Source organism: Pelodiscus sinensis, chromosome 18 (assembly GCF_052426305.1).
Source record: "Pelodiscus sinensis isolate ZL-2025 chromosome 18, ASM5242630v1, whole genome shotgun sequence".
Classification (NCBI taxonomy): Eukaryota; Metazoa; Chordata; order Testudines; family Trionychidae; genus Pelodiscus; species Pelodiscus sinensis.
In genome coordinates this window covers 3,433,942-3,571,668 of record NC_143069.1, presented here as the reverse complement: position 1 = coordinate 3,571,668, position 137,727 = coordinate 3,433,942, and the positions used below count along the sequence as shown (strand labels likewise).

The following is a 137,727-nucleotide window of genomic DNA, read 5'->3' as shown; positions in this document are numbered from 1 at the left end:
GACGCTGCCGACGGCCCCTCACCGCCAGTCCCCAGCTGCATTTCTAAGGGACTCCCCTGACTTAATCCCCTGACTCCAGCAGCTGGGGCTTCATGAGGAGGCCGAGAGCTGCCGCGATGGGCATCACTCCCCAACCAGGCAGTTTGCTGCATTATGGGGCAGATTTTCCCACTGGCTGACTGGGCAAGTCACAGGAGACTGATGCCAAGGGCCGGGGGGCAGCCCACACCAGAGCCACAGTGTCTGAGGCAGACCTGGGTGTCAGGGTGGTATTAACGGTGCACAAATCCATGTGTGATCAGCACAGAGGCCCATCTACCCTGGTATCTGGGCTCCGATGGTGTCTGGTACTATTGGCTTCAGAGACATTTTCAGTGACACCCCCTAAGGGCTAGTCCTGGAATAACCTGGCCCTGGGGGCTGTTCCGTTCTCAGCCTAGATGCCAGACCTGCATCCTCCCATGTGTTTCCCCCCTCTCCCCCCCCCCCCGCCCTTTGCCCCCAGACTTCTAGGCTGCGGACTCCACACACCACGGCAGGGATGCTGGAGGCCTGGGAGAACTGGGCAGCTGGCTGGGCTCCAGGATCAGCACTAGGCCTCCCCCAAGTGCCTGCCACCCCCTGCATCCCATGCGCTACCCTTGCCCCAAGCACCAAACCACGGCCAGGCTGGTGTGTGGGTCCCTGTCGGGCGCCAGCATCACCCAAGGAAAGTGACAACTCCTTGCCCCATCCCAGAGCCCCTCCCCCCCCGGCATCCCCCGTGCTCCAGCCCAAAACCCACCCCCAAACACTCTGCCAGAGCCTTAGGTAGGCATGTGTGTGTGGGGGGGTGAGATTTGGACCCATTCTGGGCACCGCCATAAATAATCCAGACTTGCCGGCCATGGGGCTGGACTGCAGCGGGGCCCAAACCAGGTCTCCCCCCAGGACGGCACCCAGCAAATCGTTGGCCTCACTGGGCTTCCGGGTGTCTGCTGCAGCTCCCTGGCTTTCACCGGGCACTGCTGCTGGGCTGGTGCGTCCCTGCTGCACCCGGCACTACCAGCGCAGACAGACCGGCCTTTGCAGCTGGTTCAGCGCGGGGCAGCCTAGGGTCTCTCCCCAGGCCGGGGGCGGATCCGTCTCTGTAGGACCCATCAGGCTCTGTAATAATCCTTTCCTCGTGGCCGGGTTCAACTTCGTATCACGCCCTGTTCCGCAGAAAGGTTGGAGCTTTGCACTAGGACGTAGACACTTCGGAGTACGTCTTGGTAGAACACTTCCAAAAAATGAGTAAGGTCAAGAGACGGTCCCTGCGGGGTGAACGGGCTGGGAATGGATAAGGCGGACGACCCCTCCCAGAACTTGCGATGGTTGGGGAGGGGCTGGAAGCCAGATCCAAGAACAACGGGAGCCGGGAAGGGGGCCATTGACAGACGACTGGACCTATGGCCTCCTTGGGGGTCAGCTCTGCTTTTGAGGGCCCCTTCTTTGGCGGGGAATGGAGCAGTGTTGAGACCCCCCCCCCAGAAGAAGGCGCCACAGACACTAACGGCAGATGCAGCGGACGACTCGCACCGATTCTGCATGTGCATAGGAGGAGAGATCCACAGGGGAGGGGAGACGCTGTCAATCCAAGGCGTCTTGCAGGGGGACCCCGGGTTTCCTCTTGTCCGCATGGGAGCATCCATGCAGATCGGCACAAGCCCGGCTCCACCCCTCCTCCCCCACCTAACTCGCCTGGCCAGTGCAGTAAGGGGGAACAACTGTGTGTGAGTGTATGTGTGTGTGAGTGTGAATGTGTGTGAGTGTATGTGTCTGTGTGTGTGAGTGTGTGTGTGTGAGTATGTGTGTGTATGTGTATGTGAGTGTGAATGTGTGTGAGTGTATGTGTGTGTATGTGTATGTGAGTGTGTGTGTACGTGAGTGTGTATGTGTATGTGAGAGTGTGAATGTGTGTGTGTGTGAATGTGTGTGAGTGTATGTGTCTGTGTGTGTGTACGTGTATGTGAGTATGTGTGTACGTGAGTGTGAATGTGTGAGTGTGAATGTGTGTGTGTATGTGTCTGTGTGTGTGAGTGTGTGTGTGTGTGAGTGTGTATGTGTGTGTGTGAGTGTGAGTGTGTGTGTGTATGTGAGTGTGTATGTGTGTGAGTGTGAATGTGTGTGTATGTGTGTGTGTGTGAGTGTGTGTGTATGTGTGTGTGTGTATGAGTGTATGTGTGTGTGTGTGTGTGAGTGTGTGTATGTGTGTGTGTGTGTGTGAATGTGTGTGTGTATGTGTGTGTGTGTGTGAGTGTATGTGTCTGTGTGTGTGTACGTGTATGTGTGTATGTGTGTGAGTGTATGTGTGTGTACGTGAGTGTGTATGTGTGAGAGTGTGTGTGTGTACATGAGTGTGAATGTGTGTGAGTGTCTGTGTGTGTGTACGTGTATGTGAGTGTGTGTACGTGAGTGTGTATGTGTATGTGTGTGTGTGAGTGTGTGTGTGTGTGTGTACGTGAGTGTGAATGTGTGTGTGTGTGAGTGTGTGTGTGTGTACATGTGTGTGTGTGTGTGTGTGTACGTGAGTGTGTATGTGTGTGTGTGTGTGGGTACTATATTATGCATACGGTAAGTGTTGGCTGCTAGATGTGTTACCCATAAATGTGGCGTTTTGCCTCATCCCCCCGAGAAGACGCCGGGCGGGACTTTGTGCGGCCCAGGCGCTCCAGTCCCGCCGGGCTGCAGCGTGTCGGGCGCGAGTACCCGCCCTGGGCAGGTGCAGGCCCCAGTGGGGCGCGGCTCGGTGTGGTCGCCACGCGGGGGGAGCAGGAAGAGGCATTTCAAAGACTCACGGGGTGTGGCAGGAGCGGGCAGCGCCGGGCATTGCGGGACAGCTGCTCAGACTGGGGGGGTTAAAGGGGGCAACTCTCCCAGGCCCAGCAATGCGGTGCCCAGCGCTCCTGGCCTCCGCTATCGTAGCAACATCTGAAGACGCTGGCCCTTTAAATGGCCGCTGGAGCCCTGTGTGGGTGGCACTGCAGGCTGGCAGGGCGAGGCTAGCCCCAGCCCCGCCCCTTCTGCCTGGGGCCCCGCCCCTTCCAGGGGCATGGAGCTGAGCCTCCGGACTTGGTATCACTCTGTCAGCAGGACCCCAGGCTGCGGCTTTACCACCTTTGCTCCAGGGATTGTCCAGGGCACTTTTCTGGCTCAGCTGGTCGGATGGTCCCACCTGGCCCAGGAATGACTAAGGCCCGGGGGCCCCCGGCTTGCCTGGATCCGGCCCCTGAGGCTCAGGCCTCCTCCCAGCATTGGGGAGCCTCCGCTGGTGCCCCAGCCCCCCCGCCTCTCCACCGCAGGGCTGGAGCGCACACACTCTACTAGCCTGCCCCCCCCCAGGCTCTGATGCGGGAGGGGAGGGGAATGGGGGGAGTCTCTTTCTCCTCAGTTGGGGGTCACGACTGAGGTTTTTTTTTTTTGGCTTCTGACTTGTGTGCGGCTCCCGCCTGATTTTTCTGTGGGTCAGTGGCCCCCAACCCAAAACCGGTTCCCAGCCCTGCCTTAGACACGGGCTGACACCGGCGCAGACGAACACGCTTCCTGCGGGGACGCAGTGGCGCTGTGGTGATGCAGAAGAGGCGCGTCTGCGCCCGGCTGCCCGTTAACTTCTCCAGCGAGCAGCTCCCATGGCAGTGATGTGGGGGGATCGAATAGCATCCCCCCCTTTTGTACGTCGCCTTCTTCCCTCCCCTCTTGGTCTCCCGGTTGGCTGAAGATTTACAGATTCCACAGCCAACAGGATTTGTAGATTCCACGGCCACTGCGCTGTCCCCCGGGGACCGAGCCCCAAACTCATCCCAGTCGTTAGCGAGCTGGCCCGTTGTGCTTTCAAGCACCCAGGGGTTTGGTGCTAGAGCCGAGTACACGGCCTGTGACAAAGGGGTTTGGGTGCGTACAGGAACGCTCCTGCCGTGTGGCACAGGGGGTCTTTACAAAAGCCTGGTGTTCGTTGCGTCCGCCTTTTGGGGTGCACTGTTCGCATCAAAAAGCACAAATCAGGACAAACTTTGTTATTCGGCCCTGGGGAGGCCACACCTGGAGGACTGCGGCCAATCCTGAGCCCCCTAGGACAGGAAGGATGTGGACGTGTTGGAGAGGAACCAGCATGTTGTATGGGCCGGGGGGGGGGGGAAGGGCAGCTCCACCAGTGTCAGGGCCCCACTGGCCCCCCCTGCGTCCTGCCCCAGAGTGACTCTGGCTGCCTCCCCTGACCTGCCCCCTGGGTTGTGGGCAGCTGCCCCGGGCCACCTGCACTCCCCCATCAGCTGCAGAAGGAGGGGACAAGGCGTGTGGCACCCACCCCCCCATGGCAGGGGACTCTAAGTAGATTCCTGGGGCTTAGGTGAGTTCCGGGGTAGGAGAGTCCTCTTCTCTGGCCCCAGCCATGGGGCAACCTGCTGGCTGCACCCCAAATTTGAGCTTCTCATCCCTGGCTCAGCCCTCTTGCCCCCAACCCTCTGCCCAAGCCCTGAGCCCCTTCTCACCGCCCCATTCCCACCCCAGAGCCAGTGCCCCCCACTGTTACCAGACAGGCAGGGGGGCACAATGTGACCCATTCTGAGCACCACAAAAATGTACACAAAGCTGCTGCCCCCTGCCCCCTCCAGGGCAGGACCTGGCATCAGTGCAGAGAATCCAGCCGGGACCTCCATCCACACCACGAGCTGCCGAAGGGAAAGTCGGGGTGTAAGGAATGGGGGGTGTCCGTGGAGAAATGGGCTGTGTGGGTACCTTTGGGCCCCATCTCACATAGGCCAGAGCTGAACACAGGGGTGCAGAGATGGGTAACAGCACTGGGCAGAGCCTGGAAAACCTCTCGGATGCAGGTGGGAAAGATTGGGGGCTGCTCTCCCAGAAAGGGGAAGAGTCCGAGGGGATATGACAACTATCTATGAAGTAACAGCCAGTCTGGAGAGGAGACCTCAGAAGCTTCTGTCCCGTGTCCCAACAAGAAGGGGACGGTCCAGGGAATGACAAGGTGGGAGATTCCAGTCGGATAAAAGGAAATACTGTGTCATGCAACCGGGGATTCACCTGCGGAACTCACTGCCACATGAAATCGCCAAGGCAGAGAACGCAGGAAGATTCCAATAGAGACAGGCTGGTTACAAGACTAGCTGGAGTTATTACAGCTAATAGGACACATTTACAATGGATATAAACACCCAGCTCCAAGGCTAACGCCAGTCCCCGTTACAGACGGAGGGCAGTTTATTCCCAGCTGCCCAGCACTGTGGGGGTCTCACCCCTTCCTTGGAAGCAGCAGGTGCTGCCTCTGTTAGAGGCCGGATACCAGGCTAGATGGGCACAGCTCTGATCCAGCCCACTTAATTCCTAATGCCTATGGTGTTTGTAAGATGGGGCTGCAGGAGGGGTGTGTTTATTTAACCAGAGGGCGGAGTGGGGGGGGGGGGCAGCCTGGCTTTGCCACTGCCCTGCTGGTTGGCCTTGGGTAAGTCCCAAGCTCTGTGGGGCACCTGCCCCTGTCCTGAAGTCCCCACAGAGGTGGAAGTGAGCAGAATCTCTCCCCCCCCCCCCCAGCCATATTTCCCAGGCTGGTTCATCGGCCTTCACAGATTCATTAACCTGGCACAGCCCAGAGCGGGCACAGAAGCCCACCAATGCCAGCCTGATCTCTGCCACCAGTAGGGGGGTTGCTGGGCAGTGGTCGCTCCAAGCTGAGCATTAGGGTTAGGAGAGAGTCAAATGCAGCTGCTTAGCAGAGTGCCCTCAGCCAGCAGTCCGTGTTTCTGTGGGTGGTGCACATCCACACATGCATTGGCGCACAGAACAAAATTGATTCCGCACATGGGTGGAAAAATTAGACGGCACATGGGCTGGGCCTAGGAGGGTGGATGGGTTTGGTCCATGGTTCTCCAGGGGCTGTGCCTCAGGGCCCAGCTCTGCACCCGGGTGCTGGGGGAGCTAGGGGGGGTTCATGGGATGCTAGGCTCCGGGTCCGGCCGCGATGGAAACTCCACTCCGGGATTCACGGAGACCCCCCCTCACAGCCGCCCTGAGGCCCGGACAGACGCGGGGCGAGGAGTAAAACCAGAACTGGATCGCGGCCCGGCTGCGCTTGGGGGGGGGGAGGGGAGGGGGGATTTGAACTGGGAGACACCCCCCCCAGCTCGGGCGATGCTCCCCAATTCCGGCCTGCAGCCCCCCCCATGCCACTCCACACCTGTGCTGCAGTGCCCCCCCCCAACCGGCGCAGAGCAGCACAGCTGCGCCTGCGCCCCCCGCGTCCTCCTCTGACCCCTCCCCCCGCGCATCTCCCCAACCCCACGCCCAGGTGTCTCCCCGCAGCGCGCCCCACGCACACCTCCCCGCAAGCCGGGACTCCGAGGGCGGGGGGGCAGGTCTGGGGCTGGCCTGGCCCGGGGTGCAGGGTGAGCGCACACACGCTCCTGCGCCCGCAAGCACACGCACACGCTCGCGCACTGGGGCCGCCGCTATTTTTAGCCGCTCGCGGCTATAAATAGCGCCCGGCTCCGCAGCGCTGGAGCCCGAAATAGCGCGGGAGGGGTCGCTCGCTTCCGGCTGCTGTCCTTGGCTGGGACTCGCCCGGTACTCGCTGGCCGCGCAAGGCCGGGAGGGGGGCAAAGCTGCGGCCGGAGAGGGGAACCTGGGGGGGTCCTAACCACAAAGGGGCTTGTTTCACCGCTGAGTTGCAGCCACCTCTGGGGTGGGGGCTGTTTATACTGGGGTCCTTTGTGCTGAGCTGCAGCCACCTCTGGGGTGAGATGCAGGATCTATTGCTACATGGCCTCTCCCCCGTTGCTGATACTGGTCTGCCTTGGGAGTGGAGCCCAGGGGCTGTTTATACAGGGATTCCACCTCCCATGCAGCGATGTGGCACTCTGGGGTGGGGCATGGGGGCTGTTTATACAGGGAACCCTCGTGCTGCACTCAAATGCAGCCAGCTCTGGGGTGGGACATGGGGGCTGTTTATACAGGGAGCCCTCGCGCTGCACTCAAATGCAGCCAGCTCTGGGGTGGGACATAGCGGCTGTCTCTAGGGGATGCTTTGTGCGGAGATGCAGCCTCCTCTGGGCTGGGGCACAACAGCTGTTTACACAGGATCCTTTGTGCCAAGAGGCAGCCACTTCTGGGATGGGCGCAGGGGCTGTAAATAGTGAGCCCTCACGTGACACCGCGCTGCAGCCACTTCTGGGGTGCGGCACAGGCCTTTTATATAGGGGGCTGGTAAAAGGGGTACAAACTATATAGGATTAACAGAACAGGTTGTGCTGAGGGTAGGGGGCGGGGAGCAGCACTGTATGAGAGAAAGGGTCAAAATCATAAATGAAACAAACTTCTCTAGAATCTCTCCTGCTAGAAATTCCAGGCTTGAAGCCTAGGAGCAGAGCAGCCCAGATATGTTACCGACCACCTAACCACAAGGGCGACCACACCTATGAAACCATCAGGGAGACTGTAGAGCTGGGGTAGGAAACCTTTTTTGGGTCGGGGGCTGCTCACCCATAGAAAAGTCAGTCTGGAGCCACACAGAAGCAAGCAGCAAAAACAAACAAAATAGGGGGAACCCATTCGCCTTGCACACCAGACCCTAGGGGCCCCCAGGTTTGCAGATTTTGTGCAGCCCGCTATGCTCTGGGTTGGGGCCACAGACGAGGCATTCAGTGTGTGGGATGGGGCTGCTGGGAAGTGGGTTTGGAGGAGGTCTGGGGGGGGGAGGGTGCAGGAGCAGTGTGGGGTCGGGGGGGGCCCACAATTGGCAATAGCTCCCCAATTCTGAAGGGAGCCCCAAGCCTCAGGGGCTAGATCCTGGGGGCTGCATCCAGTTCCCGGGCCGTAGGTTCCCCACCGCTGCTACAAAGGAGGGTTTCAAGTATCTGGCTGGCACATGGTCCCCTTGGGATGGGAGGCTGAGATAAGAGATCTGAACACCAGCAATGACTGCTTCTTGGAGCAGCCAGACCAGCTGAAACCCGCAAAGGGAGAGGCAATTCTTGATTTAGTCCTAAGTGGCACACAGGATGAGGCCCAGAAGGAAAATAGAACTGAACCACTTGTTAACAGCGACCATAATGTAATTAAATTTACCATCCTTCTAGGGGGACAAATGCCAAAGAAACTCAGTCGGAGCAGCATTTAACTTTAAAGAAGAAGTAGCATTTAACTACGCAAAGAAAAAAAATGAGGAAGCTAGTTACATGCAAATTAAAAGGAACAGACATAAGAATGCAAATTGCTGAGACCCTGCATGGGAGCTATTTAAAAACATCACAATAGGGGCTCACACTAAAGCTAAGCCCCAGATGAAAAGAGAAAACAATAAGAGGACCGAAAAAATGCCACCGTGGTTAAGCAGCAGAATAAAAGAGGCAGCTAGAAGCAAAAAGGCATCCTTTAAAAACTGGAAGTCAAATCTTAGCGGAGAAAAGAGAAAGGTGCATAAACTCTGAGTCTAGTGGGCAGGCAAAAAAAATGGATTTGAAGAGCCACTAGCAACAGACACAAAAGCAACCAGCAAGAAAAAAATGTAAGTGCATCAGAACAGGAAGTTGCTAACCAGTTAGGGGCCCGGAGAGGTCTGAGATGCTACAGCAGTGATCAAAGACAACCAGGCTGTTGCAAAGAAAACATCTGAATTCTTTGCATTGATCGTCACTGCAGAGGACAGAGAGACCCACACCTGAGCCATTCTTTTTAGGTGACAAATTCTGGAACTAGAAGGGACTTTGAGAGGTAATCGAATCCAGCCCCCTGCCCTCAGGGCAGGACCAAACACCATCTGATCATTCCTGAGAGGTGCCTGTCCAACCTGCTCTGAAATATCTCTAGGGATGGAGATTCCACCCCCCCCCCCCCCCCAGGCAATTTATTCCAGCATTTCACCACCCTGACAGGCAAGAAGTTTTTTCTAATGTCCAACCTAAACCTCCCTCGCTGCAATTTCAGCCCATTTGAAGCACTGCCCCAGATTGTGGTGTCATTAGAGGAGGTTTTGGAACAAACTGATAAAACAGTAACAAGTCGCCAGGACCAGATGGTATCACTCAAATGGGAAATTGCAGAGCTACCAACTGTGGTATGTAACCTATTGCTTAAATCAGTCTCTCTTACTGCTTAAGAAAGAGACTGGAGACATACCAGACAGAATTCTGCAGATATAAAATTGGCATCTGCACCGGCATCTGCAAAAATCATCTGCAGACACCCACAGATGCAGATACTCACGGACAATGTTCCTTCTTATTTTTTTTTTCCATCGGTGTGCAGAATACATTTTGTGCTGTGCACTGAGGCATGTGCACCACCAGTAGCAACACAGTGCCGCCGGCTAATCAGCTGGCCCGCATTAGAATCTCCCGGGCAGCTGCCCAATGCTCAGTTTGCAGGGAACAGTGCCTGCGGATACAAAGCAGGATCTACAGGGCTCTACGGATTGTTCCACAAAACCATCAACTCAATGTGCAGCCGCAGCCAAAAGAAAGAGGGGAAAAAAAAGCAAAATGTTAAGAACCATTAGGCAAGGCAGGGCAGTCCCTAGGAAATGGCCATGAAGTGGGGACTTATGCAGGCTGCAGGAATCGGGTCTCACCTCCACCCCCACTCACCGGCAGCAGCTCTGCTTCTCTCCGCTGGTCAGTGCCAAAGGGCAGCAGCATCCCTTCTCCCTGAGCCAGGGAAAACCAGTGAGCTGGGACCAGGTGGCTTCCGACCGCTGTGGGTGAGTACAGGGCAGGCCCAACCCCTGGAATACTACGCACCGTTCTGGCTGTGAGGAGGAAATCGTCAGCGGCCTGAACCACTTCAGTACGTGAATCAGGGTCACGCCTCCGAACCCACGTCTGAACCGGCGCCGGTAACGTCTCCAGGACCACCGAATCAATCCTCTCCGGGTTTTAAGGACCACAGCTAGCCAACGGGCGGCCCAGGCTTTAAGGCATTGGGCTATCACCTGGGGTCAGGCCCCCATGGGAAAAGTTCTGAGGGAACCTGTGTCGATAGGTCTCTGGGGACATTCCCAGGTGGTCAAGTATGGCAGCTTTCACCGTCTGCCACCCCAGCATCGCCCAGGGCCGCCTCAGACAGCAACAGTACCGAGCGGACAGCCAACTGCTGGGCTGTGTCTACACTGGCATGATTTTCCAGAAATGCTTTTAACGGAAAAGTTTTCCATTAAAAGCATTTTCGGAAAAGCGCATCTAGATTGGCACAAACGCTTTTCCGGAAAAGCACTTTTTGCAGAAAAGCGTCCGTGCCAATCTAGACGCGCTTTTCCGCAAAAAAACCCCGATTGTCATTTTCGCGATCGGGGTTTTTTTGCGGAAAACAGTCCTGTGCTGTCTACACTGGCCCTTTTGCGCAAAAGTCTTTCGGAAAAAGACTTTTGCCCGAACGGGAGCAGCATAGTATTCCCGCAAAAGCGCTGATGATTTTACAGGAGCTCGTCAGTGCTTTTCCGGAAATTCAAGCGGCCAGTGTAGACAGCTGGCAAGTTTTTCCGGAAAAGCGGCTGATTTTCCGGAAAAACTTGCCAGTCTAGACACAGCCCTGCAGTTTAGTCAGTGCTCTCTAGGTCTCTCAAACTCCTCCATAACCCCCTTTCCCAGGGGTTGGGCTGAGCATCCCCACGTTACCAATGGGGGTGGTGCACCCCCCCAAGCCAAGTGCATGTGCCTTCACTCTCTGCTACAGCAGCCCAGTCTGTACCTCTTGAGCTCCACAAAGAAACTGCCTCCCTCCTGCCCAGCAGCTTCCTTTTAACTGGCTTGCTGGGCCTTGATTGGCTGCTTCCTCTGCCGCCACTCTTGCTTGCTGGGATGACCTCTCTATGGCTTGCCAGGACGGGATGTGGCAAGGCCCTGAGTCTCCAGCAGGGGGGGCTGGGATCTGGTGCATGCCATCACCCTGTGGCCCAGTGCAAACACAGCTGTCTTTTCCTGGGACTGCATTCACCAGGCGATCCTCCAGCTCAGGAGGGAGGAGAGGTGAGATGGTTGCTGTCCAGGAAGCCGGGAACTCGAGGCGGATGCACCTGCCAGAGGGGGCATAGAGACTTGTGCAAGTGGATCCCACATTCCCGCCCGCCCCAGCTGAGTCTGCACTCGCATCAGCAGCTGCTCTCCAAGACGGGGGGGGGGCCCGCGGGGGAGATTCCCCCGAGGCGCTGCCCTGAGCAGAAGCCCCCCAGGCCAAGTGCTTGGCTTGACAATGCCAGCGTCATCACCCCCTGCTGCGAGGCTTGGACACAGCCCCATGCTGGGGGTCCCAGGCAGCACCCCCATAGGCAGGGAGGAGGGGCAGACAGCAGTGTCCTCTGCTCCATGGAGGGGAGGGGACAGTGGGGTGGGATTCAGCCAAGCCAAGGCCTTGGGGAATAGCCAACTCCTACCCCCACACTCCGTTGTCTGTTTTTGGAGGGCACAGACTGGCTGAGGCTTGGCTTTGACCCAGGCCAAATCCCCCCCAAAAGTGTAAAATGGCCAACTCAGCACTGCCCGGAGCACTTACTCATGACTCCTGCAGTGTTTGGGGTGGAGACGTGCGGGGCTCCTGCCCCCCATACCATGAGGCATGTCTGAGATTGGGGACCCCAGCTGTCCCCCACCCCAAATCCATGCAGAGGCAACTGCAGAATTGTGCATCAAGCCAGATGCACTGGCTCAGACTGACCCCGTGTTAATCCGGAGTCACCCCTGACCACACTGGGGGCAGGGCTAGGTCCATATCGCAGCCCCCCCGGGGTCAATCCAGTCACCCTGACTGCAACGGGGGCAGGGCAGGATTCTGGGGGGCAGGGGTAACCAAGAGCAGAGTTGCACCTTCATATATATTACAAATCAAATGCCAGTAAGAAGATCCCAACTGTGTACCACGCTGCCTGGAGTGGGCCACGGCCGTGAGTACCCGCTGCAGGCAGACCCCAAACGGGCAGCAGACTTTCTAATTACATTTCACCAACCCAGTAACCCACGCAAGCTCCTGGATCACGGTACCAGCCTTCTCATGGGGTCACAGGCCGTCCCCCGGGGCAATCCGCCCTCCCTTGCCAGCTACCAAAGATCACGAAAAAGACTTGGCTGGTCACAAAGCTCACTGGTTCCTGCCAGGCACCCTCCCCAGCTCCATTTGTACCTTAAATCCCTCACCAATAGCCTGGTGACCAATCCTGGAAGAAACCAATCAAAGAGGCAGGAAAGAGAGAGGACCATGTTCCAGGTTACAGCCGGCGAGGTGTGCACACAGGTGAGTTACAGTTGATGGGCTGTCAGCTCTGAGCGTCTTTTAGGGCTCGCCCGGGTTGCCCCTGGGAATTTCTGCTCCTGTGTCGCATCTCCATCCAGTGAGAATCCAAGGGGGGAGAGAAACGACGGTCTTGGCAGCTGTTTGCTTTTCCTTCTCCCAGAATTCAAGCGGATGGGACCGAGATCTAAGGGCCCGTGGGGCCCCTGCTCCAACGTTTGGGCTTTTCAGAGCCGGCCTGTCCCTGGGCCGGCTGGGGGCATCTCCCCCAGCAGCAGGGAGCCAGGGCAGGGGTGGCTAGAGTCCTGGCACGGAGAGCAGCAAGAGACCCAGTCCCAGCCAGCCCCACTTTGCTCTAGTGGCTCCTGGGTTGCTTGGGGGAAGGAGGCAGAAGCTGGAGGAAGGCGAGGTGAGGGCTTGGGGGAAGGGTTGGAGGTGGGGCAGAGAAGGGGCAGAGCAGGGGTGGGAAGTGCTGGCGTGGAGTGGGGAGGGCTGGGTTGCTCTCTGCTCCTGGTGCCAGGCCCATGGGTGACTCACGGTAGCTCCCTGGAGATGCACCGCACCCCTATGCCCCAGCCAAAATTGTAATTGCTAAATGGGGTGCCCCCACATGCCCCCCCATGAGTGGTGGCCCTCCCTGCCCAGGCCCCCTTGTCCCCCCAAAGCACAAGGCCCATGGAGTTTACCCTGTTCGGTCCATTGTACGCATGGGCCGGTTCTGGGCAGCACCAGAAATGCTACGAACCTGCCGTCCACGTTTCGTGGGGGTGAAGGGGCAATTCCCAGTCTTCTCACTGCGATGACGCCCAATGGCCCAGGTAGCTGCAGTCGCCCTACTCGATGGGCAGGAGACGATCCCGGTTGTGAGCAAACCTTCCCGTCATCAAGCGAACCCCGACATCTTATTGCCTTAGTCCATGCGATAAAGCCCCGAGACGGGGCGTAAGGCGACAGCAACTTCCCAGCGCTTCGTCACGTCTACCCGCGCCGGGGTAGGTCCAATCCCGTCCTTCCCGCTGCCGGCGTGGAGAAGTGAAACCGCTTCCCAGGCCAGAGGAGAGGGCAAAATTCCCAAATCCAAGGGGCCTGTGAGCCGGCCAGCCGCAGCCTGGTCCGCTCTCCCTGGCCAGGCTCCCCGGCACGGTTCAGGCTTCGTGGACGGGACAGCAGAGCGGCACCGTGCTATGGAGTGACCCCCACTCTGGCTCTAACTCCCCATGTCAACACTCGATCCCCGAGTAAGAGATTTTGTTCCTCCTCCACGCCCCCGTCTCTTTGGTTTCAGCCCAAGCAGCACAATCAGGAGCCACATTCAAACACCCCATGGATTGGGGGGGCAGGATCTCCAGCTCTGGATAACTGGGGGGCTCAGCTCAACGCCCAGCTCTCGTTCTGGCTGGGACGCTGTGCCTGACGGGGGCTCAGCTCTGGCAGACAGGCCCTTGCTACCCCTGTGCCCGGCAGGGCTGGCCCGAGCCATATTGGCACCCCGGCCCCAGGCGCGTGGCACCACCCCCGGGGCGCACGGCCCCGCCTCCGGGCGCACAACGCATGCACGGGCCCGCCCCCAGGGTGCACGGGCGGGCGCATGGCGCATGCGCTGCCCAGTCGGCCCGGCCCCCGCCGATGGCGCACAGCCTGGGACCGCCCGGGGTGGGCTGCGCCTGGCCGTGCAGGGCCCTGCAGCCGCGGGGGGAAGGGTGCTGCTGGCCGGTGCTGCAGGGGTTAACACGGACCCCGCTCCGAGCAGCCGCTGCAGCCCGCTGGGAGCCGGGCGCCCCCCATAGGTTGGCACCCTGGGCAGCTGCCCGGCTAGCCCACCCCTTAGTCTGGCCCTGGTGCCCAGGCAGGGTTTTGACACAGCCGGCAGCCCATGTAACTCCCTCAGTGGCCTGCCGGGGCCTCCTATCCAGGCAGCAAACAAATACACAGGCTGGTGCAGTGCTCAACGGAGGGCGGCACACGTGACCCGGGCCGGGCAGCCTGCCCCGAGGAATGCGACCCTGCAGCCAAGAAATCCCCAGGAATTCCCTGTCGGCACCAAGGGAAGGGCTGTGCCCCTGGGGGCCACGCGGGGACAGTGGCATCTGGCCCCAGGGGGAGGGGCACACCCAGGGATTGTAGCCCAGCTCCCCAAACCTGCCGCCCTGCCAGCGCCCTGCCCCCAGGGTCTCCCCGGCCGACGGGCTGGGCAGGGCATGAGACAGCTGAGAAGGGGGCAACGGAGCCGCGTGTGGCCCATGTTTTAATTTGCTCAGGGCCTGGCTCCCACCTGCCCCTCCATGACAGTGGCCACTAGCGTCCAGGCCCCCCAACTGCAGCCTGCCGAGCCCAGCTCGCCTCCCTGGCCCCTCTGCCCCCCAACTGCAGCCTGCAGAGCCCAGCTCGCCTCCCTGGCCCCTCTGCCCCCCAACTGCAGCCTGCAGAGCCCAGTTCACCTCCCTGGCCCCTCTGCCCCCCAACTGCAGCCTGCCGAGCCCAGTTCACCCCCCTGGCCCCTCTGCCCCCCAACTCCGGCCTGCAGAGCCCAGTTCACCTCCCTGGCCCCTCTGCCCCCCAACTGCAGCCTGCCGAGCCCAGTTCACCCCCCTGGCCCCTCTGCCCCCCAACTCCGGCCTGCAGAGCCCAGTTCGCCTCCCTGGCCCCTCTGCCCCCCAACTGCAGCCTGCAGAGCCCAGTTCACCTCCCTGGCCCCTCTGCCCCCCAACTCCAGCCTGCAGAGCCCAGTTCGCCTCCCTGGCCCCTCTGCCCCCCAACTCCAGCCTGCAGAGCCCAGTTCACCTCCCTGGCCCCTCTGCCCCCCAACTGCAGCCTGCAGAGCCCAGTTCACCTCCCTGGCCCCTCTGCCCCCCAACTCCAGCCTGCAGAGCCCAGTTCACCTCCCTGGCCCCTCTGCCCCCCAACTGCAGCCTGCAGAGCCCAGTTCACCTCCCTGGCCCCTCTGCCCCCCAACTGCAGCCTGCCGAGCCCAGCTCGCCTCCCTGGCCCCTCTGCCCCCCAACTGCAGCCTGCAGAGCCCAGTTCACCTCCCTGGCCCCTCTGCCCCCCAACTGCAGCCTGCAGAGCCCAGTTCGCCTCCCTGGCCCCTCTGCCCCCCAACTCCAGCCTGCAGAGCCCAGTTCACCTCCCTGGCCCCTCTGCCCCCCAACTGCAGCCTGCAGAGCCCAGTTCACCTCCCTGGCCCCTCTGCCCCCCAACTCCAGCCTGCAGAGCCCAGTTCACCTCCCTGGCCCCTCTGCCCCCCAACTGCAGCCTGCAGAGCCCAGTTCACCTCCCTGGCCCCTCTGCCCCCCAACTCCAGCCTGCCGAGCCCAGTTCACCTCCCTGGCCCCTCTGCCCCCCAACTGCAGCCTGCAGAGCCCAGTTCGCCTCCCTGGCCCCTCTGCCCCCCAACTGCAGCCTGCTGAGCCCAGTTCGCCTCCCTGGCCCCTCTGCCCCCCAACTGCAGCCTGCCGAGCCCAGTTCACCTCCCTGGCCCCTCTGCCCCCCAACTCCGGCCTGCAGAGCCCAGTTCACCTCCCTGGCCCCTCTGCCCCCCAACTCCAGCCTGCAGAGCCCAGTTCACCTCCCTGGCCCCTATTTATAAGATCTAAATATTTGTCTCCTAGCAACAAGCCTGTTCCGGCTGTTGTGTGCAGACCAAGCGCCAGGCCCCTGGAGCCAGGCCAGAGCCCACAGCCGAGAGCGGGGAGAGGCTGGGTTGGGCCTGACAAAGGGGCCCGGCAGGGAGCACACACACCTCCCCCCCACACCACACACACACACCTCCCCCCCACACCACACACACACACCTCCCCCCCACACCACACACACACACCTCCCCCCCCCACACACACACACACACCTGCTCCCTGCACACACACCTCCCCCCCACACCACACACACACACCTCCCCCCCACACCACACACACACACCTCCCCCCCACACCACACACACACACCTCCCCCCCCCACACACACACACACACCTGCTCCCTGCACACACACCTCCCCCCACACCACACACACACACACCTGCTCCCTGCACACACACCTCCCCCCCACACCACACACACACCTGCTCCCTGCACACACACCTCCCCCCCACACCACACACACACACACCTGCTCCCTGCACACACACCTCCCCCCCACACCACACACACACAGGCTCCCTGCACACACACCTCCCCCCCACACCACACACACACACCGGCTCCCTGCACACACACCTCCCCCCCACACCACACACACACCTGCTCCCTGCACACACACCTCCCCCCCACACCACACACACACAGGCTCCCTGCACACACACCTCCCCCCCCACCACACACACACACCTGCTCCCTGCACACACACCTCCCCCCACACCACACACACACCTGCTCCCTGCACACACACCTCCCCCCCACACCACACACACACACCGGCTCCCTGCACACACACCTCCCCCCCACACCACACACACACCTGCTCCCTGCACACACACCTCCCCCCACACCACACACACACACACCTGCTCCCTGCACACACACCTCCCCCCCACAACACACACACACACACCTGCTCCCTGCACACACACCTCCCCCCCACACCACACACACACACCTGCTCCCTGCACACACACCTCCCCCCCACACCACACACACACCTGCTCCCTGCACACACACCTCCCCCCCACACCACACACACACCTGCTCCCTGCACACACACCTCCCCCCCACACCACACACACACCTGCTCCCTGCACACACACCTCCCCCCCACACCACACACACACACCTGCTCCCTGCACACACACCTCCCCCCCACACCACACACACACACACCTGCTCCCTGCACACACACCTCCCCCCCACACCACACACACACACCTGCTCCCTGCACACACACCTCCCCCCCACACCACACACACACCTGCTCCCTGCACACACACCTCCCCCCCACACCACACACACACACCTGCTCCCTGCACACACACCTCCCCCCCACACCACACACACACCTGCTCCCTGCACACACACCTCCCCCCCACACCACACACACACACAGGCTCCCTGCACACACACCTCCCCCCACACCACACACACACACCTGCTCCCTGCACACACACCTCCCCCCACACCACACACACACACACCGGCTCCCTGCACACACACCTCCCCCCCACACCACACACACACCTGCTCCCTGCACACACACCTCCCCCCCACACCACACACACACACAGGCTCCCTGCACACACACCTCCCCCCACACACACACACACCTGCTCCCTGCACACACACCTCCCCCCCCCACACACACACCTGCTCCCTGCACACACACCTCCCCCCCACACCACACACACACACCTGCTCCCTGCACACACACCTCCCCCCCACACCACACACACACACCGGCTCCCTGCACACACACCTCCCCCCCACACCACACACACACACCGGCTCCCTGCACACACACCTCCCCCCCACACCACACACACACACCTGCTCCCTGCACACACACCTCCCCCCCACACCACACACACACACCTGCTCCCTGCACACACACCTCCCCCCCCCACACACACACCTGCTCCCTGCACACACACCTCCCCCCCACACCACACACACACACCTGCTCCCTGCACACACACCTCCCCCCCACACCACACACACACACCTGCTCCCTGCACACACACCTCCCCCCCACACCACACACACACACCTGCTCCCTGCACACACACCTCCCCCCCACACACACACCTGCTCCCTGCACACACACCTCCCCCCCACACCACACACACACACCTGCTCCCTGCACACACACCTCCCCCCCCCACACACACACCTGCTCCCTGCACACACACCTCCCCCCCACACCACACACACACACCGGCTCCCTGCACACACACCTCCCCCCCACACCACACACACACACCTCCCCCCCACACCACACACACACACCTCCCCCCCACACCACACACACACACCTGCTCCCTGCACACACACCTCCCCCCCACACCACACACACACACCTGCTCCCTGCACACACACCTCCCCCCCACACCACACACACACACCTGCTCCCTGCACACACACCTCCCCCCCACACCACACACACACACCTGCTCCCTGCACACACACCTCCCCCCCACACACACACACACACACCGGCTCCCTGCACACACACCTCCCCCCCACACCACACACACACACCGGCTCCCTGCACACACACCTCCCCCCCACACCACACACACACACCTGCTCCCTGCACACACACCTCCCCCCCACACCACACACACACACCTGCTCCCTGCACACACACCTCCCCCCCACACCACACACACACACACCTGCTCCCTGCATACACACCTCCCCCCCACACCACACACACACACCTGCTCCCTGCACACACACCTCCCCCCCACACCACACACACACACCGGCTCCCTGCACACACACCTCCCCCCCACACCACACACACACACCTGCTCCCTGCACACACACCTCCCCCCCACACCACACACACACACCTGCTCCCTGCACACACACCTCCCCCCCACACCACACACACACACCTGCTCCCTGCACACACACCTCCCCCCCACACCACACACACACACCGGCTCCCTGCACACACACCTCCCCCCACACCACACACACACACCGGCTCCCTGCACACACACCTCCCCCCCACACCACACACACACACCGGCTCCCTGCACACACACCTCCCCCCCACACCACACACACACACCGGCTCCCTGCACACACACCTCCCCCCCACACCCACACACACACACCGGCTCCCTGCACACACACCTCCCCCCCACACCACACACACACACCGGCTCCCTGCACACACACCTCCCCCCCACACCACACACACACACCTGCTCCCTGCACACACACCTCCCCCCCACACCACACACACACACCTGCTCCCTGCACACACACCTCCCCCCCACACCACACACACACACACCTGCTCCCTGCATACACACCTCCCCCCCACACCACACACACACACCTGCTCCCTGCACACACACCTCCCCCCCACACCACACACACACACCGGCTCCCTGCACACACACCTCCCCCCCACACCACACACACACACCTGCTCCCTGCACACACACCTCCCCCCCACACCACACACACACACCTGCTCCCTGCACACACACCTCCCCCCCACACCACACACACACACCTGCTCCCTGCACACACACCTCCCCCCACACCACACACACACACCGGCTCCCTGCACACACACCTCCCCCCCACACCACACACACACACCTGCTCCCTGCACACACACCTCCCCCCCACACCACACACACACACCTGCTCCCTGCACACACACCTCCCCCCCACACCACACACACACACCTGCTCCCTGCACACACACCTCCCCCCCACACCACACACACACACCGGCTCCCTGCACACACACCTCCCCCCCACACCACACACACACACCTGCTCCCTGCACACACACCTCCCCCCCACACCACACACACACACCTGCTCCCTGCACACACACCTCCCCCCACACCACACACACACACCTGCTCCCTGCACACACACCTCCCCCCCACACCACACACACACACCTGCTCCCTGCACACACACCTCCCCCCACCACACACACACACCTGCTCCCTGCACACACACCTCCCCCCCACACCACACACACACACCTGCTCCCTGCACACACACCTCCCCCCCACACCACACACACACACCTGCTCCCTGCACACACACCTCCCCCCACACACACACACACACCTGCTCCCTGCACACACACCTCCCCCCCACACCACACACACACCTCCCCCCCACACCACACACACACCTGCTCCCTGCACACACACCTCCCCCCCACACCACACACACACACACCTGCTCCCTGCATACACACCTCCCCCCCACACCACACACACACACCTGCTCCCTGCACACACACCTCCCCCCCACACACACACACACACACCGGCTCCCTGCACACACACCTCCCCCCCACACCACACACACACACCTGCTCCCTGCACACACACCTCCCCCCCACACCACACACACACACCTGCTCCCTGCACACACACCTCCCCCCCACACCACACACACACACCTGCTCCCTGCACACACACCTCCCCCCACACCACACACACACACCGGCTCCCTGCACACACACCTCCCCCCCACACCACACACACACACCGGCTCCCTGCACACACACCTCCCCCCCACACCACACACACACCGGCTCCCTGCACACACACCTCCCCCCCACACCACACACACACACCTGCTCCCTGCACACACACCTCCCCCCCACACCACACACACACACCTGCTCCCTGCACACACACCTCCCCCCCACCCACACACACACACCGGCTCCCTGCACACACACCTCCCCCCCACACCACACACACACACCGGCTCCCTGCACACACACCTCCCCCCCACACCACACACACACACCTGCTCCCTGCACACACACCTCCCCCCCACACCACACACACACACCTGCTCCCTGCACACACACCTCCCCCCCACACCACACACACACACCTGCTCCCTGCACACACACCTCCCCCCCACACCACACACACACACACCTGCTCCCTGCATACACACCTCCCCCCCACACACACACACACACCTGCTCCCTGCACACACACCTCCCCCCCACACCACACACACACACCGGCTCCCTGCACACACACCTCCCCCCCACACCACACACACACACCTGCTCCCTGCACACACACCTCCCCCCCACACCACACACACACACCTGCTCCCTGCACACACACCTCCCCCCCACACCACACACACACACCTGCTCCCTGCACACACACCTCCCCCCCACACCACACACACACACCGGCTCCCTGCACACACACCTCCCCCCCACACCACACACACACACCTGCTCCCTGCACACACACCTCCCCCCCACACCACACACACACACCTGCTCCCTGCACACACACCTCCCCCCCACACCACACACACACACCTGCTCCCTGCACACACACCTCCCCCCCACACCACACACACACACCGGCTCCCTGCACACACACCTCCCCCCCACACCACACACACACACCTGCTCCCTGCACACACACCTCCCCCCCACACCACACACACACACCTGCTCCCTGCACACACACCTCCCCCCCACACCACACACACACACCTGCTCCCTGCACACACACCTCCCCCCCACACCACACACACACACCTGCTCCCTGCACACACACCTCCCCCCACCACACACACACACCTGCTCCCTGCACACACACCTCCCCCCCACACCACACACACACACCTGCTCCCTGCACACACACCTCCCCCCACACCACACACACACACCTGCTCCCTGCACACACACCTCCCCCCCACCCACACACACACCTCCCCCCCACACCACACACACACCTGCTCCCTGCACACACACCTCCCCCCCACACCACACACACACACACCTGCTCCCTGCATACACACCTCCCCCCCACACCACACACACACACCTGCTCCCTGCACACACACCTCCCCCCCACACCACACACACACACCGGCTCCCTGCACACACACCTCCCCCCCACACCACACACACACACCTGCTCCCTGCACACACACCTCCCCCCCACACCACACACACACACCTGCTCCCTGCACACACACCTCCCCCCCACACCACACACACACACCTGCTCCCTGCACACACACCTCCCCCCCACACCACACACACACACCGGCTCCCTGCACACACACCTCCCCCCCACACCACACACACACACCTGCTCCCTGCACACACACCTCCCCCCCACACCACACACACACACCTGCTCCCTGCACACACACCTCCCCCCCACACCACACACACACACCTGCTCCCTGCACACACACCTCCCCCCCACACCACACACACACACCGGCTCCCTGCACACACACCTCCCCCCCACACCACACACACACACCTGCTCCCTGCACACACACCTCCCCCCCACACCACACACACACACCTGCTCCCTGCACACACACCTCCCCCCCACACCACACACACACACCTGCTCCCTGCACACACACCTCCCCCCCACACCACACACACACACCTGCTCCCTGCACACACACCTCCCCCCCACACCACACACACACACCTGCTCCCTGCACACACACCTCCCCCCCACACCACACACACACACCTGCTCCCTGCACACACACCTCCCCCCACCACACACACACACCTGCTCCCTGCACACACACCTCCCCCCCACACCACACACACACACCTGCTCCCTGCACACACACCTCCCCCCCACACCACACACACACCTCCCCCCCACACCACACACACACCTGCTCCCTGCACACACACCTCCCCCCCACACCACACACACACACCTGCTCCCTGCACACACACCTCCCCCCCACACCACACACACACACCGGCTCCCTGCACACACACCTCCCCCCCACACCACACACACACACCGGCTCCCTGCACACACACCTCCCCCCCACACCACACACACACCTGCTCCCTGCACACACACCTCCCCCCACACACACACACACACACACCGGCTCCCTGCACACACACCTCCCCCCCACACCACACACACACACCTGCTCCCTGCACACACACCTCCCCCCCACACCACACACACACACCTGCTCCCTGCACACACACCTCCCCCCCACACCACACACACACACACCTGCTCCCTGCACACACACCTCCCCCCCACACCACACACACACACACCTGCTCCCTGCACACACACCTCCCCCCCACACCACACACACACACACCTGCTCCCTGCACACACACCTCCCCCCCACACCACACACACACACCTGCTCCCTGCACACACACCTCCCCCCCACACCACACACACACACACCGGCTCCCTGCACACACACCTCCCCCCCACACCACACACACACACCTGCTCCCTGCACACACACCTCCCCCCCACACCACACACACACACCGGCTCCCTGCACACACACCTCCCCCCCACACCACACACACACCTGCTCCCTGCACACACACCTCCCCCCACACCACACACACACACCTGCTCCCTGCACACACACCTCCCCCCCACACCACACACACACCTGCTCCCTGCACACACACCTCCCCCCCACACCACACACACACCTGCTCCCTGCACACACACATCTCCCCACACCTGTTCCCTGCACACACCTCCCCCCATAACACACACACACCTCCCCCACACACACACCTGCTCCCTGCATACACACCTTCCCCACACACACACACCTGCTCCCTGCACACACCTCCCCCACACACACACACACACACACCTGCTCCCTGCATACAGACCTCCCCCACACACACACCTGCTCCCTGTACACACCTCCCCCCCACACACCACACACACACCTGCTCCCTGCATACCACCTCCCCCCACACACCTGCTCTCTGTACACACCTCCCGCCACACACACCACACACACACCTGCTCCCTGCATACACACCTCCCCCCACACCTGCTCCCTGCATACACACCTCCCCCCCACAACACACACACCTGCTCCTTGCACACACACCTCCCCCCACACCACACACACACCTGCTCCCTGCACACACACCTGCTCCCTGCACACACACCTACCCCCCACCTGGCCCCTCTACACTCCTGACCAAACTGCTCCCGTCCTGCACCTCCCCACACAACTCCTACCTTCCCTGCACTATGCTCAGAACCATATAAATGATGCACATCCAGTGCAGCACACATCCCGTCCAAACCTGCACCACATACATATCCAATCACCACCCCGCACAGCTACAGCACTCAACCATACCCCGTGCTTCCCACACCGACCATACCCTGGTATGTACTCTGCACCACGCACAACCCTCCACCCCACACAACCCTCCACAACTCATAACCACACCTTCACCTTCCCACACAGACTAGGCACAACACAAACCCACGCCATATACACACAACCACACCCTCAAGTTTCCACTACACACACCCTGCACACCATCCACAAACCTGCCCCACACAACCATACACACCCTACACCACACCGATACACACGCAACGCCATGCCCATGCATAAGCCTACATTACATAAACACACCCCTAAGCCACACAGTCCAAACCTCCATCACAGCACTATACCACACCACACACCCATAAACCTGCACAACCTAGATGTACAATTGGAGAACACCCACAAGCCTACACCACACAACTCTTCCCCCCCCCCCCTGCAAACCTGCATCATCACCCTGTCCCACACCACACGCCCCACAGGACACTGCAGTTCCATGTGCAACGTCCCAACAAGGCAGAGACAATCGCACACACAGCCACACAAGGGTGATACAGCCTCTTGATTGGGCCCTCAGGACCAGGCCCCACCTCCCTCACCATTACGGGCACTGTTACAGCTAGACATAAAGGAGGAACTCTACCAAGGGAGGACCTAGAGTGTGGGCTGAGGGGCCCTGAGGGAGGAGCCCAGGGAGCAGCCAGGCTGGGGCGTGTTGGGGTGAGGGTTCAGCTTCGGAGACAGGAATCACGGGCACCCTGCTTCTGCAGTCGGATCTGTTCGGGGGAGCGCATGAGGTGGGTCAGAATACAGGGCTCCCCACCGTCCTCGCTTAGATCCTCCTTTTTGTGCGCCCAATTTGTAGAACAGAATCTGCGTTCCACAGCTCGTCCTCTCTCCCGCCACGCCAGGCCCTTAGCCGTGGGCAAGCCGAATGACAAACCAGGAACAATTCAGTGACAGGTTCCGGAGGTGTCAGTGACGAAATCGCCCTGGATGGAGACACAAAGAATTTTTATTTCAGCTCCGCTGACTATGCTCTCGGGGCCTTTGACACTGGATACAACAGCAACAAGCCCAATTCGCCACGTCCTCATATAACCATGGCCCCCCTCTCTCCCTGGGGCAAAGCGGGTGCAAATCCATTCCGGTAGGGGAGCTGCGGACACCCGCTTTCTCTAGAGCAGTTGAGCAGGGACCACGAGGAATCCAACTGACCTCAGAAGCCGACGCACCCCCAGTGAGAAAAATCTCCAGCATAACTCCACCCAGCTCTTGTCTCACAGGTTTCATCCATAGATCTCAAAGCACTTGACAAAGGAGAGTGGGATCAGTATACCCATTTCACAGGTGGGGAAACTGAGGCACAGACTGCTGTTGAGACTGGCCCCAGCTCACCCAGTCAGAGCGAATCCAGAGCCCCACTTGCAGGCCATGCAGCACCTTGCAGAGTAACGTTGTAAAATCCTGTGCAATTGGCTAACTGGTTACATTTCATATTTAACCAGTTAACTGATTAAAGAGGGAGCTGGTGGGGCCTGCAGTGCACCCAGGCCGGGCCTGCCACCAACAGGGGCTGCTCTGGCCAGGTTGGAGACCTCCTATCCGCGGTGGGCCCCTATCCTGCAGCAGGTGGGGAGCTGCTGCAGCTCCCACCCCAGTTCAGCACAGGAAGTCCCCGTTAGCAGTGAGACCCTCTCTTGTGCCGAGCACTGTACAGACACTAACTCTCGGAGCGCTCACCCAGAATGGCTCAGGGCCCGCTCCCAGGCCAGGTGGACTCAGCAGGAAGGGCGGGTCCCAACCACGTCAGCCACAGGTCCTCCCATGTCTGCCTAGAGTTCTGCTCACTCAGCCCCACGCCAGCCAGACGCCCAGTGGCCTGCAGCTACGCCTCACGCCAGGCCACCTGCCCTGCCCTCCATCAAGCCCTGCCACCTGCACGACCCCTATCACCAGAATTTCCCCACCTATGGTACCTGCTCCCCCCCACCATCTGCCCATCTGTGATCCCTGCTCTCCCGACCTGTGACCCCACCATCTCCCCACCCGTGACCCCAGATAACCCCCCATCACCCCCATCATCTCCCCACCCGTGACCCCAGATAACCCCCCGTGACCCCACCATCTCCCCACCCATGACCCCAGATAACCCCCCGTGACCCCACCATCTCCCCACCCGTGACCCCAGATAACCCCCCATGATCCCCATCATCTCCCCACCCGTGACCCCAGATAACCCCCCATCACCCCCATCATCTCCCCCTGTGACCCCAGATAACCCCCCATGATCCCCATCATCTCCCCACCCGTGACCCCAGATAACCCCCCATCACCCCCATCATCTCCCCCTGTGACCCCAGATAACCCCCCATGATCCCCATCATCTCCCCCCGTGACCCCAGATATCTGCCCCCCCCCCCGGGCTCCTCGCGCCTCCCCTCGCAGCCCCGGGGAGCTCCCGGCAGCCTGCGCGGGGAAGCCCCGCCCTTTGGCTCTTCTGTTGCCAGGGCAGGATGGTTGCCGGGCAACGTAAACAAACGAACGCCGGACGTGGTGACGTGTGCGGGGATGGAACGCCGTTTCCACGGCGACAGGCGGGTTGTTTGTTCTGGACCGGCCGGCGGCTGCACGCGGGGCTGGAAGCGGCACCGGGGGGAGGGGAGCGGGACAGAGCGCACAGCCCCCCCCCCCCGCGTGTCTGTCCGTCCCAGCGCCCCCCCCGCGCGTGTCTGTCTGTCCGTCCCAGCGCCCCCCCGCGTGTCTGTCCGTCCCAGCGCCCCCCCCCGCGTGTCTGTCTGTCCGTCCCAGGGCCCCCCCGCGTGTCTGTCCGTCCCAGGGCCCCCCCGCGTGTCTGTCCGTCCCAGCGCCCCCCCCGCGTGTCTGTCCGTCCCAGAGCCCCCCCCCGCGCGTCTGTCTGTCCGTCCCAGCGCCCCCCCCGCGTGTCTGTCTGTCTGTCCCAGCGCCCCCCCCGCGTGTCTGTCCGTCCCAGCGCCCCCCCCCGCGCGTCTGTCTGTCCGTCGCAGCGCCCCCCCCCCCCCGCGTGTCTGTCCGTCCCAGCGCCCCCCCCCCCCCGCGTGTCCGTCCGTCCCAGCGTTCCCCGCCCCCCGCGGGGCTCCGTGTGTCCGCCCCGGTGCTCCCCTGCTGGGTCCCGACTCCGTTTGTCGGTCCGGGCGCCCCCTGTTCTCCGCGGGTGCGTTTGTCCCGGTTCCACCCGCGAGCCAGTCCGTCCCGGTGGCCCAGCCCCGTCTGCCCCACATTCACCCCCTGGCCCTGCGCCCCAGTGCGGATCCACCCCCCCCCCCGAACCCAGCCCAGCCCAGCCCAGCCCTACCTCGCAGGCACCGGCCCGGCCCGGCTCCGCAGCGCGCCCCGGCAGCCTCGCTCGCCGCCTGCGAAGCTGAGCTGCGCCCCGTGACAGCGCGATGCCACGTGCCCGGCAGCTGAGCGGGGGAGCCCCAGCAGCCAGGCCTGCGGAGCGCTCCGCTCGGGGGTGGGAGCGCGGCCGGAGCCCGCTGGCGGAGAACTGGCTAGTGCAGGCTGCCTTGCAGGGAGAGCGCGTCCTGCTGCGTCAGCGCCGGGCCACACACAGGGGAAACCGAGGCAGGGGCAAAGACTCGCCTGCGGCCACCCAGGCAATCAGGCCTAGAGCCTAGACGCCTGGGGCTTTTAGTCCTTCTCTAACCACTACGCCTCACTCCCCGCCCCAGAATCCTCATTCCAGTCCCTCTGCTCTAACCACTAAGCCCTACTCCTGCCCCCAAGGCTGTTCACCTTCTCGAGCTTCCGTCCCAGAGCCAGAACCCAGGAGTCCTAACTCCCAGCCCGCCCTACTCTAACCGTTAGACACCACTTCCCTCCCCGAGCCAGAATCCAATAGCCCCGGCTCCCAGCCCTAACCACTAGGCGCCACTCCCCTCTCAGCCCCATGGTCCGAGTCCAGGCGTCCCGGTTCCCAAACCCCCCGCTCTAACCATTAAGCCCCACTTCCCTCCCAGAGCCAAGGACTTAGCTCACGAGTCCTGGCTCCTAGCCCCTCCTGCTCTAACCACTAGTCTCTGTCTAGATGCAGCGGGCGCCTAGCCAGCCTCCCCGGCGTGAGTCAGCAGAGCGGCGCGGCCGCGAACAGCCCTGGCCAGTGACATCAGCTGCATCCCTGGCCCGGCCAGCCCTGCTGCTGAATCACAGCCTGAGTCAAAGCTCGGCTCGGCCGGGGCTCCCCCTCGCCAGCCAGCCCCCACCCCCAGGGCTGCCCCAGCGCCGGGTCACCCCGCCGCACCGTGAGTCAGCGCCAGGAAGGGGGACCCAAACACAACAGAGCCCGCCCCGCCCAGGCGGGGCAGCCAGGCCAGGGACAGACACGTGTTCCGGGCTAGACACAATACAGCCCCTGGGAGAGGGGCCCTTCTAGCCAGGGATAGCAGCAGCTTCTAGCTCAGTCCCTGGGGGGGAGGGGGGGTTCCAGTGGGTGGAGGAAAAGGGGGTGGGCACCAGGACTCCTGGTCCACCTGTGAGACCCCTCCCCATGCTGACTCCTCAAACCTCTCCCCCAGCAGGTTTGCCCCTCACCGTGGGCTCAGGGCTGCTTGGGCACCTGGCTCAGCCTGGGTGGAGCTGGGCTGGCAGAGCGGGTCTGTGGGCATCTCCCCCCCCCCCACGGATGGTGAGGGGGACCCATAATAAGGCTAATGGGACGCTGTCGCTCTAGGGGGCAGAGCGGCGGTTTGCACAGGGGTGGGGCTAGGGGGCGGGATCTGGGAACCCCTGGCTCCCAGCCCCTGCAGACACAGCCGTGGTTTGGCCTTTCCTGTTCTAACCTCGCAGCGCTTGCTGGCGGGGACGGAACCGCCCTGAGTCACTCCCGGGTTCCCCTGGGTACCCGCAGGGCTGGCTGCCCATGGCCCGGGTCACTGAGCTGGACCTCAGCTCCCTGGGGACAACCTCACCCAGCCCTGGGCTGTGTCACTCAACCCTGGTGCTTTCCCCTAGCCACTGTGTTTATGTGCATCACCCATGAGCTCAGCCCTGTGTTCCTCGTTAAGGCCCTTTGGGGCCCCAGGCATTGGCCTGTCTCGTTGACAAACACTGAAGTTTGTCCCATTTGGCTGCTCCTGCCCCTAAGGTGGGGAGTCAGGGGATTCCCCCCCCCCCCAACACACACACAGCTGCCTGGGTCCCATAATGGCTGGCAGAGTGTCTGGTATGATGGCCCCGGATGTCCCGGTCCCAGCCTGCACAGTGTAGGACACGCCGAGTGCTCGGCAGCTGGCATGGCCCGCCCTGTCCTTGCCGCTCCGCCGAGATGGCTACAGAAGGGCCCAGTTGGTGCCAGCTGTGTGCAAGGTGCATCCCTGTCCCACCTGGAATGGGGCCGAGACCCCCGGAGCGCCTGCACTCAGAAACCCATCAGAGAGCCCCATTATGGAAACAGCTTAGGAGATGGAGCCAGCTGTGGGCAGCAGGGTGGATAATGCACTGTTCTGTGGCTGAGCGGGGTGGGGGCAGGAGATGGGCTGGGGGCAGCAGTAAGAGATGGGGAGGGGTTGAATGTGCTTTTGGGGGAACTGTGTGTGATGAGGGGGGGCGGATCTGTCCTTATTTCTGTGCATCGTTGTTTGCTTTAAATACTAGATTTACCCACCGTGGCTCGGGTCCCTACCTCAATTTTTGTGTTTCTTCCTTGCTCCGGGGTGGGGCTGGCGAGGAGGGGTTCAGGCTGCAGGCACCCCGAGAGAGGGGACAACCCCAGCCCTCTCTCACCCCGGCAGCTTGGGGCCTGGTGAGAAGCGCCTCTCCATGCCCGCTGCAGCTCCAGCGGGTACAGCCGAGGGAGGGGTGCATGTCCCCCGGCTGGGGCAGGTCCAGGTTCATCTGCCCCCTCAGCCAGAATGAGGAATATGGCAAACTGGGCACTTTCCCCTCACTCCCTGGCTAAGGGGAACAGCCAGCCGTGTCCCTGTACAAATTTTGGGGAGGGGGGAGCTTCAGTTCCCTTCGCCCTCCACAAAGGACGCTGCAACTAGCCCCTTTCAGCTGCCTGGAGATCCTGTCTCTTTTCCATAGTTTATAGAAGCAATCCCATTACGGGCACATCCTGTTTTCCTGGCACCACCAACCTCTGGCTTTGCTTCCAGCTAGAAGAGGAAGCTGTGTACCCCATTTGGCAGAACTAGCTCTTACGGCCGAGGAGGAGTTCAGGCAGACAGACAGACAGACAAATATCTAGTGGCTAAACCCGACAGCAAGTCCCAGGCGGCAGACCTGTGCCTCACCGCCTGTGCCATCTGATCCGTCAGCACCTCTGTCTGTCTGTCCCTCCACACAGCCCCTCTCTGCTTGCTGCTCCTTTCTACCTTGTCCAGACACCCTGTGGAGCCTACAGCGGGCCCCCGCATTGGTGGGCTGGGACCACGCCCGGGCCATCCCGCCGTACACAGCACGCAGCCTGGTGCCTTGGCCCCACACGTAAGCCCCGGCTGGAGACAGGGCTCTGCAGGGGTCCCAGATAAGGGGGCTGTACAAGCTGGACCTGCCCGGGATGGGCCCATGAGGCAGCAGGCCTGGGCAGCCAGTCCTGAGGGTTGGCTGCTGAGAATAACTTGCCACAAGAGGGGCCTGTCTGCCTTCGCTGGGCAGTGGGGCAAGCCGGCGGGGGCCTGGGCCAGGCTCCACCTCAGGATTATTCACATCTCACCCGCCGGTCCCTCGCTGCAACCGCAGCCTGGCACGTCTGCGGCTGCCCCCGTCCGCCCCGTGCGCAGCGATGAGCCATGCTCTGGAGAATGTAAACAGCAGCCCGGCTCGCTACGTCTCTCCACACACCGCCCAGCTGCTGGGACAGGCTCCCCTCTGACTCCTTGGGAGTGCCCTTGCGGGGGCATCAAACCCAACTCCTGCCACCCCCGCAGGGGAGACGCCGCACCCGCACAGCAGGGGGCCTGCTGCTTAGCTCTGCCCTGGCTACCCCCATCTCGCCCCCAGGCTCAAACAGCCTAGCCCCGAAGCTCCTAGCCCTCCAGCTTGCCCCATCTCTGCCCTGGATTTTCATCCCTGCCCGAGGAGCTGAGCCATCGGTCACCAAAATCCCGCACCCTGACTCCAAGGCCCAGGCGCTGGGCCAAGCCCGGGTGCCGAGCCCCATATGAAGAAGCTTCGTTTCCCCATCCAATTTGCTTTCAGGCCCACACGTTCCCCCCTCCCAGCAGCAGGGCTCCCCAGCAGACGTGTGGGGCCAGATCCTCTAAGGCTTGTGGGTGCCCGACTCTGCAGCACGTGGGCTGTTGTCTTTGCCCAGCCCGGGCCTGCGGTGGGGCTACTGTTCTTCAGAGGGCACCCAGATTGGGGCCCCCGCCTGCACCATGGAGCCCCACCCACCCAGGGGAGGCCGGGCCCTGCTCTATATGGGGCTGGTCTGAGGGACTCCCCCGGACCTCCATGTCCAATGCAGGCAGCCCTGCCCCAACCTCACCCTGTGTGCAGGATCCCATATTGCAGGGTGCCCCTCCTCGCCCATTTCTGCAGCTGCCACCCAGGGAACAGCTCGGGCAGGGAACGGGGCCCCTGGCAAGGCCTGTGGGCAGCCTGGTCCAAAGGCCGAGAGCAGCAGGGCTTGTTAGCCTCACACCTTGGGGTGCTGCTCCCAGGACGTGTCTGTTGCAGGTTCACAGGGCCAGTGCCATGCTCCAGCCTCAGTGCGCCAGACCCCCTAGGGTCCTGCTCTTCAGGGTAAGCCCTGCTTCCCTGCCCCCTTGGGCCTGCAGCTCCCTGCCCCACATCGCCAGCAAGTCCCACTGAGACAGACCCCCACGGGCACTCGGCAGGGATGAGTCCACCTGGTCCACCGTGTGCAGCCACGATCACATAAGAACGGCCACATTGGGTCAGTACAAAGGCCCACCTAGCCCGGTGTCCTGTTGGCCGACAGTGGCCAGGGGCCCCAGAGGGAGTGAACAGAACAGGTGATCCCTCCCGTCACCCATTCCCAGCCTCTGACAAACAGAGGCCAGGGATACCGTTCCTAGCACTCTGGCTAATAGCCCTTGATGGACCTAACCTCCATGAATTGATCTAGTTCTTTTTTTGAACCCTGTTCAAGTCCTGGTCTTCACAACCTCCTCTGGCGAGGAGTTCCACAGGTTGACAGCATGCTGGGTGAAGAAAAACTTCCTTTGGTTTGTTTTAAACCTGCTGCCTATTCACTTAATTGAGAGCCCCCCTAGCTCTTGTGTTATGGGAACAACTTAATAACCTTTCCTTATTCACGCCGGTCATGATTTTATAGCTCACCAGCATGTCCCCCCTTATCTCCTCTTTGCTAAGCTGAAAAGTCCAAGTCTCCATATGGCAGCCGTTCCAAATCCCTCTTCATTTTTGTCACCCTTTTCTGAACTTTTTCCAAGACTGTGGTCAAAACAGTCAGGTGTATCCGTTAACCGGAACACAGTGGAGGAAATCCTCAGGGAAGCCCTGAGAACTGGGCCATTTTGGTCAGCCCAGAGCCGGGCCGAGCTCTTGTTCTCCAGCTGGGGAATGCTGTTGCCACGAATACCTCTGGGTCTTTGGCTACTCCCAGCACTGGATTTGCTGTTGTCTTTAAAAAGGGTCCCAGAAACAGCTGGGTAACACCCGCAGCTGCCCTGCCCTGGGGCGCAAACACTGCCTTTCCACTCACTGGGTACCAATGCAGCATAAAGGGGAAACTGAGGCACAGGCCAGCCTCATCAAAATGTGACAAGATATTCCCACGGTGTCGTGGGCTGCAGCCCTCCATTGCTGGAGCTTCTTGCGGGGAATGCCGTACAGAGGGTGCGGACCAGAGAGGACTCGGTTACCTCGTTGGGTAGAGGCATCCCGTACCCCTCAGGGGCAGAATGAGGACAGTTGCCTTCAGCAATTAAAATCTAGGGGAGCCCTTGACCCTTCTAGGGGTGCACATGACCCCTTATGTAACTGGGCTTCTCTCTGTGTCCCTCGCCCCACCCGATCATAGAGCCCCCCCCTTGTGAGTTTCAAGGCCTCTCCTGTGACTGGTTTCCATCATTCTTATCAGGAAGCCCTAAAATTCCAAGGAAGGGGAGTCCCCCGGACCTAGATCCCCCCTAAGGAGTGAAAGGCAGGGCAGGGGGCTGGCAAGGCCACGCACGAGGCGCGGGGGACGAGAGCAACCGTGCCAGCTGCAATAGGGATCGTGGGTCCGAGTGATGAAACATGAACCAGATGTTGAGCAACTGTTAAAAACAAGCGTGTCTGATCCAGCGGGCGATTAGCCGCCCCGGATGAGTGGGCGGAGGAGCTTCTTTTAAACCCCAAATGCTTGTTTGCCTCTGCCTGCCATCCTCTGCTGCAGGCCACCAGCTCGGTGACCTTTGTCCTGCTTCCTCCCAAGGCAAAAAGGACATAAAATAACCCTGCTCCAACCACAGGCAGAGGGGTTGTTACTCAGCCTTCGAGCAGCGAGTGTGCAAGTGTTCCTCGGGATTTCCCAAGCTTCGCAAGGGCAGGACGGGCGGGCCCCATTGCGCCAGGCGCTGCACACGCAGAATGAGAAACAGGCCCTGTCCCCAAGAGCCAGCCGGACAAAAGGGGTGGGAGGGGAGGGACGGACACACCATCCCCCAGGGGCCGAGCCAGGCCTGGAACCCAGGACTCCCGAGTCCCCGGTGTCCGTGACGATGCTGCGACGTCTTCGGCCTCCTTCCTCAGCCTGTGCCCCCAGCCCTTCTGTTCTCAGGACGCTCTGAGACTCAGAGCGGCACATCATGTCCCTGGGGCAGAGGCCTGCAACAGGGGAGAGGGGTAGGGGGGGATAATGGAAGAGCCGTGTCTTCCCCCTGAGATTCGGGTCGGTGGTCCAGGCTGCCCCGAGCAGACAGGTAAAGTCAGCATGGAAAAGGGTATTGACGAATCCGGGAACCGAGACCTTGGCTCAGACACCACCACCACAACCCCCCCCCCCCACAGCCAGCCAGGGGAGATACCCGCCCCACCTGCTGGGGCTTCAAGCCCATAGCCCTGGCGAGCCGCAAGGACCTGGTGACCTAGAAACCTGAAATATTTCCTAGCTGGAAAGAGGACGGGGGAGGAGGGAAATCCCAGCCATAAGCAGGATCCTATTACAGACAGGCCAGGAAGCAGGGGGAGGAATCCAAGCGGCCTGTGGAGCAGTCCGCAGACAGGGAGACGGAATTCAGCTGACATAGTCTAGATCGGTGTTTCCCATCCAGCAGTACGGGTCCCCGTCGGGGTACTGGAGAGACGTCTGGGGGGTAGCGCAACACGACTGACATTTGGAGAAAACGGAATTTTTGTTTGACGTTTGACGGCGCTTTATTCTTTTGATACTTTTTACACCCAAAAATGTCATCGCCTGCCCAGCTGCGATTAAGTTGTTTAAACAAAAGTGTTGCACCGGTCGAAAAAAAAAAATGGTGTGTCTGAAAACTGAAGCTACTGGGGGTACTTATATATATTTTTAAAGGGGTACTTTATAAAAAAAAAAGGTGGAGAAACACTCGTCTAGATGCTCAGTCTGCCAGCTGTCCCCGAAGGGGTCACCCTCTGGGGGAGGGGTATTAAACATCTGCCAGCTACCTTGCCCCCGCTGGCCATAGAATGGCAGGCAGCTGCTGGGGAGAAGCTGAAGTGAGGAGTTAATTGGTCTAAATGAAGCACCTGGCCGGCTCCATGCCTCCTCCCAAAACCAAACAGCAGCAGCTTTCAAAAGGAGGGGCTTTGCCCCTGCCTGCAGACTGGCTGGCCTCTCCCTGCCAGGCCCTGTGCACTCCAGCTTGGAGGGTCAAAGTTGTTCCGGGACTTGCAACCTCACAACTCCCCAGGGAGGTAGGTGTTGTCAGCAGCCCTGTCTCCAGCTGCAGATGGTGAAACCCAGTGACTTGCTCACCTCACCCTTCCTATTTGGGGAAAGGGCTTGGACAGAGCCTGGGCTACTTGTTGCTCTTCCCTTGCTTTAACCACTGGGCTATGCAGCCCTCCACAGAGGAGCCCAGGAATGCTGAGCCCTCCATCTCAGACTCCTAACCTGTTGCTACTTTTTCCCTATGAGTGCGTCCAGACTGGCAAGATTTTGCGCAAAAGTAGCTGTCTACACTGGCCGCTTGAATTTGCGCAAGAGCACGGACATTCTAATGTAAGAATTCAGACAAATACTTTGATGCTCCTGCTCAGGGATAAGCCCTCTTGCGCAAGAGGGCCAGTGTAGACAGGCACCTTAATTTTTTGCCCAAGAAAGCCCGATGGCTAAAATGGCCATCGGTGCTTTCTTGTGCAAAAGTGCGTCTATACTGGGCATAGATGCTTTTGCGCAAAAGCATCTGTGCCAATTGCGACGCTCTTTTGCGGAAATACTTTTAATGGAAAAACTTTTCCGTTAAAAGTATTTCCGCAAAATCATGCTGGTCTAGACGCAGCCTATATGTATGGGTGGTGTAGCCTGCTACATGAGAAACAAGCAAGGTGCAGGAAGGAGGCATGCGGGGACACCCCACTTAGCAATTAAAATACTGGCAGACGGGGGGGGGGTGCTGTCTGATGCCACCAGGCAGCCCCCGTGCCCCAGGCTAAAGGTTTAAAAAATACCAGGCAGATTCCCACAGGAGGGGAGGGGTAAGGGCTGCCCAGCCCATGCCAGCCGCTGAGCCTACGGGACAGGGGCTGGCATGCTCAACGAAGCCCCTTCTCTCTGAAGCACTTGGCACTGGCCTAGCTGGACCCTTGCTCTGACCCGAGCTTGTCCCTGGCCTCCGGGCAGGCTGCTGGGGGTGCTGTAACTTTGTGTGACACCTGCCCCCCCGGCCGGAGACCTGGACTCTGCGGGAGGGGGCCTGGGTTCGAGCTGGGGGGTGGGGGATGCTACATGGCCGCACAGAGGGGGTTAGAAGGGCATTCAAAGCGCTTGGAGATCCTATCAGGGAGGCTGCAGGAGATGGGTGGGGAGGGGGCTTCCCCCGGGACCCCCGAGTCCATCCTCTGGGTAGACCCCCCCCATTCCCGGGGTTGCCCCCTAGAGGGGACCCCCCGGTGCGACGCGCGGCCGCTGGCACGGGCCCTTTCTAGAAGGATAGTAAAAGTTTCTATTAATACCCGGCCGCTCTCGCCAGCAGCAGCGGCAGCCCTGGCCAGGGCGCTGAGAAAGGGATTCCCTCTGACGTCCTCTGCTAGGATACCAAACAAACACAGCAAAGACAAGCCCATATATGGCTAAGTGCGTCACAGGAACTCCAGCTGGGCGGGGCGAGGGATCCCCTCCCCTTTGGCCCCCGAGATCGCCCCTTTTCCCGGGGGCAAGTGGGGGCCCCGGCTCAGGGGACCCTCCGGCTGCCCAGGGCAAGGGCCAGGCTGAGTTTGGGGCCCCGGCGAGGCCCCTGCGCCTAGTTTTGGGGGCGTGGGGAGGACTCTTCCTGGGTACGTCACGAGGAGGCCGGCCCCCTCTTGTATAAATACGGAGCGGCTGGGAGCGTGGTTCATTCATAAGTTGCGAGGGGAGCTGGAGCTCAGCGCGTCTCTGCCAGGCGGGAAGCGGCGCTATCTGCACGGGACGGGACTTTAGTGACACCAGCCCCCCCCGATCGGCGGGGCTCGGGCCTGCCAGGGCGCCGCGGATTGGGCGACTTTGGAGGGGCCGCGGGATTATTTCGGGGTTGAAGCTGCTCCACTAGCTGCGAAGGGCCTTGGGGGACCCCTCTTGCGCCGGGGGTGCACTTTGGAGGGGAGAAGCCGCGTGGAGTAGGAGGCTCGGAAGTCGGGGATCCCCCACGCGCGCAGCTCGCCCGGCCGGAGCCGCGGCGCCCGCGTCCCCGCGCGCCCTGGGGCCCATGCCGCTTGGCCGGTGAAGGAGGACGAGGGGGAACCGCCGGGCCCCGCTGCCCTGCCGGCGCGGAGCGGCTCGCCCCCCGCGGCCTTGCCGGACCCGGCCGCCCGCCAACGGGACTTTGCAGCCACTTCGTTCCGAGTCTCGCCGGCTCCCCCTGCGCCGGGGTCGCAGCCTTGGCTTCCAGGCGCCCCCAGCGTGGCCACAGGCTTCCCCCTGTGCCCAGGGAGATGTATCAGGGCTTCCCCGGAGACTACGACTCCGCCTCCCGGTGCAGCTCGTCCCCTTCGGCGGAGTCCCAGTACCTGTCATCGGTGGATTCTTTCGGGAGCCCCACGGTCGCCGGCGCCTCGCAGGTAAGGGTGCGGGTGTCTGCAGGGACTCCGGGGGGGGGGGGCACAGGGATACGGGGGGGCTGGCACCGGGGAGGTCCGGGGGAGCGATGGGACCCAAGGCTATAGGGGGCCATGGCACTTGGGCCCAGGGATCGATTATAGTTGGGGGGAGCCATGGCACCTGGGGAGTCGAGGGGGTGGTGCCGGAGGACGCAGGTGACCTGGGATGCGGGGGTACATGGATGCAAGTGACCTGGTACCCGGTGGACACAGGGATGCGAGAGCTGGTGGGGCACAAATACAGGGAATAAGGTACCCAGCAATGTGCGGGGGGGGGGGGGACACATGGTACTTTGGGGGGACGGGGATGGGGCACAGGGAGCAAGGCACCGAGGACAGGGCGCTCAGGGATGCGGGGGGCGATGGGGCCCCGGAGAGGGTGATGGTACCGGAAGTGGGCGACGGGGCACAGGGATAGGGGTTAGGTAGAGTCACCATAGACGAACTTTCAGAAAAGCGGACACCCTGTATCTGTGTCAGCTCACGAGTCGGCAGGTTCGGACACAGACCCCCCCCCCTCCCTCTCGGGTGTTGTCTTTTTCGAAAGTTCACATATGATAACGCTAGGTTAGGGGGCATGGGACTCGGGGGGGGGGGGGTAGGCATGTCAGGGGATGGGGCAAGAGACATGGGACGGGGGGCTAGGAATGGGAGGGGATAGGGCCCAGGGATGGTGGTGGGGGGGAAAAGGGACATGGGGTTGGGGGGAAAGGGATGGGGAGGGGACATGGGGCCGGGGGGGCTCAGGAATGGGGGGGAAGGGACACTGGGCGGGGGGGGGCAAGGAATGTAGGGGATGGGCGGAGAGGACATGGGGCGGGGGGGCTGGGGATGGGGGGGCGGGATCCAGGGCACAAGCCTGCGGGGAGCGATGGTACCTGTCGTGGGGGGAGCCCTGTCCTCTCTCCGGTCGGCATTCCGAACCCCCTCCCCCTCCCCTCTTTTACACGTAACGCGCCTAGCGGAGGGGGGGGGTGTGTGGAACGTGGGGAGAGGGGGGCGGAGTTGTGCGTAACGTGTGACGCGCTGGAACCCTCCGCGCTGACGTGAGGCACGCACGGCGCGTACCTCCGCCCCCTCTGGCGCGCGGGTTATTTTGGAACGCGGGGGCCGCCCCCGTTGCCAAGGGGCGGGCGGGGAGAGCCGAGCGCGCTGATTGGCCCGGCAGGCCACGCCTCCCGCGCGGGGGGGGGGGGGAGGGAGCCGCAGCTGCGCCCGCTCCCTCGCACAGCCCATAATAGTCCGCACAGCTGAACCCTGGGGGTCCCCAATAGCAACTGGGGAGGGGGGGCTCCTCCCAATATGCGCCCCCCGATGTGGGGGGCGGGACCCCCAGTGTGCCCCCCAATCTGGGCCCCCCTGCGTGGAGGGGCGGGACCCCTGATGTGTGGGGCGCCCCCCAGTATGTGCCCCCCCAATCCGAGCCCCCCCGCACGTGTCCCACTGGTGGGGGGGCAGCCCCCCCCGCTGGCTATCAATCCAATTGGGGGAGCCGTAAGCTCCACCCCTTATTGCTGGGAGGGTCAGTGATGCCCCTGAGCTGGGGGGGGCTGGGGGGGTCCCCCTGCCCCCCACCAGCTGGTGCATGGAGACAAGCGCCCGGAATTGTGGGTCCAAGAGGGAGGCTCCCTGCCCCAGAGTCTGCTCCCTTCCTGCACCAGCCTGGGGCAGGAAACAGCTGGGCAGCCTCTTTGGGGGGGGGGGGGAGGGGGGGTTGTAGCACTGCCCTGGCCAGGAAGCCCCAGGGATGAGGCGAGAGGTCAGTTTGGATATTAGGAAAAACTCCCCCTAGGAGTGTGGGGATGCACTGCGATGGATTTCCCTAGGGAGGGGCTGGAATCTCCATCCCTGGAGGTTTTTCAGTCCCGGCTTGACCAAGCCCTGGCTGGGCTGATTGAGTTGGATTGGCCCTGCCTAGAGCAGGGGGCTGGACTTGACGACCTCCTGAGGTCTCTTCCAGCTCTGATTTCTATGGGGCCAGAGTGAGTGCGTGTTGAGGGAGGGAGGGAGGGGAAGCAGGGTGAGGCTGGTAACATAGTGTCAGCGTGGAGATGGCTTGAAAAATTGCAGCTAAAAGGGTGGCTCGCATCTCTAGGCGTTCGGGGCTCCTGACCCACAGACAGTCAATGAGACACCCCCTTTGAGTTATTGCGAGGGGAGTCCCCATGCTCCAGTCCCCAAGAGGACCCGACAACCCCCCCCCAGCAGAGAAGGGAGTCTTACTTTTAAGTGCTGCCTCATGTGCTCTGACTCCCCAGCGAGACCAAATCCTGGAATTGCAAATGCCTCTCCTGCTCCCGCATGGAGCAGCCCCACTGCCTCCTCCAACCTGCCTGTGAGACTCACACAAAGGGAGGGGAGTGAACTCTGCCAGAGCCCCTATAGAGGGGTCACCACCCTGGCCCCCTGCCATTGGCTATCCTGATGGGATGGGTCAATGCTCCCTCTAACTGTTTTTTGTCCATGTGCGGAATAAAGGTGTGTGCCATGGCATGTGCGGATGTGCACCGCGGCCTGCTCTGCAGAGCCATTTATAACTGAGTCTTTTGGTCTGGGCTTCCTGGGGTCTAGTATCCTACAGTCAGTAATTCAGGAGCCAGGGCTACTTGCACAAAGCAGGGGACCCCTGTCCAAATAAGTGGGCCCTGGTGAGTGCTTCTATCTCAGTAGCGGAGCTCCTGCTCTGAAGGGCCAGCGTGGAATGGATGTGGTGGGTCTCAGCCCAGTTCTTTCTGCCCAGGTGCCCACCTTAAGCTGCCCCAGCTGTTGCTAACTGCCCCCCTGCCATGGGCTATCCTGATGGGATATGGGTCAATACTCCCTCTAATTTTTTTCCATTCATGTGCAGAATAAATGTTATACCCTAGTATGTGCAGATGTGCACCACCAGCAGAAACATGCTGTGGGTGCTCTGCTAGTCAGCTGGGCGGCATGTGAATCTCTCCTGGGTAGGTGCTCAGCTAACAGGGGGCGCTGGTACCCCCCAGGCGATGTCTGCACAGTGCAGAGCATAGGGCTTGGCCGTTCACCAGCAATGGTCAGAGGCATGTGAAACTCACTGCATGGCTTTGGCCTTTGTCAGGCCTGACCGTGCTTGTGGTGAGCGCTGGCTGGCAGGCGGGCTGTACGGGGGCTAGGATACGCGTTCTCCTGCGGCGTGGGTGGCTTTCCCAGCTGGGTCGTGGCCAGGGTGCTGCTGGGTTACTGGGGGAAATGAGGTCTGACGGTCTTGGGCACCGGTTGTCACAGGCTGGCACGAGGGGAGTCCTCTTCCTGCCCCACCCCTGACCACGTTCTGTGCCCTTGTTTTTCAGGAGTGCAGTGGCCTCGGGGAGATGCCAGGCTCCTTCGTGCCCACAGTCACTGCCATCACGACAAGCCAGGACCTGCAGTGGCTGGTGCAGCCCACTCTGATCTCGTCCATAGCCCAGTCGCATCCGCAGGGCCAACCGATGTCTCACCCGCCCCCGCCGCCGCCGGTGGATCCCTACGACTTGCCCGGACCCAGCTACTCCACGCCGGGAATGGGGGCCTACAGTGCCGCCCCCTCCGCAGCCCCACCAGCCGCCCCGTTGTCCCGCTCTACTCGGGCCCGGCCCCGGAGGACACGGGAGGAAACGGTGAGCTGGGCGGACTTGGGGGACATTCTTCTTCTGTCGGATTTCCTCTGGGGCGTCGGCAATGAGGTTACTAACTCCATCACTTACCCCCCTCCCTGTGCCCCCGAACTGCTAGAGGTCAGAGTCCCCCTAGAGGGGGCATCTGAGAGCCCCATTAACAAGACTCCCCCCCAGCCCCGTCGGGATGCCGCCCATGCCTTGGCCCGTCTGCAGGGCTGGGCGGCGCTGGGGGAGGGCACCAGTCCTGGGGCGCGATGCCTGGGAGCCATGTGGCTGGGAGTCTGGCTGAGTTGTGCCCCCGCGGTGGAGCGTGGCCACAGGACACTTTTCCCCAGCTGGTGTAACCCAGCGATTCTGCTGCCCTGCCGTAGGCTGCAGGGCCTTAGTGAAGGGGGGATGGATGCGTAGGGAATCCACGGGCCTGGGCTCGGTGTGGTTCCTCGCCACGCGGGTATCCCCAGCATGGGTGCCAGCGGGGGGGTGATCAGGCCAGAGGCAACACCTGGCGTTGGTGGGGAGGCAGAGCTCCCCTCCTCCCACAAGGCATGGGACTGGGGGAAGCCCCCATCTGGGAGGGGTGGGGCTGGGTCGCATGGGGAGCCTGTGGCTGACGGCCCCCGTGCCTCTTGCAGCTGACGCCAGAGGAGGAGGAGAAACGACGCGTCCGCCGGGAGAGGAACAAGCTGGCAGCAGCCAAGTGCCGGAACCGGCGCCGGGAGCTGACGGACAGGCTGCAGGCGGTGAGTGTTCTCACGTGGCCCCTTCCCGCACGCCCGGCAGGGGGATCCCCCTCCTGCTGGCAGCACAGCTGCCCAGTGGCGGCTCCCTGGGCCGATGCCACAGCCGTCTAAGTGCGAGCGTGGCGCCTTGGCGGGAGGTGGGTGTCTCCAGCTCCCTTTGTGGCCGGTGCCGTGGCCGGTGCCGTGGCCGTCAGGGCAGTGGGTGTGTCTGGGGCCCTTTGCGGTGTGGGGACATAGTCGGATGAGAGCAGAGCACAGTCTAGACCAGTGTTCCCTAAATTGTTCCGTGGCACACCGGTGTGCCACAGAGAGCAGAGTTAAAAATGGCCGCCCTTAAAGAGGCAGGCAACTTTTTTTTTTTTTTTTTGCTCAGTAACTTTCCCTGACCCTTTCTGCCCCGGACCTTTTTTTGGAGGGCAGGGGGGCTCAACAAAAAGATTCCTCTGTCTTAAAAAGTTTAAGAAACACTGGTCTAGGCCTGCCACCTCCATGCTCTAAAGAGCAGAATGATCCTGCCCCTGCCCAGCTGACCCCAAGGAGGGGCGAGGAGACTGGAATTCGCTGTGTGCAGCAGCAAGAAGGCTTTCTCTCTGGCTCAGGGGCTGCCGGTCACTGGAGAGTATGGGGGGGGGGTGCAGAGGCACTGACCCCAGGAGGAAAGGGGTGTGCATGGTGCAGGAGGGCCCTAGGCTGACCCCGGCTTCCCTCCCCTCCAGGAGACGGATCAGCTGGAGGAAGAGAAGGCAGGGCTGGAGTCGGAGATCGCGGAGCTGCAAAAGGAGAAAGACCGCCTGGAATTCGTCCTGGTGGCTCACAAGCCCAGCTGCAAAATCCCTTACGAGGACATGCCCGAGTTGGGCAGCCAGCCCGGCCCGTCGGCTGAGGTGAGCTCCTTGGGGGTGCCTGCCAAGGAGGACCCGTTCGGGCCAGCTGCCTACCCATCGGTGCCCCTCCACTACCAGCAAAGCCTCGGCGTGCCACCGCCGGGCCCCGCGGAGGTAGCGTTTTCTAGTTCTTACTTTACACACGGTGAGCCGCTGACAGACCCGTACCCGGTTAACCCTTCATATACATCTTCGTTTGTGTTCACCTACCCAGAGGGATCTACCTGCGGAGCCTCACACCAGCGGAACAGCAGCAGCGACCAGTCCTCGGACTCCTTGAATTCTCCCTCGCTACTCGCTTTGTGACACACAAAGCCACTCCTCCCCCCCCCCCACGCTGCCAACCGCCAGCCCCTGGCCTGCGCCTGCATTGCCCCGTGGGGGCCGTTTCGTTAAGCCGTGGGGCTGGCGCGGGGGGACCCCACCCCCCCACCTCCTGCCTTGCTGACACTTGTTTCGTGGGGGGGACTTGGGTTGTAATCCGGCTGGAGGAGCAGGAAAACTTGGCACCGCCGGGATGGATTGTGGCGCCGCGCCCGTCGCGTGGAGGCTGAGCCTCGTGTCTCTGGGCGTGCTGGGGGGGGGCGCGGCGGATTGTGCTGCGTCCCCTCCCCCCCCACCTACTGTGAGCGGCTGACGAAGGGCTGGGGGCTGATTATGCCTCTCCCCCTCCCCCCGGTGGCTCCGGCCTGTCGCCCAGCCTGGACTCACTTCCGGAATACCCACCCGCTCAGCGTCTTGTGGCTCTGCCACGCCCCCACCCCCTTGCTGCCCGGCGGGCCCTGCCCATCCCTTTGCTGCTCCCCCTGCCCGCGGGAGCATGGCTCTGCCTGGGGACACTGAGGCAGGGCCCATGACCTCTGCACGTGCTCGCAGCAGCCCTGTGGTTCCAGTAGGGGGCCCCGGCTCAGCCGGGCTGCGCCCTTCGGTGGCACGAACCCTCTGCCCCGTGGACTCCACCCTTGCTTGGCGGGGGAGCCGGAGATTGGGGCTGAGTGAGGCTGCAATCTTCCCCCCCCCCCCCCCCGGTCTCCCTGAGATACTGTGAACGGCCCTGCCCCCATACCACCCCCACTTTCCCTGCTGTGAGCACTTGGCATATCCCCCCTCCGGCCGGCCGGTGTCTGCGAGCAAACGGGGGCTGAGCCTTCCTTCTCCCATGCGTCATTCCATGCCCCCTTCATGAGGGCTTTTACCTCCCCCATATGCCCCCCCGGGGCCCTTTGCTGCCATCGTGACCCCCCCCATTGTTCCATTGACACTCCCCCCCAGCCTCCGCCAGGGTGGGCCTGAGAGGAAAGGCCTGGTGCCTGGCTGCCGGCCCTCCGGGGCTGAGATCCGGCACGCCCATCCCGGCTGGTAGCCGTTAAGCTCTGAGCGCAATGCCCACGAGGCTGGGGTCCTCCCCCGGGACAGCCCAGCACCCCGGCTCCCCCCCCCCCCCGTTCAGTCCCAGGGTCTCCGCTGCGTACCCGCCGCGCCTGTGCGCATGCCGCCCGCCTGCCCGCCGCTTGGGGGCCCTGCCGCCCGCCCCTGCCCAGCTCCCGTGTCGCCAGCGCGCCGTGTGTGCCGAGCGAAGCCGTGTCGCTTCTATCGCCGGGACCTGGCCCGGGCCCCCCGCCGCCGCGTGCCCTGTTCCGTACACTCGTGACCAAGCTTTGCCCACGTGGAACTTTGTTCAGAGCGCTGGGGGGGGGAGGGGGGGCTGCGGCGTTTTGCGTCTGGGACAGCGCCGGGGGAGGGGGAAGTTGAATTTTTTTATGTTTATTTTTATTTCCTGTGCTGTATTATTTTTTGTGAGAGACTCGTGTGTGTATTGGGCAACTGGGGGGGGGCCTGTGCCGATGTCTGGTACCCCTCCCAGCCTGTGCTGACTCCTCTGCAAAGTGGCCAATAAAAGCAGCTTTGAACATGCACCGTTTTTTATTCCCCCCCCTCCCTCCCCCGGGGCTGTCGGTCAAGGCCTGAGTTGGGCGGGTGGCCGCGGGTTTGCCTATCCCTGCAGTGCCCTTCTGAGACCCCGGCTGAGTTTCTGGCGGGAGGCATGGGGGTCGCTCCCCCGCATGGCTGCTAGGGTGTCTGAGCTTGGATTCCTTCCCCCCCAGCTGCTCACATCCCTCCCCCCCAGCTTGGTGTAGGCCGGGCCAGGAGGGATCTTGGGGAGCGGAGTCCATGCAGGGAGTTTGGGGCTGCTGCCCACGCCCCTCCCTGCCTGGTGTCAGGGTGAGGTAGGGGGCAGGGCTGGGCCTGCATTAGGCACTGGGGGTGGGGGCTGGCCTTTGTCCCCCCCCCCCCCAGGTGCTGCCCCAGTTCAGCTCCCTGTGGGGGGCTAGATTGAACCCTGTCCCTTAATTCTGCACCTCTAGCGCCCTGTCCCCTGTGCATGGGTGGGCTCAGCTAGCTCCAGCCAGGCCTGTGTGTGTGTGTGGGGGGGGGGGTGCCTGGCTGGTAGGGCCCTGGTCCTGTTACGGGGTAATTCAAAGCCAAGGCCTGGCAGCAGCCTGGTACTAGGGGAAGGGGCTGCCGGGCTGGCTGAGCAAGAGGGGCCGGGAGCAAGGTCCGAGCACGCCGAGGCAGCCGGCCGCGTGGCAGTTGCAGAGCGGGGGGATGGGGGGGGGTTGTATGTGCGAGACGGTCTAACGGCTGCAGTGAACTGCCCCCCTCAATGCACTTGGCGAGTCGGGGGGGAGGGTCCTGAGCGGGGGCAGAGTCGTCGTATTTGTTAATGACCAACTGCAGCAGCCCCCTTCCTGGGGTGTCCCCATCTCTCTTGTTTAACACCCCCGCCCCCATGCCAGGTTTCCAGGGGCAGAGCTGGGTCGCTGGGCCCTGCCTGCCACCAGCTCGGCCTGGCGGGGAGATGCTCCAACCACACCCGTGTTGTGGGACTTGGAGCATTGGGCCAGGGCTAGGGAGCAGATCAGCGTAGCCTCCTCAGCTGATTGGGCAGCCCAGGAGGGACCTGCCCCTGGCATGAGGTGCTGGGTGCCCCTCGGGGCTCCCTGTAAGCTGAGCACAGGGGCAACCACCCAGGAGCGAGTCAGGTTTAGCAGCGCGCCCATAGCCGGTGGTGTGTTTCTTGTGGTGGTGCACATCTGCATGTCTTGGTGCATGTAACAAAATTTATTCTACACATGGATGGAAAAATTAGGGGGAACACTGGCCTGGTGTCCTGCCCTCCTTCATGCAGGGCTCTGTGCGTGTGGCCCCTGCTTCTCCCATGTTGCGTCCGCATTCCCATCCCAGCCTCCCCCATTCTCTCTGCACCCTGTTCTCATCTTTCCCCCAACTCACCCCCCGAGGCCTGTGTAGTCCTCACTTCTCAGGGGCTGGGGCCACTCCGCCTATCGCCTGGCTACCTGGGGTTGCGTCTCTGGGGGGGCTGGGCTGGGAGGAGACGGGGTCAGCCCTGTGGTTTTACGATCTCCTGCAAACACGCTCATGAAATAGTTGCGAATTTGCGTCAAAGCGAAGGCCCTGGGGACTCCCGCAGGGAATGTGGAAACCGGCCAGCCGCACCTGGGCAAACGGGGGGAGGGGACGGGTCCTGCTTCCTGCAAGTCCCATTGCTCGGAGGGTTGCTTAGGTTTTGCGTTTTGTCTTCATAGGTGTCTGGTCCGAATACAGCCCTGACCTGCCTTCTCTTGGGTGGGAATGGAGACAGGCTGCCCCCTGGTGGCAGCAGTGCAGCTCTGCAGCCGGGGCTCCCTGTGGGAGGAGTCAGAGGAAGGCTGGAGGTAGGGGGGCCGGACCACAGTCCTGGTGCCTGGACAGCTGTCCACGTGCACCCCCAAAGCCCCTGCTGCAGTTGACTGGTGCAAATGCACCAGTGCTCTGTGTGCACGGGGGGGGGGGGCATGGCAGCGGGGGGCACCATTTCAGATTTGGGGGCTGACCTGTGCGTGCCCTGATTTGGGGGGGGGGGAAGAGAGTGAGAGCAAGGGGGGGCAAACAGTAGAGTGGCTTCAGCAATGTTACTGAGCATGCTCAGTACAAGCCAAGTAGCAAATTGGGGTGGGGGGGGGGAATCAATTTCATTTGTTGTTCCCACATCTCACCTCTTTTCAGGGCTACTAAGGCCGGGGGAAACTAGTTTTGTTTTGGCAGATAACGGAGCACTCGGCTGGCAGGAGCACTGTATCTAGCTCCTATAGAACAGCAAGACCATGGAAATCAATTAGACCCGCTCAGCGCTAGGAGTAACATTGTGACCTCTTGCGGCAAGTCAGGTCAGGGACACGGGTTCGCCTCACGTGTGTGTTAGTCGTCCTTGGTTCCCAACCTCATAGACAGAGGCTCGCGCTCAGCTCTGGAAGGGGAGTGGAGTCTAGTGGCTACAGCAGGGAGACAGCTACATTTGGGCTCTATATAAGATCAGAATGTCCACACTGGGTCAGGCCAATGGTCCACCTGGCCCAGTGTCCTGTCGGCCGAGCGCGGCCAATGCCAAGTGCTTCAGGGGGCATGAACGGAACAGGGAATCAAGGGATCCCTCCCCTGTCGCCCTTTGCCAGCTTCTGGCAAACCGAGGGAGGGACCGCATCCCTGCCTAGCCTGGCTAGTAGCCATCGATGGACCGAACCTCCTTGAACTTCCTTTGTTCTTCTTGGAGCCCCGTTACAGTTTGGGCCTTCCCACCATCCCTTGGCAGAGAGTTCCACAGGTTGACTGTGGAAAAAATCATTTGTTTTAAATCTGCTGCCTAGAAATGTCATTGGCTCGGCCTCTTGTGTTGTAAGCGAAGGAGTAAAGAACAGCTCCTTATTGTATTTTCCCACCCTGGTCATGATTTTCTAGATCTCTCGCACCTCCCCCCACACTTGAGCCATTTCTTTTCCAAGCTGAAAAGTCTCAGTCTTGTTCATGCCTCTATGTGAGGAGAGGTTTCTTACCCTGATCATTTCTGTCGCCCTTTCTGCACCTTTTCCAAATGCAATAAAACTTTCTTGTAGATGAGGCGTCCAGATCTGCATGCAGCGTTCAAGCTGTGGACACACCACGACTTTCTAGAGAGGCACCGTGGTATTGCCGGTCTTATCACCTATTCCTTTCCTAATCATTCCCAGGATTTAGACCGTCACTGCACATTGAGCCGAGGTTTGCAGGGAGCTATCCGCAAGGATTCCAAGATCTTTCCTGACTGGAAACAGCTGTCTCAGACCCCACCGGTGCTGAGCGTATAGCTGGGATTGTATTTTTCCGTGGGCGTTACTTTGCATTTATCAACACTCGATTCCATCTGCCCTTGTGCGGCCGAGTCACCCAGTTCTGTGAGATCCCTTCGGGACTCTTTGCAGTCCGCTGTGCACTGAACTTTTCGGGGGGATTTTTGTCCTATCGGCGTCTGTTGCCACCTCCCTGCTGACCCCTTTTTCAAGAACATCGGGAAGTTTCACAGAACTGCTCCAAATGCAGCTCGCTGCAGCACGACACTCATTCCTACTTTCTCCCCCGCCCCTCCCCCTTCTTTTACCCGGCGTTATTTTCAGGATGCTATAATGATGCTGACACAGCTGGAGCAAGTAGCCTCTTGTTCTCAATTACCTGCCTCCCTCTGCTTATAGCAAACTCCCTGCCACACAAAGGCAAAGCTGCGAGCCGCTAAACCTCTGTTGCATTTCAGACCTACCCCTGGGAGCCGGGGCCTGCCACTTGAAGCAGATCTCGAGTATGAAATCCAGGGGTTCGCACTTTAAGGAGGGGGCTGCTGTCCCCTAGGGCTCCCCAAGTGGCAGCCGTGTGTGGCAGCCAACAGTGTCCCCATCTGCCCACTCTGAGCGGGCAACGGAACCAGAGCCAACTGAGGAACCCCGATGCACCGAGACGGAACCTGCTGGAGCTGGTTTCACCAGACCTAGCTACCTGTCTTCCCCCCCCTTTTTTGGGGGGGGGAGCTCAACTAACTTTTTTCCCTACCATGTTAGTTTCACAAAAGATACTGATCTGGGAACCCTAACTACAGCTGTGCTGGGTGACTGAGGGGAGTCCCCTGCAGGCGCAGCCCCATAGACCCCCAGCGCCATGGGGAATGCGCCCTGGCCCCCCTCCGGGGGTTTCCTGGACTTGCTTGCAGGCTAGCGACCTCCAAAAGGAAGTGGCTGATCCATCTGCAGGGAGCCATCCAGAGGGCAGAGCCGGGCGTCTCTGCCCTAGGGGGAAGCCTGTTTTGTGCCTGGTGTGGGGTTCCGCTGTGCTGGGGTTCGGGGCGCCCTGGGATAAAGCGGGGTGAGGAAGTTGCAAGCGTCCGGCGCCAGGCGTCGGTCTCGCCGCTTTGGGTGCAGGCTGGGCACAGAACAGAGAAAGGCTGGGGAGGAGCCGGGGGCTCCTTAACAAAAAGAGAAAACAGCCGGGGCCAGAAAGCCGTGAAAAAGAGGAAGGTTTTAGGCCGGCTCCGACCTGAGGGGTCTGTGCCTCTGGTGAGTTAACAGTCGCTCAGGGAAATGGCTTCCCCAGCTGGCCGGAAACGGGGTCCCCAGCCAACAGGCCGGCGCATAGGGCACCACAGGCCGGGCGGGGAGGGGGAGCTGATGGAAAACCAAGGTGGCGGCAAAAGGCAGCCGGGGCAGGACCGTGCTGCAGCCACATCTGGGGGGCCGCGATGCCTCGGGGGCTTGGCGAGGGGCACACGCCACAGCTGATGGGCAGGGGGCTGCAGCGACCGGCGGAGGGTTGTCTTGGCCCAGGGGACGCGCCTGAGGGCAGCCGCACGGCGCCGGGCAAGGCTGCGAGCGGCATGAGAGCCGAGGGGCAGCCCCCCTGAGCTTGTGACAAGGGAGGGAGCGGCCGCGAGGCCTTTCTGGGGGCCAGGCAACAAGAGCGGCAAGTCGCCTGTGGGAACGGGTGGGGTACGTGCCAGGAACGGCGCCGGAGAGGTGGCTCCAACTGGCCCTTAACTTTGCAGGGCCGAACACGCTGGCAGGGGGGGCAAGGGCCGGAACACACGAGGGCAGCTTCTCGCCACGGGCACAGAGCTGGCATGTCCCCCCCCAACCCCCCTCCAGCTGGGAGGGGGAGCAGAAATGGGCCCAGTGAAGTCACAAAGGGGGGGGGGACAGCGAAGGGCCCATGCAGGGGCTGTGGGAGGCAGAAGTGAGTACAGAAGGTGGCAGGTTTGGCTGGCTGGGGGAGGGATAGATCTTGGGGGGGGGGGGGCTGTACCACAGAATCCCAGAGCTCCCCGAAGGCGACCCCTCCCCTTCTCATGGCTGGCGGCTCACGGGCGGGGCGTTCCTGCTCTAGAGTGACGCCTGTGATCCCTTGTGGGTAGGTAAACTGAGTCACACGAGGCGAGCTGGGACCGGTCCTGTTCCCCATCTTTGCAGATGAGCTGGCAACGGGGTTAGGCAGCGAGACGGGAGAATTTGTGGATGGCACCTCGAGTAGTTTCGTCCCCTCCACAAATTCTTCCGTCTCGCTGCTTAGAGAAATCCCTGGGCCGCCCACATCTGGAATATGGTGTGCAGATGTGGTCGCCTCCTCTCCAAAAAGATCTTTTGGCCTTGGAAAAAGTTCAGAAAAAGGCCACAAAAATGAGGAGGGGTTTAGAATGGGTCCCATATGAAGAGAGATTACAAAGACTGGTCCATGAATGGCTACGAGCCAGGCTGCGCAGGGATGGGGTCTCTACCTCTGTTTGTCAGAAGCCGGGAACAGGCGACGGGAGGGATCAGTGGACAATTCCCTGTTCTGTTCGCTCCCTCTGGGGCACCTGGCATTGGCCGCTGTGGGCAGACAGGACACGGAGCTAGATGGGCCTTTGGTCTGACCCAGTCTTGCTGCTCTTCTGTTCTTCAAAATATTTTTAAAACCTTCTCCACAGAGCTGGCGCCAGTGTCGGTGAATTTTCCGAGGTGCCCCAGACGGCTGAACCCAACGCCTGGCACAGGGGTTTCACCACAACACCGCACAAACCACGGCACATTCCTGGCCCTGCCTCCTGCCCCCTTCCTGCAGCAGCGTCCTGCCCTGTTCCCGTCTCCGGGGGGCAGCGTTCGGGGCTGGTGCGGGTGTCCTGGATTTGGAAGGGTTGCATTTAGCACCTCGTCGCGTCCTAGCCGGGCGGGAGGCTCCGTGGGGCGACCTGACCAATGTAGGAAGCAAACCCGGGGGCAGGAAATGAGACACACACACCCCGGTTCTATCCTCGGCCGAGTGATTTTCGGTCACCTCATTGCTCGCTTGGGATGGGTAGGGTTGCGCTTGGTGGGGGTCCCAGCTGGTAAAAACGAGGCGGGACGTCCAGACGGGGGTGAGCTTTGAACTCACGGTCGCCCCAGCTAGAAGGCTCCCCCCTCGGGCACAGAACCGAGGACCAGGAGGTGTCCCTGCTCTCCGGCTTGGTGGCTGCAGACAACAATCCATTGTTCTCCGCCGACACCAGCCCCTTGCCTCACCCGTGGCCGGTGACGGTGTCGACAGCTGGAAGTCCCTTGGCTTCCTGTTGATGTGTTGAAACCCAGCTGGCTGCGGTCTGGGTTGGCAGCTGTCGAGCCGCCGGGTGCAATCCATGAACACACAAGAACATAGGAACAGCCAGACTGGGGCAGGGTGTCCTGTCGGCCGACAGCAGCCAGTGCCGGGGCCTCAGAGGGAGGGAACAGAACAGGGCATCCTCCCCTGTTGCCCATGTCATAACCATGAGGGATGGGCAGCGGCTTGGGGACCAGGGCCGGCTTGAGCCATTCCTGCGCCCCTGGGCAGCAGATGCGTGATGCATGTGCGATACCCCCCCTGGGTGCACGGTGCATGTGCAGCCCCGCCCCCCAGCACGCTGCACACCTTAGAACTGCCATCAGGCGCCCCCCGTAGGTTGGCGCCCTGCTGGGGACTAAGGGGTTAACTGTACCTAGCCAGGTAGCGGTCAGCCAATAGAAATGCAGATAGGGATTTCAGACTGAGACAAAGGAATTTGGGGGTTTTCCCTCATTTGTCTCTGAGCCAGTTTGCTTCCAGGGACTGAGAGGGACAGAAGAAAAGACTCTTCCCCATCTGTAAGCAGGCAAAGCCGAGATAAAGCCGTCAGCTTGTATTGTTTTCTGGTGTGGGAATTTGGAGCTAAGGTCTGCGTGTTAGAAATGGGGGTTTTTTTCTCTCCCTTCTGTAACTAAGTCCTGAGTCCATGGGAATGCCCCAGGAGTTTGTTAATTGGTGACTTTTTCCATCTAGTCATTATGCTCGCAACCAGAGTATTGGTTTGATAATACAAGTTCTTTTTTTTTTTTTTTTTTTTTTTAATTAACCTGGTATTGGTTCAGTTGTGTCCTGGAGAATCTGTCTGTGCAGCCACAGACTGCAGTGTGTATTTTCTCTTTCTTTTTCGAGCTCTTTGGGGAAAAGAGCTTGGGGTGCCCTGGGGTTGGTTTCAAGTGCGCCCCCCCCCCCCCCCGTTTGTGGGTTCAAAAGCACTTGGTGGCAGAGGATTCCCCAAAATCCGGGTATTAGGATTCTGGAGGGAAGTTTTGTACGAAAGCCTGTGGAGATCAGGTTTTGAGGGGCTTTTGCGGGCTCCCACTTTTGTATTCATCCCGCCAGAGTGGGAATCAGCCTTGACAGTCCATTTCCAGACAAACAGAGACTAGGGACACTATTCCTACCCATTCTGGCTAATACCCATTGATGGACCTAATCTCCGTGAATCTATCCAGCTCTTTTTTGAACCCTGTTAAAGTCCTGGTCGTCTTCATCCCATCCCATCCTCTGGCGAGGAGTTCCACAGGTTGACTGTGCACTGGGTGAAGAAGAAAAACTTCCTTTGGTTTGTCTCCTGGAGTATGCCAGCCAGCCAATGGGATTTGGGGAGCAACCTGCACCCCACCCACCAATGGGAGTGGCTGACACACTACCCTTCAAGCAGAGTGGGTGCCAGAGTCTCTGGTGTCCCCTGATGCCCTTTGGGTAAAGGACCTGTCAGCCCTGCCCCATGCTTGGGGGTTCACTCATGGCCCAAGCAGGGCCTCTTAGCGGAGCGGATTGTCCCACAGGCCAGGGGCAGAATCCCCATGGATTATTTACAGCCACTGATACACAGGGGCGTGACAGCTGGGGGTAGGACTGAGTGGGGGTGCGGATTTCCAGGCAGGCAACAAACATGTCCTAGTGGATAGAGACCTGGACTGGGATGCAGAAGAGCTGGGAGCTGTTCCTGGCTCTGCTGTTGGGCAAGTCATGTGCTGCCACCGCCCTGTGCCTCGGTTTCCCCATTTGTGCAAGATAGCTCATGGTTTCTTATATTTATATAGAGATATCCCTATCTCATAGAGCTGGACGGGACCTTGAGAGGTCATTGAGTCCAGCCCCCTGCCCTCCCGGCAGGACCAAGCACCATCCCTGACAGATTTGTCCCAAATCCCTAAATGGGCCCTCAAGGACTGAACTCACAACGCTGGGCTTAGCAGGCCAATGCTCAAACCACTGAGTTCTCCCTCCCCAGCCACCTTTGCAAAGCGCTTTGAGCTCAACATGCTACTGAGGAGCTATTCTTACCGCCACAGCCACGGTGTGTTGGGTCACCCCCTGTTTGACACCAGAGCCCGGCGGAGAAAGGCAGCTGTGCCTAATAGGTACAACGTCCCCTGCCATCCCCCCCAGGGCCAGGCGGGGGTCTTGGGCCAGACGCTCTGACAGAAAACAGGCAGAAATCTGCCCCCACCCCAGGCGCCTCCATCAGAAAGACCTAAAACCGGCCGCGATCCGTGTGGAACCCCGCTGCATCCACACGGCACCCTGGGGGGACGGGCTGCATGTCTGGGCTCTGCTCTGGGTGCACTGCTGCCCTGCTGGCAGGCCCTGGCCCAGGCTCAGTGCTTGGCTGTGAGGGGGAGGATCACAGAAGTGTCCTCTCAGGCCCCCTCCTCCCGCAGAGCTGCCTGGCCCAGTGCACGGGCTGGGAGCCGCACTCGGGGCTCTGGCCACTAGGGGGCGCTGCTGTCTCTTGCATGGCTGGGGTTCTGGGGGGCAGGGCATAGGGACCCCGGGGCGAAGGGCGCCCCCCGTCGCTGAGAGCAGAGGGCTGGAGCCGACGCCAGACAGAGCCCGATGAGAGCAAGGCCACAGGGTACCCACAGCAGGGACATCGGGCTGGCTCCACCAGCCGGGAAGGGGGGAAGCTGCAGGTTGACAGGGAACACCCCCCAGACACGGGCCACAGGGGTGTGACCACCGGACACAGGCGTGCGACTGACGCAGGCCTGCGGGTGTGCACCTCCAGACACAGGTGGGTGACTGACGCAGGCCTGCGGGTGTGCACCTCCAGACACAGGTGTGCGACTGATGCAGGCATGCGGGTGTGCACCTCCAGACACAGGTGTGTGACTGATGCAGGCCCTCAGGTGTGCACCTCTACACACAGATGGGTGACTGATGCAGGCATGCGGGTGTGCACCTCTGGACACAGGTGTGCGACTGATGCAGGCACGCGGGTGTGCACCTCCAGACACAGGCGTGTGACTGATGCAGGCCCTCAGGTGTGCACCTCTACACACAGATGGGTGACTGATGCAGGCATGCGGGTGTGCACCTCCGGACACAGGTGTGCGACTGATGCAGGCACGCGGGTGTGCACCTCCGGACACAGGTGTGCGACTGATGCAGGCATGCGGGTGTGCACCTCCGGACACAGGTGTGCGACTGATGCAGGCACGCGGGTGTGCACCTCCGAACACAGGTGTGCGACTGATGCAGGCATGCGGGTGTGCACCTCCGGACACAGGTGTGCGACTGATGCAGGCATGCGGGTGTGCACCTCCGGACACAGGTGTGCGACTGATGCAGGCCTGCGGGTGTGCACCTCCGGACACAGGCGTGCGACTGATGCAGGCACGCGGGTGTGCACCACCTCCCCGACACAGCAGCAGGTGTGCACTGCCAAAAAGAGTCCCACAGCTGTGAACCCTCAGACTCAGGCCTGTAGGTCCACCCTCCCACAGGTCCTCCTGCATCCCCCACAATGGGACCTCCACATGGGACCCCCCCCACAGTGCAGCCATTGGTTGGGGACTCCACAGCAGGACTTGTAAGCCAGTAATACCTGCACCATCATCCCCCCAACCCTTCACGCCCTTACCTGTGGGACCCCAACTCCATAACACCCCCAGCTCTGCCGGTGCCCCCCACTCCCGCCCACAGCCCCTGCCCCCCAGCCCTGCCGGTGCCCCTCACTCCCGCCCCACAGCCCCTGCCAGCCCGGCCCTGCCCCCCAGCCCTGCCAGTGCCCCCCACTCCCGCCCTGCAGCCCCTGCCAGCCCGGCCCTGGTGTCCTCTCCCAAGCAGACAGACGCAGGTTCCAGCTTGTTCGGTGGGTTTGGCTTCTTTGCAAACAACCATCCGTGACCCGGGTTTCTCCCAGCTCTGCCGGGCAAGCCGCTTCTGCAGCCACCTACTCTGTCCCCAGCCTCCCACGTCTCCAACCCCCCTCCCTGCAGTCTGTGCTGGGGGGGAGGGATCAGCCCAGGCTGTGAGGGGGAGGGGTACTAATGAAGGGCTCCTTCCCCCGGGTTCCTCTCATCGCTGACACCATCAGACTCAGCAAGGGGGGGGGGGGTGTCAACCAGTACAGAAGAGCCCCCCTCCCCCTCGCAGCACATGCTGGCCTGCTGCTCCAGCCTGCACTGAGCTGGGCCGGGGCCAGGGCCCCACGGCTGCGGCTCGCATCCCATGACGCAGAGCTCCTGGCGTGCTCGCTGGCTCGGGGCGAAGAGCCCTCGGCTCCATGCTGGAGCCCTGCCAAGGCCCAGCCCTGGGCGTATCCTGCTGCCTGTGGTAGAGTCATGTCCCCCGGCTGGGGGGGAGGGGGGACGGTGCAGCAGCAGCCCCACTGCAGCCAGGGACCTGCGGTGACACAGGGTCCGGGCTGGTCCCTGGCTCTGGCTCCGCCCACAGCTAAACCCCCCCCCCCTCCCCATGGCTGGTTTCTGTTAGAACGCTCTCGATCATCACTGACGCTGCCCACCATCAGTAGGGTTCAGAGTGAACAGCCCACAGCGTGCCCGCTGCAGGGCTAGGCAGGTGGCCTGGCTTTGCACCAGCAGCTTTCAGCCTTGAGAAGCCAACTGCTGCTGGCTCCCTCTGCCCCACACCAGCCCTGCCCCCACGGCCTTTGCTCCCGTCGTGCACCCAGCACACACCAGCCAGGCCTGACACGTGGGCAGGATAAGAGCCTACTGCTTCGGCCTGGTGGAGTCGCTCCTTCGGCTCCCGTGGCACAGGCCTGTGCTATGTGGGGCTGCTCTGGCTGGCGGTGAGGGGGTGTCACACAGATCCTGGTGAGGGCAGGGAGGGGAAGGGGTGAAAAGAGCAATCTGGGGCCAGGCAGGGGTAGTGGGGCAGTGGCCATCTTCACGAACCTCTCGATTTCCTACTTGAGATCCGTTTCAAGCGGCAGGCCCCGGCTCCAGGGGCAGGTCATAACTGCAACAGAGTTTGAGTTGCTCGCAGGGAGTTCGTTAGAAGCAGAGGGAGGCAGGTGATTAAGAACAGCAAAGGGCTGGGCACTCCGGGGTCGTTAGAGCATCCTGAACACATCGTGGGTAAAAGCCGGGGGCGGGGGAGAAAGTAGGAATGAGTGTCGTGCTGCAGCGAGCTGCATTTGGAGCAGTTCTGTGAAACTTCCCGATGTTCTTGAAAAGGGGGTCAGCAGGGAGGTAGCAACAGACGCTGATAGGACAAAAATCCCCCCGAAAAGTTCAGTGCACAGCGGACTGCAAAGAGTCCCGAAGATCTCACAGAACTGGGTGACTCGGCTGCACAAGGGCAGATGGAATCGAGTGTTGATAAATGCAAAGTAACGCCCACGGAAAAATACAATCCCAGCTATACGCTCAGCACCGGTGGGGTCTAAGACAGCTGTTACCAGTCAGGAAAGATCTTGGAATCCTTGCGGATAGCTCCCTGCAAACCTCGGCTCAATGTGCAGTGACGGTCTAAATCCTGGGAACGATTAGGAAAGGAATAGGTGAGAAGACCGGCAATACCACGGTGCCTCTCTAGAAAGTCGTGGTACGTCCACAGCTTGAACGCTGCATGCAGATCTGGACGCCTCATCTAAAAAAAAAGTTTTATTGCATTTGGAAAAGGTGCAGAAAGGGCGACAGAAATGATGGGGGTAGAAACAGCCTCCATGTGAGGAGAGATGAACAAGCCTGGGACTTTTCAGTTTGAAAAAGAAATGGCTAAAGTTAGAGATCTGGAAAACCATGACCAGGATGGGAAAATACAATAAGGAGATGTTCTTTACTCCTTCCCTGACAGGACACGAGAAGCCGAGCCAGTGAAACTTCTAGGCAGCAGCTTTAAACCAAATGATTTCTTCACAGCCAACCTGCGGAACTCTCTGCCAGAGGATAGGGGAAGGGCCCAAACTATAACAGGGCTCCAAGGGTGCGTCTAAACTACACTCCTCTTTCGAAAGAGGGATGTAAATTAGGCAGCTCACACGTGCAAATGAAGCAGGGATTTAAATATCCCGTGCTCATTTGCATAATCGCGTCACAGCGGTCGTTCGAAAAAGGGTATTTCGAAAGTCTAGACGTGGTTTTCTCGAACACCCCCCCCCCCCCCCGTTTTCAAAAGATCCTGTACTCCTCCAGAAAATGAGCACTAGACTTTTCCTGTGCCTCAGTAGCCCTGGAAAGAGGTGAGATGTGCGTGTTGGGGGGGGGGGGGGGATGGATCAATCCCCCCCCCCTTTGATGTTTGGCTTGTACTGAGCATGCTCAGAAACACTGCTGAACCCACTGTCCTCAGTCTGCCCCCACCCCCTTGCTCTGGTGTTCCTGGGTCCAGGGGCTCGCCAGGCAGCCAAGGCCTGGGGATTATTTCACCCCACGCGCCCTGTGCCTGGCCCAGCTCCCAGCACCCGAAGGACACGGAGCCTAAGGGGGAGGGGCTGCGGGCTGGGCTGGGCCCCAGAGAACGAAGCGTTAACCCCGTGGCAGGGTGGCTGGGAGAAGAACACCTCCCTGGGACGCCCGGGGGGCGGCCCTGTGGGGTGCTGCTCCCTCGCCCCCAAACAGCCTCCCGGCCAGCAGGGGGTCAGCTGGAGACTGGCTCTGTTCCCTCAGCTTCCCGTCGTAGGGCTTCTGGCCTGCCCCGGGGGACCCAGGCGTCCGGGTGCCCCCCTAAGTCCCAGAGTGAGGGGCCTGCCCCATGGGACCCAGGCGTCCGGGTGCCCCCCTAAGTCCCAGAGTGAGGGGCCTGCCCCTTGGGACCCAGGCGTCCGGGTGCCCCCCTAAGTCCCAGAGTGAGGGGCCTGCCCCGGGGGACCCAGGCGTCCGGGTGCCCCCCTAAGTCCCAGAGTGAGGGGCCTGCCCCATGGGACCCAGGCGTCCGGGTGCCCCCCTAAGTCCCAGAGTGAGGGGCCTGCCCCGGGGGACCCAGGCGTCCGGGTGCCCCCCTAAGTCCCAGAGTGAGGGGCCTGCCCCGGGGGACCCAGGCGTCCGGGTGCCCCCCTAAGTCCCAGAGTGAGGGGCCTGCCCCATGGGACCCAGGCGTCCGGGTGCCCCCCTAAGTCCCAGAGTGAGGGGCCTGCCCCTTGGGACCCAGGCGTCCGGGTGCCCCCCTAAGTCCCAGAGTGAGGGGCCTGCCCCTTGGGACCCAGGCGTCCGGGTGCCCCCCTAAGTCCCAGAGTGAGGGGCCTGCCCCATGGGACCCAGGCGTCCGGGTGCCCCCCTAAGTCCCAGAGTGAGGGGCCTGCCCCATGGGACCCAGGCGTCCGGGTGCCCCCCTAAGTCCCAGAGTGAGGGGCCTGCCCCTTGGGACCCAGGCGTCCGGGTGCCCCCCTAAGTCCCAGAGTGAGGGGCCTGCCCCATGGGACCCAGGCGTCCGGGTGCCCCCCTAAGTCCCAGAGTGAGGGGCCTGCCCCATGGGACCCAGGTGTCCGGGTGCCCCCCTAAGTCCCAGAGTGAGGGGCCTGCCCCATGGGACCCAGGTGTCCAGGTGCCCCCCTAAGTCCCAGAGTGAGGGGCCTGCCCCGGGGGACCCAGGTGTCCGGGTGCCCCCCTAAGTCCCAGAGTGAGGGGCCTGCCCCTTGGGACCCAGGTGTCCGGGTGCCCCCCTAAGTCCCAGAGTGAGGGGCCTGCCCCATGGGACCCAGGTGTCCAGGTGCCCCCCTAAGTCCCAGAGTGAGGGGCCTGCCCCATGGGACCCAGGTGTCCAGGTGCCCCCCTAAGTCCCAGAGTGAGGGGCCTGCCCCATGGGACCCAGGCGTCCGGGTGCCCCCCTAAGTCCCAGAGTGAGGGGCCTGCCCCATGGGACCCAGGTGTCCGGGTGCCCCCCTAAGTCCCAGAGTGAGGGGCCTGCCCCATGGGACCCAGGTGTCCGGGTGCCCCCCTAAGTCTCGGTGCCGGAGGCTGCTTGTGGGGGACGCAGGCCCCAGGCTGCCCTGACTCCCGGGGGTTGTTTATCCAGCGGGAAGCCAGGCAGGAGCCTGTGGTGTCGGCAGCAGCCGCGGTGCCCACGGCGGGCAGGGAGACAGACACAGCAGGGCTGGGGGAAGCTCGGGCTCCGCTGGGGGCTCTGCCAACCCCGGCTGCTCCTGGGTCCTAGCTCAGCGGCCCGTTGGCACAGCCCCCCCGTGCTGCCCCTCCCCAGGGATCCCGGCCCCTTCACACTGGCTCTGCCACCCCGCTGGGGGGCAGCCGGAGAGCCCCCCCGGCCACGCCCCTCGGCCCCCTCCCCCTGCTGCAGGCCAGCCACAGCCGTGCCAGCTGTGGGCAAACCGTCCCTGCCAGCAAGGGGGGGTCTGTGCCCTGGGGGCTTCTCAGCCTGGGGAATCCGCACACTCGCCTCCTGGCCCCCAGACACGCCCAGGGCGGGGACCGGAGATGGGGGCGGCGTGGGGGGGGGGAGAGGCCCCCTGCCTTGTGTCGTAGATATCCCTGCCTGTGACCCTCCCTCCCTGTATACAGCCCTCTGCCCCCCCCCTCCATCCCTCCCTCCCTGTACACAGCCCTCTGCCCCCCCCCTCCATCCCTCCCTCCCTGTACACACCCCTCTACCCCCCCCACCCTCCATCCCTCCCTCCCTGTATACAGCCCTCTGCCCCCCCCTCCATCCCTCCCTCCCTGTACACACCCCTCTACCCCCCCACCCTCCATCCCTCCCTCCCTGTACACAGCCCTCTACCCCCCCCACCCTCCATCCCTCCCTCCCTGTACACACCCCTCTACTCCCCCCACCCTTCATCCCTCCCCCCCTGTACACACCCCTCTACCCCCCCCCCCACCCTTCATCCCTCCCCCCCTGTACACACCCCTCTACCCCCCCACCCTCCATCCCTCCCTCCCTGTATACAGCCCTCTACCCCCCCACCCTCCATCCCTCCCTCCCTGTATACAGCCCTCTGCCCCCCCCTCCATCCCTCCCTCCCTGTACACACCCCTCTACCCCCCCCTTCATCCCTCCCCCCGTACACACCCCTCTACCCCCCCACCCTCCATCCCTCCCTCCCTGTATACAGCCCTCTGCCCCCCCATCCCTCCCTCCCTGTACACACCCCTCTACCCCCCCCACCCTTCATCCCTCCCCCCCTGTACACACCCCTCTACCCCCCCACCCTCCATCCCTCCCTCCCTGTATACAGCCCTCTGCCCCCCCATCCCTCCCTCCCTGTACACACCCCTCTACCCCCCCACCCTTCATCCCTCCCCCCCTGTACACACCCCTCTACCCCCCCACCCTCCATCCCTCCCTCCCTGTATACAGCCCTCTGCCCCCCCCTCCATCCCTCCCTCCCTGTACACACCCCTCTACCCCCCCACCCTTCATCCCTCCCCCCCTGTACACACCCCTCTACCCCCCCACCCTCCATCCCTCCCTCCCTGTATACAGCCCTCTACCCCCCCCACCCTCCATCCCTCCCTCCCTGTATACAGCCCTCTACCCCCCCACCCTCCATCCCTCCATCCCTGTACACACCCCTCTACCCCCCCCACCCTCCATCCCTCCATCCCTGTACACAGCCCTCTGCCCCCCACCCCATCCCTCTACCCCCCCACCCTCCATCCCTCCGTCCCTGTACACAGCCCTCTGCCCCCCCACCCTCCATCCCCCTACACCCACCACCCTCCATCCCTCCATCCCTGTACACAGCCCTCTGCCCCCCACCCCATCCCTCTACCCCCCCACCCTCCATCCCTCCGTCCCTGTACACAGCCCTCTGCCCCCCCACCCTCCATCCCCCTACACCCACCACCCTCCATCCCTCCATCCCTGTACACAGCCCTCTGCCCCCCACCCCATCCCTCTACCCCCCCACCCTCCATCCCTCCGTCCCTGTACACAGCCCTCTGCCCACCTAACCTTCCCACACACCCCTCGGTCCCTGTACACACCCTCCTACCCACCCGCCCGCCCGCCCGTCCATTCCTCTCTCCCACAGACAGGGCCCAGCTACACACATTCCTCTCTCGCCATCCCTCCACTCCTGTGCACACCCCGTCTGTCTGTCCCCCCCCCAACGTCCCTCTGTCCCGTCCCACTGCCCCTCTGCGGCCCTGGCCCAAACCGCAGCCTCCCCAGGGAGCCGCTTCCCCTGTAAACAGCTGGGCTGAGGCTGAAGGGAAGCGGGAGGGGGGGAGAGGACCGGCGGGGGTCAGGCCAGGGGAGAAGCTGCCAGTTGCCAGGACGAGGGACTGGGGGGGAGCGGAGGGCCGATCCCAGCCCCCCCCCCTCCCAGCCTGCCATTTGGCTGCAAGGGCCCTGCTGAGGCGGGTTGGCTGGGGGGGGACAGGAGCAGCGGAGCTGAGCTCCGGGGGGGGGGCATCCCCTGCAGGGTGCTGAGCTGCGGCTCTGAGCGGGGGGGGGGGGGTGCTCGGCTCTGCACTGGCCGCACGGCCCTGGGCTGGCCCCATGCCGGGGACCCCTGGCTCCTTGGGCCTGGCTCGGCCCCCTGGGCTCCGGGAATAACCCGGCACGGCCTCCCGCCCGCCCCTTCGAATTCACGTCAGATCAGCCGTCGCCTCCAGCGTTTCTCAGCCGCGCGGCCTCCCCGGGGAGCAGCCTCCCTCCCCCTCCGGCCGTTCCCACGGCAGGACCAGGCTGGGGGCAGCCTCTGGAAACGCACCCAGGCCCCCCCACAGCCAAGCCCCAGGATCTCCGCCCATCCCCCCTTCTCAGTGCCCCCAGAACCTCCAAACTTGCTGAGCCAAGTTTGCTCCATCCGTGGGCCTCACCCTCTCCATGCCAGCTGGGGGATGGGGGCCTGGAGCCAAGTGCAGCATCCTGGGGGGGGGGGGTCCCCAGGGACAAACAGACGGACCCATGTCCCCTCCCGGGTGGGAACACCAGTGCCAGGGATGGCTCTGCCTTTTGGGGTTCGGCCACGTCTGGGCTGGGCACCGGAGGGGGCCTGGGGAGCGGAGACCAAGCCGCGACAGAGGTGGCTCCAGCGCCTGCCTGCCTTTGGCCCGGTCGTCTGTGCCCACCCCATCAGCTCCCCCTCCCCCGCTGGCTCCCAGCCCCCTAGCCCACCGCAGCCCCCACCGGCCCCGGTCTTCTGCACCCGCCCCATCAGCGCCCCCTCCCCCACTGGCTCTCAGCCCTCTTGCCCAACGCAGCCCCTCTCCCTACCCCACTCTGCCTCCCCAGCCAGGCTCTGCCTCCATCCCAGCCCCTCCCCACAGCGCCCCCAGGCAGCCATCCACTCTCCAGCCCCATAGCCCCTCCCTGCAGGCCCAACCCTGCTGCATTTTCCTCCTATGCTCCCAGCTCCCTCCTCTTCCCCACCCTGACCCCTCAGCCCCTCCGCTCCCCCAGCCCCACAATTCATCACCCCCAGGCCCAGCCGCAGTGCAGTCCAGGTGTGTGTGGGGAGGGGAAGCTCCTCCTCTCTACAGCCCCAGGGACGAAGGGCAGCAGGGCGGTGGGTGGGCACCAAGCCGGGACTCAGGGGATCTGGGTTTGATTCCTGACTGTGCCTTGCGGGATGGTCACAGCTGGGTCCCCATCCGGGAACAGGGGAGGGCAGCGACCTCCCAGCAGCAACCCCCAAGGGTTGTTAGCCCCCAGCGGCTGCCCCACTTTCTGTTCACCGCCCCCTGGATCCGGTGTAGACGGGCCAGTGGGGCTACAAAACAGGAGAAATCCCCCCAACCCGCAGCTGCTACATCTGGAGCTCGGTGTGTATTGGCTCCTGCAGGGGGAGGGGCACTGGAGGGTCACACTTGGGGATGGGGTGGTGCAGGCGATGGACGTTGGGGGGTACACTTGGGGGGCAGGGGGAGGGGCACTGGGGGTCACACTTGGGGATGGGGTGGTGCAGGCGATGGACGTTGGGGGGTACACTTGGGGGGCAGGGGGAGGGGCACTGGGGGGTCACACTTGGGGATGGGGTGGTGCAGGGGATGGACGTTGGGGGGTACACTTGGGGGGCAGGGGGAGGGGCACTGGGGGGTCACACTTGGGGATGGGGTGGTGCAGGCGATGGACGTTGGGGGGTACACTTGGGGGGCAGGGGGAGGGGCGCTGGGGGGTCACACTTGGGGATGGGGTGGTGCAGGGGATGGACGTTGGGGGGTACACTTGGGGGGCAGGGGGAGGGGCGCTGGGGGGTCACACTTGGGGATGGGGTGGTGCAGGGGATGGACGTTGGGGGGTACACTTGGGGGGCAGGGGCAGGGGAGGGGCGCTGGGGGGTCTCACTTGGGGATGGGGTGGTGCAGGGGATGGACGTTGGGGGGTACACTTGGGGGGCAGGGGCAGGGGAGGGGCGCTGGGGGGTCTCACTTGGGGCTCTGGGGGTGCACGAGGGGTGATATTAGCAGTAGAGTTGAGCCCCGGGGTGGTGGGTGGGGCTGGACCGAGGGGGGCGTGGGAAGGAGCAACTCCACCGCCTGGCCAGCGAGTCCGCGCTCCCGGGGCTGGACCCTCCCTCTGGCGCGTCCCGGTTCCTGCCCGGGCTCAGCCCAGCCCCAGCGTCAGTCGCTGCGTGTTCGATCCCCGGGGCGGAGGCTCTGGCCGGGCCGCCCCGCCATGGGACCGGGGAGCCGCTGGCTGCTGGCGGCCGCGCTGCTGGGCTGCGGAGCCCGCTGCCAGGTACGGCGGGACGGGGGGGCCCGGCCCGGAGCGGGGCTGTAGCCCCCGGCTGCGCCCTGCGCACCTGCTGCCCCGCGCGGGGCGGGTCCCGCTTTCCTCCCCCCGGCCCCGGGACCCCGCCTGAGCCGGACACGGGGCCCGAGCCCCCCGGGCAGCGGAGCCAGCTGCCCCCGCGGGACCCGGGCTCCGGGCAGTTCAGCTGCTCCGGCCCCCCCCAGATCCGTCTTGTGGCGCGTCCCTCCCCGCGTGGGGGCTTCGATCCGGGCGCCCCTGCACCCCGCTTCCCGGCGCTGGCCCCGGGCCCCCACGGCCGGAGGGCGGGGCCGGTGCTGCCCCGGCAGGCGCGGGGTGACCCCCCCGGGGGCCCGATGTCCCGCGGGTCCGGGCGAGCGGCTCCCCCGCCCCCTCCCACGCTGAGTCCGGGCTCTGCGGCAGGACCCCCCCCCCCCCAGCAGTCCGGCTGCCTCTAGACCGCCCCCGGGATGCTCCGGAGACAGATCCCCCCCCGGGTACAGCCTCTGCCCCCCACTCACCCCCCCCACCCCTCAACACACAGAGCGGGGGGGGGGGGGGGGGGACGAAATTGGTGCGTCCGGGTCATAAAAGCTCCCCACACTCACTAGGGGAGGGGGGGAGGACGGGGGTGGACAAAGGAGGGGAGGGTGGGAGCCAGCAGAGAGAGATGAGTGTGGGGGGGGGGCAGGTGAGTGGGGGAATGGGGGTGGGGGCAGGGGTGTGTTTGTGGGGGGGAGGGCTGGCGGAGAGGGGCAGGTGAGTGGGGGGATGGGGGTGGGGGCAGGGGTGTGTTTGTGGGGGGGAGGGCTGGCGGAGAGGGGCAGGTGAGTGGGGGGATGGGGGTGGGGGCAGGGGTGTGTTTGTGGGGGGAAGGGCTGGCGGAGAGAGGCGGATGAGTGTGGCGGTTCGAGGGGCACCCCCATCCCCCTGCCCCGTTCCCCCTTCTTCTATCCCCCCCCAGGATTCCTCCTCACTTCCTGTCCTAACAGGTTGCTGCGTCCTCCCCTCCCCAGAGGCATCGGGCCCCCTGGGGAGAGGAGACGGATCCCGGGGCCGGACCCCGTCGTGCCATGGGGCAGGCCCCCGGGGCTGGGGGGCAGAGCAAGGGAACCCCCAGCCTGGGCACCAGCCTGCTCTGGTGGAGCTGGGGCGCCCTCTGGTGGCCGACTGGCTACGGCAGGCTCCCCGCCCCCCCCCCCCCCCGTTTTCACCATCACCCCTGGCCCAGGGCGTCTCACTCTGCTGGCAACAGAGCCCGGGGCTGCAGCCGGGGCGGGGGGAGCCCTACGTGAGCCCCCCCCATCCCTTCATGACTGGAGCCAGCAGACAGGGAGCAAAGGAACAGCTAGGTGTGCAGTGGGGCCAGGCCTCTGCCCCCCCCAGGGACCGAACGTGGGGTGAATGGGGGGCGAGCTCTGGTGAGGGGGGGACTGGGAGTGCTTGGGGGCTGATTTCTAACAGGGCCCTGCTGTGTTGCAGGTGGCGTCCCCCCTGGGCAGGACAGCAACAGGTGAGTGTCTGCCCCTCCCCCTTGGCTGTAGCTCTGCCCCCTCTGCCCCCATTGTCAGTGCCCTGAGAGGGGGCAGCAAGGCTGGGGGGGCAGAGAAAGAGCCCTCGGACAGAGCAGCAGGGGGGTCGGGAAGGGGCTGAGGCCAGGAGTAGGTCGGGGTGGGGTGGGGCAGAGCAGGGGAGGTGCAGCACAATGATGTGGAGCAGGGCAGGTCGGGGTGAGATGGGGCGGGTGTGGCAGGTGGGGGTGGGGCGGGGCAGATAGAGGTGCGGCAGGTGGGGGCAGGGCAGGTGGTCGTGGGGTGGGATGGGGCAGGTGGGGCAGAGCAGGTAGGGGTGGGGGCAGGGCAGGTGGTCGTGGGGTGGGCCGGGGCAGGTGGGGCAGAGCAGGTGGGGTGGGGGCAGGGTAGGTGGTGTGGCAGGTGGGGCAGGGCAGATAGGGGTGCAGCAGGTGGGAGCAGGACAGGTGGGGGTGGGGCAGGGCAGGGAAGGTAGAGGTGGGCTGGGTGGGGCAGGGCAGGTGGGCTGTAGGCAGGGCGGGACAGGTAGGGGTGGGGTGAGATGGGCCAGGTGGGGATGGCGCAGAGGAGGTAGGGGTGGGGGCAGGGTAGATGGAGGTGCAGCAGGTGGGGGCAGGGCAGGGAGGTAGGGGCGGAGCATGTGGAATGGAGGCGGGGCGGGGGGGATGGGCAGGGGGGGTGCCCCAGGCCCACGGCTCAGCAGTGGCTTGGGGAGCCGGAGCCCCGAGCCGGTAACCCCCCTTCCCCCCCCAGCGGTGCCCTTCCAGGAGGTGTGGAGCCGCAGCGCCTGCCGGGCGCGGGAGACGCTGGTGGCCGTGGCGGGCGAGGCCCCGCGGGAGGCCGAACACGCGTTCCAACCCGCCTGCGTCCCGCTGCGGCGCTGCTCCGGCTGCTGCGGCGCCGAGGACCTGGAGTGCGTCGCCGTGGAGACCCGCCCCGTGGCCATGCAGGTGGGACTCGGGGACGGGCTCCGGCCCTGTCCCGCGGGGGGCTGCACTCAGCAGGGGGCCCCCTGCTCCTGCTCCGGCTGCCCAGCCCAGGCCCCTCTAGCCCGGTATCCTGGCAGGGGCTGCTCCCACCTGCCTTGGGGAAGGAGCACAAAGCCCCTCCTGGAAAACCTGGCCCGTCGCATGGGGGGCAGGGGCAGCCCTGACCCCCTGGAATGGAACCAGTCCCCTGGGCCACAGACCCTCCAGCCTGGCCTGGCTGCACTCGGCTCTTGGCCTGGCTGGGACCCTGTGGCGGTGAGTTCCACAGGCTGTGGGTGCCCTAGTCTCAATGGTCCAGCTCATTGGTGGGGGGGAGGGGCAGTGTGGGCAGGCTAAGCATCCAGGCTGTGCCCGTAGGGTGGGGGACACAGGTGGGGGAGCCCTTCTCCTTGCCAGCTCCCCATTGCCAACGTTGGGCACCGACTTCCCTCCCATCAGGTCATCCGCCTCCGCCCCCTCCAGGGGAAGAGCCAGCAGGAGGAGATGAGCTTCACGGAGCACAGTCGCTGCGCATGCAGGTGACGGGCATGGCTAGCATGGGGGGGGCGGGAGGGGCATGTGGGGGGGGGGGCGGCCGGCGTGTGCAGGTGGCTGGTACAAGCAGAGGCAGATGGGGGGGAGGAGAGGGGCAAGTGGCTGCACATCTGGGGAGGGAGCGTGTGACCAAGGGGAGGCCGGGGACCTGTGGGGGGGGGCAGTGTGGAGGGGGGGGCGCCTGCGTGTTTAGGGGGGATCTGCCCGTCTGATTCAGGGCCCTTCTCCAAACCCATGCCCAAGCAGGGACTCCTTGGTGCCCAGGAGACAGGGATGTGGGGGGGGTGCATGCCCTGCGCCCCCCCCGGGTAACACATACCCCCCCCCGACCAGCCTGTGTCTGCTTTCAGGCCTCGGAGGAAACGGTTGAAAAGCGAGAGGTAGGTGCAGGCCTGAGAGCCCTTGGGCTGGCGCGGGGGGTGGGTGGGTGCAGGGCAGGGGTTTCATGGGGGGAGCCGGGTCACTGGAGGCTTGGGGGTGTCCATGGGGGAGGCAGGCCACCAGGGGTGCAGGGTGTTACGTGGGCCGAGGCTGGGGGGGAAATTGGGGGGCCCTGGACTCTCTGGTGGGGGGCAGGTCCCTGGGAAACTGGAGAGATGGGAAAGAGACCCCAGGAACAGTGGTGGGAGGGGAGACATGGGGGGGGGGGGAAGGTGGGAGAGATCTCTCTCCCATCCTGGCCCAACATGGGGGGGAACCTCGGGGCTCCAGCTGCTGCCAGGTGGGCTCTGAGAGCTGCAGGCTTGGGGGGTAGGGTCCCCCCAGGCCCTGGAGCTGTGGGGCTGGGGCCCCAAGCCTGTTGGGGGGCATGGCTGAGCTGCAGGAAGGGGGGTGGTGAATGGGATGGGGGGCCCAGCGTGCAGAGAATAACTCCCCCTCCCTTCCAGAGAGAGCAGAAGAGGGGCCAGGAGGAGACCCCGGGGGCAGGGCCCTGCGCCCCTCCCCACCCCCCTGTAAGTACCCACCAGGGCCTGGGGGGCAGGGGCTGGGGCAGGGGGCACAGCCAGTTCATGTGCCAGGGGGTGGGTGGAGGTTGGGGGGGGGGGCGCACCCAGGGACGCAGGGGCTGCTGGGAGCTAAGGGGAGGGGCAGAGACTCCTGCAGCCCCCATGCCCCTCCCCCACTCTCCCTCCCTGCCCCCCAAGTCTGCCCAGTGCAGGGGGCACCAGCCGCGACACCTGCCTCTGCCCCACGGGGGGGCTCTCAGCTTCTGCGGGCTCAGGAATCGGGGTGAGCAGCCTGGGGGGCGGTCGTGCCCCCTGGTCGGTGTGTGAGGCCGCTGTCTGTGTCCTCTCCGCAGATGCCAGGCCCCGCCGCAGGGGAGCCGAGGAGCTGAGGGCGGGCGGGGGCTGAGCCCCACTGGGGGTGCAGCCCCCAAAGCGGGTGGAGCTCGGACCTCGGCTGCGCCACCCCCCGCGAAGAGCCCGTGTGCCGCGCCTGGGCTGGGAGTGGGGGACCCCCACGGGGGCCGGGGGCTCCCAGGCTGAAGTCGGGGTGGGCGGGAGGGGGGAAAGGCGGCTGGAGGGGGCACTGAGAACTTGAAGGGCTGGTGGGGGGGGCTTTGGGGCCTGTGCCCCAGGGCCCGGAGGGGATCGAGGGGAGATGGGGGGGCTGTTCCCACCCTCTGGCGTCCCCCTCCGTGTGCTGCAGAGAGCTTGTGTGGGACCCCCCAATAAACCTGCCTGCCCTGCCAGGAGCCTCCCCTCGCCGTGCTGACGCCCCGGCCCTGCCGGTGCCCGATGCGAGCCAGCCCAGAGACCCCGGCACGAGCCCCTGGGACACCACGTGGGGGCCCCGCAGAGACCCCCCCCGGGACACCACACGGGGGCCCCACAGAGACCCCCCCGGGACACCACACGGGGGCCCCGCAGAGACCCCCCCGGGACACCGCGCGGGGGCCCCGCAGAGACCCCCCCGGGACACCGCGCGGGGGCCCCGCAGAGACCCCCCCGGGACACCACACGGGGGCCCCACAGAGACCCCCCGGGACACCACACGGGGGCCCCGCAGAGACCCCCCGGGACACCACGCGGGGGCCCCACAGAGACCCCCCCGGGACACCACACGGGGGCCCCGCAGAGACCCCCCGGGACACCACGCAGGGGCCCCGCAGAGACCCCCCCTGGGACACCACACGGGGGCCCCGCAGAGACCCCCCCCGGGACACCGCGCAGGGGCCCCGCAGAGACCCCCCCCGGGACACCGCGCAGGGGCCCCGCAGAGACCCCCCCCGGGACACCGCGCAGGGACCCCACAGAGACACCGCCCCCGGGACACCGTGCAGGGGCCCCACAGAGACACCCCCCCCCCGGGACACCGCACTGGGGCCCTGCAGAGACCCCCCACCCAGGATACCATGCTGGGGCCCTGCGGAGACCCCTCAGGACACCACACAGGGGCCCCGCAGGCGGGTGAGGTGCCTCCCACAAGCCATTGCTCTGTCTCGGGGAGGCTGGGCCGGCGGGGACCCCGGCCAGATTGCTGGGTTGCCGTGGCACAGTCGTGGGTTCACACCCCAGGGCGGCCTCTGCACAGGGCTGCCCAGCCGTTCTGCACGGGCACCAATGCCTCCCTCCCCGTGCAAGAGGGTCGGTGCTGTGGGGTGGGAGGGGGTGCAGCGTGGCCTCGGCCTTGGGGCGCCCTCCCTTCCTGGTCTCCCCCAACCCAGCTCCTGCCCTGCGCCCTGCGAAGCCCCCCAGCCTCTGAGCTACCAGGCCTGGCCCATGCAGATGACGGGGCAGGCCGGAGGGCCGCTCTGGGCCCAGTACTGGCCCCTCCCGGCCCTCCAGCTGGCCCTGGCTCCGTCCCCCTGGGCAGCTGCGGGCGGAGGCTGCGCCCACCCAGAGAGGGTGTCCCCCATGGACAGCTGGTGTGTGCAGTGGGGGGCGGGGGGATTGGGGCAGTCTGACCCAGCTGAACTGGTGCCTGGCTGTGTCCCCTGTGAGCTGAGCACTTGTGCCGCCTCCCAGGAGAGCTTGAAATGCCGCCCAGCTGCTTAGCACCCACCGCCGGCTGCCTGTGGTGCTACTGATGGTGCATATCCGCCCATGCATTGGTGCACAGCACAAAATTTATTCTGCACCAGGCTGGACAGACTTAGAGGGAGCACTGGTGCCCACAGCTGCGCAAGAAGGGGAGCGCCAGCTTCCAGGCAGTCCCCGCGTGGGGCAGCTGTGGTGTGGCTGGCCAGACAGACGGACACGTCCGTCACCTTGCAGCTAGGCTGCCGTGCCAGCATCACCATGTGCGTCCCACAAGGGGTGTGTGTGTCTGTCACGAGGCGAACAGAAAACGCCTGCCCTCGGCCTAGCCGTAGCTACACGGAGGTGGGAGGGGGGCGTCCAGTCGCCCTCACGGTGGCACTTTCCCCAGGTCTAATTTGTAAGCGTAGGCCAGGCCCCGTGGCCTCACAGAGGGAGGGGGACGGATGGACACGCACGGGTGGGGACGCGCAGAGAGGGGCACACACGTGGATAACTACACGCAGCCGGACAGGGTCACAGAAGGGGGGACGCACAGCCAGACACAGGGACGTAGGCGGTGGGACGGACCCGCACACGTCATAAATGTACTGGCTTTGGCACAGGCTGCTGGGGGGCAGAATTTCCATCTCGCTGGACGGTTTGGGGCACCCTGGGGGCTCAGTGTGGCTGTGGCAGCGTGTCAGGGACCCCTCCCCCCCGATCCTGCACCCCTGTAGCAGCCAGAACAGACTCGGCCAGCCAATAGAACAGGGAGGTTTTATTGCTTCTCCAGGGTACAGCCAGCACAGCCGTGATGTGGTTACAGGAGTCAGTGCCAGATCAGCTGCTAGAAGTGGGCCTCATCCTCTCTGATTGGATCCACCTTGTCATCTCCAGCCCGATTCTGGCCTGCGTATTTATACCTGCCTCTGGAAATGTCCACTACATGCATGTGACGAAGTGGGTCTGTGCCCACGAAAGCTTATGCTCCAACACTTCGGGTAGTCTATAAGGTGCCACAGGACTCTTCACCGCCCCTGGGAAGAGCGTCCTAACTGCTCAGGCTGGGCTTACGGGTCTGAGCCAATCCGCATGTGGGGGAGTCAGTGGGGATCACAGAGCACAGCGTAGGGGGATCCCAGGTTACGGCGCGGACAGCCCCCCCACTTACAGAGCAGACAACCCATCAGGGTTCTGTGTGTGGCCCTGGAGATACCTTGTTACCATTGTTCACGCGCAAGATTGCCAGACTCCGCTGGGTTTGTTTCCTACCGGGATTGCTAAAGCGACACACAGGTAAAGCCAGGGCCCGTGACGTGAGGTGCGTGCTGACTGCACACACAGCATTGCCTGTCAGAGCCGGGCACGCCCTCTGCAGTCAGCCACAGTGCTGCTCCAGTTCCACCCATACCCCCTGCAAATTCTAGCTACGCCAGCGCAGTGAGCAAAACGACCCTGTCCTGGGAGAGTTTCTTGTTACAACAACCGTGTAGCCCACTGAGATGGAGGAGGTCGCCCACTAGCCCAGCTTGCCCTTGCAGGCTCCCAAGGAAGTGGGCAGCTCAGGGTGGGTGGGTCCCCGACCATCATGGCTAACCGCTCTGAGGACCAACCGTCCAGCCCTGAAGAGGGCATCCTCCCACCTCCCCTGGGAACTTTGCCATGCTGTTCCCACAGCGGCAAACCCAGGTCCCACCGGGCTGGCGGGAGCAGGAATTGGCAGGAATGTCCTGGGGCTTGAAATTTGTTTTTAATCTTAAAAAAAAAAAAGAAAAACCCTGGACATTTCCCACAGAATATTTAAAACAAAAGTTGGTTGGGGTCACCCAAAAAAGTTCATTCAGATGTTGACGTTATAAAAAAAATTTGAACGCCCCACGCGATAACTTTAAAACCGCAACCCCTTTGCAAAATGCCGCACGGACCCATTCCCGTCGGAGAAGTGGTCCCTGGGATGCTGATGGCACTGAAGTACTTCGTGTGGGTTGTTTCCCTCCACAAAACGTATTGAAATGGACACGTTTGAGTTTTGCACAGACAGGACTCTTCAGTGGCAAAACGGTTCTGTCGAAACATTTCTAAGCGGCTGCAGGGACCTTTCATTCAACGCCACTTGCTGATCGTCACCACACGATGTCACTCCGCACTCACAAACCTAGCAGCCCGGACCAGGAGAGACGGGAGCACAGCCATGCCCAGGAGGAGCGGTGGGACCAGATTGTGTTGTCACAAAGTAAGGACAGGATAAACCTCTCTAGTCCGGCACGCTCTGGTCCGGCAACACCCGTGGTCCGGCAGATATCTGGATGTCCACTTATTGTGGGTGGAGACAAGTTTCCCATGGACTGACAAAGTGTGTGGACAGCTGTTGATATTCCGTGCTGATCTTTAGCGCCAATTAACTCCTGAGAGACCAGCCAGCCAGGGAAGTGTTGGTTACACTGCTAAGCACAAGCATGGCGCAATACAGTGGCATACAGCCAAAGGTGGACGTGAGGCAGATTTCGGAAAAAGGCGCATTGGCCGCGCTGTTCCAGTCTCGGCTTCGGCACCGGTCAGGGCGCCAGGGTGCCGGATTAGAGAGGTTCAGTATCTAGTACATGAAGCAAAACTGGAACAGAGCATTCGGTTGTGTCCCCAGTGCCTAGATCACAGGGTCTGAGACAATCTGTGTGCGGGGTGGTCGTTACAGGGCATTGATTATAGAGCCCGGGGTGAGCCGGTCCCTTCTACTCCGTGGGAGATGGGGAGTCATCTTTCAGACACTCCAAGACATGACAACTGGCAGCTAAATTTGGCTACCTCCTATTCCTCCCTGCCTCAGCCCTGGCCCCCAGAAATCAATGCAGCAGCTTCCAGAAAAGGGAGCTTGAGGCTGCTGGCTCCAAGAAGCAGGGAACATGCTGGCTGGTGCTGCCAAAGGTACCCCAGGAAATGGAGACGGGTCTGTCACTCACGGGTCTGTCACTCACACCTGGAAATTGGACCAAACCTAACTTGCCCCATCCCTCTCCCAGGCTGCTGTGTTCTGGGCTGGGTTGATTTCATACCGTCCCTCCTTCCTCTTCCCTTCCCTGCACTAGGGGAGGAGTGATGCAGGGATTCACTGTAGCCACTCGCCCAAACTCGTCTGAGCAGAGGAGCAGCTGGGGGGATCCAGGATCCCTTTCTCCCTGGAGTAGAGCGAGGCAGAAAGTCGGTGGAATGGACCCCAGTGCTCCCAGATGCTAAGAATATAGGTCCATGCAACATGCAGCGGCCATGTGCCAAACCATTCGAATAAGGCTAGGTAATCGGACAGTGAAAAAAGGGATCGCATAAAACAGAGAATCACCTCGAAATCCAGAGGACGCCCACATCTTGAATACTGTGTACAGCTGTGGTCACCTCATGTCACAAAAGGTATCTCGGCCCTGGAAAAAGTTCAGAAAAAGGCCACAAAAACGAGGAGGGGTTTGGAACAGCTGCCGTATGAGGAGAGATTAAAAAGACTGGGATTTTTCAACTTAGAAAGGAGAAGACTAAGAGTGGGGAGGGGGATATGGCAGAGGTCTATCAAATCTTGATGGGTGTGGAGAAAGTAGATAAGAAACATTTATTGACTTGCCTCACAACACAAGAACCACATGAAATGAACAGGCAGCAGGTTTAAAACAAACCAAAGGAAGTATTTCTTCACGTCACACACAGCCAACCGGCGGAACTCACTGCTACAGGATGTGGTGAAGGCCAAGACTATAACGTGGCTCAAACTAGAACAAAACAAAGGAGTTCCTAGAGGATAGCTGCATTGATGGCACTCAGCCAAGATAGGCAGGGACCCCACCGCACAGTCTGGGTGCCCCTAAACCTCCATGCCAGAAGCTGGGTGGATTCATTCCCTCTGAAGCACCTGTCTGCTGTCAAGAGACAGGACGCGGTTTGCTGGACCAATGGTCTGACCCCAGGTGGTCACTCTTCTGTTCTTAGCAAGTTCTTAAAGTGTCGGTCACATTTCAGGGCTGCTAGAACAGCACCCCCATAGATGCTGGAACTAAGGGTGCTGGTGGGGGTGCCGATCCCGTGGCTTGACGTGGCTCCATCACACACAAGTTACAGTTTGGTTCTGTGGCTCACCGCATCCCAACTATAAAAGTTGTTCTAACACCTGTCCCCTCCAGGGGCCAACCTTGCACAGGGCTTGTCAAAGAGGCAGGAGGCTGGGTCACCCCACCCTGAACCCCTTGCCCTGTCTCGGGGCCCACCAGAACCCCACAGCTCCCTTAGGGTCCACACAGTCTATGCACCCTGTGTGCCACATTATGGCCTGCGTGAGGGGTAAGACTCCCGCAACCTGCTGGGACATATCCCCCAGCAGTGTCAGGCTCAGTCAGGGCTAACCCAGGGGTGCCCCAGAAGGGGTCCCTAGGACACAGAGAACATCTGGGTACTGACCTGGAGCAGGAGAAGTGGCCAAGTGCAGGTCAGATTTAGCTCACTCCTGTCTGCTAAGGGGTGGCGTTCAAAGGGCAGAGTTAAGGTTATGGGGGAGGAAGCATTCCCTTCCCTCTGCTTTCTGGGGTTCAGATGTTTTCCTTTAGACCCTGCCATGCACTGGATGGGCCCACAGGAGTGCCGGGTGCGTGTTGCCAGCAGTGACTGGCATTCGGATCGCTCGCTTCCCAACCCTGCTACATCTGACGTGATGCCTGGGCCCGTAGAGAATCCGGCGTCCACGAGTGCCTGGGAACAGGGCAGGGCTGGCCGCAGAGAGCCAGAACGGCCCGGCTTCAGCTCGCTCCGTACACTAGCCCCCGGCCAGCCAGAACCATGTGTTGCTTCATGGGTTCCTCACATGCTGCGTCTGATGTGAGTTTGGGAGCCACTGAGAAAGCAGCGAAATTGGTGGACCCCTCGGGCCCAGGGAGGCCGCAGAGGAGGAAAGGCGCCGCTCTCCCCCATCTGATGCTGGTGCTGCCCGCGTCCTGCTCTCCCCAGCTCGCACGGTGCCTGCCGCCGCGGCAGAAGGTGCGGCATCACGCCAGCGCTGGGAGAGGACTGGCCACAGGACAGTTGGGGGGCTGGGCTGAGGGCCCCCCTGCTTCCATTCCAGGCTATGGCTCTTGGAGCCCCAGCGAGGGCAGAATGGGGCAGGCGCCACACACAATGGCCAGGCCCTCGGTGCCAACGCACTCGGCTCTCCCCCCGGGAGCCTGGCCCTCCTGTGCATCACTCAGCAGTGGGCCCCGCCCTGTGTGTGCTTGTGGGGCCACCAAACCAGTGTCTGGGAATGGAACAGAGAATGGCAGACCCATAGGACTGGCCGGGCCAAGCACCATCGGCACCACCCGGAGAGGGGTCTGTCTCACCTGCCCTTCAGGGACAGGGATTCCACAACCTCCCAGGGCAAATTTATCCCGTTTCTTGCTTTGACTTCTTTATACTTTGCCTTCCAGCGAGCGAGGATGCCTTTCAGTTGCCGAACGGCTGCAGCTTTCTTTTCCAAGTGCCGGCGTTAATCGCTCTGGGTTTCCATCTTTCAAAACAACCTCCTATGTTCATGAGACGGCTTATCCGCTTCTTCGCGATCGGCGAGTGGGCCTCTCCTTTTTAACCTAATAAGGGTTTTAGGAACATCATCTTCCAGTCTACCGAAGACTCCATCGTACCGTCTGGGAAGAGGTCAGTTCCTCATGCTTTTCAGGCTACATCTAGACAGCGGCGCTGTTTCAGGATCCCGAAATAACTTTCCGCATCTTTAAACGCAAAGTATCCTGAAATAACTTTCTGCGTCTTTAAACGTGAAGTATCCTGAAATCACTATTCCGTGTCTTTAAATGTGAAGTACAGCCGGTCCCTGAGTTGCAAACGGTCGACTTACGACTATTCGCAGTTACAACAGAAGCTGTCGTAAATGGCGGACCCCGAGTTATGAACGCAATCCGTGTTTACGAACAGCGCGGTCGCGTGTATCTCTATAGGGTCCAACTTATGAACAAATTGATCACTAAAACAGGTTAATTTACAACTCAGGACCACGTTCTACTGCATCTAAAACATTGTATAATGTTTTACATAATTTGATGTTTATTCATTTAGGACAAAGTACCTAATATTCATTATCTGAGGAAGCTAAATCTTAAATGTCACATCAACGCTTCACATTTGCAAACTGCAGCAGCTTCCTGAGTTGCTGGCTGACGGCTGTCCTTAAGCCCTTTTTTTTTAACCAAATATTATTAACTCTGCCAGACAGGTTATCACAACGCTAAATGTGCGGTGTTCTTAAAACTTTGACCATTACCTCTCATCTCCCCCACTCCCACTGGCATTTTGATTCATAGGCTGGAACAGAAATATCAGTTTTCCTGCTTTTTCAGCTCCCAGTCGATTTCCGAGCGGTGACAATATTCTCTCGGTGCCTGCAGAGGAAGCTACTGCTGTGAAAAGTTGGCTTAGCAACTAAAGGAACTGTGGTTCAAGGTGCCTGGCTAATGACTTCCACCAATTCAAGGGAGTGACTTTGTTCCAAACATCAGCAGCAAACATGCACTGATTACATGATTTTGCTCCAGCCCTGACATTTATTAGGACTGGCATCGGGGAGGAAGGATTTTGAGAGGCTCACGCCATAGAAGCATCATCTTTGTCTAAAGTGAGGCGTCGACCATTATACCTGGGGTCTTCAATGTTTGCAAGAAAATGAGATGGAACTTGTGTTTGAGCCATTCGCTTCTTTATTGCCTGCAGTTTAACTTTCGCCCACGTCTCTTGCCGTGCCTTCCAAATTTTGACAGCATCAGCAATTTCTCGGCAGTTCGTTTAAGGCTCCGGATATAATGCACATGGCTTCTGCGTTCCTCTTTCATCCAGTATTAGATACTTCGCATGCAATCCTATTTGATCACGGTTTTCTTCACAACTTTTCAGGAGACTAGCCCTGTTCAAAACAAATCAACCACAGAATTCCATTGGGCATTTCCAGGGACCCTCCTGCTTTCTTTGTGGTGACCGCAGTATTTTGTGACTTCAACATTGGCGTTGATCCCTGGAGAAGACATACTAAAGTCTTTGGCTAAAAGATGCGGCACATGGGGACACCGTATGGGTATGTCTACACTTGCACCCTAGTTTGAACTAGGGATGCAAATATAGGCATTCGAAATAGTCAATGAAGCGGGGATTTAAATATCTCACGCTTCATTAGCATGATCTCGCCGGCGCGTTACTCCAATCAACAGCTGTTTCGAAAGTGAAAGTGCGCACCGGGACACATTAGTTCAAACCAAACCCCTTGGTTCAAACTAACGTTATTCCTTATTTTTTGGTTCAAACTAACGTGTCCCGGTGCGTCCTTTCACTTTCGAAACAGCTGTTGATTGGAATAACTCGCTGGCGAGATCATGCTAATGAAGCGCAGGATATTTAACTCCCCTCTTCATTGACTATTTCGGATGCCTACATTTGCATCCCTAGTGCGAACTAGGATGCAAGTGTAGACATACCCTATGTTATTAGGAAGCACCTTTCCATTTCGTCTTCCAAGCATCTTTTCACCTTTCCAGCACTGTCTGCGCTGCAGCTGAATTTTTGCCGACAGCTTAGTACAATGTTCACTGCCGTTTCCTTTTAACATTCTGTCGTGTGGGTACTTCCCGACATCGCTATTGTTTCTGAAAGAGACGCAGCCCCATCTTCTGTTGTCACCCCCAGCACATCCTACTGGACCATTGTGTTCATTGCTCCTCCCATCATGGCTTCAACTAAGGATGTTAAATTGCGGTTAATTGACTAGTCGAGTAGTCGATGGAGTTTCCATCGATTACTTGATAGACACTTTCGCATTCCTCCTTGGAAATGTACAAGAGCCCCCACTGGGGCTCTTGTACATTTCCAAGGAGGAACGTGGAACTCCACGTGCAGCCCGGGGCCAGTGGAAAGTCCCACTGACTCCGGGCTGGACACGGGTGCCAGCTTTGAAATGTACAAGAGTCCCCACCAGGGGCTCTTGTGCATTTGGAAGTGGCAGCGCAGCATGGAGCCCGGGCCTGACTCCATGCTGTGCTGCCGATTTGAAATGCCACACAGAGCCGGGGACTCCCCCAGCTGATCCTGGACTCCGTGCGGCATTTCAGCGGAATCTGGGATCAGCTGCAGATTCCCCAGCTGACCGTGGGTTCCACGGAACTGCCACGTTGGAGCCTGGGATCAGCTGGGTAGTCCCCAGCTGACCCTGGGCTCCAGGCGTACTGATCCTGGGCTCAGCCGTGCAGCGCTGCCCCTTTGAAGTACCCCTTCTTCCCTCCACTTTGCTGCCTCTATCTGACACAGGCAGCAAGGGGGGGGGGGGAATAGACTAGTCGACTCACTATCCGATAAGCATTTGCTTATCAGATAGTCAACTAGTTTTCAACATCCCTAGCTTCAACTGGCAGATTTCCCCTCTGTATTTCTCACACACTATTCAAGTTCCTTCTCATACATTAGCAACCTTCCACCAATGTCTGACACGCACTGGGAACAGCAATGAAGGTGTTTATTGTTAACATTGTGAAAAGGAGAATTTGGGGCATAAATGAACCGAGTGATCTTTTCACCGTGATATTTGTCGATCATTACTCCAAACCCATCCATGGCAGTAGTTTTACTGGGTGCATGAAATCTTTTGCTTGCTACTGATACTTTGTTGTCTGAAATGGGTTTAGTTGCAACACTGCTGCTACGCGTACCGATGGATGACGGAAGCTGTTGCAAACAGACACGCAAAGTCTCTCCGATGCAAAATGGGATCCTGACGCAAAATTCAAAAAACGATTTTGAACAGTTGTTCTTCTCACTCTATGATTCCGTGAAACGTTTCCTTTTTTTGGGCAGCACGGACACAGATCTAAGCTAAGACTGACTATGCTGAAGCCGCATCCACACCACGCGACGAGGTCGAAACTATTATGGTCAGTTTCTGCTCACCCGATTTTGCAAAGTCAAAGATCCGTGTCCCCACAGTCTGCAGGAAAGATGTCATTGTTCAAAGTAGCGCGTGCATTTGAAAGCAATGCACTGTGGGTAGCTATCCCATAGTGCCTGCACCCTGTTGCATTCTGGGTAATGCTCCCGGTTGCCCATGCACACGACATAGCAGCGTGAGCCTGGCTCGACATCAAACCGTTGTGATATCTGCGTGGGTCTGCGGAATGGCGCAGTGTTTCCAGAGCATTAGCATGGCACTGCAGGAACAGGAGGGGGAATCTTGTCAGTATTGGTGACCGACACCCATGCTGGTTGGACGAGCTCTTGCGTTGAGTGAAATGGAACTGTCGCCGGCATTCGATGCTACAAACACAGCGGCACACCAATTCCGCTGCGGGGAGATGAGCACAGACTGGTGGGTCGTGGGGCGCTCAGCAGTGGCTGCAAAGGCCACAAAGCCACTTTCATGGAATTTTGCAAATGGCTTTGCCCCGCCCTGAAGCACAGGGACACCCGGAAGAGACCCGCTCTGTCCAGGGAGAAGCACGTGGCAATTGCCCCGGGAAAGCTTGCAACGCAGGACACCGGTGGGGATCAATTTGGAGTGGGGGCTGTTGTTACACAAGTTACCAAAGCAATCGACTCCGTTCTGCTACGGGCGGTGGGTGGTGTCTCTGGGGAACGTGGGTGCCGGCGTGGAGGGCTTTGCTGCGCTGGGGTTCCTGAACAGCAGTGGGGCAACAGATGGAACCACAACCCAGGCCCTGCTGTCAAGGAGCACAGAAACTCCAAGGGTGCGTCTCGATGGGGCTGCAGGTGCTAGTGGATCACCGGAGCCGTTTCACCCACGGGACCAGCTCTCTCTCCGCCCCTGGAAACTTTTCCTTCTCCCCTCTGTCACGTGGGCCGGGTCAGCGCTCCGGAACTGCTCTGAATGACACCAGACGGGCTCCCCCTCCCTGGCAGCATGAGTCCCCTCCCCAGCTCACTCTCCGTAGGGCAGCCGGCTGGGTCTGACCTCGGAGCCCTCAGCACCCTGGTTTCCATTTATACATCAAAAGCTCATACGAGCCCTTTGGCCACAAAGCCTCTTTGGCCCCATGAAAACGCATGTTGTTTGCTTGCTCCCTGTTTACCGAGTGATCCAGGGCGCTCTGCCAGTGCCTCGTCCCCCTCGCTATTTACCATTCCACCCACATGTGCAGCAACTGAAAACTCGACCAGGGAGGACTTCTTGCCTCCTTCCAAGCCCTGATAAGAATGTCAAACGGCGTAGGGACGTGGACCGATCCCTACAGAACCTCTCCCCCTGGAAACAGAATCTAGCACTGACGATTCCACCTAGAGCTACGTTTGGAGGCTTGTCGGCGAAATTTTAATCCACAGAATGGGTGCCGCCCTGTTTCAGGCCGTTCTAATTCCTTCATCAAAGCGTTGGGCGTTCGCAAGTCTAATGCCTCACACAGCTCGAAGGCTGCTACAGCGGCGCTACACCCGTCATCCGCCAAATGGGTAGCCCGGTCCAAAAACAGTCTCAAGTGGGGGGAGGGTTAGCCTGCAAAACCCAAGGTTGTGAGTTCAATTCTTGGGGGAGCATTTAGGGATCTGGGGCAAATTTGTCAGGGATGGTACTTGGTCCTGCCGTGAGGGTGGGGGAGTAGACTCAATGACCCCTCAAGGTCATCTACAAGATAGGTATATCTTTATTTATTTCGTTTGAGGTGCTCTGGTTTCTATACACCTATGCCAATGTCAGTCTGGTAGTCCCCTAGCTCATCCCATCAACCTTTTAAAATGCTGGCACAACATTAGGCCTCTGGAACATCCCCCATTAGTAAGACTCATCAAATATCAGAATTAATGGGCAAGCTGGCTCCTTGGCCAGCTCTTTTAAAACTCTTGGATGCAAGCTATCTGGAGCTGCTGCTTTCAAAGTAGCTGCAGTTCACATCCTCCTTAGTCACTGCTGGAACAAGCAGTATTTCTTGTCATCATAAAACATGGCTACATTATCTGGCTGTTCCCCACATGTAGAACAGAAATGTTTATTGAACACTTCTGCCTCTTCTAGGTGATTAGTCTCAGCTCTCCCATTTCCACCTCACAATGGAGAAATACCATCATTCGACTTCCTTTTGTTCTGAATACTCCTAAAATGTGTTCTTTATTGTCCTTAACTTTGCTGGTCGTAGATAATCTCCTTGCGTCCTTTTGCTTCCTTTAGCTATTTTCTACAATTCTTAGCATCTAATTCTTATTTCCCCCAGATGTTAGCTATTAAGGGGTTTTTTTAATAGCTGCTTTCGCTTCCCCTCTAACCAAGTTGTTGTTTTTCTCTTGCACTTGTGATAGCCTTCTTTCTTGCTCGGGGAATGTGGGGTTTTGGGCCTCTCGTACAATGTTCTTATCCAAAGAACCATTCCCAATTCCCTGATTAAATCCTTTCTCCCAGCTCACTTGGCTCAAAACTGGTTTCCACTTTGCTGAGCTGGCCCCTTTGAAGCGCCAAGCGTGGAGATAACGATACGCGTTTGGACATTATTCTGTTGGTGCATGACAAATGTAATCAAGCCCTGATCACTTGCCCCATGCAATGATCAATAGCCCTACATGCTGCTCCTTAATCATGAAATGAAATAAGACCCAGCTCTCATCAAGCACTTTTCATCACTAGGCTTCAGACGTGTTTTACAAAGGTCGGTAACGTTATCGCCATTTTCCTGCTGGGGAAACTGAGGCAGGGCATGGCAGGGATTTGCCCAAGGTGCCCAGCAGGCTGGTGGTGGAGTCAGGAATCCTTTCCTTCCGATTCCCACCAATGCCTCCCGTTGCATGATTCCTAAGCAATGAATCCTTCCAGGAATGGGCTGTTTCCGTTTACGGCTGACCACCTGCCTCGAATGCCCTGTGATGCCACAGCCCTGCTGGTTTCTATCCGGCGGGGTGCCTCTGACGTGACATCCACTGCGACGTGCCCCCCAGCCAGTGCACGAACAGGCTTCCTCTCTGCGCAGCTCCAGGGGGTGCCCGCGGCTTCGCGCTCCCTCCAGGTGGGACTCCCAGCTGGAGACACAATTCCATCGTCATCTGGGACACAGAGGCCGTCTGTGCACAAGCCGGCCCCTGGGGTGGGAGACAGGGAACCTGGGGACTAGGAACCGCACACCGGAGCGTCCCCGATAACCACAGTGCCCAGGGCACTGACCCGAGCCGAGTGCACAATGCCCCTCTGCCAAGGGGAGACGGGCGAGGAGCACGGGGAAGGGGAGGTGAGAAAGCGGGGAGGGGGCCTGCAGGGATAACTCTCTCACCAGCTGATCTCGTTGGATCTCTAAGAGCCCCTCTGGGATTCTCCGGGGGCCTGGCTGATTGCGCATTCGGGCCTCAGGACTCGACACTTTCGCCTTTTTAACGGCCTCGGCGGGTGGCTCCAAAGGGGCTGCTCAGAGCCCAACTCGGCCCGTCTCTGGCTGAGACCTGGCAGCGGGGGCCGACCCGGGGGTGCTTTCCCACCCTCCCCGCGCTTCCCTTTCCCTCGCCGGCGGGCTCGGAGGGGCGGCACCCCCGTCCCTCACCTGCGTAGGCGCCTCTCAGGGTCTGCAGCTCCTCCGGGCCCTGGGCAGCGGGGACCCAGGGCTCCTCCCGTCGCTCCAGGCGGGAGATGAAGTCGGGCTTGTGAGTGGGAATCCCTGCTCGGGGGGAAGTGGACAGGTTACGGGCCAGCCCGACGAGCCTCTTAGCAAGAAACACTCCGTTATTTCAGCCCCGCCACTGCTCCCTGGCTGAGCGGGACGCGGGAGCCGCACAGAAACAGCCCGGAAGCCGCTGGGGAGTTGGTTTGCCCTTGGTAAGACCCCAGCCCCTCTGCGAAATGCCAATAGACCATCCCTCTCCAGTGCCAGGGTCTAACGCCAAGCGCTGTCCGGGGGCAGGAGTAATTCACTTGGGGTGAGGGGAACCGCTTGGACGATGGACTCCAGAGACAGCCTGTCTGCACGGCAACCGGACGGGAGGGGTCAGCCAGAGCGAGGAGCCCCGCTAGAACCGCAGCGTGCAGAGGGGACGCTCATACACTCCGTGCAGAGACAGAAGCCAGGAGTGCAGGGACCCCCACCCCACGGTCAGGAGGCTGAAACCAGAGGCAAGTCAGACCCCAGGAAAGGGAATCTGAGTTCAACAGGTCCCGCACTCCAGGGACTTTGCCCAAGGAAGGAAGCCCGTGGGGAAGCACGTTCCTTACCCAGAGAGGCCACGTTCCCGTAGTTCTCCAGCATGGTGTCTCGGTAGAGCTCCCGCTGCCCCTCGCCCAGAAGGGCCCACTCCGTCTCCGTGAAGTGCACAGCCACGTCCGCGAACGTCACGGGCACCTGGAACACCCAAGGCCCCGGCCCTCAGCACCCGCTGCTCCCGGGCCTGCCCGTCCCCCCACGGAGCAGCAGGGCGGGGCTGTGCTTCCCGCCGAGAGGGGAAAGGCAGGGGGCAGAGGCGGCTTGGGGGCTCTGGCCGTGGGGCTGCCTCTGGCCTGGTGTACAGTCAGGGGCAGCGCTGCCCCCACCCCCACTCCGTCCCCAAAACGCCGGCTGTAGGCGCCCTGTTGCTGCCCCAGTACCTGCCCTCCCAGTGCTGGAGAGGCTGAGCCAGGCACCCTCCTCTGGGGCTGGGGCGAACACCCGCCCACTCCCTTTCCGTCCCCATGGTTGGAAAGGGCAGAGCATGCCACCCCGCCTCTCTGTGGGGCAGGCCTTCAGCAGAAGGGGCGGGGCTGGAGGTGCAGCTGGGAGCTTGCCGCACCCATGCGGACAGCAGCTGGGGCTAGCTCACCCCCACAGGGCAGCTCATGCCCCGAGGCAGGCGTATTTTGGCTCTGTCCAACCCATGCTATAGCTTTGAAGATTTATCCTTGGACAGGCCGAGAAACGGGTCCATCGCCGCACAGACAGCAGCCTCCCACAGCGAGAGAGTTTGTGCCTCACACTTAATGGGGGATGCTTCCCGGGTAATGATTAACCAGGCTGCTCCAGCCTGCCAGGCCCCCTGAGAGGCTGCCACTACCAACCCCTGGACAGCTGGGCTAGAGCAGCCCTTTCCCACAGCATGGGGGCTGCTCTAAGCTGGCTGCAGTGGGCGGGGGGGGTCACTGTCCAGTGGGTTGGCGCGGCCCCCCCCCCCATTTAATCAGTTAAACAATTAAACTTAATATTTAACCAGTTAATTAATTCAACAGGATTTCATTTCCCTCGTGTAAAGAATGCCGCGTGCAGTATCATTTCAAAACCCATAATTTGCTGACTATTATTGTCCCGGTAAAAGATGTGTGTCTACAAAGTTATAAAGTTCTACCACGTGATGCTACTAAAGACTTGTTTCAAGTCTCATTTCAAGTCTGGGGAGCAGTCACAGACACGTTCCCCAGCTGACACGTCAGCTAGGGATCAACTAAATCAAACAGACCTTCCCTGGTGAAGTGGCCATTCTTTGGCAGTTAAGAGAATGTTTGGGGAAAATCTACATCTTGACAAAGAAACAGCTGGGCTTCCCCTCCCCACAGACTTTCTGTTCGGACCTAGGGATGTTAAATATCGGTTCATTGAATAGTCGAGTAGCCTCATGAATTCTTATTATTCTATAGTCCCCGGGGGCAGGACCGGCAGCCAGTGTGCTCCGGCCTCACTCCCAAGGAGCCGTCTACCACTCTGTGCTGCTGCCTCTGATACAGAGGCAGCAGCACGGGGTGCCAGGTGGGAGCTGATCCGCAAGGGGAGACGGTTTAAAAACCAGCCCCCTCGCGGACCGGCTGCCTGACACAGAGGCAGCAGCAGACCCTGTCCTGGGGGGTGGTCTGAGCTCCCAGACCTGATGTGAGCTGGAACTGAGCCAGGCTGCCTGCCCACCCAGCTCCTAATACACTTTAAATGCAGAGCTGCAGCAGGGCTAAGTCCAGGATCTGGCGCAAGCTGGGACTGAACCGAGCTGCTGGCCAGACTAAAAAATTTACTGGCAAGGGTTGGAGGGAATGCATGCAGTCTAAGCATTAACCAATAAGCTTTTGACTACACCCACATCCCTATTCTGAACCTCAGCTGGAGAGGATTCTCAAAGAAGAAAGAGCAGAGACCCCTAAATTCTTCGTCCCTTTTTCTCTATCCACGGCATCCACCACACCTGAAGGACAAAAAGCTGCACTGGACAGGGGGAAATTCAGACAGTAGAGCTGCAGTAACACAGGGCAAGAGAGACTTTGTTTTACATTCGTGCTAGCCTGGTCAATCAGGGCTGCGTTGCGTTTCACTTTTATTTTCTTATAACCCATTCGGACTTTTAGCCTTATGATTTATAGTCACTTCAAACATCCTTTTGCACTTAATACACTCGCTCACTGTTTTACCTAACGTGGCGTGTTCGGATCGAGGCGTTTGGGAAACTCCATTTGGGATACCAAGAGCGGGGTGTGAGGAAGTGGGGAGTTTTGGGGGTTCAGGAGGGGTGTTGCATACAGGGGGGCACTGGTTTAATGGTGCTGGTTTAATGTAACAAAGGGGGGGGGTTGTTGTTTCAGAGAACAGCCCAGAGTCGGAGCCGGGGCATCTGGGACCCTGGTGACCCCGACCCTGCTCAGAGGACAAGGCCAGTTCTGGCCAGATGACAGACAATGAGTGACCCCCCGGCAACCAACCCAGCTGGTACCAGCAAGGGGAGAACATTGGACAGAGAAGAGGCGGAGAACAGGCGACCCTCTTACCTGGGGAGAAGACAATGGACGGGGAGGGGCTGTTGCTGGGGGTATTGGAGGCTCTGCTGGGAGACTGGGGGCAGAGCAGGCAGGACTCAGCTGGCTGCAGGGGGAGGCTGATGTGTGGGCTGAGAGCCCAGGTCTACAGGCCTGAGAGACCCCGTTGCTGTGTTCAAAGCTCAATAAACCCTTCTGTTTTGAGCTGGCTGATAGTTGCTCTGGTCTAGAGAACAGGGCGGTGCTGTTCCTTCTGGGAGTGCAGGCCCCAGGGGTCCAGAGGGAGCGGACCCCCCGAAGGGGCTCACGGCAGAGTCAGGCGGCTGAAGGCCCTGAGAGGCGCCGTCCTGGAGGCGGAGGGGCGGACCCTCCCAGGTGAGAGGGGCCCCCCAAGAAGGGGCTGCCACATTGGAGAGTGGGGTTCCGCCCAGGAGCCAAGTGCGGGCGCGACCTGTGAGCCGTGACACGGGGCGTACCATTTTCTATTAATAAAACGAGGGGGCAGCTTTGCATGAGCTCGCACTGTCCAGGCGAGGGCCGGGCGGTACAAGGCACACACATTGCGGGAAGTCTGGGGCTGGGAGGTCGCAGGGGTCGCGCTGCAGTGTAATTCAAAAGCAGCAGCACTCACACACGATAACTGGGCGTGACTGCATGCTGCAGGCCCCGTGGGGACGGATCGGGAGGGGTGGCGCTCACAGCGAAGCAGTGTAAAAAAGGAACGCCGGATTGGAGAACTGAGAGAACTGTTCGTCATTCTAGACTGTTCCCTCGCTAACGTCAGTGTCCTTGTATAATGTTCCCTGTGTACCCTTGAGCGGCCACCCAGGAGAGAGTTAAATGCTGCCCAGCTGATTAGCAGAGTGCCCAGAGCATGTGTGTTTACTGGTGGTGCACATTGGCACATGCTTCAGCGCACACAATAAAATGTATTCCACACGTGGATGGGAAAACATGAGAGGGAACACTGTCTCTGTATCCCGCTCCTGGTAGTTTTGGGACTCACCTTCCTGCAGTGTCGGATGAGCTCTGTGCCATGGCTGAACCCTCTCCCACAGCCTGGGCAGCGGAAGGGGCTCTCCCCGATGTGGACCCGCCGGTGCGCGATCAGGTGCGAGTTCTGCCGGAAGCACCTCCCACACTCAGCGCACTGATGGGGTTTCTCGCCCGTGTGCACTCGGCGGTGGGCCCCGAGGGAGGAGCTGTGCCGGAACCGCTTCCCGCACTCGGTGCAGGTGTGGGACTTCTCTCCGGTGTGGATCCATTGGTGGGTGGCGAAGGCTGAGTGGCCCGCAAAGGTTTTCCCACAGTCGGCGCACCGGTAGGGCCTCTCCCCCGTGTGGACGCGCTGGTGGGTGATCAGGTGGGAGCTCTGCCGGAAGCGCCGGCCGCACTCGGCGCACTGGTGAGGTTTCTCGCCCAGGTGCACTCTCCGGTGCGTGCTCAGGGAAGAGCTGTGCCGGAAGCGCCGTCCGCACTCGGCGCACTGGTGGGGTTTCTCGCCAGTGTGGACTCTCCGGTGCGTGCTCAGGTGGGAGCTGTGCCGGAAGCGTTGCCCACACTCGGTGCACTGGTGGGGCCGCTCGCCAGTATGCACGCGCCGGTGCGTGTTGAGGGAGGAGCGGTGTTTGAACCTCTTCCCGCACTCGGCGCACTGGTGGGGCGTCTCGCCCGTGTGCACGCGCCAGTGGGTGATGAGGTGGGAGCTGTGAGCAAATCTTTTCCCACACTGAGGGCACTGGTGGGGTTTCTCTCTCGGCTGGCTTTTCGGCAGGCCCCAGTCAGATTTACTCTCTCTCTTTCCTACCGCACCCCCCTGTTGCCACCGTGGCCTGCTCGGACTCCCAGAGGAATCCCCTTTGTTAGGACCCCGGGAATCGGTCTCGCTGAACGTTGCTGGTAATGCCTTGAGAGATTCCACGGTCTTGGGGGTTTTCTGAGCTCGCTCGGCCGCAGGGTCAGCCCCCATCCCCGACCCATCTGCAAGAAAACGAGAACGCAGACACAAGTCATTCCCTGGAACACCGGGGAAGAGTTTATACCCCATCAATCGCTAACCGTAAGAGTTTCCACCAAAGGGGTGAGTCTCTCAGTCCTTCCTCGGGGGGGAAGGGAGCACGGGGCGGGGAGAGGGCAAACAGAAAGCAACATTCCACCCGGAAGGGGCAGGAGGAGCAAACATGGGGGCTGGTGCGTTCTGCCTCCTCCCTTGAAGTCTTTGCTTCACTATTATTAGAAGACTGATCTGGTGTTGCTTGGGTCCTTCAGAGCAGGGAGCTGGGAGAAGGGGGAGGGTGCAGAACTGATCACTGATAAGTGAATGCAATAAGAAATCTTGATTTGGATTATTCGCTAGTGTAACTGCTGGGCCTTCATGCTGTTAACATTCATTATCTGCAAGACAGGCCATTTTATTCCACACATGCCAGGAGCTGCCGATAGCTGAACGTCATCTACAAAGCCACTGCTTGCAGATCTAGGCGCCTCCTGGTTAATTAATGAACCTGCTGACCAGCCAAGGAAAGAACCACACAAGTCCACACAGACCTGAGGGAAAAAACCCTAAAGTTAAAAATGAGCAATCCCCAAAGCCAGTGAAAAGGGGATTTCATTATTAGAGCCCAGTAAAATATTGGCTCGAATTCGGGTGCGTCTACACAGCAGGGCTGAACTCGAAATAAACTCTGCATATTGAGCGACGTCAACGGCGTAGCTTATTTCAGAATAGCTTATTTCTAAATTGGGAGCGTCTACATGTTGTACTTAAAAGAAGTACTCGGGATCTTTTTCAGAGGGATAAGGCAACATGCCACATTTATTGATCACACATAGAATAATCAATACTTATCATATGCATATCATGCACTCTCACACACACACAAGCACACTCCATCTTCTTTTTACCAAAAGTTGCTCCCCCTAACTGCACTGGCCAGGTGAGTTAGATGGGGGAGGAGGTGGAGCTGGACTTCTGCCGATCCGGATCGATGCTCCCATGTTGACAAGACGAAAACCAGGGGTCCCTCTGCAAGATGCCTCCTATTTATCCCTCTCATGCAGCCAATTAGCCATCAACTGGCCTTTCTTAATGCTGCTTCAAAGAGAGTTCTTCCAAGGGCAGGCACTTGCTGCTTGACTCCCAAGGCGTCTGTATGTCCAGTCTTCTTAATGAGCTCACTTTGCAGGTATTATCTTGGGTCTGGCTCCCAGACCCTCTCCACCCTTGCAACTGCTGCTGGAGGTGCTCCCCTTTCATTCTCCATTCATGCCTCATTCATTTCAACAGGGCAATCAAGGAAAGAGGAAAGCTCAAAAGACATTTTTTTCTTACAAGATCTGTATATCTTAATACAAAGTTAGAGGAGAAATGTTCCAGAGATTCTATAAGAATACTTAAAGATATATCTAAAAGGACAAGATCTTAATACACAGTATAATATCACAGGGATTTCTTCACATACACAGCACTGATTTCGAAATGGAGCCCTCTCCCTCTGACTTCCCTTATTCCTCGTACACTGAGGGTTCCAGGAGTCGGAATAAGAAGTCCTCCGGCTTGACAGGATTCCGACACTCTTTCGAAATAACTGCCTGCTGTCTCGACGCAGACCGAGTTAGAAATAATGTTGCTGTGTAAACGTACCCTTAGACTGACCACATTGGCAAATCTAGCATGTTCGATTTCAGCTTGAGCATCGCCCTGCCACCTCAGCTGCGGCATATCTGGACCAACAAGGGCCATGCTGGGGCCTATGTGTCGTAGCAGCTGTCCTAGGGAGGAGAGACGGCCAATGAGAGGGCAGTTCATGCGGAAGAGGAGAATCATAGAATCCCAAGAACCCTCAGGAGGCATCGAGTCCAACACTTGCCCAAAGCAGGACCAACCCCGACTCCATCAGTCCAGCCAGGGCTGTGTCAAGCTGGGACTTAAACACCCCTCGGGATGAGATTCCACCCTCTCCTTAGGGAACCCATCCCGGTGCTTCCTCACCCTCCCAGGGAAATCATTCTCCCTAATATCCAAGCTAGACCTCCCCCTCTGCAACTTGAGACCATTGCTCCTCGTTCTGCCATCCGTCACCACTGAGAACAGCCTCTCTCCAGCCTGTCTAGAACCTCCCTTCAGGAAGTCGAAGGCTGCTCTCAAATCCCCCCTCACTCTTCTCTTCTGCAAACTAAACAAGCCCCAAGCCCTCAGTCTCTCCTCATAAGTCACGTGCTCCAGCCCCTGAATCGTTTTGGTTGCCCTCCGCTGGACTCTCTCCAATGCGTCCACATCCTTTTTGTAGTGGGGGTCCCAGAACTGGACACAATACTCCAGATGTGGCCTCAGCAGAGCCGAATAAAGGGGAATTATCACTTCTCTGGATCTGCTGGCCATGCTCCTACTAATGCCGCCCAATAGACCATTGGCCTTCTGGGCTATAAGGGCATACGGTTGACTCATCTCCAACTTCTCATCCACTGTCATCCCCAAGTTCTTCTCTGCCGAACTGCTACTTAGCTTGGAAATCCGACACAGACTTGGCGGTGCGGAGGCAGCTCAAGGAGGAGGAAGTAAAACAAGACTGCACTGAGGCAAAGAGGGGCTCTGCTGAGGAAGCTGGGGAGACCACGCTGGATTGCGGCACTCAAGGAGCCCTGCCGCGAGGGGCAGAGAGTACACGGCCAGGGAGGCGGCCACTGGGACACTGGCAGAGAGATACCGGTTGGGTGCCTGGGAATGGGTAGGGAGCGGCTGTTCACTGGTGCCCCTGTTGGAAAGAGAGGCAGCCATTGTAGCGTGGCAGCAATGGCGCGCCACCAGCGAGAGGAAAAGGAGGGACAACTGGGCAAACTGGGCTTTGCAACCAGGCAGAGAAGTTGGTTCCCTCTTGCGGTGCTACAGCGCGTTGTTAAAAAAACGTCTTTCACTGTGACGGTAATTGAAAACGTTTGTTTCTTCTGAGCAATTCTTTGATGCCACTTTATATTATGTATAGGAATTCTTCAATTGTTTATATCCTATTACTCTTCCTGCCAAATGTCTGGGAATTCTCCATCGTACAGTTTAAATGAGACGCTCTCAGCCTCAACTCCCTACTCCTCTTCTCCCAAGTCATACGGCGGCAATTTGACTACAGGTGCCCAGATCAACCTTAGAATCAGCATCATGGAATCCTAGAGTTAGAAGAGACCCCAGGAGCCATCGAGTCCAACCCCGGCCCAAAGCAGGACCCACCCCGACTCAATCAGCCCAGCCTGGGTTTGGTCAAGCCGGGACTTAGAACCTCTAGAGATGGAGATTCCACCCCCGCCCTAGGGAACCGAACCCAGTGCTTCACCACTCTCCTCGTGAAATAGCTTTTCTTAATATCCAACCTAGACCTCCCCAACGTCAACTTGAGACCATTGCTCCTCGCTCTGTTGACCTTCATCTTCTCTCTCTAGGATAGCAAGAACAGCTCTAGAAGCATGGGAGTGGCATGTCATACTGGCCATGTTAGTTTGCTTGTGGTTGGCCAATCCAACGCCACCCACAGAGAGACTGAAGAAATGAACCTCTAGACCAGGAGTGGGGAACCTCCAGTCCAGGGGCCGGATGCGGCCCTTGGCTTGCCTGGATCCAGCCCCCAAGGCTCAGGGCTCCTCTCAGCAGTGGGGAGCCTGCACTGACTCTCCAACCCACCCACTGCATCACCGTGGGGCTGGAGCACACAAAATCCAGTAGGCTGGGCCTGCCTAGACTCTAGTGCGGGAGGGGAACATGGGGACTGTCTTTCTTCTTCTCAGTTGCGGGCCCCTTCTCACTTGTGTGCAGCCCCCGACTGATTTTTCTGTGGGTCAGCGACCCTCGACCTAAAAAAGGTTCCCCAGCCAAGCTCTGGCCCATTCTCTAGGGTCTTCCCTTGTCCCTCGGAGAGAAGGGCTCTCTGCCAGAGATCAGCGAGAATGAGTGCCCTAGACATAGGGATGATGAGAAAGTATCCTCGGTGGCATCTAGTGATGGTCTAGAGCAGACAGTGCTGGGTCCTGCCATGAGAGCAGGGGCCTGGACTCGATGACCTCTCAAGAGCCCTTCCAGTTCTAGCGTCCTATGATTCTATGGCTGTACAGGTTGGCCTCAGTTTCGGAGCCGTGATGGGAGCACCCATCGGTGCCGATGAAGGCCGTGGTACTTGGACCATTGTCGATATTGGTTCCTCTAATAGGGAGTTGACAGGTTCCGTTCACAATTCTGCTCAGGATCAGTCCTAGAGATGGCGCAAAGACGAGTATTGGGACATGTACGTCCAGGGCCAAGCTTATGATCAAAGTTTTTGCAACTGTAGAGGATTTAGCAATCTTCTCTCTGGAAGGCTGGGGATTTTCTATACAAGAGGAGGCTGAATAGTTCCTGGATCTGTGTCTCCCTCCGTGCTACAACTTCTCTCGTCTCTGGGTGCTGGATTTGAAACCAGGGTCACGGAGGCGAAGGTCAGCAGTACCGGCTCTTTCTCTGGTGCCAATTTCCTGTCCACACTGGCTGTTGGAGCGTTGTGCTGGCTAGTACAGACGCTAGCCAAGGACAACTTCACGGGAGCGCCGTCTGATCCAGAAGAAGATCCGCTCTCGTCTGCAACTGACCCACATGGACTTCTCCTGGTGATAAAACTTGAGGCAGGGGTCCCAGGGTGTCTGTGTTCAGCAGCACGCTGAGCACAGGCCAGGAAAACGCACTTTCCTGGGGCAAAAGAGACTGGCTGTAGCAGGATGAAGCCCTCACAAGAGGGTCAGGCCTCACAGCCCAGCGCCGGCCAGCGTGTCGCTGTGCACGTGCAGGTGCACAAGGACACTGGGGGTTTTGAAAATGAGCAGAAAGAGTCAAACGCAACTCTGACCGTTCACACAGGGCATCCCTGGGAGGGGTCTGCATCCGAAGAGAGCCCGGGAGGGGGGGAGCGCTGCCGGGTGGCGGGCGAACGCAGCGGCGCTCTCTTTTGCCCCTGGGGGAGAGGGGGCGGAGGAAGGACTGCGGCTGCTCTGTCCGCTGGAGCACGCAGGGCATGTGCCAGTCCTCAGAGACCCCCAGCTCCCTGCGCGGGGCGCCAAGGGGCACAGGCGCAGCCCAGGGAGAAGCGCCAGCCCCTGGGGCCCCTGCCTGCCCCCTCGGGGTCCCTCCCCCCGGGGCCCCTGCCTGCCCCCCAGGGTCCCGCACAGCCACTGCGGAGACAGGCACTGGCCCTGGGGGCCCCTCGCCTGCCCCCTCGGGTCTCCTCCCCCCGGGGCCCCTGCCTGCCCCCCCGGACCCATCCCCCCGGGGCCCCTGCCTGCCCCCCCGGACCCCTCCCCCCGGGGCCCCTACCTGCCCCCCCGGACCCCTCCCCCCGGGGCCCCTACCTGCCCCCCCGGACCCCTCCCCCCGGGGCCCCTACCTGCCCCCCCGGACCCCTCCCCCCGGGGCCCCTGCCTGCCCCCCCGGACCCCTCCCCCCGGGGCCCCTACCTGCCCCCCCGGACCCCTCCCCCCGGGGCCCCTACCTGCCCCCCCGGACCCCTCCCCCCCGGGGCCCCTACCTGCCCCCCACCCTCAGGCTCCTGCTGCCCCGCCCCCTCCTGCAGTACGTGACGTCACAGGGCCGTGCACCGCACCGCACCCCGCCGCGCTCTCACCTGCGCGAGGCCCCGCGCGGGCGCCCGGCTCCATGCTGGGGAGGGGGAGGGGGAGTGGGGCGGAACCTTCCCCCCCGGCGACCCCGGCTGCCACGCGCTGCTGGGATCCCCGCTCCCCATTGGAGGGACCGCCTGCCTGTCAGGCTCAGCCCGGCCCTCGCGCCGGCTCTTAAAGGGACGGGCGCACCCACCGCGGCGGAGCGGGGCCGCCCCCCTCCCCCCAGAGACCCCAACCCCCCCCCCCCCTCCCCCACCGCCCCCCCCCCCACCCCCCCCCTGCCCCTCCCCCCACTGCCCCTCCCCCCTGCCCCCCAGAGACCCCAACCCCCCTCCCCCACAACCCCCCCCCCTCCCCCACACTGCCCCTTCCCCCACCGCCCCCCAGTAACCCCAACCCCCCTCCCCCACACTGCCCCTCCCCCACCGCCCCCCAGTAACCCCAACCCCCCTCCCCCACACTGCCCCTCCCCCACTGCCCCCCCAGAGACCCCAACCCCCCTCCCCCACACTGCCCCTCCCCCACTGCCCCCCCAGAGACCCCAACCCCCTCCCCCACACTGCCCCTCCCCCACTGCCCCCCAGAGACCCCAGCCCCCCTCCCCCACACTGCCCCTCCCCCACTGCCCCCCCAGAGACCCCAACCCCCTCCCCCACACTGCCCCTCCCCCACTGCCCCCAGAGACCCCAACCCCCCTCCCCCACACTGCCCCTCCCCCACCGCCCCCCCAGAGACCCCAACCCCCCTCCCCCACACTGCCCCTCCCCCACCCCCCCAGAAACCCCAACCCCCCTCCCCCACTCTGCCCCTCCCCCACTGCCCCCCCAGAGACCCCAACCCCCCTCCTCACTCTGCCCCTCCCCCACTGCACCCCAGAGACCCCAACCCCCTCCCCCACACTGCCCCTCCCCCACTGCACCCCAGAGACCACCAATACCCCCCCACTGCCCCTCCCCCCACAGCACCTGAGACCTCAATACCCCAAACTTCCCCCCAGCACCCCACCTCTCCTCCCACCCATCCCCAGATCCTGTGCCCAGAACCATCCCCTCCGTAGGACGAATCGGGGCGGCTGCCCCAGGCCCTGCACTTATGGGACCCCATGTTGCTCCCCAGCCATCCTATGGACGGGAGGGACCCAGAGGATTGTGGGGGCCTGGTGCGGGGCAACAGCAGGGACGTCGTCCAGCACGGAGCTGACTTCGCCTTGGTCCGAGAGCGGCAAGGACCAAGTGGGAAGAGCCGGCAGATCCCATGAAGGACAGAATCACACTGAGGTGGGAGAGCAAAACTAACCCCCAGGCAATCCGGGGTCAAGCTCATCTCTGGTGAGGGAGAGATGCACCAGAGACGGATTTGGTGCAGTTACTCTTGTCCTCCCAAACAGGGCGGGATGGATGGAACTAGACAGGGAGGCCGGATTGTGGATAAGGGAGAAGCGGTGGATGTCATATACCTAGACTTTAGTAAGGCATTTGATACGGTCTCGCATGATATTCTTATTGATAAACTAGGCAAATATAACTTAGATAGGGCCACGATAAGGTGGGTGCATAATTGGCTGGATAACCGTAGTCAGAGAGTTGTTGTTAACGGTTCTAAATCCTGCTGGAAAGGGATAGCAAGTGGAGTTCCTCAAGGGTCTGTTTTGGGACCCGTACTGTTCAATATCTTCATCAATGATGTAGATATTGGGATAGAGAGTACGCTTATTAAGTTTGCAGATGATACCAAACTGGGTGGGGTTGCGACTTCTTTGGAGGATAGGGACATAATTCAAAATGACCTTAGCAAGTTAGAGAAATGGTCTGAGGTAAACAGGATGAGGTTTAATAAAGAGAAATGCAAAGTGCTCCACTTAGGAAGGAACAATCAGTTCCATACATACAAGATGGGAAGCGACTGTCTAGGAAGGAGCATGGCGGAAAGAGATCTAGGGGTCATAGTGGACCACAAGTTGAATATGAGTCAACAGTGTAATGCTGTTGCAAAAAAAGCAAATATGATTCTAGGTTGTATCAACAGGTGTGTTGTAAGCAAAACTCGTGAAGTCATTCTGCCGCTCTACTCTGCGCTAGTTAGGCCTCAGCTGGAGTACTGTGTCCAGTTCTGGGCGCCACATTTCAAGAAAGATGTGGAGAAATTGGAAAGGGTACAGAGAAGAGCGACAAGAATGATTAAAGGTTTAGAGAACATGACCTATGAAGCCAGGCTTCATGAACTGGGCTTGTTTAGTTTGGAAAAAAGAAGATTAAGGGGGGACATGATAGCGGTTTTCAAATATCTAAAAGGGTGTCACAAGGAGGAAGGAGAAAATTTGTTCCTCTTGGTTTCTGAGGACAGGACAAGGAGTAATGGGCTTAAAGTGCAGCAGGGGAGGTTTAGATTGGACATTAGGAAAAAATTCCTAACTGTCAGGGTGGTCAAATATTGGAATAAATTGCCAAGGGAGGTGGTGGAATCTCCCTCTCTGGAGATATTTAAGAACAGGTTAGATAGACATCTGTCAGGGATGGTGTAGACGGAGCTTGGTCCTGCCTTGAGGGCGGGGGGCTGGACTCGATGACCTCTCGAGGTCCCTTCCAGTCCTATGATTCTATGATTCTATGAGGAAGATGGAACCGGGACTCTTTTAATGGAAGGATCTAGAGGAGATAAAACCACAGTCAGCTCCTGGAGATGTATCTCCATTTCCAACGCGGCCACCGGCTCCTAGGGGAAGAGTGTGACCTAGTGGGTGCTGTTTGGGCATGCATTGGTCACTATGCTTGGGCTGCAGGTGACCCCTACTGGCCTGCATCTGTAAACACTGCCCAGCTGGGGGTCGCCCTGAGGAGCCCTCCTATACCATGGCCCAACCAGTTCGCACCTGACCAGGAAAGGGGTTTGGACAAAGGAAGGGCGTGGCTCGGAGAAGGGGCAGTCTGAGTGTGGGGGAAAACATGGAGAAAGGAGACTAAGCCGAGTGCTGGGGGTTCAGGGGCCTGTGTGCCCTACCCCAAGGGGTCTAAGGCTGCCTGCCTTGACTCCTGTAACCACATCACGTCACGTCTATACTGTGCTGTATCTCTGAGAAGCAATAAACCTTCCATATTGTACTGACTGGTGGAGTCACAGCTTGCTGCGGACGGGGGTGCAGGGTCAGGTGGCTCCCCGACGTGCCGTCACAAAGCCGATGGAGGAAGGGCAGATATTCTCAATGGGCAGGGAGCATCCGTACCAAGGCCTTGCAATGCTGGCTGCGTGTCACGAGCACAGAGCTTTCATGGCAGGAGCTACAACTGTCACAAGCGGACTTTGGAGAGGGGGTGCGCTTTGGGGGTCTGCCCGCTGCCACACCTTGTCCCCAGCTGTGGAGGAGCCCTCAGCTACCACAGAGATGTTGTATGCCAGGAATTCACTGCACAGCTGGGATGATTCTACCTGGCCCCTGAACTAGATTTGCCAGGTGTCTGGTTTTCGCCCAGACAGTCCATTATTTTTGGCCCCTGTCCAGTAAAAAAAACAGAAAATACCGGACCTGTAAAATGTCTGGTATTTTCTGTCTTTCTTGGCTGGAAGGCTGGCAGGGACATTTTTGTGCTCAACAACTTGAGTCTCTTGGTGTTTTTTGGTCAACAAGTTTGGTCTTCCGCGTGTTTTTTTTTTCTCAGCCAAGTTTTTTTCGGGATTTTGGGTGAAATCATCTGGCAAGCCTACCCTGACCGCACAAAGAAACTGGCATGCTCCCATGACGCTAGCAGCACCCTGATGCAAGAGGGGACGGGGCTCACAGCTCTCGGCTGGTGACTTCCCTCTGGCCTGACCCGTTCCGTGTGTCCCAGCGGAATATCATAACCTGAGTCTAAAAGGCAAGGGCGTGTCCACACTGCACCCATAGCTCGAAATAAGCACTGCAAATTTGAGCTGCTTTCGAAAGAACCCGCTGTTCCGAAACTTCCCTTCCTCCTTGTGGAATGAGGTTTGCAGGGACGTCGGAATGGCGCGCCTGTTGTATTTCGAAGTAACAGGCTTGCGGTGAAGAGGTGGAATAGCTATTTTGGGAGACCTCCTGTCCCCCGAAATAGCACTGCAGTGTCAACGTAGCCTGAGACACCAACAGAAAGTTGATTTTGTACCGATCGTCACTATTCTTGTGTGACAAGTCTCAGAGGTGTCACCGTGTCAGTCTGTATCTGCAAAAACGCAGAGTTCAGTGGCACCTTTAAGACTAACAGATTTATTTGGGCATCACGGCAGGACCAAGCACCATCTAGACCATCCCTGACAGGTGTCTGTCCAACCTGCTCTTCAATATCTCCAGTGATGGAAATTCCACAACCTCCCCAGGCAATTTATTCCAGTGTTTCACCACCCTGACAGGGAGGAAGTTTTTTCTAATGTCCAGCCTACAACTCCCTTGCTGCAACGTAAGCCCATTGCTTCTCGGCCTACCATGTGAGGGTAAGAAAAATAATATTTCTCCCTCCTCCTTGGAATACCGGTTTAGGTACGTGAAAGCTGCCCCTCTCAGTCTTCTCCTTTCCAAACTAAACAAGCCCAATTCTTTCAATCTTCCCTCAGAGGTCATAGTTTCTAGACCTTTCATCATTTTTATTGCTCTTCTCTGGACCTGCTCCAATTTCTCCACATCTTTGCTGAAACGCGGTGCCCAGAACTGAACACAATACTCCAACTGGGGCCTAATCAGCGCCGAGTAGAGCGGAAGAATCGCTTTGCGTGCCTTGCTCAGCACACTCCTGTTCACGCAGCCGGGTCGTGCCATTGTTAACCCCTTCTCGGTCCCGTCTTGCCTTAAATCGTGTTGCTTGGTGTGCTTTGCCCAGCCCTGGAGACGAGCGCTGTGTTGTAAGCGCATGTTGCTCGTCCAATTAGAGAGCTTTCCCCCCGGGCCTTGCTGCTCGAATGAGAGGAACCCGTGTGTAGAGGAGAGGGAACACGGCATCTGTTTTGTAAACCACCACAACAGCAACTCACACGCATGAGAGCAACAAGAAGCCCTGAGCCTCTCACCATGGTGGCTTGGGCCGCGTCATGTGCCTCAGTTTCCCATCTTGCACGTGAAAGTCTGACCGAGGAAGGTCCCTTTAATGCAGCCTCTTTGCCTCTGCTGCACTGGGTGCGTCTCAGGTAGGTTTACCTGCCTCCCCTTCTGAGATGGGGACTGGAAGAAGGATGCCTCAGCTGCTCTTCACTCTCCTCCTGCCATGCTTATCTGCCCCTCCAGCCAGGACCGGGGACACAGCCACAGCTGTGGTAGTGGGGTGCTAAGGACATGGGGTAAGGGGACCAAAGCTGGGGACAACCAAGGGTCTGGCAGCTGAGGTGCTCACTCCCTGGCCCCAGACAGGACCCCTCCCCAAAAAACTTTCTTTTAGTTCCTTGGGGTACACCCCCTAGTTTTTAGCTTGTGCTGCCTTAGTGATTTCAGATCCCCCATTATCACCCCCTCTTCTCAGCTGCATTACACTTTGCTCAGGAAAAAGGACAAACCCCTTTTTGGCAGCACTGCCCAGTGCGTCAGGTTGACGCCCCTTCGCGAGGGCAGCTAAAACCCAGCTCTGTTTCCCCTGAGTCACACCAGGGTAATAACCCTTCCCTGCCCTGGTGTCAAAGCCTAGAAGTGAATTTCAGCCCCAAACTCCCCAAATTGATCCCCCCTGGCACGGCCGGAGGGGCTGCTGGTCCCTTAGGCAGAGTGGGCGTGTCTATGCAAATACGGTCCCCTCCTGAGGGCGGCTCCCCCAGTTCATCAGCAGATGGCAGCAGAGAGCTGCTACAGAGGCCGGCTGCCCATCCAATGTGTGGGGAGAGCCAGGTGCTGGGGGGGGGGGGCGTGTAATGCAGAGCAGAAGGGGGGGGGACTCAAAGGAGCCGGCCCCCTCTCCTTGCACTCTCAGCTGGCCAAACAGGAGCTGGGCTGCCCTCCCCCCCCCCACGCTCCCTAGGCTGCCCCCACCCTGGAGCTGCAAGCGCTGGCAGGTCTCAGAGCATGGCAGTCAGGATCCGGGGTAGATGGATGGAGGGCCCCGCTGCCCTGTCCAGGACTGTATCTCACCCCTCAGCTCCAGCCTCCTGCTACCGGGCTGGGCCCAGGGACCCACAGGGATCACGTCCTGCCTGCCGTGTGCTGAGCTCCTGAGCCTGGACCCCAGTTGCGGATTCGGCCCCATGTTTTCACATCCTCTGCTGCTTCTTGGCCTTTACCTGCCCCAGCCAGGCTGATCCCTCCCCCCAAGGAAAAGAAACAAAACAGGAAGCAGGAGCTGCAGCCGCCCAGGGTGTGAATTTGGACGGCAGGAAGTCCTGTGCCTCCGGCTGCTGCCCGGGGCGTGAGGCCAGGATGGCACGGTCCGAGTGCGGGGCCTTCGCTTGGCCGAGGGATCGGTGCCCGAGGAAGGAGGCCAGCAGCGGGGAACCGGGCCCGGCTGCCGTCACAGCAAACCCTCGACCAGTGGGATCCTCCCCGGTGCCATGTACCCTTCCTGACACATCGCACCCCAGGGACGCGTCCGCCGTGTGGTGCGGGGAAATCGGCAGAGCTCCCTCGCATGCAACAGGAGTGGAAACACCCCCCGAGATGTTCTGATGGGAGGCTCATGCTGGCGGATGCGGGGAACGCGTCACGGCATAAACTCTCCTGGTTGCCTAGTGCGCAGGGTGACAATCCTATTTCAGCGGTGCTGTGCAAACAGAATAATGTCCCAGCCAATGGCGTTAAAACTCGGTGCTTCCCCTAGGGCCAGCTTCCCCTAAGCTGAGATCAAGTCTGCGTGGGAAGAACAACGGAAACTTTAAAACCCAAATAATCATGAGGCGGAGGGTTGTTTTAGATGCCCCCAAAGCATCCAGGTTCCACAATCCTGAAAGAAGGTTTGTTGGGATAAAAAAATCAGGAGGCGGGGTCAAAGCCACCATAAAAAATACAAACACAATTGGAAAGTGGGGAAGCTGAAAGCACAGAGTTCAAATCAGCAGTTAGGAGATGCAGATGGTTGATGAGGGAAGCTAAAGGTATCAGGGGCTATGACCGGTGGGGCTAGCAATGGAATTGGTCCAGTACTAGCCAGGGTGGGAAAACTATCAATCGTGATTCAAAAAAGGCAGAAGTGTTCAATATGTATTCCTGTTGGATAATGTATCCCCATCTTAGAGTGACAAGGAGACAGTTTCTAGATGTTAACCGGAAAGTATTCCATTTTAAAGTGGAATATGTTTAAAAGCCGCAGCACCAGAGCATCCTCCTGCACCCCTAAGGCCCTCATCCCCAGCCCCACTGCAGAGCCCCCTTCCCCCCAGCCTAGCCCAGTGAAAGCGAATGAGCAAGGGTGGGGGGAGAGCGAACGCCAGAGCGGGGGGACGGGGGAAGCAGGTGAGTGGGGGCAGGGCCTAGAAGAAGGAGCAGGGAAGGGGCAGGGAACCCCCCCTACCAGGCTCAGTTTACAAGAGAGCCTGGGCCATTGTAGCTGCTGGGCTAGGGCAGCCTCCCCTCAATGAGAGTCATCCAAAATCGCCATCCCTATCCGAGCACTGGTGCAGTGCCAGGGAAACTGAGGCACACTCGCAGAGTAACAACCAGACAATACAGGACAGTAGAACCCACCTGCACCGTAACACGGGAACAGCATGACTACACTCCCCACTTTGTCACTCCCCCCCGGTTTTACATTCATTAGAGGGGGGTGGCATGATGGAGGAAGCAGAAGCGCCCAGGGGCTGTAATTACGCCCGTGCTCTTTCCTCGTTTCCTGACCGATGGTGTGATGAAAGCGCCCCGAGCAGCCGCCGCACATCCCTGCTGGCGCACTCCCAGGGCGTGCCGAGCGGCAGGAAACGCACCCAGAATAGCAAGGCCTGACGCAACGTCGGCCCACGCGGCAGCCGGGCACCATCCTCGGCCCTGATTTAGAAACCCCCCAAAATCCACTCGGGGACACAGGCGACTTCCTCCCGGGACTTCGCCGTGCTCGCCGACTCCCGCAGGGCATGGTGCCCGCCCCCCCAGGGGCTCTGCCTCCCCGCGCCCCCACGACCCTCGCTACCCTCCTCAAATTGCTACCAGGCGAGGGACAACACACAGCTGCCCACCCAACACCCAGTCCCTCGCCCCGCACATCCACACGCTGTGCCCCAGCCATGCCAACCGCCGTGGGCGCGAGGGTGGTCCCCGCCTATGCCCCCCTCGTTCAGGGGCACCACGAGGACGAATTTCTGGAGCGATGCACGAACACCTGGGATACCCCGAGAGTGTGTTCACACTCCCCATGGACAGCCTAAGCGCCCCCCTCGGTTCCCCTCCAGCTTCAACCACTTCCCCCCTCCATTAAACTTTCTCTAGAACATCCCCCCCGTGACAGCACATCGGGGATCCCCCCGATCCTGCACCCCCGTAGCAGCCAGAACAGACTCCGCCAGCCAGGAGAACAGGGGGGTTTATTGCTTCTCCGGGATACAGCACGGCACAGCTGTGATGCGGTTACAGGAGTCAGGGCCAGATGCCTCAGACCCTTGGGGTAGGGGATCCATCGCCCCTCAGCACCCAGCTTAGTCTGTTCCCTTCATGTACCCCAGCCAGAAACTGCCTTGCTCCCAGACCCTGCCCCCCAGCCAGGTGGCCGTCTCCCCCTCCCTCCCTTTGTCTCTCCCTCTGGGAAGAGCCTTATTATCTGCGCAGGCTGCGACTGGGTGTCTGGGCCAATCCACATGTGGGGGAGTCAGTGGGGATCACACAGCACAGGGCCAGGGAACCCCATTACAGAGCAGACAGCCCCCCCACTACGCCACACCCCCCCAGGCTCCACTTCCTGCGCCACCATCAGCTCCAGCCGTGCCCCCCGACAGCCTGCTGCGTACAGGCGACCCCCCAGTCCCCCCTGCAACCCTCTCTGATCCTGTCGCCACCCCACACGTCACAGAACCCGTCAGCTCCAGCCGTGACCCCCGACAGCCCGCTGCGTACAGGCGACCCCCCGGCCACAGCCCGCTGCATACAGGCGACCCCCGGTCCCCCCCGCAACCCTCCCTGATCCTGTTGCCACCCCACACGTCACAGAACCCGTCAGCTCCAGCCGTGCCCCCCGACAGCCCGCTGCGTACAGGCAACCCCCCGGTCCGCCCCGCAACCCTCTCTGATCCTGTCGCCACCCCACACGTCACAGAACCCGTCAGCTCCAGCCAGATCCTCGCCTGCCCCAGAACGAGCTCCGAGGAGCAAATCCGGGACCTGCCTAGGACGCTCCACCGGGGAAGTAGAACACGTGGAACCAGCCACCCAGATACCTGTTTCAGCTCAGCTTTAAAACCCCTCGGACCACCCCCCCTCGTTCGTGGGATCCCAGGGCGGGCAGGGACCTCAGGAGTTCGAGTCCAGCCCCCTGCCGAAAGCAGGACCCACCCTGACTCAATCAGCCCAGCCAGGGCTTGGTCACGCCAGGACTTAAAAACCTCCAGGGATGGAGATGCCCATCCCAGCGTCTCCCCGCCTGCCTAGGGAAAGAGTTTGTCCAAATATCCAACCTGGACCTCGCTGTGTTGTGGTGCTTGGCCCCGTGGGCGACTCGTACTGGCGGCTGTCTGTAAGCACGGCCCAGCGGGGGCACCTTGAGGGCCCCCATGACAGTGACGGACCAGGTCCTACGCTTACGGGAAGGGAGGGAACAAAGGAAGTGCGTGTGGGGGGAAGGGGCAGTTGCTGGCTAGCGAGCATGAAGGGAAGAGACTAAGCTGGGTTTGAGGGGGCGATGGACCCCCTAACTCAAGGGGTCTGAGGCACCCTGGCCCTGACCCCTGTAACCACATCACGGCTGTGCCGGGCTGTATCCTGGAGGAGCAAAACCCCCTCTGTTCGACTGGCTGGCCGGACTGCTCTCGCTGCTACGGGGGTGCAGGGTCGGGGGGATCCCCGACGCGCCGTCACACTCCCCCGCTGCAACTTGAGACCGTTGCTCCTCGTCCTGCCCCCCCCCCAAGAACAGCCTCTCTCCACCCTCCTCGGAACCCCCCTTTCGGGAGTCGCAGGCTGCTCTCAAATCCCCCCTCGCTCCTCTCTTCTGCAGGCCAAACAAGCCCCAATCCCTCCGCCTCTCCTCCAGGTCGTGTGCTCCGGCCCCGAATCATTGTGTTCCCCCTCCCCCCCCCCCCCCCGCGCTGGACCCTCTCCAATGCGTCTGTCACCCACACACCTAGGTCACTTAGCCCACGTGCAGAGAGAGCTAACAGGGGAGCTCTACAGCCTAAGCTGCGAGCCAGCTGGCTTTTAGCTCAAGCCAGAGAGTCTTCTACAGGATGCTCCGAAGGTCGCAGGTTCAAATCCGCCCAGTGGCAGTTACATGCCCACATCCTTTCTGTACTGGGGGGCCCAGAATTGGATGCAACGCTCCAGAGGTGGCCTCCCCAGGGCTGAATGAAGGGGATTAATCACGTTGCTAGATCTGCTGGCAACACCCCTGTGAATGCAGCCGCACGTGCTTCTTAAAGCCGGCCAACCCATGGTGGTGGAGCTGGTGGTGGAACGGCGAGGGGGGTGCCAGGATAGCTCCGGTTGTGCCCTGCTGCCTCCTCGGTGAGCCAGGGACGTGCCGTTTTGTTACTGCTGCATCCGGGTCACCAGCCCTCAGGCCGGGGCAGGGCACAGACCACGGCTAGACCCACCGAGCAAAGAGCAGGAAAGCGAGAGCTAAGGGGCTGCCTGAGCCCTGCCCCCGCCCGCCCCCAGAGCTGGGGGACAGTGTCTGGACACGGTGCCCAGTGGGGACGCAGCGCAGATATTCCCCACCTCCTGCCGCAGGGCTCCCTGCGGGGCATCACCTGCCCTGGTAAGCAGCATTCCCTGTACACTGGGGGCTTGGGCGGCCCCCCAGGAGAGAGTCCAAGGCCACCCTGCTGATTGGCCGAGTGCCCACAGCTCCGTTTGTGTTTCAACGGGTGGTGCACATCTCCGCCTGCCTCGGTGCACAGCACAAAATTTATTCTGCACACGGGAGCAACACAGCCTGGCACAGGAGCCGAGCCGGGCTGCTCGGGGGAGGCCAGGCCTGCCCGGGGAGGGAGCCGGCAGTACTCAGCTGCTAGCCTAGCCAAGGGAGGGCCGAGAGGGATGTGGGAGAAGCGGGGCAGCCCAGGCCCCCGCTGGCAGGGTCCTGCCCCGCACCCGTCGCTGGGACACAGCCGGGCCCGCCGCAGGCCAGGCCCGCCCCCACGCGGCTGGGTTGTTTTGGAGGAAACGCGGCCGGCGCAGCAGCTTTTCCTGCACTGCCCAGAGGACAACCCCCCCCCCCCCCAAGCCCGGGGCCTTGCGCCAGGCTGCGGCAGGGGAAGGCTCCCCATTTCCCATCCCCGCACTGAGGCCCCGGCGACCCCCGCCCTTGCCCCCCGGCCCCCCCACGGCCAGGGGCCCGGGGGAGCAGCCCCGCGCCGGGCCGTGCAGGGGGCAGGTATTTATAGCGCCGGCTCCTTCCTCCCCAGGGCGTCACGCAGCTTATTATAGACACGTGGCCGCCGCGCCCGGCCGGCCAGACGCGGGCAAAGGGCCAGGAGGGCAAAGGGCCACGCTGGCCCGGGGAGGGACGTTCCTGGAGGGATGCTGTGGCCCGGGGGCCAGGGGTTGATTGGACCCTTCGTACCCCCCACTCCCCGCTTGCCCCCAGCCTCCCCCCCCCCGCCAGCCTGGTCGCCCTGGGCTTGGGGCAGGGGGAACGCGGCTTTAATGACTCCCAGGTACATTGCAACCGGGGGGGCCTCAGGGCGGGGGGGACTGTGGAGGCACTGGGGGGGAGATCAGGCCAGCCGCAGCCAGGGGGCTCAGCACCAGGAAATGTGGCACCAGGGAAGAGGCACTGGCCTCCACTGACAGCTGGGGGGCACCTGCTGGGGACCAGTGTGTGGGGTATGGGGGAGCCTGGCCCAGAGCAGTGGGAGGAAGGGGGCTGGCCAGGAGCAGTGGGGGGGGGGGGTTGCCTGGCCTGGAGAGTGGGGGGGGGGGGGCTGGAGGGAGGGGGTGGGGGGGCTGGCTGGCTGGCTGGAGCAATGGGGGGGGGGCTTGGCTGGAGCAGTGGGGGGGCTGGGGGGGCTTGGCTGGAGCAGTGGGGGGGGGGGCTGGCCTTTGCTGGGAGCGGGGGGCTTGGCTGGAGCAGTGGGGGGGGCTGGTTTGCTGGGGGGTGGGGGGGGGCTTGGCTGGAGCAGTGGGGGGGGCTGGTTTGCTGGGGGGGGGGGGCTTGGCTGGAGCAGTGGGGGGGGGGGGCTGGTTTGCTGGGGGGGCTTGGCTGGAGCAGTGGGGAGGGGCTGGCCTGGTGGGGGGCTTGGCTGGAGCAGTGGGGGGCTGGTTTGCTGGGGGGGGCTTGGCTGGAGCAGTGGGGGGGGCTGGTTTGCTGGGGGGCTTGGCTGGAGCAGTGGGGGGGGCTGGTTTGCTGGGGGGGCTTGGCTGGAGCAGTGGGGAGGGGCTGGCTGGTGGGGGGGCTTGGCTGGAGCAGTGGGGGGGGCTGGTTTGCTGGGGGGGGCTTGGCTGGAGCAGTGGGGGGGGGGCTGGGGGGGCTTTGGGGGGGGGGCTTGGCTGGAGCAGTGGGGGGGGCTGGTTTGCTGGGGGGGGCTTGGCTGGAGCAGTGCGGGGGGCTGGCCCGCTCCCTCGCCATTCTTCTCCCATCAGCAGAGTTTCGAGCAGGGCGGGTGGCTCCTTCCTCCCCCTGTTTACATGGGGCTGGCGGGTTTGTGTCCAAGGCCGGATCTCAGCAGCCGCACGCGCCAGACCCCCACCCCCCCCCCCCCCCGGGTGAAGTGATGCCGGGGCGCGAGGGAGCCGGGGCAGGGACACGCCTGCATTGGGGGCCCTGGGGGCTGCACTGTGGGTTGGGGGACCCCGCGTGGGGGGAGCCCCGGTCTCCGTCCGCGTGCAGAATGAATTTTGTTCCAGGCCCCAATGTGGTGCTCCGCGCACCACGGAGGTGACGGGCGACCCAGCCCCTCCCTAGGGCTGCACGTCGGCACACGGCCCACCTGTGGGGGGGGTTAGGATGGGGGGGCGGGGGCTCTGAGTGGAGGTGCGAGCTCTGAGATGAGGCTGGGGATGAAGGGTTTGGGGTGCAGGAGCAGGGCTCAGGGTGGAGGTCAGCAGGCGTTGGGTGTTGGAGGGGGGCTCAGGGCTGGGCTGGGGGGCAGGAGTTTGGTTGCAGGAGGGGGCATGGGGTGTGGGGGGCTTACCTGGGGCCGCCCTGCACTTGGAAGCTGTGGGGACAGAGGGGCGGGGGAGGAGCAGCAGTGTGTGGAGACCCCCTGCCCCCCGGCAGGGCTGGCCTCGAACACAGGGGGCCCACGCTGCAGCCTCTTCCTTCACCGCACCCCACATGGGGCTTATCAGGCAGCTGGGGGCCGCCCGGTTCAGAGCCCCTTGGCTGTGGGTCGGCATTGGGGGGTACTGGAAGAGCTGGGGGGCAGGGGTCTGATAGTGACAAGCTCTGGCCTGCCTCCCCGTCCCCATACCTGGTCCCCAGAGCTCCCCCCCCCCAGCTCCCCTTGACACTGGCCACAAACAGGTGGGAAGAGCGCTGGGGTCCCCTCCCCCGACCGGCCCCAGCCCCCAGCGTGCGGGAAACCTCCCCCCCGACCCCCCCCCAGCTGACAGCACGCAGCCTGATGACTTTCCCAGCTCTGCTCCCAGCACACGCAGGAATTTCCTTCCTCCCGCCCTGGACTCCAGCGGCTTCCCTGGAGCGGTCCAGGGCTGGGGGGGCAGGGCGGGGGGGCTCGCCCCCACCTCCCCCTTTCTGGGAGGGCCCAGATCCTGGCTGCCTGGGGGCCGTGGGAAGAGACGGCTCCCTGCCTGGCTGCCACGTGGCGTGCCCCGGCGCGGCCGGGCCAGGCGGTTCCTGGAAAACAGCCGGCCTGGGCCAGGATGTGCCGGGGGCAGGAAGGAGAGGTCCCGGTGGGGTAGGGTTGGGACAAAGGGTCACCCCGTGCGTGTGAGCCGGGCAGAGCCCGGAGGGGACACAGGCCCTGGCACCGGCCCCGGCCCCGCGTTCGTGCCGGGCCTGGACAATGGAGGCGCACGGCCCCACGCACCTTTAAATTAACGTTTATTCTCGAGCGGACAGTTACAGACGGCCCAGGAGCCCGGCGCGGCCGCAGCCCATGAACGGGCGGCCGGGGGCAGCACAGAGGTGGGGGGCTCAGACTTGGGCGGCAGAGGGTGTAATGAACCCAGAGGTGGGGGCTACGGGGGGCTGCCAGCCAGCCTGCCCCTCCTCTGTGGGACTGGCAAGGCCCAGGCTGGCGCAGCGTTGCCCTGGGGTGGGCGCGGGCAGGGCGGATGGAGGGACCCCCGGGGGAGACGAAAGGGACACAAAGGGCCGGGGGGTTCCTGTCACCCCCCTCTGCTGCCCACTATGCCCTGGGCAAGGAGTGACGGCCGCCTGCCCACCCCCACTGCTCGGGGACAGGGCTGGGCACCAGCGCCAGGGTGACACAGGATGAGGCCAGCCCCACCCCGGACGCGGCTGCCCCAGTTCGGTCCCCGGGCACGGAGGAGAGCGAGGCCGAGATGGCTGGGCCGAAGCGGGGCCGGGCTGCACGCCCCAGGCCCGGCGGCTGTGGCTGGCACGGCCGAGGGGCAGGCGTCCGGGCGGGCACTGGGCTCCGCGGGAGGGGCCCGGCTCACACCCGGCTCTCAGCCTCATGCTCTCCGGGCGGAGGCGGGCGCAGGCCTGGGCGTCCCTGGCGCAGCCGGCCCAGGCAGGCCAGGCGGGCGGGTGGCAGGCGGGGCAGGGCCCCCGGGAAGCAGCGCACGTCGCGGGTGGCGGCGATCTCCGAGAAGAAGGCCCGTTCCCGGCACAGCGACAGGCGGCTCCCGCTCAGCTCCAGGTCCTTCACCACGCCCAGGATCTCCTGGCGCTGGGCCTGGCCACGCAGCCCCCGCACGTCCAGCAGGGCTGCCACGTGCTTCTTTCTGTGGGGACACGGAGAGGGGAGGGGGCGGCTCAGAATGGCCCCCGTGTGGCACGGCACCGGGCAGACAAAACACCGGGCACGCACCACGGCACCGGGCACAGCCACAGCACCAGGCACACGCCATGGCACTGGGCACACGCCCACCGTGCACATGACCACTGGGCACACGCCATGGCATTGGGCACAGCCATGGCACCAGGCACATGCCCACTGGGCACATGCCCTGGAACTGGGCACACGTCCACCAGAACAGCCACGGCACCAGGCACACGCCCCTGTCAGCGCCCCCCGGGGTGTCAGCCTGGAGCCCCCTGGCATCCCCCATCAGCCCCCCCGGGGTGTCAGCCTGGAGCCCCCTGGCATCCCCCATCAGCCCCCCCCGGGTGTCAGCCTGGAGCCCCCTGGCATCCCCCATCAGCCCCCCCGGGGTGTCAGCCTGGAGCCCCCCGGCATCCCCCGCTAGCCCCCCAGGGTGTCAGCCTGGAGTCCCCCCGGCAACCCCTGTCAGCCCCCCGGGGTGTCAGCCTGGTGCCCCCCGGCAACCCCCGTCAGCCCCCCCCGGGGTGTCAGCCTGGAGCCCCCTGGCAACCCTCGTCAGCCCCCCGGGGTGTCAGCCTGGAGTCCCCCCGGCAACCCCTGTCAGCCGCCTGGAGTCCCCCCGGCAACCCCTGTCAGCCCCCCCCGGGGTGTCAGCCTGGAGTCCCCCCGGCAACCCCTGTCAGCCCCCCCCGGGTGTCAGCCTGGAGTCCCCCCGGCAACCCCTGTCAGCCCCCCCCGGGTGTCAGCCTGGTGCCTGCGGCAGGACGCCCGCCCCCCCCGAAGAGACGGGCCGTGCGCGGGCGGCTGCCCAGCTCTGCGGGGCTGGAGTTTATTTAAAGGCTGGAAGCTGGCGGCGCCCTCGCACTCGGCCCAGCCCGGCCCACGGGGCTCCCACAGGGCTGCGCCACGGGGCGGGGGAGGGGGCTCTCTGCACCGGCGGGCACCCGGCCCGGAGCTGGACCTGAGCACGGCCCTGCTGGGGTCGCCTCCGGCCCCCCGAGCGCCGCCCGCCCGCCAGCTCCAGGCGGGGAGATGCGCCCGGCGCCCTGCCAGCTTCCTTCCTCCGGGCGTCCGCCGCGGCGCTGGCTGCAGCCAGGAACACCGAGCCCCAGGGCCGCCGCCTGGGAACCTCTGCCGGGAAGGGGACCGGGTCCCCTCGGAGGGATCCTCTCCCTCCACCTGCCCCCGATCCACCCCCAGGGCAAGGCCAGGCCAGCGGGTGGGTGGATCGTGTGGGGCCGGGGGCGGCTTCTACATCTGAGCCCCCCGCCCCATGCCCAGGCCTTTCCCTCCAGTCTCCAAGACCCAGACTGCCCCCCGGGGGGGGGGGGGAGTGCCCAGCATCGGGCATGGTCCTGGGTATTTTTAGCGCCCCGAGGCCTGGCACTCCGGCAGCCCACCTCCGGGCTGGGGGGGCCACAGTCCGGCAGCTGCAGAGGGCGTGCTGAGGGGACCGTGGCCTAGAGCAGCAGGCAGAGAGCCTGGAGCAGGACAGAGATCGGGGGCTAGAATCAGCCGCTGGGGGGTCCCTGCGGGGGGCTGCCGGTGCGGGGAGCAGCCGGAGGGTGTTTCCCTTGGGTTGCGGTCGCTCCTGCTGCTAACGCTGGGCGGGGGGGTGGGCAGTGACCTGGTAGGAGCAGTGAGCTCACACCTGCCTCTTGCCCAGGCCCAGCCGGGGCGACCTGCGGAACTCCCTGCCACAAGACGCATGCGGTCACAAGCTGGGCCTGGCCAGGTGCATGATGGGAGCTCACTGTCCCCCAAGGGCACCAGCTCCTGGACTCACCCACTGCTCTGACCCCACCTCCCAGGGCCAGCGGGAGCCATGGGGCAAAGTGCAGTCAAGTGAGGGGTCATCCCCAGTCCCCCCAGCCCCTCCCCAATGGCAGCGCCCGCCTGGCTCACCCCAGGGCCACCTGCTGCCCCAGCCTCAGCGCTGCAGTGCAGCCACCTCTGGGGCGAGCCCCGGCAGCCATTCAGCCCAGAGGGAGGGCAGGAATGGAGGAGGGTGTGATCGCCCACCCCACTGCCTGCTGAAGTGGGGCGCAGGGCAGAGGCACCCACTGCCCCACCAGCAGCAGCCCAATGGCCGGAGCTGGCCCCACAGCGGACAGGCACTGCCTAGAGGAACCCCCGCCCCGTGGGCCGATGGAGGGTCCCCAGCCACTCACCGGACGTCAGGGAAGTCCCGCACCAGCACCCCCACCTCCATCTGGATGGAGGGCGTGTCCTCCAGGAGCAGGATCTCGGCCAGGTGCGGCACGGCCGGGTTCAGCCAGGACGATGTCGACTCCTGCCAGCAGGGGGCGGTCAGAACGGGGCTGGGACCCCTCCCGCCCCCCCGAGATGCTCGGGCTGGCACCCCCCAGAGAGGCCGCAGGGACAAAGACATGGAGCTGAGACCCCCCAAACCCCGGGGAACCCAGCCATGGGGCTGAGACCCCAACCCCCCAAGGAACCCAGCCGTGGGGCTGAGACCCCAACCCCCCAAGGAACCCAGCCGTGGGGCTCCACCAAGCGGCTGCCTGACACCCAGGGCGGCATGGCCCAGCAGGCAGGGCTGGAGGCTGGAGTCACCGCCTCGCCAGGGAAGGCCAGGCCCGTCACTGCCTTGCACTGTGCCTCAGTTTCCCCTCCCACCCTATTCACGCGGGGAACTCCAGGGGGCTGCATGTCTGTGCAATGCCCCAATCTCGGCCCCACCCCACACGGCGGCCACAGGCCATGTGGGGCGCTCCCCCGCCACTCTCACGGTCGGACCCCACCGCCACGTCCCAGCTGGCTCCCCCAGGCCCTGCCCCATGGCAGGAGGGCTGTGCCCACCCTTCCCGCTGTGCTTGGCACTGCCCCAGCACCCCCCTCCGGGCAGCCCGCTGACCAGCCCCCCTCCAGAGGGGCTTCCCAGCAGGCCCCAATCCACCCCACGGGATACCCCGGAGACTCAGCCCCACGGGCAGGCTGCCCCCCCCACACGCCCCCCAGCCTGCTCACCAGTCGGGCGAAGAGCTCTTGCAGCTGCCGCCCTTCGTCCGCCAGGCGGGTCGCCACCTTGGCTCGCATCTTGGCAGTGCGGCAAACCAGCCGGACCTGGAGCAGGGGCCGGACATACTCGACCAGCACCCGCCGGTGCACCTCGTTCACCAGGGCCTGCGGCACACGCAGCCGGCTCAGCCCCCACACGCCCCAGGGCACCCCACAACCCGCACAGCCTGGCCCCGGCCAGCCCGCCTGGGCCAAAGCAGTGCATGCTGGGAAAGCAGGGCAGCTGGCCCGTCATGCCTCAGCGAGGACAGGGCGACACCAGGCCTCCTGGGCAGCACTGCACTGGGGCTATTCCCTGCCCCCAGGATCCATAGGGGGCGTGGCCAGGGCGCACTGCACTGGGGCTATTCCCTGCCCCCAGGATCCATAGGGGGGGTGGCCAGGGTGCACTGCACTGGGGCTATTCCCTGCCCCCAGGATCCATAAGGGGGGTGGCCAGGGCGCACTGCACTGGGGCTATTCCCTGCCCCCAGGATCCATGGGGGGGTGGCCAGGGCGCACTGCACTGGGGCTATTCCCTGCCCCCAGGATCCATAGGGGGCGTGGTCAGGGTGCACTGCACTGGGGCTATTCCCTGCCCCCAGGATCCATGGGGGGGTGGCCAGGGCGCACTGCACTGGGGCTATTCCCTGCCCCCAGGATCCATAGGGGGCGTGGCCAGGGCGCACTGCACTGGGGCTATTCCCTGCCCCCAGGATCCATAGGGGGCGTGGTCAGGGTGCACTGCACTGGGGCTATTCCCTGCCCCCAGGATCCATAGGGGGCGTGGCCAGGGTGCACTGCACTGGGGCTATTCCCTGCCCCCAGGATCCATAAGGGGGGTGGCCAGGGCGCACTGCACTGGGGCTATTCCCTGCCCCCAGGATCCATAGGGGGGGTGGCCAGGGCGCACTGCACTGGGGCTATTCCCTGCCCCCAGGATCCATAGGTGGGGTGGCCAGGGCGCACTGCACTGGGGCTATTCCCTGCCCCCCAGGGCCCATAGGGGGCGGATCGGGGGCGTGGCCAGGGCACACTGCACTGGGGCTATTCCCTGCCCCCCAGGGCCCATAGGGGGCGGATCGGGGGCGTGGCCAGGGCACACTGCACTGGGGCTATTCCCTGCCCCCCAGGGCCCATAGGGGGCGGATTGGGGGCGTGGCCAGGGCACACTGCACTGGGGCTATTCCCTGCCCCCCAGGGGCCATAGGGGGCGGATCGGGGGCGTGGCCAGGGCACACTGCACTGGGGCTATCCCCTGCCCCCCAGGGCCCATAGGGGGCGGATTGGGGGCGTGGCCAGGGCACACTGCACTGGGGCTATTCCCTGCCCCCCAGGGGCCATAGGGGGCGGATCGGGGGCGTGGCCAGGGCACACTGCACTGGGGCTATTCCCTGCCCCCCAGGGCCCATAAGGGGCGGATCGGGGGCGTGGCCAGGGCACACTGCACTGGGGCTAGTCCCTGCCCCCCCAGGGGCCATAGGGGGCGGATTGGGGGCGTGGCCAGGGCACACTGCACTGGGGCTATTCCCTGCCCCCCAGGGCCCATAGGGGGCGGATCGGGGGCGTGGCCAGGGCACACTGCACTGGGGCTATCCCCTGCCCCCCGGGGCCTTGGGCGTCAGAGTATCAGGGGGAACTTGTCTCATGTCAGAGACGGGGAGGGGCCGGGCCAGGGCAGGGGCGGGGCCTGGAGAGGCCCCAGGGCTCTGGCGGGGGGGGGGGGGGCGGGGCAGGCAGTGGGGGGACGGGGCAGGAGCAGAGGAAATTAGGCAGCAGAGGAGCACGCGGGGTCAGGCGGGTGCCCACCCCAGGGTGGCACCACAGCCTTCGGGGAGGGGGCATCCGGACCCCCCCTCTGCCGCGCCCTCGGCAGCCCCCACCTGGTACGGCTCCCGCTGCATCGGCCGCAGCTTCTGGGCGTAGTCGGCGAGCAGGGCCGCGATGGCGTCGAAGGGCTCCGAGCTGCTCAGCCACTTCCTCTTCATCAGCTTGTGGAAGTAGGGCTGCGAGGGGAGGCCAGGCTCAGCGCCAGGGCGGGGGCACAGCCGGGCACCCCCCCCACCCTTGCTCTGCGGAATGGGGCCAGGATCCTTGGGGCGCCCAGCCCTCTGTCCCCCGGGGCAACCTCCTTGCTATGCTGGTACCACGCACGCCTGCCACCTCGCCGCCCTCGGCTCACACGGGCCCGGGGATCCCCTCCAGCGGCCTGCTGCGAAGGGGTAAATAACCCCCCTGCTCCCACACCCATCTCCCCTTTCCCAAGCTGATCGGACCCCGTCCGCCTCGTCCCGGCTCCCGCAGCCGCCTCGCCGCCCCAGAGATCTCCTGGGACTGGAAAAGGCTCCGAAAGCGCAACCCAAATGAGGAGGGGTTTGGAACGGCTGCCGGAGGAAGCGGGCTTAGAAAGACGGGGACTTTTCAGCGTAGAAAGGAGGAGACGCAGCGGGGAGAGGAGAGAGGTCTACACAACCCCGGCAGAAAGCGAAGGAGGAAAAGTTACGTCCTTGTCCCCATAACGTAAGAGTGAGGGGGATCACACACTGAAATGAGCAGGCAGCAGGCTGAAAGCAAATGTAAGGGAGTTTTTCTTCACGCCGCACAGAGTCAACCCGCGGAACTCCTCGCCAGTGGATGTTGGGAACATAAGAACATAAGAACGGCCGTACTGGATCAGACCAAAGGTCCATCTAGCCCAGTAGCCTGTCTGCCGACAGTGGCCAGAACCAGGTGCCCCAGAGAGGGTGGACCGAAGACAATGATCAAGCGATTTGTCTCCTGCCATCCCTCTCCAGCCTCTGACAAACAGAGGCCAGGGACACCATTTTATCCCCTGGCTAATAGCCTGTTATGGACCTAACCTCCATGAAATTATCTAGCTTCTCTTTAAACTCTGTTCTAGTCCTAGCCTTCACCGCCTCCTCTGGCGAGGAGTTCCACAGGTTGACTACGCGCTGCGTGACGAAGAATTTTCTTTTATTAGTTTTAAACCTGCTACCCATTAAGACCAGGAAGACCAGGACTTTACCAGGGTTCAAAAAAGAGCTAGATACATTCCTGGAGGATCGGTCCCTCAATGGTAGCCGGGGGGGCAGGGATGTATCAGAGGCTGGGCATGGGGAGGGACCACTGGATTCCCAGTTCTGTTCGCTCCCTCTGGGGCACCTGGATGTCGGCCAACAGGACACTGGGCGAGATGGACCTTTGGTCGGGCCAAGCCTGGCAGTTCTGACGTTCCTGCCCACGTCTCCGGGCCGGGGCGACCCCCTGCAACGTGGGGGGCCCAGGCGGAGGCAGGGCGTTCCACCGGCTCTCTCTCGGCCTGCCCCGTTCCCGAGGGCTCTGGACGCTGCCCCCCGGAGGACCCCAGCCTGCCCCACCTACCCGGAGCTCCTCGAAGAGCTGCTGGGCCAGGACACGGTTGCAGAGCCGGGTCACCTTGTCCAGCGTGGCGCTGGCCTGGCTCCGGGGGCCCTCGCTCTCCGGGTGGCCGAACCGCGCCAGCTGCTCCACGTAGTCCCTGCGGGAGGGGCGCCCGTCAGCACGCTGGCCCACAATGCATTGCGGCAGCGGCCCCTCCAGCCACGGGCCCCACGGTCCAAATGGGGGGCACGGCCGGGATCTCGGGGCGGGGGGAGCCCAGCAGGCCGAGGGACATGACTAGGGAGGGAGCCTGGGGGGCCGGGCGGCCCTGGTCCGTGTGGGCCCCTCACCTGAAGGGGGGGCAGCAGTTGACGAGCATGATGGTCCTGCCCAGGTAGCTGTCGGGGGGGGGGCCGCTCTCGCCTGGCCTGTCGTGGAACCGCTCCACCTTGCTCTGAAAGCTGCCAAGGGGAGAAACCGCACGGGCTGCAGGGTGTGTGGGGCGACCCCCGGTCCCCACCAGGGACAGCCCAGGGGGGTCCCCACCCCCCCACCAGGGACAGCCCGGGGGGTCCCCACCTCCCCACCAGAGACAGCCCGAGGGGGTCTCCACCTCCCCACCAGAGACAGCCCGGGGGGTCCCCACCTCCCCACCAGGGACAGCCCGGGGGGGTCCCCACTTCCCCACCAGAGGCAGCCCAGGGGGGTCCCCACCCCCCCACCAGGGACATCCCGGGGGGTCCCCACCCCCCCACCAGGGACAGCCCAGGGGGGTCCCCACACCCCATACCAGAGACAGCCCGGGGGGTTCCCCACACCCCATACCAGAGACAGCCCGGGGGGGTCCCCACCCCCCCACCAGAGACAGCCCGAGGGGGTCTCCACCTCCCCACCAGAGACAGCCCAGGGGGTTCCCCACATCCCATAGCAGAGACAGCCCGGGGGGGTCCCCACCTCCCCACCAGAGACAGCCCGGGGGGTTCCCCACATCCCATAGCAGAGACAGCCCGGGGGGTCCCCACCTCCCCACCAGGGACAGCCCGGGGGGGGTCCCCACACCCCATACCAGAGACAGCCCGAGGGGGTCCCCACACCCCATACCAGAGACAGCCCGAGGGGGTCCCCAAACCCCATACCAGAGACAGCCTGGGAGGGTCCCCACCTCCCCACCAGAGACAGCCCGAGGGGGTCCCCACACCCCACACCAGAGACAGCCCGGGGGGGTCCCCACCTCCCCACCAGGGACAGCCCGGGGGGGTCCCCACCTCCCCACCAGAGACAGCCCGGGGGGTTCCCCACACCCCATACCAGAGACAGCCCGGGGGGGTCCCCACCTCCCCACCAGGGACAGCCCGGGGGGGGTTCCCACCCCCCCACCAGAGACAGCCCAGGGGGGTCCCCACCCCCCCACCAGGGACAGCCCGAGGGGGTCCCCACCCCCCCACCAGGGACAGCCCAGGGGGGTCCCCACCCCCCCACCAGAGACAGCCGGGGGGGTCCCCACCTCCCCACCAGGGACAGCCCGGGGGGGTCCCCACCTCCCCACCAGAGACAGCCCAGAGGGATTCCCCCTTCCTATACCACAGACACCCTGGGGGATCCCCATCCTACCCCCCATCCTGGATCCAAACCAGGGGGGATCCCCCCCTCTGCCCAGGAAGGGCACCCTTGTACCCCCAGTGCCCCGTCGGACGGCCCCTCGGGGCGGGACCCCGGCTCCCGCCCAGCGGCCGACGTTGCGGGTTCGAACCCTGCGCAGCCAGACACGTGGGGCCCGCCGACGGGCCGGCAAGTAACAGTCCGATCACAGGGCCAGTCTCGCCGAGCTGTCCCGGGGGCTGGCCGGGCCGGGGGAGGGGGCTGACCCCCTCCATGGGCAGCTCTTACACCCTGCCCCCCCCAACGGGAAGCCCCCCAACGCCGGCTCCCAGCCTGGTACCTCTGCAGGAACTCGGCCAGCCCGGCCAAGCAGCAAAGCCCGATCCGCACCCCGAACTCCGGCGTGATCCGGGGGGCTCTGTCCGCGTGGGTCTTCAGCACCTGCGGGGGGGAGGAGCAGGCTGCTGAGCTGCTGTGGGAGCCCCTCCCCGCGGTCGCTGGGCACAGACTGGGGGGCCCTGGGCCCGACTGACTCACCCCAACAGCAACAAGGAGTGGGCCCCAGCCGGGGCTGCCTGAGACCCCCCACACCACCAGGGGCAGGTGGCGCTGAGGGGGGCTGGCCAGGGGGCAGTGGGGGGCCGACGCTGGCTGTGTGGCAGAGGGGAGCCCCATGCAGGACCCACTGCACAGCTCACGGGGGGCCCAGGGCCCGGTCCGAGGAGGGGTAGACGGGGGGGGCAGGGCCAGGCCCGGCGGGAGGGGGCCAGGCTCGGGGTCCCGGCACGGCCCTGCCCCGGACGTACCGAGATCACCCGGCTGGACAGCTGCTCCTGGCTGTGGTCGCGCCCCAGCTCCTGCGCCCAGCGCTGCTCCTCCTCCCGCAGCTCCCGGCTCAAGTCGCCCGCGATCTTGGCCTAGGGGCACACGGAGAAGGTGTCGTGGGCTGGGGGGCCCTTCGTGGGGCAAGGGGGCTGGGCTACCCAGGAACCCCCCAGCCGGCCAGCTCCCAGCCGGGCCCTGCAACCTGACCCCCAGGAACCCCTCCAGCTGCTTGTTAAAGGGGTGGACACCCCAGTGCCTGGACAGCCGGGGGGAGCCCCGCTCTCTGCCCACAGGCATCACACGGAGGGGAAGAGAAGGGGGCAGTAAGCGGGGGAGGGGCTGGTGCGGGGCAACAGAATGGGGCTGGAGGGGGGGGTGTTCTGCGAGGGAGAGGCGGGAGGTGCCACGGGGGGGGCTGTGAGCTCTGCGGGGGAGGGGCGGGAGGTGCCACGGGAGGGGCTGGGAGCTCTGCGGGGGAGGGGCGGGAGGTGCCACGGGGGGGGCTGGGAGCTCTGCGGGGGAGGGGCGGGAGGTGCCACGGGGGGGGCTGGGAGCTCTGCGGGGGAGGGGCGGGAGGTGCCACGGGGGGGTGGGGGTGGAGGCGCCACGGTTACCTTCACGGCCGCGACGCAGGCTTCCTCCAGGCGGCGCTGGGTCTCGGGGGGCAGCAGAGGCTCCTGCTCATGGGCGCTGCGCAGCGGGGCCATGTCCAGCCGCCCCAGCACCTCCCTGGGGGCAGGCGCAGCCATGGGGGCAGGGCGGCTACAGGGGTCATGTAGCCCCCCTGCCCAGTGACAGCGCACGGGGACCAGTGCCAGGCCCCGCCCCTCCCCCCGCACCCCAGTGCCAGGCCCCGCCCCTCCCCCCGCACCCCAGTGCCAGGCCCCACCCCTCCCCCCTGCTCCCCAGTGCCAGGCCCCGCCCCTCCCCCCTGCACTCCAGTGCCAGGGCCCCCGCCCCTCCCCCCTGCTCCCCAGTGCCAGGCCCCACCCTGCCCCCCGCACCCCAGTGCCAGGCCCCGCCCCTCCCCCCGCACCCCAGTGCCAGGCCCCGCCCCTCCCCCCGCACCCCAGTGCCAGGCCCCGCCCTGCCCCCCGCACCCCAGTGCCAGGGCCCCGCCCCTCCCCCCTGCTCCCCAGTGCCAGGCCCCGCCCTTCCCCCCGCACCCGAGTGCCAGACCCCGCCCCCCCCTGCTCCCCAGTGCCAGGCCCCCGCCCCTCCCCCTGCACTCCAGTGCCAGGCCCCGCCCCTCCCCCCCGCACCCCAGTGCCAGGCCCCGCCCCTCCCCCCGCACCCCAGTGCCAGAGCCCCGCCCCTCCCCCCTGCACTCCAGTGCCAGGGCCCCCGCCCCTCCCGCCTGCTCCCCAGTGCCAGGGCCCCCGCCCCTCCCCCGCTCCCCAGTGCCAGGCCCCTCCCCTCCCCCCCACACCCCAGTGCCAGGCCCCGCCCCTCCCCCTACTCCCCAGTGCCAGGCTCCCGCCCCTCCCCCCTCCCCCAGTGCCAGGCCCCCGCTCCCCCCCTGCTCCTCCCCCCTGCACCCCAGTGCCAGGGCCCCCGCTCCTCCCCCCTGCACTCCAGTGCCAGGCTCCTGCCCCTCCCCCCTGCTCCCCAGTGCCAGGGCTCCTGCCCCTCCCCCCTGCTCCCCAGTGCCAGGCTCCCGCCCCCCCTCCCCCTCCACTCTCCTAGTGCCAGGTACCGGCCCCAGAGCCCCACCCTCCAGCGCCGGGTCCCAGCGCCTGACCTGGGGTAGGTGTTGCAGTGCCAGTCCAGGAGGAAGTAGAGCTCGGCGATGGAGAGGCTGCCCTGGCTGATGCTGCCCAGCAGCTGGGCCAGCGCCCGGTGGTAGCTGCGGGCGTAGACGTCCAGCGCCTGGTACTCGGGGGGGTAGGCCGGCAGCTGGTGGCTCCGGACGGCGCCCAGGTCCTCCACCAGGCAGCGGCTCAGGCGCTCCACCTGCCCCGCCAGGGGGCCGCCCTCCGCGCACTGGCCCAGCCGCTCGCCCACCGCCCGCTCCACCGCCTCGGCCCACTGGCGGCGCATGGCCTGGGGCCGGAGCCCCCCGGCGCCGCCCCCCGGAGCCGCCTGGCACCGCCGGTCCGCCGCCTCCTCCTGCTCCACCACCCGCACCACCTGCTCCAGGGGCGGGTGGGCGCCACGGGCCGCCAGGGCCTCAGCCAGCACGGCCCACAGCTCCTGCAGCAGGGCCTCGTAGAGCAGCGCCACGTCCTTGGCCTTGCGGCTGCCGGCCTGGCCACCCGGCCCGGCCTCGCCCGCCGGGGCCTCCTGCCCGCACTCCGCCTCCAGCTCCAGGATCTGCTCGTCGGCCGCCGGCAGCTCCCGCCGCTGGATCAGGGTCAGGATCTCCAGCACTGCGGGCAGCGGAGCCCAGCGGTTAGCGCGCACCCGGCGGGGAAGGGAAGCCCACGGCCCGGCGGGGCTGGCAGGGGCTGTGGGTGGGAGTGGGGGGGGCAGGAAGGAGCAGCGTTGGCAGAGCTGAAGGGGGGCAGGGGTGAGCAATGAGGCTGGTAACTGGTGTGAGGGGGGGGTGAGGGATCAGGAGCATGACACATGGCCCAGCACCGGGAGGGGGGGGAACGGCCCTGCCCAGCTCCTGGCATCTGCTACCAAGCGGGCAGGCTGGGGGACAGACAGGGAGGGGCGCTCGGCCAGCGGAACAGCCCAGGGCAGGGGAACCTTTCTCCAGGCATGGGAAGGCAGGCCAGGCTCTCAGGTGGCCTCTGCCCGCGACCTGCATCTGCCCTCACCTGTGGCAGGACCCTCCAGGCCGGGAAAGGGTCACCCAGCCCCACCGGGGCTGCCCTCTGCTTCCCCCATCCCGTGTGCTCCAATTACCCAGCTCTGCTCCGGGCCAGCTACTGCGCCCGCAGACTCTGCCCCGGGTGGGAGAGACCCTCCCGGGGTGGCACCCGCAGTACCCGGCCCCTCGGGCGCCCTGCAGGGGACTGTCCACTGGATTCCCGCGCCCGGCCCCTCGGGCGCCCTGCAGGGGACTGTCCACTGGATTCCTGCGCCTGGCCCCTCGGGCGCCCTGCAGGGGACTGTCCACTGGATTCCCGCGCCCGGCCCCTCGGGCGCCCTGTAGGGGACTGTCCACTGGATTCCTGCGCCTGGCCCCTCGGGCGCCCTGCAGGGGACTGTCCACTGAATTCCTGTGCCCGGCCCCTCGGGCGCCCTGCAGGGGACTATCCACTGGATTACCGCACCCAGCCCCTCGGGCGCCCTGCAGGGGACTGTCCACTGGATTCCTGTGCCCGGCCCCTCGGGCGCCCTGCAGGGGACTATCCACTGGATTACCGCACCCAGCCCCTCGGGCGCCCTGCAGGGGACTGTCCCCTGGATTCCCGCGCCCGGCCCCTCGGGCGCCCTGCAGGGGACTGTCCACTGGATTCCCACGCCCGGCCCCTCGGGCGCCCTGTAGGGGACTGTCCACTGGATTCCCGCGCCCGGCCCCTCGGGCGCCCTGTAGGGGACTGTCCACTGGATTCCCGCGCCCGGCCCCTCGGGCGCCCTGTAGGGGACTGTCCACTGGATTCCCGCGCCCGGCCCCTCGGGAGTCCTGCAGGGGACTGTCCACTGGATTCCCGCGCCCGGCCCCTCGGGCGCCCTGCAGGGGACTGTCCACTGGATTCTCGCGCCCGGCCCTGCAGGTGTGGAGGCCGGGGGCAAAGCAGGCCTGCAGATGGGCACCAGAGACTGGCTTCCCAGATCTGCAGCCCCTGACGCGGGACTTTCCAAGGGTTCCCAACCCAGACTTCCCGCCCCTCCTCCCTCAGCACAGAAGGGCCCCCAGGCGCCCCCGGGATCAGAACCAGGAACCAGCTGGTTTTAAAGCAGAGACGTGGTGGTGGGGTGGGGAGATTTGCATCTCAAAGGAGCAATAGGGGAGCGGTGGCTGGGTTGGGCGCCCTGGGGCCGGACGCGGGGCCGTCTGGGGAGACAGGACGGCTCCAGCCGGCTGAGCCACGGGGGTGGGGGGGGAGATGATAAGGAACCTGCCCACAACTAGCTGTTCTAGGCCCGAGGGCCGGCTATCTGCCCCTTCCCCATCGGGCCTTGCTCCCCACAGCCCTGAGAGTGGGGCTGGCCCCCCCCTTGCTGGCCCCCCCACAAGCTGAGCCCCAGGGAGGTGCCCGTCCCATGCAGACAGCTGTGGCCCGTGCCAGCTGCGCTCCCCTCCACCCCACCCGTGGATCTGGGGCTTTGCCATCTCAGCGGCCACCCCACCCCGTTCCTAGGTCTGGAGCTCTGCTCCCAGGGCCGGGCTCCCCGCTACAGAGCAATAACCTGCTGCCAGCCCCGCTGTGGGGACAGCCCACAGGGCAGGCAGGGAAACTGAGGCAGGGAGACTCACGGGCAGGGAAACTGAGGCAGGGAGACCCAAGAGCCAGGGGCAGAACCCAGGAGCCCTGGCTCTCAGCTCTGCCGATCCAACCACTAGACCCTGCTCCCCTCCCAGAGCCAGGACTAGACGCCCCCAGTCCGTGCACAATATGCCCTCTGAAGCGCGCTCTCCACCGTGGCGCGGGGCCAGACCTGGCACCCAAGGGCTGGACTCCCCAGCAGGGAGGGAGGGGGCAGAGGGGTTATGGGGCAATGCCTGACGGGGGAGGGGAAGGGCGGGCAGGCTGGCTCCCTAGGATGGCGCATTGGGACCGTCCCCAGCACACGCCGGCTCCCCCCAGCCGCAGCCCGGTGCCCCCGCGCCGGCTCACCCGACAGAGGCTCTCTGGCTGTGGCGACCGTCTGCACCTCCTGGGCGCCGGGCGCCGGCTCCGGCGCCTCGGGGGGGCTGGGCTTGTCGGCCAGCGACGCCCGGCGCGCCCGGCTCCCCAGGCTCAGCTTGAGGAAGGACATGCGCTTGGCGGGCTCGGGGGCGCCGGCGGGCTCGGCCGGGCAGCTCTCCGGCCCACCCGGGCTCTCCCTCCGGCGCCCGTTGAAGCGCTGGAGGAGGCTGAAGTCCTCGGAGCAGCGCCGCACCGTCGCCATCTGCGGCTCCCCCTCCAGCAGGCGGCCGAGGAAGGAGCGCCGCTCAGGAGCCTTCTCCTTGCCCGCCCCCTTCTTGGCCTTGCCCAGCCGGAAGGGGGACAGGCCCACCAGCTTCTCCAGCGTCGCCCGGCGCCGGTAGCGCCCGTCCAGGCTGCCGGTGAAGAGGGCGCGCTCGAAGCCTCGGCCCTCCTCCTCCGCCGCCTCCTCCTCCTCCTCCTCCAGGAAGGGGTTCCGGCCGCCCAGCGAGGAGTCGCCCGCGTTCTCCACCAAGTCCTCCTCGAAGGGGTTGGTGCTGCTCTCCTTGGCCAGGATCAGCTGCCCGGGGCTGCCCGCCGCCCCGTTGGCCTTGGCCATCTTCAGCTTGTAGGGGTTCTTAAGGACCGGCATGGCCGCCGCTGCCCGGCACCTGGCAACACGGGATAGGGTCAGGCTCCGAGCCCGTCGCAGGCCCCGCGCCCCATCGCACATGCTGGGGGCCCCGTGTCACACCCCCTGTACCCCACGGCATGTCCTGTACCCCGTATCACACCCCCTGCACCCCATTGCACGTCCTGTACCCCATATCACACCCCCTGTACCCCACAGCATGTCCTGTACCCCATATCACACCCCCTGTACCCCACTGCATGTCCTGTACCCCGTATCACACCCACTGCACACCATTGCATGTCCTGTACCCCGTGTCACACCCCCTGTACCCCATTGCACGTCCTGTACCCCGTATCACACCCCCTGCATTCCATCGCATGTTCTGTACCCCGTATCACACCCCATGTACCCCACGGCACGTCCTGTACCCCATATCACACCCCCTGCATTCCATCGCATGTTCTGTACCCCGTATCACACCCCATGTACCCCACGGCACGTCCTGTACCCCATATCACACCCCCTGCATTCCATCGCATGTTCTGTACCCCGTATCACACCCCATGTACCCCACGGCACGTCCTGTACCCCGTATCACACCCCCGGTATCTCACTGCACATCCTGTACCCCTCACCATGTACCGCACATCATACACACACACCCTGTACCCCCATTTCCCAGCATGCCCCACCCCACACTGTGTACGTCGCCAGGCACCCACGCTACCTAACGCACACTGGGCACCCACCTCGGATCTCCCTGGCACACCCACCCCACTCCCTGTGCCCCCGCCCCACCCCCCTGACACCCTACTGTGCCCAGAGGCCCCGCTACACACACACACTCTGCGTGTTAGCCGGGTGACCATCAAGGCAGGGAAGCGAGGAAGTGCCCGGCCTTTGCCCCATGCCCCCCCCTCTGGGCACAAAACCTCCCCCACCCCCACGGTGCCCCACAACCGCAGGCCGAGCCCCCGCCGAGAAGACTTCCCCAGCACGTGGTCCGGGCTGCACACGCTGAGGGAAGCAAACTCCCACAGGCGGCGTCTCCACCGGTCTGACCCCGGCGTGGGGTGGAGGTGGGGGCCCGGTGCTCAGTCCCACCAGCCGGCACCTGCCCCAGCCGGCACCCCCCCCGGTGGGCAGAGCTATTTGCCAGGAGCAGCCACGGGGGGGAAGGGGGGCGCCAGGCCAAATTCCCCAGGGCTTGGTTTGGCTCTGGAAAGACCCAGATAAAAACCAAACCTTTTCTGTGCCTCTGCCGCCCCGTGGGCCTTCCCCCAGACCGTGGGCACTGGCGTGGCAACCTGCATGGCTAGGAGAAGCGCTGGGTACACAGGCTGGCCGGGGCGCCCGGCCCGGCTGAGTATCTTCCCCACCCACGAGGGGGCTGCTACCCTGTGCGGTGCTCCCAAGCGAGACGGGATGCTGGTGGACAGGGAAATCTAGGCCCATACGACCAGCCAGACTGGGTCAAACCAAAGGTCCATCTAGTCCAGGGTCCTGTCTTCCGACAGTGGCCATCAAGGGATCCCTCCCTGTCACCCATTCCCAGCATCTGACAAACCGAGGCTAGGGACACCGTCCCTGCCCAGCCTGGCTAATAGCTCCTGTTGGAACCCTGTTCTAGTCTCGGCCTTCACACCATCCCCTGGCGAGGAGTTCCACAGGTTGGCTGTGTGCAAAAATACTTCCTTTGGTTTGTTTATACCTGCTGCCCATTCATTTCATTGGGTGACCCCTGTTCTTGTGTGACGAGACAGGCGTCAATAGCACTTCCTTATTTGCTCTGCCCACACCAAACGTGGTTTCATAGACCGCAATCCGATTCCTTATCAGCTCTTTCCCGAGCTGAAACTCCCTGTTTTATGAACCTCTCCTCATACAGCAGCTGCTTCGCATCCCTCATCACGTTTCTCGCCCTTTTCTGAACCTTGTCCCAATTGCAATGAGGCAGGGTTGCCAAGCCACAGAAATTTCATTTACGGACAAAATGGGAAAAATGTACGGACAGCACTTTTTTTTACGGGCACCATTTTTATACTATATTAAGACGACATAAATAGCCAAGAGTGAAAAATAACCATTGTCATTCATAGCTCAGCACACAAGTCCTCTTTGGTCTTGTTTGCCACAACCTTTTTAATCACTTCCGATTAAAATTTCCGATGGCTGAAGCAGCACCAAAGACATTTATTGCGCTAGAATAATTGCTGGGTTTTGAAATTTTATTGCTCTTCTACGAAATGTACGGACACCTACGTTTTCTTTACGGACAGGTCCGACTTCGGCTAATTTTTTATGGACTTGTGACGGCGCGTCAGGGTTTCCCCTGATCCTGCACCCCCACAGCAGCCAGAACAGACTCCACCAGCCAGTAGAACAGGGGGGTTTATTGCTTCTCCAGGCAACAGCACGGCACAGATGTGATGCGGTTACAGGAGTCAGGGCCAGATGCCTCAGACCCTTGGGGTAGGGGATCCATCGCCCCCTCCACACCCAGCTTAGTCTGTTCCCTTCGTGTACCCCAGCCAGAAACTGCCTTGCCCCCAGACTCTGCCCCCCCAGCCAGGTGGCCGTCTCCCCCTCCCTCCCTTTGTCTCTCCCTCTGGGAAGAGCCTTATCTGCTCAGGTTGGGACTAGGCCAATACACACAGGGCCAGCCCGTGAGTACAGGCCGACTCGGCCGTCACCTAGGGCACCATTTTCAACGGGGCGCCCCGTGATGATGTCACACCATTGACGGCCCCGCAGGCGGGGGTGCCAATCACGCGTTCCGCCTGGGGTGCCAGCTGCCACAGCTGGCCTCGGGCCGCCCCTGAATCCACATGTGGGGCCGTGTCCAGACTCAGGGTTTTTTTCGGGAAAAGTAGCCTTTTCCCGAAAAAACTTCCCCTGCATCCAGACTCAAGCCGCGTTCTTTCGAAATTATTTCGAAAGAACGCGGCTTTTCTTTCGATGGCGGTAAACCTCATTTCACGAGGAAGAACGCCTTCTTTCGAAAGCTCCTCTTTCGAAAGAAGGCGTTCTTCAATGTAAAGAGGCCGTCTTCGAAAGAGAGCATCCAGACTCACTGGATGCTTTCTTTCGAAAAAGCAAGCCGCTTTTTCGAAATTTCTCCGTGCAGTCTAGACGCTCTCTTTCGAAAGAAGCCTGCAGTCTAGACATAGCCTGGGTGAGTCAATGGGAATCACACACCCCAGCGCAGGGGAACCCCGAGTTACAGAGCCGACAGCCCCCCCCACTACGTCACAGGACTGTCCGTAAATGAACTGGCGGTTGACAACCCTGCAATGAGCTCAGGTTTCGCGATGGGGCGGCCATGTCTGCGCACGGGACTCCAGGTGGCGGCCGATGGGTTGGGACACAGGCTGCGTGTCGCAGTCTCCATCCCTTTCTTAACGCGTCCAACCTTCCGCTGGCGTTTCCGACGGTCGCTGCACACAGACGGGCGTTTTCAGAGCACTGCCCAGTGACTCCAGAAGCTCCCTTTTGAGTGGGAGCAGCTAACGGTGCCCCCTGTGAACCCCTCACCTTGCATTTATCAATGTTGACTTTTATCGGCCACTTTCTCTTCCAGCCCCCTGGCTCGGGGAGCTCCCCGTGGAACTCTTCGCAGTCTGCTTTGGACTTCGCTGCCGTGAGCAGCTTAGCATCATCTGCACAGTTCATCCCCGTGCGTTACCCCGTTTCCCAGACCTCTTGTGAACGTGGCAAACAGGACGGGTCCCAGAAGAGACGGCTGGGGGACCCCATTAGTTACCTCTCAACATTCTGGAAACTGAGCATTTATTCCTACCCTTTCTTTCCTATCAGTTATGGATGACTGGCGTGGAAAAAGTGAAAAAAGAAAAGTGATCGACTTATTCCCACAATATAAGATCTAGGAGTCACCCAATGAAATGAACAGGCAGCACGTTTAAAACAAACCAAAGGAAGTTTTTCTTCACTCAGCGCTCAGACAACCTGTGGAACTCCTCGCCAGAGGATGTGGTGAGGACTAAGACTTTAACAGGGTTCAAAAAAGAGCTGGATAGATTCATGGAGGTTAGATCCAAACGGCAATTAACCAGGATGGGTAGGAACGGTGTCCCTAGCCTCTGTTTGTCTGGAAATGGGTGACAGGAGAGGGGACATGTGAGGATTCCCTGTTGTGATCCCTCCCTCTGGGGCATCTGGCATTGGTCACTGTGGGCAGACTGGACACTGAGCTAGATGGACCTTTGGTCTGACCCAGTCCGGCCGTTCGGATGTTCTTATCCATGAAAGGACCTTCCCTCATATCCCAAGACGACTTAGTTTGCTTAAGAGCCTTTGGCGAGGGATCTTGTCAAAGGCTTTCTAGAAATCTAAGTGCATGATCTCCACTGTATCCCCCTTGTCCGCACCCTTGCTGACTCCCCACAAAGAACTCCAGCAGACTGGTGAGGCAGAATTTCCCTTTACAGAAACCGTGCCGACTTTTCCTCAATAACCTTTCTTCAGCTTTGTGTCTGGCAACTTCTTTGCTGGCGTTTCAACCAGGTTGCCTGGTTCTGAAGTTAGGAATTTCCCGGATCACCCCGGGAGCCCTTTTTAAACACCGGCATCGCATTAGCGATCTTCCAGTCCTCTAGTCCAGACGCGAATAGGAGCCGTTCTACCATTTCGTGGGTGTGTTCCTTCAGAACTCGTGGGTGAGCCCGTCTGATCCCGGCGGCTTATTCCTGCCTGGTGTATCTGTTCGTTCCCAAACCTCCTCCAATCACCTCACTCTGGGACAGAGCCTCCGATCTGGCCCCTCCAAAGAACAGCTCAGCTTTGGGAATCTCCCCCCATCCTCAGCTCTGGAGACGGATACAAAGAATTCTCCACCACGCCCTTATCTTCCTTGAGTTCCTCTGTAGCCTCTCAAGCCGCCAGGAGCTCTGCCGGTTGTTTAGCAAAGCAGACTTCCTGCTTCTGAAGGACTCACAAAAAAATTAATGATGACACATGGAATCTCTCTGGTCCGGCACACTCAGCTCCGGCGACATCCGTGGCCCGGCAGGATGCGAGTTAGCCAGATGTCCACTTACCGTGGGTGTGGCCGAGTTTCCCGCAGCCCCATAACGTTTGTTTACAGCCGCTGGGCCTTGGCTCTCAGTGCTCTGTGCTGTGATTTCACTCAAAATGTGCTCTAATTGCTCAGCAAGCCATGCAAGTCTTGGTAATGCCGCTAGTTAATATAGACCTCCCGTGGTTCGGCAAATTCTCTGGTTCGGCACCGGTCAGTCCCCAGGGCGACAGACGAGAGAGGTTCCACCTGCACTTTTTACTTGTGGAGTCTTTGGCTAGTTGTTCTTCAAACTCCCTTCTGACCTTCCTAAGTATATTTTTACACTTGCCAGAATGTACGCTCCTTTCCATTCCCACCCTAGGATTTACCGTCCACTCCTGCCTTTTTGCCTCTTGCTGCCTCTTGTACTTTGTTGCTTAGCCCCAATCTCAGCTGAGCCACTCTTCCGGTGTCTTTAAAGCATTTCCATGCAGTTTGCAGGCTTTTCACTTTTTGCTCCGTGCCTTTTCCTCTCTGCTTATGAACTTTGGCGTCCTTCCCCCTTTCTGGAATTGTCCCCACGTTGGGCTGCGCCGGAGTTTCTCCCGCCCTGGGAGGTGAACAGATTCTGGCGCTGCCTTCGCGTCCCACAGACGCGCACGGGGCAGTAGGAAAGGGGCCCCTCTAGCCTCCTGGAGCGCACACCTGGTCCCCGTGAGAAAGGGTTTGCGGCAGGGGGGACTCTAAAGCGAGCCGCTCCCTCGGTGCCACCCCCTTTCTGCAGCACACAGCCACCCGGGTCCCAATGTGCCGTAGAAAGCCGGCTGGTGTCACTAACTCCATGTCGCAGGGGGAGGGGGGGAAACTGAGGCACAGAGGGGCAAAGCGTGTACCGCAGCAGAACCAGGGCCAGGTCGAAGGCTATGCTGAGCACAGTTGTCTCCACATGCAGTGTCTGTCCCCGCATTACAGGGTGGATTTGTACCTACATAGGCGAGTGCAGCAACACCGGGCCAAAGGTGTGAGACTGCTCCCTCCCCACCTCTTTGCCAGGGCCCCTGCCCCCGCTGGGCTGAGCCCCATTAGCTGTGCCGGGCCGGGTGCCGTGTGTAGACAAACTCACGCTCCAGAGCAAAACCAAGCCCAGGCGCTCCCACCCCCCGGGGCCATACGGGCGGGGGGGGGGGAGGGTTCTGGCGCATTGCCCCTGGCTAGGCAGGGCCTAGTCACACCTGTCGAACGGGTCAAATTGCCCCTGTAGATAAATAATTTCCTGGGACAAAGCAAAGGGCCCAGGGGCCCATCCAGCCAAGCAGCAAAGATCTGAACCCGGTGGAGGGGGGAGAGCGGGTCACACGAACCCTTGTACCGGAGAGCAAGAGACAAACTAAATGGACAGGCACCGCCCCTCGCCCCCTTCTCTGTGCCTTCTCCGTGCCCCCTCTGCACCCCCAGCCTTCTCCACGCCCCCTCCATGTCCCCCTGCACCCCCAGCCTTCTCCATGCCTCCATGTCCCCCTGCACCCCCAGCCTTCTCCGTGCCTCCTCTATGTCCCTCTGCACCCCCAGCCTTCTCCACGCCCCCTCTGCACCCCCAGCCTTCTCCATGTCCCTCTGCACCCCCAGCCTTCTCCACGCCCCCTCTGCACCCCCAGCCTTCTCCGTGCCCCCTCCATGTCCCCCTGCACCCCCAGCCTTCTCCGTGCCCCCATGTCCCCCTGCACCCCCAGCCTTCTCCGTGCCTCCATGTCCCCCTGCATCCCCAGCCTTCTCCATGTCCCTCTGCACCCCCAGCCTTCTCCGTGCCCTCTCCATGTCCCTCTGCACCCCCAGCCTTCTCCGTGCCCTCTCCATGTCCCCCTGCACCCCCAGCCTTCTCTGTGCCCTCTCCATGTCCCTCTGCACCCCCAGCCTTCTCCGTGCCTCCATGTCCCCCTGCACCCCCAGCCTTCTCCGTGCCCCCTCCGTGTCCCCCTGCACCCCCAGCCTTCTCCGTGCCCCCTCCATGTCCCCCTGCACCCCCAGCCTTCTCCATGCCTCCATGTCCCCCTGCACCCCCAGCCTTCTCCGTGCCCCCTCCATGTCCCCCTGCACCCCAGCCTTCTCCATGCCTCCATGTCCCCCTGCACCCCCAGCCTTCTCCGTGCCCCCTCCATGTCCCCCTGCACCCCCAGCCTTCTCCGTGTCCCCTCCATGTCCCCCTGAACCCCCAGCCTTCTCCGTGCCCCCTCCATGTCCCCCTGCACCCCCAGCCTTCTCCACGCCCCCTCTGCACCCCCAGCCTTCTCCGTGCCCTCTCCATGTCCCTCTGCACCCCCAGCCTTTGCCACGCCCCCTCTGCACCCCCAGCCTTCTCCGTGCCCCCTCCATGCCCCCCTGCACCCCCAGCCTTCTCCACGCCCCCTCTGCACCCCCAGCCTTCTCCGTGCCCCCTCCATGCCCCCCTGCACCCTCAGCCTTCTCCACACCCCCTGCACCCCCAGCCTTCTCCACACCCCCTCAATGCCCCCTGCACCGCCAACCTTCTCCACACCCCCTCTGCACCTCCAGCCTTCTCCATGCCCCCTCCATGCCCCCCTCTGCACCCCAACCCTCCTCCACACACACCCCTCCAAGCCCCTGACCTTCTCCTGGCCCCCTCTCTGCACCTCCCCTCCCCCAGCACAACACAGGATACCCACAAGGACTGAGTGTGGGGCTGGAGCATGGGGGGGGAGTTGGATTCCTTCCAACCCCTTTCAGACACCCATCCCCACGGGCCCAGCCTGGCTGCCGCCTCCCCCTCTCCCTCACATGCACGACTGGGGGCCCGAGCTCCCCTTCCCCCAAGCTCTGGGCTAACTGCAGTGCTGGGAACCCTACAACGGGGCTTCTCGCCCCCCAGCCTCACAGCTCTCTCTCTTGGCCACTGCACCCCGCTTTCACCGGGGCCAGGTGGAGGCCAGGAGGGGGGAGCCGCAGGCCCGGAGTCGGGCAGGGCAAAAGGGGCTGGATTCTGCCGGGGCTGTTGGCGAGGGCAGGCCGCTAGCTCTCAAGGCCCTGCCCCGCCCCGCCCCGGGGAGCTGAGCCGTGCCTCAGTTTCCAAGGGACACGCTCCCCTCCCCCGCCGGGCAGCCAAGGCGAAAGCGAAAGCGCTGCTCCCTGGGAGCAGAGCAAACACCCAGAGGCCCCACCCCGGGGAGAAGGGAGTTCTGCAAACCGGTGCCCGTCTGCGCTCAAGCCGGCTGCGACCAGCAGCTTTGCTCCCCCAGAGCCAGGCCTGAGCTCAGGACTTTGCCCGGCCCTGCCCGCAGGAACCTGCCTGGGACAGCCCTGTCCTGCAAGCCACTGGCAGCCCAGCAACCCACCCGGCCCCACGGACTGTGGCGTCCCTGGCCACTGCCTGCGTCGGGGTCCAGCCCAGGGGAACCCACGGTGATGCCCACAGGCACGGCCTGGCCGCACGCCAAGCTCCAGCTCACCAGGCCACGGCTCCACCATTCCTGTGCCAGACCACAGTGTGTCCGCACGGGCTCTGGTGCACAGGGCGTGCGAGGGGCAGCCACTGGAACCGGGAATCCCAGCAGGGGAGGGGGCTCTGGTGCACGGGGCGTGCGAGGGGCAGCCACTGGAACCGGGAATCCCGGCACGGGAGGGGGCTCTGGTGCACAGGGCGTGCGAGGGGCAGCCACTGGAACCGGGAATCCCAGCAGGGGAGGGGGCTCTGGTGCACGGGGCGTGCGAGGGGCAGCCACTGGAACCGGGAATCCCGGCAGAGGAGGGGGCTCTGGTGCACGGGGCGTGCGAGGGGCAGCCACTGGAACCGGGAATCCCGGCAGGGGAGGGAGCTCTGGTGCACGGGGCGTGCGAGGGGCAGCCACTGGAACCAGGAATCCCGGCGGGGAGGGGGCTCTGGTGCACGGGGCGTGCGAGGGGCAGCCACTGGAACCAGGAATCCCGGCGGGGAGGGGGCTCTGGTGCACAGGGCGTGCGAGGGCAGGCACTGGAACCGGGAATCCCGGCAGGGGAGGGAGCTCTGGTGCACGGGGCGTGCGAGGGGCAGCCACTGGAACCGGGAATCCCGGCAGGGGAGGGAGCTCTGGTGCACGGGGCGTGCGAGGGGCAGCCACTGGAACCGGGAATCCCGGTAGGGGAGGGGGCTCTGGTGCACAGGGCGTGCGAGGGCAGGCACTGGAACCGGGAATCCCGGCAGGGGAGGGGGCTCTGGTGCACGGGGCGTGCGAGGGCAGGCACCACAGGACCTGACTCCTTGCCCTTGGCACAAGTGCACTGGCCCTGTGCCAGCTGCGCACCTGGGGGGAGGGGAGAGCAAAGTGCACCCAGCCAAGTCCGGGCGAGCCCCCAGTGCCCTGTGCCCGGGGCCTGCTGCTCCCCTGGGAGGTTCTGGGCTCCCCAAGGCCAGTGGGGGGGGGGGGCAAATGGACTCAAGGGGCCATTCTCGAGACCCCTGGGCCCCAGGCGGGTACCGAGTCCCCCCCCAGCACACGGCCCCCCCTGCCCCCCCCAAGGCAGCACAGAGCCCCCCGCCGAGCCGCAGCGCCCCCCGGAGGGCCCCGAGCCCCCCGCCGAGCCGCCCGGAGCGGGAGGGGGGCAGCCCCCGGCCCGGCCCCACGGGACCCAGCGCCGGTACCTGGCTCCGCATGGCGCTGCTGCAGGTGCCCAGCGGCGGCACCGCTCGCCCCCGTCCTTTGCCCTGGCGGCCCGGCTCGGCCCCGCCCCGCCCTCCCGGGGGCAGGGCAGGGGCGGGAGCTGCCCCCCTCGGGCGCCCGCGCTCGGAATTCCTCCCCGGGGAGGGTCGGAGCCAGAAAGTTCGGGCCCCCGGCTGGACGCGATAAGGATCCGCAGGGCCGGCGCCTCCTGGGGACAAGCAGCCCCCCGGGGGGGGGGACCTCGCCCCCCAACTCCGCCCTGCTCTAACCACTAGCCAGCACTCCCCTCCCAGAGCTGGAGAGAGGCACGAACAGCCCTGCCTCCCAGCCCCCTCTAACCACTGCACCCCACTGCCCTCCCAGCGCGGGGCAGAGAACCCAGGAGTCCTGCTCTAACCACTAGCCCTGCTTCCCTCCCAGAGCTGGGCAGAGAATGCAGGAGTCTGCTCTAACCCCTAGACCCCACTGCCCTGTAACCTCTAGACCCCACTTCTCTCCCAGAGCTAGGCCGAGAACTCTCCCAGCCCTTCTGCTCTAACCACTGCACCCCACTGCCCTCTCAAAGCTGGGCAAAGAACCCAGCAGGCCTGGCTCTGGGCTCTTCCCCTTTAACCAATTGACCCCGCTCTCCTAAGGCAAGAAAAGAACCCAGGCGCGGCCTGCTCTAACCCCTAGTCCTCACTCCCCTTGTAGGGCGCATCTATGGAGTCAGCCTGTGGGTCTGACAGCCCTCAGCCGGCTGGTGAGCTCCGGCGCTCCCTCCCAGCCGAGCCGGCCCGGGGGCCTGGAGGCCAGCAAAGCCGTGGGGAACCCCGGTGTGAACCTTTCGCATTGAAACCTCGGCCGTGCCCCCCTTGGGTGGCTGTGCCCCGGGCTACTGCAAACCCCCAGCCCCATGGGGCTCAGGAGCGTGCGCCATGCCCCTTGGAGACCTGCGGACAGAGGGGGAGCCAGGCTGCCCCTCAGCAGCTCCCTGCCCGTCTCAACCGTGCCCCTGTGGGGCTGGCCCCGTGTCCGGACAGCACCTCCCGGCAGCAGGACAGGAGCCAGGCTGGCACGGCGCTGGGGCCCCCGGGGGTGAGTCACATCCCCAAGCTCCGGAGGCGTCAGCAGAGACCAGGAAATGACCCCCGGGCCGGCTGGAGGGCTGCGGACGGCAGGAAACGGGTCTGTCTCCCTTTGTGTCCAGCCAGGGCCCAGGCGGAAGCAGGGGACGGGGCAGGGTGGGCAGGGCCTGGCAGCGGGGGGAGCGCGCGCCTGCAGGAGGAAGGTCTGGGGTACATCGGCTGCTGTCCCAGCCCTGTTCTATCACAGGGGGGGGCCTGGGGCTTGCTCCTGGAGGCTGCGGCACCCCATAGCGTCAGGCCAATGCGCTCCCCCGCCCCTCTGCTCCCGGCCCGTTCCCCAGGCGCCCCGCACAGACACTGGGGGGCTCTGAACCCCTCCTGCTGACAGACCAGCAGGGCCTAAAGGACAGTCTGGGGCAGAGCCCAGGGACAGAGACCAAACGGGGCGCCCAAGAGAGGGCAGCAGACATGCAATTGGATGGGGTCTCTGCCCACTCTAGGAGAGGTGTGAGGTCTAGTGGTTAGAGCTGGGAGCCAGGACTTGGGGGGTTCTCTCCCTGCTCTAGGAGAGGTGTGAGGTCTAGTGGTTAGAGCTGGGAGCCAGGACTTGGGGGTTCTCTCCCTGCTCTAGGAGAGGTGTGAGGTCTAGTGGTTAGAGCTGGGAGCCAGGACTTGGGGGTTCTCTCCCTGCTCTAGGAGAGGTGTGAGGTCTAGTGGTTAGAGCTGGGAGCCAGGACTTGGGGGTTCTCTCCCTGCTCTAGGAGAGGTGTGAGGTCTAGTGGTTAGAGCTGGGAGCCAGGACTTGGGGGTTCTCTCCCTGCTCTAGGAGAGGTGTGAGGTCTAGTGGTTAGAGCTGGGAGCCAGGACTTGGGGGGTTCTCTCCCTGCTCTAGGAGAGGTGTGAGGTCTAGTGGTTAGAGCTGGGAGCCAGGACTTGGGGGTTCTCTCCCTGCTCTAGGAGAGGTGTGAGGTCTAGTGGTTAGAGCTGGGAGCCAGGACTTGGGGGGTTCTCTCCCTGCTCTAGGAGAGGTGTGAGGTCTAGTGGTTAGTGCAACAGAGTGTGGAGCCAGGACTCCTGGGCTCTTGCCTTGGCACACCGTGGCAAGGGGGCGGGGGCACTGAGGCCTGAAGGTGAATTGGGGCTGGTGGGTGCCAGGTTCCTGACTTGGCTTCTTGCCCTTCTGCGGGGGCTGGGTGAGTCCCAAGGTCAAACTGCGCTTTGGCCCTGGCGGGGGAGGGGTGGAGCAGGGGGCAGAGAGAATGGAGGGGGTAATTATCAGGGGCAGGGGAGCTGTGGGGCAAGAGCCAGAGGGGAAAGCCATAGGTCCGGAGGTGATGGGGGCAAGGGGGCTGAGGCAGGTGCTGGCTGGGGTGGGCACAGAGGCTCACGGGGTGCAGAAGACACCGGGGGGGGGCACTGTTTCTGTCATGGGGGCCCCAGGGAGGCAGCGCTGAGGCAGGGCCCGTGGATCCAGCCGGGGAGCTGGGCCCCCACGCCTGGGCCAGCTGCTCTTGGGGCTCGCCGGGACGGTGAAGGCAGGGGAAAGACTTTTGGCTCATTCCCGTTCACTCGGCGCCAGCCCCGGCCTACGCGGCACCAGCTCCAGCTGCCCAGGGCGGCAGGACACATGCCTGGCATGGGCTCCGGATCCCCCTACCAGCAGGGCATGTACCCTGCCCCCTGCCCAGTGACCCTGACGTACCCCTGTGGCTCCCTGCTGTGGGGGGCAGTGAGAGCGAGTGGTTAGAGCAGGGAGCTAAGCCAGCAGGACTCCAAAGTTCCGATTTCTGGCTTAGCCCCTGTCCTCCTGGGTGACCATGCCTCAGTTTCCCCTCCAATGGGGCCACCCCTGCCCAGCATCTGTGGGGCCCCCAGCTGGAGGGACGGGCGGGGAATGGGGTCAGGAGCTCTGGGGAGCCGGGGCCCCGCACACCCCCTTACCGTGCTCCGTCGGTGACTGGGGCTCACTCCATCGCCTGCCGGCCGGGACTCACCAGTGGCTCCGTAAGGAGCTGGACGCCAGGAGGAGATGGAGGGTGTCAGGAGGGGGGTTTCCTGAGAGGAAGCCCCTCCCTGCGGCCCTGGCTGGCAGCCTCCCACGCAGCAGCCGGGTAATCACCGGTTGTGCTGGCCTGGGGAGACAGCGCCAATATCTGTCTGGAGAGCAGCTCGTGCCCCAAGTCGGCATGGGGCCTGGGCACCAGGGGCACCTCCAGGGGGCTGGCGTCAGTGGGGGGGCTGCAGGTCTGGATAGGGGCTGCTGGGTCTTCAGCACCCCCCCAGGATCTCTGGCCTCCCCCCCCAGGATCTCCAGCCCCCAGGATCTCTGGCCTCCCCCCCAGGATCTCCAGCCCCCAGGATCTCTGGCCCCCCCAAGATCTCCAGCCTCCCCCCCCAGGATCTCCAGCCCCCAGGATCTCTGGCCCTCTCCAGGATCTCCAGCCTCTCCCCCCCCAGGATCTCCAGCCCCCCCCAGGATTTCCAGCTCCCACCCCCCCAGGATCTCCGGCTCCCCAGGGACTGTGCCGCGTGCCAGGCTGGCACACAGGGAAGCAGCAACAGGTCACAGGGGGATCCTGGCACCGACCCGCTGCCAGAAACGCCTCCGTTTCCAGCCTCAGGACAGGACGGACCTTTGCCCCCCGGTGCTGCTGGGAGGCTGGGGCAGACCTGCCTCCTCTGCCGCCCCCGTGCGTGGGCTTCCCGCGCTCTGTGCCCGCCCAGGTGCCCACCGGCTGCCCACGCGGCCGGCACAACAGCCCCGCGCGGCCCTCTCCAGCTCTCCCACTTTAATTGTCCTGCCAAGGGGCCCTGGCCTGGCCCCTGCTCTGCTGGGGGTACAAGCCAAGAAATCCTGGTGGCCCAGCAGCCTGTCCCTCTGCCCAGGCCAGGCAGAACATCACCTGCTTGCCCACGGGGGGCCACCCTGGCACACAGGATCCCGCCAGGGCCGACTGATCCACGAGGCACAGTAGCCACAGCACCTAGGGCCCACGAGACTTTTAGGGGCCCCCGAAAACGTTTGAATTTCTTTTAAAATCAGAAGAAACAAAATGAACTTCTCGGGGCGAAGAAAACGTTTTCATTTTTGTCTCACGTCAGAAAACAAGGAAACGTCTCGGGCCCACGGAAATCGATGACATTTTGCCTCCAACAGAAACAAAATCAAATGTTGACTCTTTAAAGTTGTATCAAAAATAATTTGTAATATATTTTTTTAGGGAGGAAGGGGCCCACCAAAGTCAGAATGCGGCCCTGGCTCCCGAGGGGCGCGGGCGGGGCCCCAGCATTGGCAGCAGAGGGGGTGGGCAGAGGGCACCTCGTGAAGGCCCCGGTGGGGCAGAGATGGGCTTTTTCCCAGCCGCAGGGAACAAGACCCCCCCCCAGCCAGGTTCCCACCTGCTCCCCCACACCATGTGACCCCCCCCAGGATCCATCACCCCCCCGGTGTCCAGCACAGAATCCCCCCACAGGGTTGTGATGCACGAAGCACCTCCCTGAGCCCCCCAATCCCCACCTCGCTGGGGGGGCAGGGGCCCTGCGCTTGGCTGAAGGAGACTCGCCGCCGTGTGGCGGGCCCCTGACACACAGGCCCACCCAGTGGGTTTTGCTTAGGGGCTGAGCAGAGGTTGCCCCTGAAAGCCCGGACGCCGGGTCTTCGCCGGGTGCCCCCATGGGCAGCGCTTCCGGCCGGCAGAGAACGCACTGGGAACCCCGGCTCCTTAGCAGCGCTGGGCCCAGCTTGGTGGGGAGGGGAGGGGCAGATTAGCCACGTGCCCAACCAGGCCCACGCCCAGGGGCCCTGGCTGTCCAGTCGGGGTATCCCCGACCCCGTTTCCTTAGCAGGGGCAGGGAGTGCAGGCGGAAGGGGGGGCCCTTGCTCTGGCCCAGGGCCCCCCAAAACTCTAATGCGCCTGGTGGGGGGCGCATGGGCCATGGGGAACTCCACGGAGCTGGGCCCCACGCCCAGACCTCCCCCCGGCCCCAGAGGGAAGCCCGGCACGGAGGCGAGTGATTTACTGCCAAGTGGGAATCATTTGCCCAACACCTGTAGCAGGGGGGCTGGCACGGTGGGTTGAGTGGGAAGGGCAGGATGTGGGGCTGGCAGAGTGGGGCAGGCCACGATCCCCCTCGGCAGGGCTGATACAGCGGCAGGGCCTGGCTAGAGGGCCCCGAGGTCTGCCTGGCTGGATGGGCCCCCCATCTGATGGGATGGGGCAGTGGCAGGGGCAGGGGCAGGCCAAGGGGCAGGGGGTGGCAGGTGGGGGCACTGGGCGGGCACAGCTCTTCTCGGGCCCCACTCAGCTGCCTTCCCCTGAACGGCCGGGGCAAACGCCCCCAGCTGCCCCGCTCCGAAGGCAGCGGTGGGGAAGTAAAGGCAGCCACACGGCAACCCCCACCTCACTCAATCCTGACCCTCTGCTGCCCCCCTGTGGCCATCCCCCTGAGCACAGTAGGGGGCTGGCAGAATGGGGCAGGCGGGGGGTTGGGGGGCTCCTTGCGACCCCTCCCCACAAGTCCTTTGCAGGGCAAGACCCCCGCCCGGAGAACAGCGCGCAGGCGCCCGTGGGAACGGCGGCCGTCGTGCGCTCTGAAAATCCCCTGGCCGTGAAAACGACCAAACGGGGCCGGGGGTTCGGGAAGGCCCCACCGAGGGATCCTAGAGCCCCCGGCTCACCTGGGCCCATGCGGGGGCTCCGGGCACAACTCCCTGACCAGCCCCAAGCACCCTCCGCCCCATTGGCGCCCTGTTTCCTTCCCGCCGGGAACAGGGCTGCCCTGCACGGGTCAGGCTGGGCCACCCATGTCCCAGGCTCCAAAGCAGGGGGAACAGGGTACTCCCCCGATGCAGGGTGTGTGGCAGCAGTCCTGGGGGTGTTGGGGAGGGGTGTTTGCAGGGCAGGAAGGCGTGCCCCAGGCCGCCCCCTCCTAGACAGAGGGGTTCCTCCTGATCCCCCATCCGACGCTGGAA

General features: G+C 62.7%; 4 protein-coding genes across 15 annotated transcripts; 2 read left to right on the top strand and 2 right to left on the bottom strand.

Annotated features, from left to right (window-relative positions):
- The first annotated feature begins 36,514 nt into the window (after window positions 1-36,514).
- On the top strand, window positions 36,515-43,437 carry FOSB (FosB proto-oncogene, AP-1 transcription factor subunit). 4 transcript variants are annotated; one of them, XM_075915253.2, is made up of 5 exons: window positions 36,515-37,223; window positions 40,577-40,948; window positions 41,515-41,622; window positions 42,339-42,506; window positions 42,721-43,437. In XM_075915253.2, exons 1-5 carry the CDS (start codon window positions 37,098-37,100, stop codon window positions 42,784-42,786), a joined length of 840 nt encoding a protein of 279 aa, XP_075771368.2. In that variant the 5' UTR covers window positions 36,515-37,097; the 3' UTR covers window positions 42,787-43,437. The 4 variants fall into 4 exon arrangements, with proteins under 4 accessions (XP_075771368.2, XP_075771367.2, XP_075771365.2 ...); XM_075915252.2 differs by having other exon boundaries at window positions 36,516-37,223; window positions 42,339-42,620; XM_075915250.2 differs by having other exon boundaries at window positions 36,516-37,223; window positions 42,339-43,437.
- Window positions 43,438-63,366: 19,929 nt separating this feature from the next.
- Window positions 63,367-85,461, top strand: LOC142823831 (snake venom vascular endothelial growth factor toxin-like). Of its 5 annotated transcripts, none has more exons than XM_075915403.2 (7): window positions 63,368-63,533; window positions 65,028-65,058; window positions 65,831-66,027; window positions 66,505-66,584; window positions 66,951-66,980; window positions 67,488-67,553; window positions 74,999-76,665. In XM_075915403.2, exons 1-7 carry the CDS (start codon window positions 63,471-63,473, stop codon window positions 75,159-75,161), a joined length of 630 nt encoding a protein of 209 aa, XP_075771518.2. In that variant the 5' UTR covers window positions 63,368-63,470; the 3' UTR covers window positions 75,162-76,665. The 5 variants fall into 5 exon arrangements, with proteins under 5 accessions (XP_075771519.2, XP_075771518.2, XP_075771517.2 ...); XM_075915402.2 differs by lacking the exon at window positions 74,999-76,665 and adding an exon at window positions 67,901-68,482 and having other exon boundaries at window positions 63,372-63,533; XM_075915405.2 differs by lacking the exon at window positions 74,999-76,665 and adding an exon at window positions 85,066-85,461 and having other exon boundaries at window positions 63,373-63,533.
- LOC102451498 (uncharacterized) lies at window positions 78,062-92,943 on the bottom strand. 4 transcript variants are annotated; one of them, XM_075915391.2, is made up of 6 exons: window positions 92,868-92,943; window positions 88,880-89,007; window positions 86,243-87,216; window positions 82,750-82,876; window positions 82,085-82,198; window positions 78,062-81,632 (listed from the first exon to the last, which is right to left on the bottom strand). In XM_075915391.2, exons 3-6 carry the CDS (start codon window positions 87,203-87,205, stop codon window positions 81,349-81,351), a joined length of 1,488 nt encoding a protein of 495 aa, XP_075771506.2. In that variant the 5' UTR covers window positions 87,206-87,216; window positions 88,880-89,007; window positions 92,868-92,943; the 3' UTR covers window positions 78,062-81,348. The 4 variants fall into 4 exon arrangements, with proteins under 4 accessions (XP_075771506.2, XP_075771504.2, XP_075771503.2 ...); XM_075915389.2 differs by having other exon boundaries at window positions 88,880-91,939; window positions 92,868-92,921; XM_075915388.2 differs by lacking the exon at window positions 88,880-89,007 and having other exon boundaries at window positions 92,868-92,937.
- A 13,968-nt stretch (window positions 92,944-106,911) lies between these two features.
- EXOC3L2 (exocyst complex component 3 like 2) lies at window positions 106,912-134,839 on the bottom strand. Of its 2 annotated transcripts, none has more exons than XM_075915366.2 (12): window positions 134,697-134,839; window positions 121,380-122,059; window positions 118,388-119,015; window positions 117,261-117,375; window positions 116,628-116,738; window positions 116,162-116,262; window positions 114,573-114,683; window positions 114,244-114,379; window positions 112,743-112,865; window positions 110,830-110,985; window positions 110,010-110,131; window positions 106,912-107,797 (listed from the first exon to the last, which is right to left on the bottom strand). In XM_075915366.2, the coding sequence occupies exons 2-12, from the start codon at window positions 122,038-122,040 to the stop codon at window positions 107,506-107,508; spliced, it is 2,556 nt and encodes an 851-aa protein (XP_075771481.2). In that variant the 5' UTR covers window positions 122,041-122,059; window positions 134,697-134,839; the 3' UTR covers window positions 106,912-107,505. The 2 variants fall into 2 exon arrangements, with proteins under 2 accessions (XP_075771481.2, XP_075771482.2); XM_075915367.2 differs by lacking the exon at window positions 134,697-134,839 and adding an exon at window positions 131,670-131,815.
- Window positions 134,840-137,727: the final 2,888 nt, after the last annotated feature.

Bases quoted from the DNA above. Each gene is read 5' to 3' on its own strand.
- FOSB (XM_075915250.2), top strand. From the start codon at position 37,098: ATGTATCAGGGCTTCCCCGGAGACTACGACTCCGCCTCCCGGTGCAGC. The intron at 37,224-40,576 runs GTAAGGGTGCGG...CTTGTTTTTCAG, and splicing joins CGGTCGCCGGCGCCTCGCAG to GAGTGCAGTGGCCTCGGGGA. The intron at 40,949-41,514 runs GTTACTAACTCC...TGCCTCTTGCAG, and splicing joins TCTGGGGCGTCGGCAATGAG to CTGACGCCAGAGGAGGAGGA.
- LOC142823831 (XM_075915402.2), top strand. From the start codon at position 63,471: ATGGGACCGGGGAGCCGCTGGCTGCTGGCGGCCGCGCTGCTGGGCTGC. The intron at 66,981-67,487 runs GTAGGTGCAGGC...CCTCCCTTCCAG, and splicing joins AAACGGTTGAAAAGCGAGAG to AGAGAGCAGAAGAGGGGCCA. The intron at 67,554-67,900 runs GTAAGTACCCAC...TCCTCTCCGCAG, and splicing joins GCGCCCCTCCCCACCCCCCT to ATGCCAGGCCCCGCCGCAGG.
- LOC102451498 (XM_075915388.2), bottom strand. From the start codon at position 92,901: ATGGAGCCGGGCGCCCGCGCGGGGCCTCGCGCAG. The intron at 82,877-86,242 runs GTGAGTCCCAAA...TGGGTGTTCCAG, and splicing joins TCATCCGACACTGCAGGAAG to GTGCCCGTGACGTTCGCGGA. The intron at 82,199-82,749 runs GTAAGGAACGTG...CCCCCCGAGCAG, and splicing joins CGGGAACGTGGCCTCTCTGG to GGATTCCCACTCACAAGCCC.
- EXOC3L2 (XM_075915366.2), bottom strand. From the start codon at position 122,040: ATGCCGGTCCTTAAGAACCCCTACAAGCTGAAGATGGCCAAGGCCAAC. The intron at 116,739-117,260 runs GTAACCGTGGCG...GTGTGCCCCTAG, and splicing joins CCTGCGTCGCGGCCGTGAAG to GCCAAGATCGCGGGCGACTT. The intron at 116,263-116,627 runs GTACGTCCGGGG...TCCCCCCCGCAG, and splicing joins TGTCCAGCCGGGTGATCTCG to GTGCTGAAGACCCACGCGGA.